This window comes from Lepidothrix coronata, unplaced genomic scaffold, assembly GCF_001604755.1.
Source record: "Lepidothrix coronata isolate B3197 unplaced genomic scaffold, Lepidothrix_coronata-1.0 Scaffold46, whole genome shotgun sequence".
Taxonomy (NCBI): Eukaryota; Metazoa; Chordata; class Aves; order Passeriformes; family Pipridae; genus Lepidothrix; species Lepidothrix coronata.
The window spans coordinates 1,690,315-1,833,784 of NW_016690226.1; the positions used below are offsets into that span (position 1 = coordinate 1,690,315).

At 44.3% G+C, this 143,470-nt stretch overlaps 4 protein-coding genes across 5 annotated transcripts; 2 read left to right on the plus strand and 2 right to left on the minus strand.

Annotated features, from left to right (window-relative positions):
- Positions 1–8,847: 8,847 nt before the first annotated feature.
- On the plus strand, positions 8,848–12,909 carry CUNH3orf30 (chromosome unknown C3orf30 homolog). Of its 2 annotated transcripts, none has more exons than XM_017814722.1 (5): positions 8,848–9,002; positions 10,049–10,502; positions 10,779–10,841; positions 11,550–11,614; positions 12,680–12,909. In XM_017814722.1, exons 2-5 carry the CDS (start codon positions 10,344–10,346, stop codon positions 12,690–12,692), a joined length of 300 nt encoding a protein of 99 aa, XP_017670211.1. In that variant the 5' UTR covers positions 8,848–9,002; positions 10,049–10,343; the 3' UTR covers positions 12,693–12,909. The 2 variants fall into 2 exon arrangements, with proteins under 2 accessions (XP_017670211.1, XP_017670213.1); XM_017814724.1 differs by lacking the exon at positions 8,848–9,002 and adding an exon at positions 9,272–9,331.
- Positions 12,910–24,530: 11,621 nt separating this feature from the next.
- Positions 24,531–35,569, plus strand: UPK1B (uroplakin 1B). The gene is made up of 8 exons (XM_017814770.1): positions 24,531–24,596; positions 29,820–29,907; positions 30,459–30,659; positions 32,201–32,275; positions 33,002–33,124; positions 33,422–33,601; positions 34,385–34,468; positions 35,115–35,569. Exons 2-8 carry the CDS (start codon positions 29,839–29,841, stop codon positions 35,163–35,165), a joined length of 783 nt encoding a protein of 260 aa, XP_017670259.1. The 5' UTR covers positions 24,531–24,596; positions 29,820–29,838; the 3' UTR covers positions 35,166–35,569.
- A 6,245-nt stretch (positions 35,570–41,814) lies between these two features.
- On the minus strand, positions 41,815–109,970 carry ARHGAP31 (Rho GTPase activating protein 31). Its single transcript, XM_017814769.1, has 13 exons — positions 109,102–109,970; positions 73,299–73,401; positions 72,653–72,797; positions 68,008–68,090; positions 67,314–67,421; positions 65,488–65,633; positions 63,549–63,747; positions 61,668–61,792; positions 59,196–59,255; positions 57,772–58,395; positions 57,122–57,432; positions 50,775–56,225; positions 41,815–43,781 (listed from the first exon to the last, which is right to left on the minus strand). Exons 1-12 carry the CDS (start codon positions 109,199–109,201, stop codon positions 53,766–53,768), a joined length of 4,464 nt encoding a protein of 1,487 aa, XP_017670258.1. The 5' UTR covers positions 109,202–109,970; the 3' UTR covers positions 41,815–43,781; positions 50,775–53,765.
- LOC108497188 (rho GTPase-activating protein 31-like) lies at positions 41,816–51,390 on the minus strand. The gene is made up of 3 exons (XM_017814595.1): positions 51,381–51,390; positions 50,129–50,439; positions 41,816–49,232 (listed from the first exon to the last, which is right to left on the minus strand). Exons 1-3 carry the CDS (start codon positions 51,388–51,390, stop codon positions 46,773–46,775), a joined length of 2,781 nt encoding a protein of 926 aa, XP_017670084.1. The 3' UTR covers positions 41,816–46,772.
- Positions 109,971–143,470: the final 33,500 nt, after the last annotated feature.

Sequence of the window (143,470 nt, forward strand, 5' to 3'; positions counted from 1 at the left end):
TTGATTCTTGTTGTCCAGATCCAACTTATTCTTTCAAAGCTAAGCTCTTTATTCAGTAATACCCCCTAGATTTTGTCATTTCAGGGAAATTTTACCAGTGTAAACTAGGTTATGAGATTGAAAACTTAGTAGTTTTACTGGTGAATATATGGATACAAATTCCTTTCCCCCTTTGTTTTAGTGATGTTTTGGAAGAGGCTTAAATTAAACCAAAAAGTCATTTATTCTAAAAGAATGCCTGCAGGGGACATAAACCAATAGTGCCTTAATTGTGCCTGTATGCTCATTTTGATTGCTTTAATGTTTCTAATTACAGTGTTAACACTTCTCCCATTTGACAAGCTGGGAAGACAATTTGGCTCAACCAAGGAAGCTGGAGCATGGGTTATGGGAGATGTACATCACCTTCCAAAATGGCTTGCTCCTGCCAGCTTGGAAAGAAAGGATGCTGTCTTTGGCATTGTGTTCTTTCAGTCTGTTCTTCCATTGGGGCACTGATGGGGTAGCATTTTCAATGACAATGCAGTGGCAATGAAAATTCTGCTATTGCCTCTTTGGACAAGAAAACTTTGCGGACATATGCAGAATCATAGAAAACAAAGTTGAAAGGAACTGCAAAGAATGATTTCTGCTTTCCTTGTGGGAGAAGACAAGATCCAAACTTCTCTACAGGCAGAAGGCCCCTAGCCATTTATTCCTGTGCTTAATTACTGTACCATTAGCAAAGGCTTCTTAATGTCTAACGAGATCTTCCTTCTGTTTAAGCCAATTACATATTGTCCTATCCCTCAGGAGACACAGCACTGATTATTACTTCAAAGCATGTTAAGGCAGATTCAAATTTAACAGCAAGTGCTGGATTGTGAGTGAGGTATCTAAAGCCTGATACTTGCAAATATTTGGAGGGGAGCCATAGCCTGGACAATATTTAAGGGGTCTCCATAGACAGTGTAAGTGCTAAAAAACTTCAACACAGAAAATTTTAATCCAATTTGCTTAGATGGAAGAGAAGGATGGTAGCTTTTAACTAATGCCTGCAAAGATGAGTTTCTCTTATATCCAGAAGAGCGTTAATTAAGATCCCTTAGTAATGTAGTCTGAACTATAATTTAATTGATAAGCAATAGATGATATTTATATCTTAGTAAATTTAATCAAAGTATTGGATGTGAGAGGGGCTTTTTCTAGTCTCTCGGCTCCAAGACTTCAGCGCCCAAGGTTTAGACACATCCTGGACAGGGGTTTTGTCACCATGCTATTCACTGCTGAGCTAAGACAGCCCACCTAAAACAGCAACAAGGGCAAGGGAAAGGAAAAAACCACAGAACTCAACAGAGTTAATCTTCAGACAAGTGTATCACTCTCTTTGTAATCAGTTCCATCCCATTTTTAGTCTCAGATTCGAAGACACACATATCCTGTGTGTGCATAGGTCCAAAAATAGAAACCTTTATATTTACTTCCAAAAACACTGAACCCGTATCTTTAAAGGTAAGTGGGCCAACTTCTCTGGAGTCAGCGCTCTCTTTTCCTGGTTAGTTCTCTAATGCCCTCTTTGACCACACCCCAAGAAGGTTGTTGGTATCCATACTGCTCCCTTCACACACCATCTTAGAAGACCACACCTTTGTAGCATCTGGTTTCCTCTGCCCCCAGGAGAGCACATCGGGTCTGACTTCTGTAGGCATCAAGACTGCTCCCGGTTTTGCAGAGAGCAGTAGTTATTCAGAGTCAGGTGGAGTGCACATTTGTCCAAGCCCTGCAGATTAGGACATTATGAAAGTTAAGGGTAATTACCAAAGATATGAAATGAGCACACATGAATTACGGTATGTTGAGCCCTGTGTGGATATTTTGGGAAAAAGTGACCTTGCTTTGCTTTTGTCTAATTGTCACCATAGTGAACCAAGGCCATTTTCCTTCTATATCAGAGCCCTCACACAGAGGTTTAATGCACTTAGACTTCTGCACTTTAACTCACACCTCACATTAATTTGTCTTAACTCTCCATGTAAAAAAGCCCTCAGAGGACTGATTTTTTTCCTCTCTTATGTGATGGTTCACTTTGTCACTAAGTGAAATGTGATGGAAAAAACTATTTGCAGTGAATTTTCCCTCAGTTGTGCCCACAGTGACATCTTTGTCGGGAATTGCTGCAGAACTCTCTCTGCCTAAGCTTCTCTGTTCTTTTCCTCTTTCAAACACCTGTGCTGGATCAGCTTATAATTGGTAAAGCAGCATTTCTCTACCAGGCAGATAGGGAACTGCTGGCCTGGTCTACAGGTGAGGTACAGAGGCAACCCAGGGAGATTAACTGCTGGGCTAAGGATTACACAGGCTGTCTACATCTGAGCATAGAAATCATCTAAACCCAGGCCTCCTTGGCCCCTGGAAACATATTTTCTCCTGCTCTCAGTGGATTTTTCCTCATTAGAAATAGTCAAAAAGCTTCTTCAAACCTCAGGATCATGCCAGTTGTGTGGGAAAGAAAAAAATAAAAATTACTGCCATATGCATGACTCCTATCCAGGGACAAATCTTTCACTCTCCCTCTCTCCTTTTCTGCCATCCTCCCTTTTTACTTAAGAGCAGTAGGAGACCTTCACATTAAAATACTGAACCCATCACAGTTGGAACAGACAAAGCCAAAGTGAAAAGGGAGGTGATGGAGGCTGAGACAATGTATTTTTAGTCATTTCGATGAATTATGGAGACATGAAGTTGATAATTTATTGAAGAAGGGAAACGGGGGACTCTATGTAAATGTTTTCAGATGAATAATTAATGTGCCTTTCTAGCATCAGGGGGTCTTTAATTAAAGCCTCTGTTAAACAAGGGAAGGCAGACGGGCCCAGCTCCTTGCAGCAGCTAATTGCACCTTTCCCATGTACAGCTACAATTCAGAAGACAAAGCACCATTTGCATCAACAAAGAAGGACAGATCCTACCTAGGGAGAGTGGCAGGAGACTGTGGAGGCCAACCGAGCAACCCCAGGGCTTAGGTGGTCTGCATCACATTTTAAATCAGCTTGGCATATGGGCCAAACGAGGAGGTGTGGGTAAGTGAGGATGGAGGGGATACTCTGGCCACAAAAGCCTTTGAGGAATGCAGAAAGCCACCCACAGCCACCTGCAGATTACAGCTTCTTCAAGAGGGACCTACTGGCAGGGTTATCCAGGGTCTTCCTGTCACTGCATGACACATTTGCCTTCCAAAATCCTGTTCCGCACCATGCCTGCCTCCCTGTTCCAATGGAAGAGATGGGTTCACAGCTGAGGGGAGCACAGTAATAAGGCAGCATTCACAAGGTGGAGCAAAATGGCAAACTTGAGTCTTCTCACTACTCAGCTACTGTCCTTATCCCCAGCATCCTTCACAGGCACCACTTGCTCAGGTGAACATCACACCTGGACTCTTCCTTCCTTCAGGGGTTTCAAAGCTGATGGGGAGAGGATTGGATGAAGGATGAACATTCACTGTGGACTTCAGTCAGAACACAGCATCCTCTCCCTCTGGTGCCATGTGAAGGTGGGATCTAACTGAAACCTTCTCCCTTACAAGGACTGGGCCTCCCAGAAGGTCTATGATTATTTCCCAAGAGAAAAGTATAAAATCATAATAGTTTCAGGAATTAGAATGGGACAATTAAGGAAAGACAGAATTCCTGACCTGGTTAATACTGCTGAGGCGCTTCCAGTATAATCCCAAATTTGGCTTATTTAAATGCCATGGGAACAGCAGGTAAATTTCCAAACTGGGAACGAAGTCTTGTTTTTCTTGAGAATGTTGTCTAAATTAGACACAGATTAATTAGTTTTGCCACCTTGGCAAAGAAACAGTATCGCACTTTTTTTTTTTTCATTCATCCTTATCACCACTAACATTCATGGTAACACTATAAAGTGAGGGAACAAGAAAGAGACAGCTGAAAATTTATTTTTAACAGAAAGGGTTAAAACTAAGGTAGGCTCAGCAGGTTCACAAAACAAATATTTACAAACATAGAAACTAGCAACATGTTTCTTTCCTGCACTGCCTAAGATTGAGCTGAAGAAGACCTCAAGGGGTTACCTAATCTGTGCCAGTCATCTATGAAAGAGGTTTGCTTAATCTGCTACAGGTATCTCCCCATCTTCTGAAGCCATACTTGAGGCACTCCCTTCTGGCACTGAGCACGAAGACAATCGGGAGAACATCTTCCCAAGAAAGGTCTCTCTGATTTCACGAACACCTTGGTTTTCAGGAAAGCGCTGAATCTTTGGGATTGAGAGCATGTATTTTCTGTTTGCCCACACCAATTCTCTTGACAAGTTTGACATGTGCCTGCGAGCTCAGCGAAGGTTTACTGCTGTGCTTTGTGGAGGCAAGCGCTGCCAGAAGGTCTTCGGAGGATGAGGCACCCGGAGCCCCTGCGAGCAGCTACGAAGCTCTGCTGCTCTCTGCTGGGAAATGCGGGCAGAGCCCGAGCAGGAGGCTGTAATGAGGGAAGAGCTGGATTTGCCAGTATGCTCTGGCACGGTGTCTGCACACAAACACTCAGAGCCACCTGTACAAATGCAAACACCTGGGTGGAGTCTCCTCCTCAACGTCGCTGTCCAAAACGGACCCACATCAAAGGCTGCTGGTGCAGCAGCAGTCCGGGTGTAAGCCGGCAGCCTCAGCCACCTCTCTTCCCCTTGTATCCCAGCCCTCTCTACCTCATGCAGGAGCTGGCTTTCTCCACTCTGTTGCACTTAGGCCTGCTTTCCTCCCAGGCTGTAATGTGGTTACTTTCTCAAAAACCCTGGACAGAGGGCAGAGCAACTACCCCACCACACGGGTAAGGAACCAATGTGCAGGGCAACTACATGACCCATGCAGAGTCACCAGTCAGCACATGGATGCACAGAGATGTCTCACCAAGGACCCCAGGCCTCTTCCTCACAGCCTGTTTGGGTTTTTTTTTTTATCATTGCTCCATGCCACAAAGCTACTCTTTGCTTACCAGACCTCAGGAAGGCTTTAACTACATCTGTCTGCAACGGTGCAAAACCACAGGTCAGAGAGTCTCGGGATCACAGCGTGCCGGGAACCTCGAGGCCATGGCCACAGGTATTGACTGGGCTGCTGCAGCCTCGTGGATTGTGCAGCAGGTGAGCTCACTGCTCCAGCCAGGACCCTCAGCCTGGGCCCCGACAGCAGCTCCTGCACAACAGAGGGGAACAAATTCCCCAGCCTGGTGCTGACTGAGGCCCTCTGCTCCCTTAAGCAATGGCATTTAATTTTCTAATATGTTTCATCTCATGCATCTCGTTATGATTTTAAAGTAGCAGATGAAGCTACAGGACTTTTAGACAGGCATTTTCAGGATTTGGCTATCATATATGTATATTTATAGCTCAATAAAATAAGAAGAAATATTCAAAGTAAACAGACTGTGGAAAGTGATTTCTTCCAACTCTCCACTGCAGACTTGCAAGAAACCAATCAAAGAGGTTCAGGAGTGGTTTGAGCGTAATTTATTAACCCAAAAGGGGCCACATTGTTAACCAACATTATTTATAGTGAATGTCTCAAACATCTCTACTGAACAATTGTGTGATACTGCAGGGACAAATGCAATGAGTTACTACAGAGATAGGACAAAACCAGCAGCAGGTCTTTGTTACAGCTGTTAGAAGAAGCATCCTCAGGAGACAGACATTGAATCTCTAATGGCTATCTTATTTCTCTGACAATTTATTTAAGTTTTAACTTAACAGCAGGAATGATAGCCACAGTTACACAGTGACTCCCAATAAAGGAGCATATTGCTGATCTGCAGCTGGTGTTTTCTTATTTATTTCAAGGTCTTTAAGTTCCAGACTTAGCATATGGTGCCATATAAATAATGATATAATAATACGTTTTTGCTTTCCATGTGCCCGGGTAGAAAAAAGCCATGTGATTTATCTTACATGAGCATTGTATTTAAGGCATTATTTTGCTCAGAATTTTTAATGCATTTAAAATGCAGCTTCTGCTTTTTGTAATCTGTTCTTTTGAAAGAATAAACAGAGCAGTGATGTTTATTTAATAGAGTCATTCATCTTAGTTCCTTGTGCAAAATCCTAGCTTTCCAGTCCCAGCAGCCAGATCCCTGCAGTAGGCAGTGGGGTTGGAAATGGAGAGATCTGCTGTTTACCAATGAGGCACAGATGAAAGGAACACACGGGGCTCTAGATTTACCCACAGCACAACACTATTTGAAGCCAGCAGGCAGCTGAGAACTGCTTAGTCCCATCCAGTAAAGGACAGAGAGGAGAAACCCATGGGAAAACTTCTGTAGGGAGTCATGCTGTGGAGAACACAGCACTCGGATGGCTCAGCACACAACATACACAAGTTTAATATCAAGGTGAGTCCTTCAGATAAAACTGTAACTGCAGTTACCAGAGCAAACACCACCGCCATAAAGTATGACAAGGATGTAACTGTTCAGAGCTTTCCTTTTAAACCCTTGATAAACAGCATTACAAGTGCAGAAACACCCAGCTAGAGGGCAGGGAAGATCTCAACTCATACCTCAAGTCTTTCTGGATGTTGTTGTCTTAAGTTTCTAGACTGGCTGCAAAACCTCATCAAGCAAAAACTTCTTGACAGTTACAAGAGTCTTCAAAGCTATAAGTGTTGCAAATGTGGGTTTATAACTGCACAGGTCATTGCAGAACAATCAGAGTATTTTTAAGGGGCATAGAAGACTAACCAGTGAATATTCTACTTGCAAACACAAGCCTGATCTGTTGGTCCACAACTCCTAGAGGAAATATGGCAGGGTCCACTAATCAAAGACTGACAACCCCGAACACCAGACAGCATGCTGTACCCTCTCCCATCATGTGAGGATTGGATAATCAGTGGAGATTGAAGGAGTTAAATCCTGAAATCTCCCTGAAAGTCCACCCACCCAACTGCCTAAGACCCTTCAGTGATTTTACCAATTTTACCCAGAATCTTTCAAGATCTTCCCAAGTGAACACAGACCAAAAAAAACCTTCACACTCAAAGAGCCAGAAGTCCCATGCTGTCCGGAACCATCACAGTCACATGGCAAAGTGGGAGAGGCCAGATAGGCTCAGGGGACTCAAGTAATGACCTGGCATCCCATGAGTGCAAACAGCTGTGCTCCACTGCAAGATGAACTGAGTGGTCAGTGTGGTTGAGGAGATGGACAGCACTGTCATAAACCTGTACTGGAGCAGTGGGGCAACTGTTCATCTTAAAAGCTCAACAGCATACCCTGAAAAACACACACAAACTGAGCTGCTCTGAATGGAAGTGACATCTGTATGTTTAGAACAGCTTTCGAAGTCCTATATTTCTCTCCCTCTCACCCCACATAAGCCCCCATGGCAGTTTCAGCCATTCGTTTCAATCCCAGCTCTTGCAAGAACCAGAATATGTCAAAAGCTGGTTACTGTAGTAACCTAGCACAGCTTTTATCTCTATTCCTTTCATGTCCTCTTTGGGGGAAACTGGCAATCTGTTTATTTGCTTTTTCTGACGAAGTTCATCACGCAGCACACCAACTGTCTGTGTCCGTGTAAAACTGAGAAGAAAGTACCTCTCACATGAATGCACATGTAAATATTTCTCTTGGCACTCTACTACCCCACCTCTTCCTTCCCTGCTTCCCTTTATGAGCTATTTGACATGTCTTTTTCCATCTGCCCCTCCATGCACAGCTTTTCTCTGCCCTTCTCCTCCAGGCTTCCTCACTACCATGGCAATTATTAACAGGGCCAACAGCAGCAAATGGCTTCCCTGGGCTTTCCTGAATCCCTCATATGAACGTGGGAATGTCAAAAGGACACTGGAACTCCCAGTGAAGTATCTCAGCTCCTTGTAGAACAGAAGGCCAGTGGCAGGCTGGGCTATGGGCAACCTCCCTGCCCTTCTCTGTGCCAAGGGAGGCCCCACAGACGGTTCTCTGGCTCTGGCACACACTGAGAAACCTCTCTGGCTGCTTCGAGGGGAACAATAACACAGGCAAGGTGGCGGCTGCCAGGATCAAAAGCAGAACCAAGACCAGGACCAGAGTTAGTGCCACGACCAGGGCCAGGGCTAGGCACTTCCAACAACAGCATCCTGGCCTGGATCAGCAACAGTGTGGCCAGCAGGACTAGGGCATTGATTGTCCCCCTGTCTTGGGCACTGGTGAGGCCACACCTCGAGTCCTGTGTCCAGTTCTGGGCCCCTCGCTACAGGAAGGACATTTTGGTGCTGGAGCAAATCCAGAGAGAGGCAACAAAGCTGAAAGAGTCTGGCGCAAGTCCTATGAGGAGTGTCTGAGGGAACTGGGGTTGTTTAGCCTGGAGAAAAGGATGCTCAGGGGGGAACCTCATCGGTCTCTACAACTGCCTGAAAGGAGGTTGTAGCCATGTGGGCATCAGTCTCTTCTTCCAGGCAGCTAGTGACAGGATGAGAGGATGGCAGCTGCACCAGGGGAGGTTCAGTTTGGATATTAGACCGAAGTTCTTCACATAAAGGGTGATTAGACATTGCAATGGGCTTATCCAGGAAGGTGATGGGGTCACCATCCCTGGTGCTGCTTAAGGAAAGACCAGACGGGCACTTAGTGCCATGGTGTAGTTGACATGGTGGTGTTCCGTCGCAGGTTGGACTCGATGCTCTCAGAGGTCTCTTCCAACCTGACTGATTCTGGGATTCTGGAATTTCCTCACCCGCCACCCGCCCTTCCCTCTCCCCCCGCCGCTTCCGCCCTGACCCAACATGGCCGCGCGGCACCCGCCGCCCACGTGACCCGGCGGCACCGCCCACCCACACACGTGACGGCGGTTTCCCCGGCAACCGCCCCGGCGTCTCGCACCGCCCCCCCCCCCCCCCCCCCCCCCCCCACGGCCAGTGACGAGCAGCAAAAGGGCGGGCGGGGGCGAAGCGGCCCCTGCCTTGCCCTGCGGACCCGGGGGCAGCTGAGGGAGAGCCCCGGCCCCGGCAATCGCCTTCTCCCAGGCAGCTATCAGTAAGACAAAAGGGCATGGTCTTAAGCTCTGCCGGGGGAGTTTTGGGTTGGATATTAGGAAGAAATTCTTTGCAGAGAGGGTGATCAGGCATTGGAGTGGGCTGCCCAGGGAAGTGGTGGATTCTCCGTCCCTGGAGGTTTTTAAGATGAGTCTGGATGTGGCACTTAGTGCCATGGTCTAGTAACCACGGCGGTAGTGGATCAAGGGTTGGACTTGATGATCTCAGAGGTCCTTTCCAACCCGGCTGATTCTGTGATTCTGTGATTCTGTGATTCCCGGGCTACACCGACCCGCGCTGCCCCCGAGCAGCTTCCTCGCCGAGCGCCCGGTATCTTTTGTCCCCAGGCTCAACGCCCCCTTTCCAATTGCAGGGATGGCTTCAGACAACGCTGCTGTCACCAAGACCCCCAAAACCTTGGAGCAGCTGTGGCTGCTGCCTCCTGTCCCGGGCGGGTTTGGAACGGGAGGGAGAAACCGGGCAGGACTCTGCCTGCGCTCAGTCACAGATCTGGGAATGGGAGAGCAGGGCATGGATACAGCACAGCCCGCAGCCAGCTGCTCAAGGAGGGAATGGGTGAAGCCAACACAAATTTCGGTGGCTTGCTGCCAGGGAGCAAGACTGGGACTGTGTCAGGCAGGGAGAGGAGCCGGGAGCTGAGGGCAACCCCAGCACAGCCAGGTTGCTGGTAAGAGGGATCACCGACGGCCCCAGGCAAGGAAAGGTCATGAATCGGGTCTGGGATCCATCCAAGAGACTTCCATAGAAACAGAACTACCTACAATACATACTTATAGAGTCCCCCTAGGACAACTAGTTAGTAAGTGAGGATCAGGCACAGACAAGTTCTGAACCTGAGCTTAAATGGAGTTCCTGGGATCATGCAGAAGGTGCAGGTGGGGCCAGTCACAGAAATTAAAGCCTATTAGTGCCTGTTTTAAGAGGGGTTGCAGTATATTTGCAGAAAGTTACAGTAATGTGATGTATCTGATCTGTGGAGATGCATGTTTAAAATATTCTTTGTTCTTTATTTGTTAAATATTTTAGCAAGAGCACAACAATCATTCAGAATCCAAAGTGGAAGAATCTAGCATACCGTCACCTGCTGAATCATCTGAGGACCAGACACCTGTAGTTGAATCCCCACCATCACTGGATGACTTACCTGGGTTTAAAACACCAGCTATCTGCAGTGGAATTGCCAGTGTCTGCAGACGAGCTGATTATTAAGAAACTACCAGGTTCTGAGGATCAGTTACCGGTCATTGAATAGTCCACATCCAGGGAAAGCTCACCTGAGATCAGATCATCTGTGGGTGAACTGTCAAGTTTTGAAGTCAAGATGTACATGTCTGACTCCACACAGGATGGTAACACATCTGAGGCTGCAGCAGCAGCAGCAGAGACTGCATATGAAACACCAGAGCCAACGATATTTGAAAATGCCTATCAAATGTCCATCGATTATGTGGAGAAACATAACATTATGCAGATATTTCAGGTGAAATATATATTTCCTTCTCTTTCCAGAAGCTTAGATGAGAAGCTTGGCCTAAAGTTAGCTTGAGCCAAATTATCCCTTCCCCAGATCCCTCCTTGTCCTTGTGCATTCCTAAGTGTAAACTTAGGAAAAGCAGTAGAAAAGGACCCTTGATCATCTTTGAGGTTTGAAAGAGATGCTTGCTTTTTAAAATGCAGATAGTGTTAGAGCAGAAAGTGCAGCCACCCACCTACCCAATGATCAGTAATTCTTTTCTTCTGTCTGTCTCTGTCTCAGGAGATCACAGAAAAATTGGTGTACTCTAAACCTGATGACCCCTTGCAGTTCATACTGATGGAGGTATGGTCTTGCTGAGGCTCAGTGGGGACTGCCTGTTAGGGCCACAACAGAAAGCCAGCTTTGCTGAGCACACCAAAGTCAGGGTCAAGCCAGGACTGTTTCTCTCACTGTATGTCTTGGGAAGAGGAAAAGCACAGGGCAGGAGCAGAGTGCTTGGGATGCAAGGGGCCACGTGTGCTCCAAAAGGAGAGGGAGAGAAGGTACGAGAGTGTGGGTGAAGAGTTCAGTTTGGGGGAAGGATGGGCTAAATGTGCCCTGGAGTTACCTGAGGAATGAGGGAAGCTTAAGGACAGATATAGGGCCCCTCTGTGACCCTTCCCCAGCTACCTCTATCCTAGACTGGGAGGGAACACTTTTTTGCCCACACACCTCTATTCAGGAGAGCTGTCTCTGCTGATCCTGCAGGGTATTAAAACACAGCTAATTCAAAGTCAGTCAAATTAGACAATAGTTTAGGAGTGAGTAGAAGTATGGGTTGCTTCTTGGGAAAAGGAGGAGGTTAGAGAAAAGAAAGTAGACAGAGAAAGAGAGTGAGTCTTTTCCTTCATTGCCCTCTAGTCAGTCAGGAAAAGCACCATCTTTGTGGTTTGCTGCTGGGTTCATGGCGTACTGAACACAAAACCTGCAGAGGAATGGCAAGGCAGTTCTGGGCACCAGTGTATGAGGAAATAAGCTCCCAAATGACCCTTTTCCTTTTCCTTTGTCCAGGTGCAGTCTATGATAGAAGCCAGGCAGGCAGAAATGGAGAGAATATCAGAGGAGAACAAAGATGTGTAGGTGTTTCTAGAAGAGGCCTGCACACTCCTTTTGGGCCCTACTGACCTTGCTATTGTGATATTGCATCATGCTTTTGTAGTCATTGGCAATAACTTGGAAAAGGTCTGGGTGTATCTGTCTTTCATGTTTTCCCTGTTCTGTATGCTTCTGCTTCCCCTTGGGTTTAAATCCTGCAACCAAATATTGGTATGGAATCACAAACTCAGATCTAAGTGTGCATGGACCTGCATGCACATATGGCACACCTTGAAGAGGCAGGTCTGCTGAACTCCTATGTGGTCTGTGCATACAAATGCATAAGTCCCATGTTTAGGCCACTCCTAGACTCTGCTTTTCCATGCAGAGAAATCCCACAGCTCAGACAACACAAGCACAAAAGCAAGTAGAATTTAAGAGCAGCCCTGGAAAACCCACAACCCTTTCTTTTTTTCCTGCTGCATTGGTGGCACACAGCTGTGCAGCTATGCAGCAGCACCAGTGCCCATCTAATACTTTGATGGGCTGGGTCTGGGCTTTCCCACTGGCCCCAGAGCTCCTCTGATGCAAGAAGCTGTCTTCTGCCTCTTCCACACACTGAGTGCAGCTGTCACACCCTTAATCATCCCTGTTGGGTACCAATCACTCTGCTTCTTGGGGTTGCCTTACTTGTATCATTGCAAGTACAGTGTATATCTTGATAACAAAAACAGTAAAGCAACAGTTGCACACACCCTTAATAGCTTCAGAAAACATTGTCCCTCAGGAATGTGGGAGGTGAATAAAACTAAACAAATCAAAACCAAGCACTGGTAGTTCAGGAAATTCATCAGAGTCGAGGTACATTTCGCAAACACGTCATTTGAGATGCTTTTGATTCTTAAAACACAGTTCTCATTTTCATACCATCCAAGTGTCTGTTTCCACCCCGACAAGAAACTTTGTCTTTCTTTTTTTTGTATCTTGCCTGAAGATTATTGAATATGTGCAACAGAGCATACTATTGTTTTGGCTTCATGTATTGTGTATGTGCAGTAGATGCCAGATAGTGTTTTTTTTTGTCACTAGGCTTTTCTCTTTTTTAGGCAAGTGCTCTAATTTCCTGATGGATGGCAATGTATTCCCAAATGACTGTCTCTATGACTATGAAGAGAACGCCATAGAAACTTCATCTATCTATTTTTAGCTAAAAGTCTGATGATTAGGTTGTGTGATTCTCTGCAGCACAGCTTGGGCCCAGAAAGTCTGGGAATAACAGAAGCAAGTATTTGACATACAAATTCCATGTCTGAGAAGAGTTTCTTTTTTATCTAAGGTTCTGAAAAAAAAAAATAAAATCAGTAACTCATATGTTTCCAGGTTAAAGGTAGGTAAGCACCCATCATTCTTAGAGCAGGGAGGTTTTTAAGGTTATTTTGAGCCTAGGGGTGGCTCAAGATTCAGATTCAATCTTTGTTGGTTTTGTAAGAACAAGCATTGAGGCCATGTTGCTGAGAACACAGCTGCACTGGGCAGGGCATGTCTCAAGGATGAAGGACCACCGCCTCCCTAAGATCCTGCTCTATGGTGAACTTGCCACCGGCTGCCGCAAGAGAGGAGCCCCGAAGAAAAGATACAAGGACTCCCTGAAACAACATCTCAGCCTTGGCCATATTGATCAACATAACTGGTCTACTCTGGCCTCCAATCAGGAGGCCTGGAGACACACTATCTATAATTCTGCTGTTTCCTTTGAGAACACACACAGGATCACTCTCGAGAAAAGACAACGCAGAAAGAATCGTGTCTTGCAGAATAGACCACCTAAGGAGTCTTTCTGCTGTGCCTTTTGCAATCGGATATGTCTATCTCATATTGGCCTCATTAGCCACCAGCGTGCTTGTAACAAATGTGGGTAGAGCCTTCCTAAATCTTCGTTCACGAAGCCTAGCCATGAGGTGTAGACTTAGGCATCTAGGTCCCACTGAAGTGGTGAGATGCTTTGGAAATCCCTACCTATCCTTGGCAACTGGAAGAATCAGACACTGAGATTGTTTTTCAGCCTGATGTATTTTTGATCAAGAGTTTGTAAGCAGCCCTGTGTATATATGCCCTGTCCTAACGTATCTCTGTGAAACAGAAAACATGTGGAAGATGAAGACAGTGGCTGAAGCCTTCTCATCTCTATGGTCATTTGTCATCATGTTGTCACAGAAGATGGAGTAGTTGGAATGTCTTTAAATTATGTTGTAGAACAGGACTGGGGTACAGGATTGAGTACAGCCTTAACTGTGTGTTTCCTGCTTTTGTCATTTGTGTATTGTATTTTGTTGTTCTGTTTTACTAATGAAAAGCTTTTGACTTGTAATATGTTCTCAGACTATAAGTGTATGCCTTCAACTTCATGTCATGATTAAGGGAGTTATGCAAGGAAAGATCCTTAATCCCTCTTTCATGTAGGTTGAAATGAACTGGAAAGCAGTCTTCTTACAAGTGACAGAAAATTTGAAAGAGAGGCCCTACCCAGTGTTCCTCAGCAAACTCAGGGCCAAAATTTTCCTTTGGTGGCCCGGCTACCTTATCTCATGCCAGCAAAGTTTCTGTGTGGTAGCAAGAAGTCTTCCCATTGCACATAAGATAGAGCATCTGTCTTTTCTGCTTCTCAGAAAAGTGAAACAGAAACAGTGTTTTCTGTTCATTTCTCTCCTCAGAGGAGAGGTCACTCTCCTTTGGGGACCAGCAGTTGTATAGAGATGAATGAGGCTGTACTCAGGACAGCTCTTCGGGCCTAGATTTGTCACGTGTAAATGGCAAGAGACTGAGGAAGACAGTAGGCTGAGGACAATCCTTCAGCTTTCACTGACTTAGAGGGAGTTGATCAGCTCTGAGCAAGGGCTTTGACCAGAAATCTTGGGGAACATAACATGAGCTGAGGAGAAATGTCACTTCCTTCACCTTGAGCCTCTCAGATGATTGAATTGTATTTTGAATTGCAGTTTTTCAGGCAAAAAGAAGCTCAGGAACTTAATTTTATGAAAACAAAAAAGCATTCTCCAGAATGTTGGCAGATTATTGTGTTTAAGCTAGTGTCACCCAGCTATGCTTTTTTATTTGCTTCACAGTTCTTCTGAAAAATACTTTAGTCCTAGAAAAATTCTACTTCATAGTAAAGCACTGCTGTTTGTGTATAAGAAGGCTTTCCTGTGGCAAGGAGGCAAGTTAGATTTCAAATGGAAACTTTTACTGTAGTCTTAATTCCAGAGTGACTGCCCCTTTTCCATAATTTATTTCTCAAACCATTGGATCCTTATTTCTTCTTCATAAGTGGACATTTATCAACATGACACTAAACTGTCATTAAATTTCTTGCCTTGAGTGCTCTGAAGGAATTAGCAGTTCATTGTGTGTAACTGAAACTATTCCATATAAGTCCTTATAGCACACTAGTCACAGTATATTTGAATGCTCTCCAGAGTGTGCCAAGCAACGTGACTAACATCTGTTGTTTGCTCTTTTTCCTCTCCACAAGGGAGATGTCTGTGCACTGAAGTACATTCTTTTGAAAAGGGTGGTTTGTGGTTTTTTTTACTCACACCTGTGTGTTGCTGTGTGCTTCTAATGGATAAGGATAGGTCATAGAGTGAAAAGCGTGGAAGTTGGAGGTAATTTGTAGTTCCCAAGGATGATTACTCCTCAATATGAGCTGGACACCAAGAAAGTACATTATTTTGAAGGAACAGATCTTTTTTTTGCCGACCTATGGACAGGCACAGAAGCGTGACATCCAATTCATCTGCCAAATGGCGTGACCTTATGGCCCATAGAATGTTTCTGTTGTGAACCTTGTACTCCAGAAGCAGGATGCAGAGGAGCAGTAAGAAGGAAAGTGTAATCACTGTGAAATAGGTCTCTTGGATGAAAACATCAGTTTCTTTTTCTGCCATCTCTGTATGGAAGTTAACGTTACTCAGATGCACCAAGCAATACTAAAGTTGCCTATGTATTGCTTCTAACCAATGCAAAAAAACCCCAATGTTGCAACAGCTGATTAAAGATCCTTTTGAAAAGTTCACACAGACTCTGCTCCGCTTCTTAGTTAGGTGGAGAGCACATTTTTCAATGGCCGGCTGCTTATAGCATGAGACATTTCATTGTGACTCATTGGATATGAATCATTGCTACATAACACCAACTTCAAGCTAGTTTAATGCCACTGATTTCAAAGTTTCACAATCATGTGAAACTTTTAGGCAGCAACAACTATTGAGGGCTTTCATGTCTGAAATGGAAGAAATTAACCTCTGGGTAAAGTCCGACAAAGAGCTCAAGAGAAAGCTCCAGCTGAAGACTGGAGAATGTGGAAGAGCTTGGAAAGGAATACACCAGGGCAAATTGATCAAACCCTATCTGACATGCCTTTGAGTTGTATTCAAGGGAAATCTGCTCTTGACCATTCTTTCAGCCAGAGGAAATGGAGAAGAAAATGAAGAAACATTCCCTGAAGGTCAGGCATTAATATCCATGGCTGCATTCCGTTTTTTGGGACTGTCCTCATGGACAGAACTGATGTAGTAGCAGCACCACCAAAAGTTCATGGCCATAGCTCAACATATAAAAATGAAAAGGAGAACTTTGAGTTGTTGGGGTGACATGGATTGGATGAACACTCATCTTCTCCTGGGGAAAGCTGGCGGGTTGGAGTGTCACTGCAGAACAGATGAATTTAGGCAAAGCAGATGCAAGAGATTTCTATATACATAATTCAACACTGGAAACTAACTGCAGACACTGCAGTAGTTGGTCTGTTTTAGAAACAGCTGGTATGAATTAGGAGAATGGCGCTTCCTTTCCCCCTTAAGGTTATCATCTCAATTCCCATGCAACTCCTCTCACAAGTGGGAAGAGCTCACCCTCCTTTGTCAGACCTTGCTGCTTTCAGGCACTAGGAAAGACATCTCTTTGGCTTATTCATCGAGGAGTCTGGGGTAAACTTTCTATCTTCCAGTGCAGAAAATAGGAGAAACCGCTGGTGTACTTTCATAAACTGCAGTGAAATAATACCATGGAAGAAATGAATTATGAGATGGACTCATTTGCTTTTTTACATTGTTACTTTGAGACCAAAAATAAGCATCTTTTTTGTTGTCACTCATTAAAGTGGCAAGAGATGGAGGAACTTGGAACTACATAGAGCTGGACTTACAAAGGTGCATGGCTATCAAAAAAGGAAGGCACTGTAGCTAAGGGAGTGCAGCTCTCCATTTACACTGGCCATAAAAAATTCACTATAAACTTGCAAGACTTTGAGGCAAATGCCTTATTTGGAATGACCTGGTCCAACCTTTAAAATCCTTATTATTAACTAGGAGGAAGGATCTATATTAGGGTTAGGGAATTTGTAGGAAAAAGAGATGACCTCTGTCCTTCCTCCTTCCTGTCCCCCAACTTTCCTTCTAGCATAAAACAGGAAACAGAGGTGTATACAGGCATGTGTAAGAGCACAATAGTTTGTTAATGAGAAAAATGCATGTCATACCAGCCCTTGAAGAAAAACAGTTTCCACCCTGAGGAGCTTTTGGTGTTCAGACAGATGAGTCGACGTTAGGGAGAAGGCTGTATTACATTCAGACAAATGGTCAGAGACCCAAAGATTTTTAACAGTGGCTCAAAGTTACATAAACACCATGAACAAACATCACAGTCCCTTTGAGGAGCAGAACGATGCTGGCCCTATCCCGCTATTGTTTAAGTATCCCCTTGGGTCTAGCATAATATCCTGCCTCCCTGCAAGGAGATTCAGGGGAGGGCAGCATTGCCAGTTTGCTGAAACCCCACAGTATTGAAAGCAAGTATTGCCCACCGGATAACCCAGCTTTTGGCCCTGTGGTTTGAATCCTTGGTAGGATAAGAGAGATATCTTGAGAGACTCCTTGACTGTAGTATGGTGCCATGATGCCAATACGTGTTTGGTATGGCAGATAGGAGTGCATATAGTAGAAACTCAGCCAACTGTTGAGAGCAACAGCTCCCTACATTTTGCATTGTTAGGCGTCTAAATGTTTCCAAATGAAGAGAAAAGCACTTTAAAAATGTAAGAGCTAAGCAGGGTCCAGCACAACTAACAGAATCACGTTTTGTAGCTACATTTCATACACCTCTTAGAAGTTGTTCTAAGCCTTAGTGGCTTTTCAGAAGTCACGTGTGAAAAAACGGCTCTTGAATAGCAGGTTAAAAAGCATCTTGAAACAGAGTGAAACGTAACCTTTCCTATGTGTGCCCATGAGAGGGCAGCACAGACCGACTGAGCCTTCTCTAAAGGCTTTTAAGAGGCAGGGGGACTAATTCGAAGAGTTTATGTCCAGCCATGGAGCAGCTACAAGTAGAGAAGAAACGGTCCATGTAAAAGGTCTGAATTGCCCAAAGCACAACCGCATCCATCCCCCACCTGAAACTAAAACTCAGGTGCAGCTGAGTACCGGTTTGACTGAGTCAAACCCCAGGTGCATGGAAGGGTCTCAGGGAAGTTTCCAGTTACTTACTGAAACCTTAAGAGAGTTTCAGAGGAAGAATATTGGACAGTGCCTACAGTCCTGTCAAAGCAATGAGTTGGTGTTAGACATCAACCACACCCTTGCCAAGGCAGAGGCTGTCACCCAGGAGCACTATAAACTTGCCCAAGGCGTGCATACTATTTATTTCCATCCCAGTATTGCACCAGCCAACACCCCTCTGCTACTGCCCTTTCCTCATACTGCCAAGACTCTTGTGATGCAGCTTTCAGTTGACTGTCCTCCCTCTTTCCCTTGGGTGCTCCAGCCCTTTGACAAGGTGGATGGCGGAGATGCTGAGATAAATGAGACATAGGCTTGCAGCAAGCGTGTTGGAAACTGGATAGTGACAGCCAACCATATGTAGATGGCAGTGCTCCACAGCCAGCCCCTTACAGCCTCCCACATCAGAGGCAGCTAATGCAGAGGAGGCATTAGCTCCATTAGGATGGATTTGGGAGGAATGAGATATCCCAAAACACCCTTCAATAATAGGATGGAATCGATTATGTGAATGGATTTCTTTGGCCCCTTGCAAACAAGCAGTAAAGACTGCTTCTTTTGAGCATGTTGTGGCTCATGACTGACACACAGAATTTTGGAGAAGAGGTTTTTAACCATAAGAAAGAACAATGCAGTCACTAGGTCCAGACAGAACAGCTTGTTCCCAGTCTGTTAGATGAAACTCGACTGAACCAGCAGTAGCAAAGGACCATCACAGTGCCAAGGCCATTTGGTAGCAGGGACCACATCCTAATGGATATATTGACACTGACATATGCAGTCTTTTAGAGGCCAGGAAGCCCTCAAATTCATAACCAAGAGCAATACAGAGACACTATCTAGCAGACCTTCCCTGGACATTGTCAGCTTTTTAAAACACAAGCAGAAAATGTCTATCTTCTCAAAAGTCTTTTCTTCTGTTAGAGATTTCCTTGCAAATCCCAGACAATCCTTTGCCAAGACACAATGAGATTTCTCTCCTCCTGTGAGCCTTCCCTGTGAGCACTTCACCTATGAAGACAGGCTGAGAGAGCTGAGACTGGTCAAACTGGAGAAGGGAAGGCTTAGGGGAGACCTCATTGTGGCCTTCCAGTACCTCAAGTGTGCTTATAAAAAGAAGGGAGAGGGATTTTTTATACAGACAGATAATTATAGGACAAGGGGCAGTAGTATTAAACTGAAAGGTTTATATTAGATGTCAGGAAAAAATTCTTTACTCAGAGGGTGGTGAAGCACTGGAACAGATTGCCCAGAAAAGTTGTGGATGCCCCATCCCTGAAAGTGTTCAAGGCCAGGCTGGATGGGGTCCTGAACAACCTGATCTAGTGAGTGGCATCCCTGCCCATGGCAGAGGGGTCAGAACTACATGATCTTTAAGGTTCCTTCCAATCCAAACCATTCTATGATTCCCTCTGGTCAGGCTCCTGTTCAGAGTGAGCTGCCTGCCCTCATCAATCTCATCGGAAGATGAGATTGAAAAGAAAGCCACAGCTCCTTTACTGGCACTTTTATGCCATCAAGGGTGTTGGCTAAGGAGCATCACTCTTGAAGGGCTTGGCTCCCTTTCCCTGCCAGGAGAAACTCCTGCCAGTGGGAGGGGAGTCAGGGCAGGGCTTGACGTCAGGCTCCTCCATGCGTGTTTTATCATCTGCTCTCTGCGTGTACAAAAATGTGACCTGTAGGCTGCTGAAAAACAGGTGAGATCAGCTACTCTAAGATGCAGATATTTTGGTCTGTGTTTTCCTTTGCAGAAATTAGCCTCAGGCCTGTGTTGAGGCTCTCCTATGAGTTTCTTTCATAGTCAGCAGAGTAAAAGAGGCATCCTTACAGTGAGATTTAGAGCCTAAATCTCCCTCAGTATGTGCAAGAAGGCACCCTAAGGGTCTTCTTTATTAACAGTAGTAGCATCCAATAGAGATTAACCTTTATATACATCCACTGCTTCTCTAAGCTTTTGGGTTGAGACCACTGAGGTAGGGAACCTAAGCAGCTGGTCTAATTGTTAGCAGTGGGGTACCAAGACTAATTTGTTACTGCCTTTATCCACGCATGCAAATATCACTATATGCACTAGCCCAAAAGTCCCTGGGGAAGCAGTTCCCTGCCTTAACTCAGTTCTTTACCACACAGAGTAGCTTCCTCCAAGTCGTTCTTTCTGCTTGCTCACGTGTCAGGAGAAACAGTCTCTTCTGAAAGGCTGAAAGTACAGATTTTCATGCAATCTCATGATTCCAGTAGCTCAGGCTTTATGCAACCACCCAAAATTGCGAGTCTTAATGACACCAAAATACAGGCACGGTTATAAGCTCATTAATAAAGCTACCCTACAAAATTAGAAAAATATGGTGTGTCCCTTTCCTTCCCCAAAATATTAAAAAAAACCAATTCTTGAGAGTGTGCCTTATAACTCTCTCTTTAGGAATGAGGAGTGCAATGCCATATTCATTGCTAAATGCAAAACACCAGGATTACCAGCGTCACAACGATGCTTGTTCTCTGTAACACTCTTTCACCAAGATATCTAAGTTTTAGAAAGAAGTTACTTACCGCATTCCACATTATACTAAATATATACATACAGTTGGGCTTTTCAGCCTATATGTTTGCAGGTTTAGCTGGGGTGGCCAGCCCAGTGACCCGGTGGTTTATTCTAACCCACTATAATTAGCCCATGATTGTTGCTAACCGTATGCCATTTGTCTCCCCACACTCAGCACTGTTTGGTAAACAATTTCAGAGACAGAGTTGCTCTCCCCTGATCTCACTAGGTGGTGTTCACTTATTTATTCTCTGCACCCCACAGTTATTCCTCTCTCTTGAGACTGAGAGTTATAAAAGTGGGAAAAAAAGGGCAAAAATTTGCCAGAAGAGGGAAGTAGCTGCAGCAAAAGACACAACTCAACTGGGGAGGCAGGAGGCGAGCCTGGCAGGAGGCCAGGCCAGCTGCAAACTGAGGGGCACAACGGACATCTGTCCCCCACAGCCCACATCCTCACCCCCCCATGCAGATGCATTGAGATGGGAGAGGAGGCAGACATGAGGAATTCCCTTCTTCTCCTGGGAGGAGCTGGCTCCTGGCCATGGCACGTGTAGGGCTTGGGTGGTAGGCACGAGCCTCAAACCCAAATCTGGCCCAGGGAAGGAAGGTCAAACTGCGGACTGGGAAGCAGCTGTTTGCAGCCCTCGCAGGAATGCAGGAGCAGAGCTGGGTGGCAGGAACTGGGGCTGCAGCCACAGGGAGCAGTGCCCTCAGGAGGAGGTTGCCGGTGAGGTTGGGACTCTGCCAGGAAAGGCAGCAGCCCCTCAACTCGTGGGCAGCACCTTTGCAGCTTGCTGCAGCAGGGATGCTTGGCTTCACTCCCAGCAGGGCTGCCATGCACTGCCACCGTGTGCTGGAGGGGCGATCATCAAAAAAGCCCCTCTCCCTGGGACAAACAGGCAGTGCTGATCAAGCTGAACCTGCATATGGGTGCATGGGTTTGGCCAACGCTGAAGCTGCACTGCTGGGGGTGCAGGATTTCTTAAGTCCTCTTCCTCAACCATGAGATCTGATCTTCCCATGCAACATTGCAAATCCAGTCAGGAGCCTCCTGTTCATGGATGGGAGTGGCTCCACCATGATGCTGACATGAGACAGTCACAGAAATGACTCCTGGCAATCTACTACTTTGACCATAAGCTCCTTTTCCTCTCTGTGTGCTCTCTCCCTTCCTAAATCCACCCTCTCACATTCTCTCAGTCTTAAACCATTATTTCCATGGTATGAAGAAAAGAAATTCAAAGGATTCAGGAAGGTGAAAAAGTATTCTTAGAGGTGAGGAATGGGGCCAACCCACTGGAATTACCCACAACATCTAATCAGCCCTTTTCAGCAACTTTGGGCATCCTCCAGCATGCCTTCCATGACAATTTTGAATAAATACAGCATACTTCATGACAGGCATGTTCTCACATTGCCCAGTCACCCACAGAGCACATTGCAGTAGCCAAGTGATAGATCTGAAAAATTTCATTTTCCACCTCTATCTGAAAATAGGGCAGGCTGTGGCCTCAGCATCTGACTGTCCCTCCAGATGAAATCCCAAATGACTGTGTGTCTTCACTCTCAATTCTGCACTTTGCCTTTAACTCGCACGCAACAGAGGTGTGCGCATATTTGGACCTATGTCTGGATACGCAAGGAAAGCACGTGCATGTATGGATTTCTACATGTGCAGATACACGTGTGTGTTCGTGTGGCTCTGTGAGAGGGTGTGCACACTTGTCAGTCTGTAGCTTTCGCAAATGCAAGAGCTTTCACAAACGTATGGGTCTGGCAGTATAGAAGTGTTGGTCCACTTGCAGTATGCCAGCACAGATACAGACAAAAACAGAGACACAGGCAGGCTAAAAGAGCTGCAGGCACCCCAGTGGAGGTACCCATGGGGGCACTTCCCACTGCATGGCTTTTCAGCCCCACTGCACTCCCTTGCTCGGACAAGGTCTCTGACCCTCCTCTGCATGGGCATTCAGGCAAACTTACAGACTAACCTTGTTAGCGCACACCAAGAGAAGTGCAAAGAAACAAACAAAACTTCTCATCCGCTCTCTCCTTCTCCATATCAAATTTTGCTCCAGAGATCACCAAAAATATTCTTACCCAGATTCAAAGCCAGATTAACAAATTGTGAGCAGACAAAAGGTGATGGCAGCTGAGGAGTGACCACCACCCACCCCAGCCTTACCCTCTCTTCCAGCCCAAAGAAGGATTCACTCTAACAGCCTTTTGCAGTGTCCTGGACAGGGCTACAGAGCTGCAAGAGCTCTGCTGCACCAGTGCTGGTGATTGGCAGAACTACGAACTTCACTGCCAGCTTCCGCTTCCCTCTCTCCTCTTTCCTCATCTGCTTTTCCCAAAACAATATTTCCAGATGAGAGGTGAGGAGTGTCTTACCACAGCAGGCTTGTGTATAATCACTGCTCAAGATCAGCCAGACTGAGATGCTCAGGAGGTGCACTGCCTTTTCCCCCACTAGCTGCTCTCAGTGTCCAACAGCAACAATGGGAGCCTGCCCTCCTGGAGCTGAGCACACCAGCTGGTGTGAAACACCTGGTCCTGCCAACACTGCCAAAATATGGGGTGGCGGCTGCACCAAAATAGACTTCACATGTAAGGAGCACAAATAATGGGCAAGGAGATCTGAGTTATTTAAGTCTAGACAAATAAGTATCTGTATGCTTGAGGAGCCAAATGACCACTTTCTTGTGCCTGTCTGCTAGATCAGACTACAATGGCTGGGTCTTCTTTTGTTTATAGCTGTGATACCTCATGGCGCCGGAAATGCCGAAAGCACTGTCTTTCCTCAGGGAGAAATCTCGCAGGGATCTCATGCAAGAGCTGAATCTCTCTTCAGTTTTCTCCAGGTACCAAAGGATCCATACAATGTTAGAACTATTTCAGTTCTCACTAATTTCACACAAAATATTTTCCAGGATGGCTACCAATGGTATATATACATGTTATTTTCATGTTTGGTTTTGACTTGTGAAGGCTCTAACAACATGGAACTCCCCTCACCCTTCCCAAGCCCATTATTTATTTGGCTGGGTTTTGCAGCAGTAGATGAAGAACACCGAGCACAACCACCTGTGCTTTTGCCAGAGACATGTTCAAGGCTCCAGTAACATGAATCATGGCTTTTGGAAGATTTGGACTGGAATGAGTGAGGGAGAGGAAGGTGAGAGACATCCCTTTTTCTGCCGTGTTCCTCAGCCTTAGTCCTTCTCAGTTCATCACAGGCCAACTAATATATATGTCTGTGCTTGACTTCGCTCAGTCTTAATAAGACTGAATATGTTAAAAATCCAGAGGGCCCAAGGAAATGGGATGGTCTTCCCACTTTTTGTGTTATCCACAGTGTCTTGCAGATTATCCAATGCTTACACTTCTGTTTCCAAAAAAAATCCCAAACTAAATAAGATGAAAATGGACCCAACCCAAACCACTGGATTTTTTCCCATGCAACATAATTAAATGGAAAATTAAAATTAATTTAATCTCTGTTTCTATTCAGTACATTCTTCTTATACCCACGTTCAAACAGCAGTCCAGTAATCTTTTAGTCCAGCAATACTTACGTCCTTCCAATTTACCCATCATGTTTAAAGTTCAAGTACCTCATATGAGTGACTCATTCATCCACCCTTTCAAGAGTATAATAATAGAAATTCTTTAAAGCTTTGTGTTTTCAGCACAACAGCATTCCAATACGATCTAAGAATCACAGAGACACCCTCTGGTCCCAGGAGGACTGGGGAACAGGTTTGGCTAGAAAAAAAGTTTTACTCATGTGATGGGCACCCTACCAATCACACACCACGTTCCTCAAGCAACCTGTGCACTTTAAAGCCCAGTGGAGGTGGGAGAAAGGGGCTTTGTTGGCTTTGCAGTTGCATTGGGATCTCTGCTGGGAAGCATCACAAGAAGAGAGAGGTGAGTGCCTTGCTTTGGTCATCATCTTCCTCTTAATGAGGCATGTGAGCCATAAGTGTCTGTTAGGAGAAAAGGCAGCTCTTATGTTTAATGTCTTTTATTTTAGTTCCTGGACTGTGTTTAGTATATGGGAATCTGGTACCTGGATAAGATTAACTGCAGTAAATTATCAAGTATTTCATTTTTCTTCCTCTGGCTTCTCTTTGGCTCTTTTAATTTGTTTCATATTTTTTCTCCTAAAGACCGGGTAGGAAGGAATGGAAAAATTAAACCTGTTGTAAATCTGAGTGTAAAAGAAAAAAAGAAAAAATGTTGCAGAGGAAGATGAATCTTGTAATTCCCTCTCACTTGTGAATATAGGAAAGGAAAAAAAACCCTCTTGTTTTGGCTGTGCTGAACTAATAAGGGAGAGAGGAAAAACCTACCTCCCAGCACTATTTCCGAGGTAATTATGCTTGATGATGATTTACCATCCACTCCACTGTTCACACAGGCTTCATTTCATAGCAATCTCTCTCCAAAGGAAACTTAATTAGTCTCTGACCCCTTCTTGATGCCAAGCTTTGGTTTTGCTTTATTTTTCTCCCTGGTAGCACAAAATAACTGTCTGGCTCTTCCTTTTCGGAGTGTGGTTGACTACTAACATACAAGCAGTTCTCTGTCAGAGATGGCTGCACTTTGGGGTAGGTGGAGCATTGGGAAAAGTCCGGAGGGGCAGGAGGAGTGCACGAGTTTGTGTGCACGGGAGGTGTTTGCTTTAAAATAAGTAAACATATGATGAATTGATATTTGCAAAGCATTTGATTTCTTACAGTGAAGTACAAGCTCATCATTAACATATTAAATTACATCCTCTTAAAACCTGTGTAACTCTGATGATGACCCAAGCAATTGGAAAATACCTCCTTTTTAAGTCCCTTAGGGGCTAAATTTTCCACTGTAACTAATTAAAAAAAAAAAAAAAAGTAGGTTTATCACTTAATGCATCAGACTCCACAGCAGGTCCGGGTGTGGGCAGGTCTGTAGCTCACAGAGGCTTCCCACGGCACCAGTACTGGCATTGGCACAGCACCTCCGGCAGCGGTTCCGCCTCGGTGACTTCTGTCCATCAGCACCACAGGACTAGCCCAGGCATCTCCCTTCTGCCTGTGGAGACATGCTCTCCCCCAGGGCAGGGTGAGCACAAGGGATGGGAGGTGTGGTGCCGGGCCTCTGTGCCGGAGCGGGGTACAGGCAAGGACCGGGTTTCTGCCGTTGAACAGCTGGGTTTGCTTAGTTGCGCTCGAGTGGTACAGAGCCCTTCAGCCGAGGCGCGCGGAGCCCATGAGTAATAAGGCAAACGCGTCCTTTGTCTCTGCCTCCTTGCACCTGGGGATGGGAATGCAACGCCCTGCACGGGGACGCTGAGGCAGGAAGGGGTGATGTGAGACCCCTGTAAGCCCCACCACCATGCTGAGAAACCTCCGTGAGCAGGGTTTAGAAGCAAAAAATACTCACAGAGGTTTGGACATCCCTTTGTCACAATGCTTGACAAGTACCACAAAACACAAGACAATCAAAATGCCACTGGCTTCTGCATGTGACAATGCCAAATCAATTCTTATCCCGTGGCTTTTTTGTCAAGAGGTGGAATAGAGCTAGGCTAAAAAGGGGAATTCATCTGTAAAGCCACTGAAATCCTGTCCTGATCTATAGAAATAGGGTATGGAGGCTTCAAAAGATCAACCAGCCCAATGTGTGTGAAGGGCGCACAACAGAGCCCAAATTACACTTGAATCCAGGAACTGCCGGCAGAAGGGCTTCCTTTCAAACCCTGCATGAGATTATCACCTCAAACCCAAGGGCAGAAGCCATCCTCTGCAGAAAGAAGCTTCCTTTTCATCTCCCACAGTTGTGCTGCAGGTCTCACAGAGCCCTCATGAGTAGAGGAAGTGAGGAGAGGTCAAGAAAGCTCAAAGGGCATGGAAAAAGCAGATCTGTCTGCAACTTTTGGAGGAGCAGGGGGAGGGGGAGGCAGGGCTACCACTGCTCCTGAACTCGAACAGGCTCAGCTGGACCCAGGGAGCGTCAGGAGTATTTGAGGAGTCTGAGTGGAGAGGAGTGGGGACAAGTTGCAATCTGGGTTGAGACCAGTACATCAGAAAAAGGAAGAGATATGTGCTTCAGGAGGGATATAGGGTTTTTCCATACAATGAGAAAAACAGACACCTTTCCAAAGCTGCTTGGACTATGAAGCAAAGTCTCTGGTAATGATAATTGAATACCTCAGCTAAATTGCAAGGTTTTTGGGATGTACTGAGAAACACTGGGTCAAGGCTGAAATTTCAGGACCTGGCTGCTTTCTTATGTGGAGCTTTTGGATAGTGGTTGCACCTGAAGCTCCAGTTTCCTCTAGGAGTTCACAGAAGCCCCAGGAAACTGTATTTTGGTCATAAAACTAATCTTAACCAGCCCAGGAAGAAAGCTCCTCTACCTCCAAATGCATTTGTGTCCACAGGCAGAGGCTGATGCACCTGTGTCTCTGGGGGTTGGGAGAAGGGCTGCCTACCAGTGTCACACACGAGTTGTTGTCAGGTCACATCACAGTTGTTGTGAGTCACATCTCTGTGCAGCTTGCCTTGGGCAAGTTGGCCAAGGTTTGCCTCATGCCTCTGTACTCATGTACCAGCACCAAGTGCTGTGCTATCTGCTCTTGCTTAATGCAGCTTCCCTCTGAGGCCTGAGGAGCAGACAGTAGGTGGAAAGCTCCAGATCTTCCACAGCTTCTCCTCTGGGGCCTGTTGAAGGATTGGCTCTCCAGCTGCCCAGCTATTGTCACAGCCTTGGAGTACCTGGTCTCTGATCGGTAATGATGATACTGGACCACCTGAAATGCAGAAGGAGTCAGACAAAGGGTTGCCATATGTGGCACAGGGGAATGAAGTGAATACAAAGTAATGGACTCTTTCAATGCCAATGACTTGAGGTAGAGGGAGAATTCACAGAAATACCATTACAGTGGGTTTTTTTAGATCTACAGTAAAGGCTTTTCCTTCCCTTTTCCTCCTCCTGGTCTCTCTGCTTCTCTCCATGCTGCAATCCTATTGGACGTAGTTAAGGAGAAATAGAAACTTGCCACTCTCCAGCTGATACCTGTGTGGTGGTGACTGTGTCCAGTTTTCATCACAACTACAGTAGCCTAAGAGATGGGCTAACCCCAGGAGAAGAGGATTGCTTTCTCCAACTCATGTGACTGCAGTAATAGCTGCCCAAGGGGAGGCAGGAGTAAGCTGGGCTCTGCCTGACAATGAGGAGAAGAAAGCCAGCTTCTGGGGAGGCAAGAGCCTGGGCCAGATGGACAGCCCACATACAAAGTGTGAGCACTGTTGTTACACTGAAGAGGCATCTCACGCTCAACCATGGTATTTATATGGCAGCTGGAGCAGACCTGCTTTTCAATGTGGTAGTCAGAGTTCAAGTGCCTGCATTTGAGCAGGAAAGATTTCCTTGCTTTTTGGGCTGCTCCCTGGCTTGTCATGTTTCTTAGATTGCAATAACTAAAGGCTTTTCTAAAAATCTCTGGAGTTTGCAGCACATAGGTCCATGAGCCAGACAGCAATCTCTCCAGCTTTCAGATGAGTAGAGGACCAGGATCCATCTCAGGTTTGCCAGAATTTGCAGCGCTGTATTGCTGAACATGTGGCCAAACGTTGCCCAGATCCAGATTTGACCTGCAAAACAGTTTTATGTGACCCCCTGGACACACTCACTGGTCAGGAAGTTTGGCAGTGACAGAGCTTCAGGCTGACCTCATGAGCCTGCCATTTTCAAATACAGAGTCATACAGCTTCATATATATTGGTCTGGCCTCCAAACACCTGTTTGTGACTAAAAATGGCTTCTCACCCTAGAAATAATGGCCATGCCTACACATGCTATCATAGGAAAACAGAAAATACTTATGTGCTCTGCTGGTATAATGGTGAGAGCACTGGAGATGTCTCTATGCCTAACCCTCAAACCACTGCAGAAAGAGTAGTAGGAAATACCTGTTTTGCATCTGTCACTGTTGGAAGTCTTGCATACCCCAAATAGAGCAGCTGCCTAGGCAGCATTGTTAGAGGTCTCACAATTCTCTGTTGCTCAGGGAAGTCCCCTTCATTGACACCTGTGTCTGCTTATATATTCCCACAGCTTCTTTGAAGAATCATAGAGTCAGTGATCCCAGCAAGAGACACACAAGTGCAGGTACTCTGGCAGAAGTAGGATGTTAAAGCTGCTTTTCCTGTTGTCTGCTTAAGTTGGGCCGACTTCAGCCTTTCTTTCTGGGTTTATATTTTTATAACCACCTGGCAAATGCAGCTGTCTCTGGGTTTGGGTTTTTTCCCTCCCCCTCTCCATGCAGACACATGTTCCATCCCTTTGAAAGAAGGACTTCATAGGAGCTGGCATTTGAGCTTCTTTCTCCAAGAGGTCTCACACCACTGACTAGTGCCTTTATGCTCCTCTCTCTGGAAGGGGATGAATTTGACACGGGGCACCTGACTCCAGACTGCAGGATATAGCACTCTAAGGAATTTGGTGGGAACGCTACTTGGCCTGGCTCCCATGAACCAGCTGCAGCCTGAGCTACTCCCTCCCTCCCTCCCTCCTTCCCTCACACCTGACTTGTGGGGCTCAGCCCCGGTTTCCAACATGGGTGGGATATGGGCTACCCTTAGCAAAGTGCAGCCAAGCCCTGCACCAAAGGTACATGTGTGGGATACAGCTAAGGCACTGTGCTTACCACTTCAGTCCCATGGTAGTGAAACAGCCAGCAGAGTGGACAGCATGCTCTGGAATAACACTGGCTCCTTTGGAAGAGGAGTGAGGTGAGGGCACTGAACTTGTCTGCTGTCCATCCAGATGTAGCTGGTGTTTCTGGCTAGGTGGAAATGCAACACCATGAGCTGAGGTTGGCATGGGTGCTGTTGTGATGATGAAAACCCTACCCAAAACAGAGATGAAGACACGATGCTCTCAAAGTGGTCCCAGTCTTCTGTAGCTCAAGTATCGAGGAGAGTTATCAGATTACTTCCTGGGGAAGTTTCTCCTCTGAAACTACTACGAAGCAAGGGGTGAGAGGTGTACAGACAGGCTGGCAAGTTCTATCTATCTATCCTTCTCCTCAAGGAAAATTTCTATTTCTTTGTGAACCATATTGTACTGGTGGTCTAATTGAAGACTGTATTTGGCTTTTCCTAGGTTGCATGAAGAACTAAAGATGGCAAAAAGTGAGGACTGCATACACATTTTGCAGGGTCTATTAGTCTTTGGAAATGTGGTCATTGGGGTAAGTGAAGTGGAACAAGTACAGTGGAGGCTTCCTTCCAGTATGACACTTCTTAAAAACAGCAGTTTTCAGATGTGAAATCCTTCTTCAAGTGTGAAGTCCACACATAAATAGTCCAATAAAGTATGAGAGAAGAGGAAAAGGAGAGCTGTCCTAGATGATCAGTTTGGTGGGAAAGGGACAGCAGGGGCTGGTCCAGAAGATCAAGGTAAGTTCTAGGGGAAGAGTCCTAGAACTGTCATCAGTAGCTGACTAACATCTTTCCAGCCACCTCTCTCCATATAATGATGGAATGGTTCTGTTCATTCTTTCATAAACAACATCCTCAGGTCCTAGGCCAGACCTCTCAGGTCTAGGCTGGGTGAGATTTGCCTGCAGTTCTTCTGTGAAGTCACAATACAAGAAATTGTAGAGCTGGGCAGAGGAGGAGTTGAGTAGCCCCCATTTGTCAAGCAATCAAATGAAAGGAAAGCAGTCTATGCCTGCTTCTGTCTCTCCTATTTCTTTAGGGAAGCTCGATCTAATGCATTTCCTACACTTGTGCTCCTCAGATGTGTGGCATTGCCCTGACAGCAGAATGTATCTACTTTGTGTCTGATCCACATGGTCTCTACCCTCTGCTGGAAGCCACAGAAAATGATGGCATCTATGCTGCTGCCTGGATTGGCATCTTTGTTGGCTTTGCACTGTTTGCTCTATCTATCCTTGGTATCATTGGAATCATTAAGTCTGACAGGACCTTGCTGCTGGTGGTAAGTATAAGAAAGTTTGCCTACCTATTGCTATCAAACTGAACAAATGCTGCCTTAGTTTCCCTGATCACCTCAGTAATCAACCAATGAGCAAAGACAGCTTTTATAGTGATGAGGAGCCAAAGGTTCTTCTTGGTCATGGCTGCGGTGTCCCAGAAAATGACTCCTGTGAAGATGCATGCATGAGAAGATCCCAGACCAGGCTCAGGGAATGGATGGAGGTGGCCACAGTGGAGGTTTAAACTGACTGGCTTGACCCCGACCTTGCCCTTAAGCAATGCAGAAGCACTTGTGCAATCACATATATCTGGGATGTGGTTTAGATCCTTGTTTCTCCCCACCCCTTACTGCTTTTCAGCTGTCATGCACCATTCAGTTTAGGAGCTGATAAGTAATTATTTCTGTACAAGGCATTAGTAAGTGTCAGTATACCAAATATGGATGCAGTTGAGAACATGAGACATCAGCAGGCAGGCACAAATTACAGGGGTGGGGACAGAGATTTGGATAAGCCGAGGACAATGTTAAGATGTGAACAAATCTTTGTACAATGTCTTACCTAGTCCTTTGGTCTGGCAAAACATTAGTGGCAAAACTTAGCTGATGCTTGTACGAACAAAAGGTGGAGCTGAAAACTCTGGAATTGGCTCTCTCTTGGATTATTGTGGGGTGGCAGGGTGTCTGTTTTAGACAAGAGGCACTCAGAGATCTGAACTCTTGTGTCAGGGAATTTGCCAGCAAACAGCTGAGGAAATAGAATTCCCTTAACTCTGAATTTTGGTGTCTTGGCTAAATCCCAAGGCTCTGATTTGAGAGATATGAGAGGGTACAAGGGACAGAAGCTTGGATAAGAAGGAAACTTGAATCAGAGATGAAAATTATAAAATGTGAGAGGAGAAATAGACATGAGAACTCGAAAGGGAATATGGAAAATGCTAAAGGGATTGTGTAGAAAAGGGAAAAGAAGGAGTGAAATAGACCATGAGAGGTGACCCTTGGAATCTGTTTTCATGAAGGGTCTTTGCTCACAGTGTAGGAGTGTTAAGGAAATCTGATGATGAAAAATCAAGAGGATCTGAATGATACCCTGAATTGCGCCTTCTGTTTCCCCAAAGTACAAGTTCTCCTGCTAGGAGTGAACAGCTTCTTGCTGAAAAGCCTATAGCTGTCAAGTGGAAGGAGAAGACATGACACAAACATAGGTTGCCAATGAGTTGCAACAAAGAAAAGGGCAAATGTTATTCTAGGACATATTAGGCAAAATGTTTTCCATAAAGGCAGTGTAGTCTTAATGCCATGAGGTCCTGATGAAATCTTATCTGTGAGATAGGGAACAATTCTGGTCATTTACCTTCAAGAAAGCAGATTGCAAATTGAAACAAGAACAGGGAAAGGCTATATGAACATTCAGGGGCACAGAGAGGACTGAAGAAACTATGATAGCCTGGCCACCTTTACCTTGAGTAGGGTTTCAGGCTTAATCTTGAAAAAAATGCATAACTGTTTCTCTAAGAACTAACTCTGCTCTCTGTCTCCCACAGTACATCATTCTGATGCTGATTACTTTTGCATTTGAAATGGCTTCTTGTATCACGGCAGCGACTCACCGAGACTTTGTGAGTATTTCTTTCCTGATGTATTCTTTTAACTGCACTGGGAAATGCAGTTCTAGGGCACACAGTTGTCCTGTTCCGTGTAGTAAATGGCCTATGTGATAGTAGAGTGTAAACTCATAGGACTACTGCTAAGCAGAAGACAGCCCTTCAGGGAAAGACTCCAACATCATCATTCTAATCAAGGAAATAACTTTGTTTTTTCTAACATAGTTTTGTTATTTTTAACATTTTAAAATGTTTACAACCTTGCAGTTAAGGAAATAATAGCGTGGGTTAGCTGAATCATCAATACAGTGTTTAGTCTTTCAGCTACAGACTGATTAATCTATTATACACGTCAAAGACAAATCTTCAGTATTGCCCCAGGCAATGTTACTAGTGAGGGAAAGATTACAAGGGTTATTAAAGATATTGGTGGGGAGTAAAATGATTTGTGGTACTTTAGTCCCAAGCAACATATCAAATGCAACCCATAGCTTCTGCACATCTCCTGTGGTCTGACATCTGGTAGTGCCTGCTTAAGATCTATATCTTTCTTGCTCCTGGTCCTCAAATCCTGCTCTTTATTCTCTTTTGTGTAAAACCAGGGTAGAGGCAGCATTCCTGTTCTCCATCAAGACACTGAAACAAGCAAACAAACCCTCCCCAAATAACCCTATATTTGCTTTACATGGCCACTTATTTACATTGTTTTTGCATCAACCAACTGTTGGTTTTTTTCTGTAGCTCACTCCAAACCTCTTCCTGAAGCAAATGCTGGAGAGGTATCAGAAGGCAGAGCCAGCTAATAACAATGACAAATGGATGACTGAAGGGGTCACAAAGACATGGGATAAACTCATGCTTCAGGTAATAATAACAATAATAAAAGTCACTAATTACTAAATGCTCTGCAGGTCTGGAATTTCAAGTCCTTCTTGGGGCCGCTCAGTAATAAAGAGGATGGCATCTGCCTTGAACCTTAAAGAAAGTTCTGACATACTCCCCCTTTTGCTTGTTTATCAGATAGACTTTCAAAAGGAAGGCACTTCAAAAATCTCTCCCATAAATCTGTAGTTAATGCCTAACCAGGCATGTGCAGTGCCCAGACATGTGTGGGGCTGTGGCCTGGGCCCATAAAGACTATTCTCTTCTCTCACCCTGCAGAACCATTGCTGTGGGGTGCTGGGCCCCTCCGACTGGCAGGAGTACACGTCTGCCTTCCGCTCCACACACAACGATGCTGACTTCCCCTGGCCACGAAAATGCTGTGCCATGGATGCCCAAGGGCTTCCCGTCAACCTTGATGGCTGCAAACTTGGAGTCCCTGGCTATTATAACAGCAATGTAAGACCATCCCTGCTTTTTCCAGTTAATGTATGTCAGTCAACAGTGCCTTTCTGGAAGGGAATGAAACTGTGAATAGCCTTTCTTCTCTACTGTAATCTCTGGGTTTCTCCTATCTTCTGGAGCAGAAGAGCCTGGAGTGGAGTCCTGGCCACGTTGCTGAACAGAGGATAGGGGGTTTTTTTTAGGATAAAGACTTTCCTGATGGATAGAGAACTATTAAGAAAACTCTCCCAATGCCACCAGGAAGAAGTGACATCTGTAACATGTAGATGGACAGCAGCTGAATCAAACTTAGCCCAAAGACGAGTGCATATAATATGAGCAAATCAGCAGTTCTACCTCAAGGTAGAACTTTTCAGTAGACTAGCAACTAATCTATTCAAATAGGTTGCTGGGTCATGAGCATCAGCTTCTGCATTAGCATGCATTTCTAGAAGTCATTCAAGCTTCCAATTTTGCCTGTAGCTTCTTGATTCTAGAGGTCAATTCTGTGTCAACTGTGTTTGGTTATCTAAGTGTATTTGGCAAGTGGATGGCACAGGAAGCTGTCCTTGAAGTGTCTGAGATAGATTTTTGCATTTGGAGCTAGAAACAGGTAGGTTATCTAGAAGTTGTCAATAAGCAGTGTAGCTCTGGCTTGGTTTTTTCAGACCCTACAAGGTGCCCAAATTGCAGTAGGAGAGGAAGATGTCACCTCAGTCTCTCTCAGAAGTGGATGAGCTTCTTGCCTTGCAGTAAAAGCTCAAAGCTGGTATTGAGTCATCCCTGGTTGTCTTACAGGGTTGTTATGACGCTATTTCTGGGCCAGTGAACACACATGCCTGGGGTGTTGCCTGGTTTGGTTTTGCCATCCTCTGCTGGACTGTAAGTACTTTATATTTGCCTTTATTTCCTCTTCTCTTTTCTCGGTATTCCACACCCAGCTGGGTGGAGGTGGATGACGGGACTGACACATTTAAAATGTCCATAGATTATCGTATTCATTCCTCACCTATCTGCCTATAGCCTGTTCCACTAACTGCTACATTTACAAGTTCTCCTCCATTCTGGCTTCCAGAGGTGAGGAACTAGATGGCTTTCTAGTCTGATGAGTCCTGCCGCCATCTCAACAACACAACTCAGCAAAATACAGCTTGCAGATACTTGTTTGTGAAGGGTATTGGACCATCTAAACAGCAATCATGATAGATAATTCAGTTTGTAGTTTGAAGACTTTGTATGAATGTTTTAAGTACTCTTAAAAGTAAACTCTCAGGGTTCAGCAGCTTCATGAGAGATAATCCCTAGTAAGATGAGTGATACAGTCAGATAGTTATGGCTGCGCACATCTTCTTTCTTTACTGTGTAGTTTCTGTGCAGATAAAAAAATTTAAGCTTCCTCTGCCTGAACAAGCTTTGCTTTTCAAGAATTTCTGTTGTCCCTCCTAGCAACGGGACTAAATGAAGATGGGGGAAAGGTGGAGAAAAGGAAACGGGAAGCAGAGAAACTTTAGCAGTCTTGTCTTTTCAGTTCTGCGTCCTCCTTGGTACCATGTTCTACTGGAGTGGAATTGAATACTGAAGGCCCGGTGTACTCAGTGCTGTCCTGAAATGCCGTGTGAAACTGCGTTTGTCTTCTGCTCCATTCTCCTTGTGCCATGGAGGATTTGAAGTTTTCCCACTACCTCTCCCATATATACTTTTGCCCCTCCAAAACCTGACACACAGAACTGACTGCAGGAAAGAATCTTCTTGTCCCTCCTTGCCCCTTGTTCTGCAGCCTTTATGTCTCCTGGCTGAGGCACAATCCTTCTTCCACGGTGCAAGAAATCCTTGGAGCATAAGATAAGAAGTTATCTGATTTGTTCTCTGATGATACCAGTAAAGAAAATCTCCATATACACTTGCTGCGAAACATGGCTCTCTAAAGTAAGGTTGAATTTAAATGGTAACGCTAAAGGCTCCAGCAAGGGCTATGTGAGCAAAGCTGTAACCTCTTGTGACCAAAACTGTAACCTCCCATGACCAATAAAGATGGGTGCTGCAAAGGAGAAGACTGCAGACCTCTCTAATATATTTTATTGTTCAACTTCTCTTCCTGGTCTCTGTCACCCCTTGCCTTGGAATAAGGCAGATTTCCTGAGAGTTTTAGTGTGTCAGCAGTAGAGACATGTCACAGAGAAAAAGTGTTGCTAGTCAAGCCCAATAAAAGGCTAGCTCACTCCTCAGCAATATGCTGCCTATAAGCAAGCCTACCTTCTGTCGCTGATGAAACTACTGCATGTACTCCTACCTTCAGAAGTGCCAGTCCAGGAAAATCTTCACTTGCTGACAAGCAACTCCTTCAAAAAGCTGTTCTGTACTTCACACAAGATTTCACACATCTACAGCCTAGAATTCGTGCAGAATACAAAGGGTCTTGTGCTGTTGTTGGCTTTGCAAAAGTGGCTGTTCCATGCCCCTAGTTTACTGTGCTTCTTGCTTCGGCTACCTGTATGTATATGGTTACATCTCCTATGTAATTCCCCTTCCACATCCCTGGATCAGGTAGGACATAAGGCAAACAATGGCAATGAGTATCTCTTGTGAAAAATGCAAGCAAGGTGCTAACTGAACCAAATCCAGTCCTTGCATCAGCACTTACAGTTCTCAGTCAGTTCAATAGAGGTTGCGTATTTTGGCCCGGACTTATCTGCTGTCTTTCCTAGTGAACACTTCAGCAGTTAAATGTATCATGAGAAATATGCTCCTGTAGAGGATTTTAAGATTAATCCTTCGGAAGTTCTACTGGTTCAGGTCCTGACACTTGCCGTCTGCCTTGATTCTTTGTTTTTGTATATTCACCAAAATACTAATTAAAAAGAAGTGGAGGTGAATTTTTTCTCTTGTTCAAGATGGTGTGTTTGGGAAGGGGAAATAATAAAGGCTGGGACGTCTGGGGCAGGACAAAGGCAGGCTTTAATGTCCTGTAATGCCATTGTGATGCATGGTGCTACAGAAACACTGAATAATCCTTTGCTAGAGTGCTGGGGAAGAGAAAGAGGCAGATATGAGGATGAATAGCTGAAGGAAGAAATGCAGAACTGCAACATAGAAATTTTCTGTGTGAGTGTGCCTTCAGAACTGAAAGTCCTCATGGTTCAGACACTCCCCTGGTTCAGTGGGGTGGTGACTGTCTTAGAGACCCTGGACTCTCAGAAATTCCATAAGGAAATTAGTCTTCACTTTTTTTGTGAGACGTGAGTCATGAATAGACCATGGAAGCCATGTATGTCAGTGGTTAGAGTTTGGTTTTGAAGGGGAGGAGGGCGGAGTTTGGTAGTAGAATTGGGGGTTTTTTGTGTCTATGCTGCTGAGAGCTACAGTAACACCTAAATGTAAAGAAATCTTAAGAGAATCAGCATCTGCCCAAATTAAGGAGCAATAGCAAAGACTGAGTTCTCTGCTACTTGACATGAACTGCAAATGTCTGTCAACTGCAGCCAGAAGAGAGGAGAGAAATGGGGGAGGAAGGACAATGCAGGCACACAGCCTCTGTCCTTGCTTGGCCAAACCCCTCCAATAACTCCTCAGCCATGGCAGCCATCGTGGATAGAAGCACTCCTGTGTAAGGGCCTCTTGCTTGAGTTATGTCTGAAACTCAAGTAGCTCTGCAAATGAGTGAAACAACTGGCTATGGGACTTTCTAGACTAGTAGTGCCTTCTGCACATGGATGTCTCTGTACATACGCCGGGAAAAAACTTTTAGGACTGCAGAAGCAGGTAACTTCAAATATTATTTTCCTTCTCTAGTCTTTGGCTTCAGACCGAGAGGTCTCTTCCTTTCTGGTGCATCTAAATGTGGTGTGATTATAGCACTACACTCAGTATAGGGGAAAATGCTGCAAGATTTTGCAGGAGAAAAGAGACTGAAACTACTTTAAATAGACTATTTCAATATTAACTGCTCCAACCAGTTGCAAATGATACCATTGACCTATTACATAAATGGCAGCTCAAGTCAATTAAGTTTAGGTTCTTCACATTTGTTTTCTGCTTCCTAAGCCTTTCCCTCCCATTGCACTTCATGATTCATGTTCTCAAAAAATAAAAGCAGTAAATAAGTGATCCAGGCAATGGTGGATCTATGCAGACATGCCAAACATGCCTCAATGCAACCAGAAAATTCCAGCTTTATCCATCCTGAACTAAGGAGGAAGGAGAAGACTGGACTGATGGCAGAATGATGTTGAGCAGGGTAATGAAAAATCCTGCACAGCTTTTTCTGGTTTTTCAGCTTCTGAAGGTTGATTCCAATCTCTGCAAGTTCATTGGGATGCCAGAGGGAGGGTGAGGAAGGGATGGAGTCCATGACAGGAATGGTGGCAAACAGGTTTATGTGTTGGCTGAGACTTGTAAAGAAATCTTGGTCATTCTCGGCTGTTTGGATTGTGTCCTGAAGGTATGGATGTATGTGGCCTTCAGAGCAGGCAATATGCATATGTGCATGAAAACTACTGAACAAAGACATCCTGATAAGATAGGATGAAGAAAAAATCTCCAGGTAGAACTGTATGGTTTGTTTGCAGATTTGCTCTGTTTATTTCTTCTCTGTAGGAGTGATTATTCACAGTTCTCTCTTGGCAATAAAAATGCATTTCAATTCTCCCATAGAGTGACCAAACATATTTTTGGATTATTAATTTATTGTAATATTCCCAGCTCTGAGAAATCAGTCTTGCTGAGAAGCATCCTCTGTTCAGACATGATGAAGTAATGTGGCCTCCAAGCCAACAAGAATCCCACATCCTCATCTGCTCCTCTCCCATGTAGTCAGAAATGTAATCTGATGTTTTTCACACTGCCAAACGTTTGTGGCTGACAGTACTGAAGGCCTCTGTTCCTTCAGGCAATGAAGCAATGAGAGAGCTGCCTTTGCATATTTTGTGCCTTGACTCCCTTTTTCCAGCAGGCTTTCCTACCCTTTCCACCTTTCCTTTCACTTCTTCTGCATGAGATCTCTTTGCACAGACTCTCTCAGGCCTTATTTTAATTTACCTTGCTGGTTCGTGGATGATGTACAATGACCATTATGTGCCATGCTTGCATCTGGCTGCGACCTCATTGTGAAAACCAGGAACCAGGCTGCTGGTAGTGCTCGGTATCCTCTGACTCAGATGATTTATTCCCCATCCTGCTCACTGACCTGGCATCTTAGTTTTTCACATTCCTTACAACAGGGACTTGTGCCAAGCAAATGTTTCCTGGGACCAGGACTGACCTAAAACTAGCTATAAATGAAGCCTCCTACTCCCAACACTTGGCAGCCCCGCCCTCCTTGACAACTGGGGAAAGCCCCTGCAACATGTGGTATGCTGGGAACCTCCTGTGAGAACTCTCCCTGAAATCTTGGCCATCTATCTTTAGGAGACTGCTGCAGAGGAGTTGAGGATGACTGTTGAGGGTTAATCCTCAACTGGAAAAAAAGGTAAGGGTGTTTCTGACTGTGTTAAATTGCACCAAGGTGAAATTCCAGTATAGGCAATGTCATCTGCACTTCTTGTACATTCACTAGTTGAGATAAACCCTGTAAGAGAGCTAAGTGATGAGCAGTGAGCTGCTCTGGCTACCCAGGGCTGTTGTTAACTGTGAGAGAATGCAGGACTTCTCTATTTTTCTTGAGGCAACGCTCACCTTTAGCACGGTACTGTGGCTGGCACAGAGTCTGGAGCCTGTAAAGCCAAGTTACTTCAAAAAACTCTCTGCAAATGAGCAGCCTAGTCCTTTTACACCTCTCTTCTGCCTCCACTATCTGATCCTTAGTCTTTAAGTAAATTATCTCATGATGCAAAAAAAAAACCAAAAAGCCCCTCCAACTAGTAAAGCAGCTTGAGAACACCTGTTTCTTCTGATTTAGTCTTCCTGATTCTTACAAAGGAGGAGGAAAAGAAAATTTTACCTGATATTTTTCATACTGGTTCAACTCTATCTTATGTCTGGGTGTTGGAGTTTTTTTCCTTTTTGGGTTTTACTTACCTAGAAACTTTCTCTGTTTAATAATTATAATGTGTTATTCTCCTTTCTCCAGAACTGGTTGTTCCCATGTTCGTGTGCTTTGTGGTTCTTTCTTAAGCAGCTACAAAGTTTTCTTTCAAATCATTTCCTCTCACTGAATTCAAATATTTCCTGGTCTTTTCAGATAAGGGATTTAAACTATACAAGTATGTAGTCCCTGCAGCAGATGTGCTATGGAAGAAAACAGGTCCCATTTTAAGATGGATGACATAATTCCTATGAGTTTTCTAGGTTTGCAGAATGTTTATCTCACACTGCAGTTTGCTAAGACATGAGAAAATACCTATTCTGTTTAATTATGGAGTGAAGCAAATATTCAAGTTTTAACACTCATACTGTATCTAACTTTTGAGGGCATCGCGACTTGGGCAGGTCTGAGCTTTGCAGGTCCCATTCATTTCTAGTCCTTAACACTGAAACACTAAATGCATGTGGCGAGGCATGTTCTTTCAAAAGTTTATCCTGCTCAGGTGGAAAATTAACTCAGAAATCTCACTGTCTTTCTCTGTCTTGATCTTTATGATTCTGTTCTTTTTGCTGTTGTTGATGCCTTGTGCCAGTCTCCTTCACTGGGCTAAATTTCCTTCTCTGCACTGCTTGCCTTTTCCTTTGCTGCCAGGTGACCTTTAGCCCCATCCAGTGGAATAGCAGCTAGATGTTCTGTTGCCCACAGCTTCTGGACTCTGGGGCGCAATGAGGATGTGTGAGACACCAGTATCAAATGCTCTTTCACACTGAGTGGTTAGATTGCTTCCTGATTAACAGCCAGTTTGGGAACTTGCCTAATCTTGGTTTTGGCTTGGATGTTGTAGCTGTGGCTTCCAATACAACCTACACAGACAATTGTCCTAAGTCAGGCAGGCAAAAGAAACTGGGTGAAATTGTGTTCAAAGACTTCCATGTGTTTAAGCACCCTGATTTAGGGGGCAGTGCTGATTGGAGCATGAGCAGCTCTACAGTGTACCTTTTATCTAACTTTCAAACCATGGGAATGCTGTGGGGCAGTTTAGGATTCTCCTCTTGCCCTATGGCCAAGTCATTGCTAGATTCTGTGGCACAAAGAATAGAAAAATACTGTTTCTTGTACAGAACTAGTAATTGGCTCTGGCTAACAATTTCAGAGTTCAACAAACATGATTTTCTTTCTCACTTTGTGTGCCAGTTGCCATGGTAAGCAGGAAGCACAACCCAAGCATTTCCCTAAAGGGAAACTGAAGTCATGAAGGAGGTAGGAAAGGGAGACAAGCTCTGAGTTCAGCTGCTGAGTAGGAAAAAAAAAAAAAGTACTTCATTTAACCTAATGATTCATCTGTTTTTTAGGGAGAACAGTGAGCAAGCTGCACTGCAAATACATCCACCGAGGCTACAGCCACAAGAACAGCCCCCCCCCTTCCTTATTTTGTTTTTTGTTTTGTTCCCAGGATAGAAGGGGCACATACTAATAATATTGACTTCCATGCTACAGCTCAGAGACTGGATTAATGAGAGTCAGGGAACTAAATTCATAATTTGCTTAAGTTCTTGCTTGTCCTTTACAAAGCAACGAAGTGCATATATGATGCACCAGAGGCTTCATAGTAACTTCTGTTCCAGCTTGGCTTCCGCTATACAAACACTGGGATCCCAAAGTTTTTCCATACTGCACTCTGCATTGCTCTGCATTATTACAGGCAAGGCAGAATTCTGCAGGAGATGTGCTAAATGGGATGACACGGTTGTACGTCACGGAAACTTCAGCATGGTAGAACTAGAAATTGTAAGAAAAGAAGATAATTTTACCCTTGAAAATTTTAAAGTATGTCAGGTAACAGTAATTCTACAGAAGTCTCCGAGCCCTTTCTTCATCTTCAGAGCTGCAAAGCAGCTGCAGTCCTCATAACCCCAATCAGAAAAGTGTGTGGTTGGGCCCTAACCTCTAATCCCCACCATCCAAACCCACACAAACACAATTCAGTGCCCTGGCCACTCACACAACAAAAGAGGGGCTCAAACTCCATGTCAGAGGAAGACAACAATGTTTACACTGCATTCATAAACCAAATCCGGGGGAAAAGAAAATGTTCCAAAACATCACTAGGGCACAGGTCTGTTTTTTATGAAAACTCTAGTTTAATCTAATGGCTGAGACCTGGCAAAACATCTTTCTTTTGTGGCTTTTGTTTTTNAAAAAAAAAAAAAAAAAAAAAAAAAAAAAAAAATTAGGCACGGGGGCAGGCAAGTCCACACAGAGGAAAAAAGCTTAACAAAAATGCAATTCATCAGAGCTAGCAGGAAAAATAATCACAAACCAGAGTTAGTGGGATTGGGACAGTCCCTTTCACAGTGTCTGACTTCCAGCCCTTCCTTTGACCTGGCAGCAAATAATATTTCAAAGGGGACCAGTGCCTACAAACACAAGATCTAAGGTCTGGACTGCTGCACAGAGCCCTCAGAAAGCTCTTACCTCTTGCCATCCTTCCTTTCTGGGGCTGTTACAGTCCTACTCCATCTCCAGTCAAACTCAGTAGCAAGCTTTCCATTCCTTGCTTGGAGCAGAACTAGTTATCACCAAGCCTTTTCATCAATTGAGAGCAAGCAAAGGCTAAAACAAATAGGGATCAGCTACAGCTTCTCCCCCCACCGTTAGAGGTTTTTATTCATTTTTTCTAGAGGTGGAGACAAGCAAAAGGGCCAGCTGCAAAACCTGGGCATGCTTGAAAGATAATATATGCTTCAGTAGACTGTTTGCATTTTCAAGGACTTGGGAGAAGATTATGGTGGAAAGTTAAATCAGTCCTTGCACTCTGGTCTCCCCTGATCTTATTCCTCCTCTCCCTGGACAAGATCCTGCTCAGGAAGGCGTATTCAGGCCTTCTGCCCACCACAGATTAGCCAGAACTAATTAGCTACTTTGTGGGCAAAAAGCCCACATTTGATCTCACACTCTCAGTGCTGCAAAAGTTGCAGCAGAAAACAGTTCCATGCATCAGCCCAAGTTTCACAGATGTGTAAAATACTATTTAGGCAATTCCTTCATTTTAATTACATTTCATTTTTAATATATTTATATAGAATGATCTTATATATATATATATAAATTTAAAAAGTGTTCACCACGACAGGCATTTCAGAATCAATAAAGAAAGAAAAAAGATTTTTATTGCACCATTTGGACTCTGGATGAGGGAAAATGTTGCAGGCTTTATGGATGCTCTCTAATACAGATCTAAGTTCCTCTGAAGCTCTAAAGGTGAAAAAATAAGTACTTCGGTCTTTCTGCAGTCATACCATGAGAAGGACATCCCAGAGGACTGGGATTTATAAGGTAAAACACAGTCTTCCTTTCTGTTTACTCTCCTGCAAATAAGGCAGCTCCCACACGAGCTAACATTAACCGTGTCCCTCCTTTCTGTCAGGGGATTCTCATCTTTGCCAGCTCAGCCATTTCACTCTGAGCTACATTTAACAGAAGCTGCACAAACCCCCGACTACATGGGAAGAATAAGTGCAATTTACTCACTTGTCTTCCATTGGTAAAAGTCCACAAGCAACATATGCTGGTGATGTGTCATGTCTGATACTGGGGCCATCTGCAAACTTGGGAATAACCTTTACACTGTTCACAGTCTCAGGAGAATTGAAATGTACTGCTGGGTCCCTAAAATGATCTTTGTGAAGCTGCAGAGGATGAGCCAGTCTATTTAGTCTTTTCAATACCAAGAACAACCAGTGTAGCTCTCTAGTACAAAAAATTCAAATTCTGGGCCAGACTCTTCTCCCATAAATCTAATCTATCCCTCTTCATAATGCTTCACAGATAAACAATTAAAAAACAAACAGAACTCCAAACAAACAAACAAATAAACACAAATCCCAAAACGAGGAGAAAAACCCATAAATCCTTTCTTAGAGAGATCAGGACTGACCCTAAAACTGATATCAGGGATAGCTTAATGAAGTTGGATCTCAGGAAGCTCCTGCCACACAGTCAGCACCATTCAGTGGGAGATGGCATCTGTCTTCTGGTTCTGGCCAACTATCAAACTCTGGTCCTTCAAGCTGACTGCAACTACCAGTATCAACATGGATCCATCATCAAGCATTACAGACTCCGCAGAAGGCTGAGTCTGAAGGTGAGAATCATGACACCTGTCCAACGGTGCACCTTGCAACTAAGCATGTACTTTCAGCTCTGCAGGACCTGAGGCTTTATCTAAGCGCTCTTGGAACATCAGCTGAAGGCTGGAGATGAAATTGTAGATAAGACATATCATTACAGCATCTCTGCTTAATTAAAATCCAGGACCCGGATCTGAGTTCAAATTCTGAAACATCCTTAAAAAGTATGGTCTGGATACAGATTTTAGTTGAGGTTGATCTTTAATATTAAGTAAAGATTTCTAATAATTTTTCCTTGCAGGAGTTTCAACACTTATGCCAAAAGCACTATTACTTACCGGAATGCTGTTAAGAGCTGAGACAGTGTATTATATACAAATTGCCAGACCTCATTTCTTGTTCATACATCAACTTATATGAGAATAAGGAGGGGGAAAAAAAAGTGGTTTCAGCATGCCAAGGTTTCATCACATTTTCTTTTTTCTTCTGGTACATTATTTTGTGAGCTTCTTTAGCTCTCTTCCAGGTGCCTTGGCTGTCAAAACTTCTAGGAACTCAGAGAATAAATCCTTGTCCAAAGTAAACTATTTTGTTGATGCAAAAAAAACCCTGGGCATCATTTCCACAACTTTGCCTTCTTCTAAACTCTTACAGTACCTCATATCTCACTTTCCTGAATCATTTGCCATTAACCCAGCCATGGTGATTAAAAGCTTTCTCATGAGGCAATAAAAAAGGCATTTGGGTGCCATGTTAATGCAGCCTAGAGCTGTGCTAACTATGAGGAGCATGGAGGACTGGCAACTCCCTGGTTTTTATAAGAGGCTGCACAGGCATCTTATGGTCTGGGAGTAGAATTATACGATTGTCATGAAGCTGCATATTCTGGGCCTGTGTCCACAGCTTGCCCAGCTAAAGCATAGGCTGACATCTGTGAGAGAAAATGGACCCAAACAAAAACTCCAGGCTCTCGTCTGGTTTACTATTCTCCTTTAACAAAACCGACAGCATGGATTTAGTTCTCTGCTCTGTTGCCTCTTATATGGCATTATGCACACATGAGGAGTACAGTGGGGAGGATCAAAGACTGCAACTGGTGACAGGGAAAAGCCCTCTTGTTTTTTCACACTCCCTTTGCATATGGCAGGAGAAAATTCTGCTGAAAATATATTGCTTGCATTTGTGGACCCAAAACTTCTAAAAACTACTCTGGTACCTCTTCCCATTAGCAATCAAAGAGTGGAGAGAAAGCATCATACAGGCTCAGGGCCCTCCAACCACAATAACACTAATAAAGTGACAGTCAGACTAGGAGCTCATGGGTTGAGTTTACTAACCATTTGGAACTGCTAGTACTTCAGAAAAAAAGCCCTAAACATACGTCCTTTGGGAAATTCTGGCTGACCCTCATTTTGGTGGCTATAGCACTTCAGAACAGATGCTCTGAACAGATGCTTAAACTATAGCCCATGATACCCAACAGAGGGCCTACAGACTCAGACATCTCCAGGAGTGATGGCCCCTGTAAGTGCCATTACAGGGACAATCTCAGTGCTGGCAGCAACACCTGTGTACCTGTCTCCTCCGTAGTCACTAGTGACACTTAAATTGCAGAGACAGCCTAGGCTGTGCCTGACCTTGCAATCACCCACGGTCACCAAGCAGTCAATAGACGAGCCTGTGGAGAATGTAGAGTTAGAGGCTTTATAAAGGAAGCTTTAATTCTATTCCCACAGCAGCTGTTCCATATCTGAACCTGTATTTTCCTGTAACATTAATGTTCCCTTCAGGAGAGACTTTAATTCACTTCAAATCTCCCTCTCAGGACTTGTTCATGATCTGTTCTGCAGTCCCACAAATCATCCTCTTTACCACACTTTTAATCAGTCTGAAAGCGCTGAGGTCCGGGGAGGTGACAACCAGCCATACTCTCAAAGGAATAGTGTAAAATCACAAGGAGTGGAAGTTTCAAGGAATAAGAAGCACCTGGGGACATGCCACACAGTGGCAATGAAAGACCAACGGTCAAAGATATGTCAGTCAGGGTACAAGAGGGCAATAGCCCAAGAACATGCAGATCAGGAGATCCTCTTTCTTTTCTCTCCTGTTGGCAGTGTGGAGCTCAACCAGAGATAGCTGCAGAGGTGTCACCTGGCTTTAAGCAATGATGAAAATAGTTGATACTGGACTTTGTTATGACCACATCTTGGCTGTCATTGATACCAGCCTGAGAAGTCTCTACACTGGGCAGCCAGCTGCACACTCATTCCTCAGCCACATGGATCTTGTCTACCCGAGGAAGGTGTGGCTGAGCACACAAAACTCATGAGCAAGACTTGGAAGATTAAAAGAACAACTAGGCGTTTCCTGTACAGCTGCTTTCATTCCAGCGCTTGCACATGCTGGAAAGAGCACATCTTTGATGCAAGGATAGAGCTGGGGGCAGTGTTCAGGTTGTATGTTTGTCATTGGAACATCCTTGAGTGTCTCACACCCTGTGTGACTGTGACCTGCTCATGCCAGCTTCACTTTCCCCTTCAGCTATCCCCAGCCTCTTGCACTGTTTATTTACACTGTCTAAATCAAACAGTCCTTCACTAGTGTCTGGGAAACAATGGGAAGAGTTCCTAAACATCTGGATCTACCTCCTCAGCACCCTGGGCTGCAGTGTTTTGTAACAGGGTTTCTTTCAAGCCCTGTTTTCTAATTATACAGAGATTTATTTTTCCTTTTCTTCCATAGGGAGGATGAGACTTTCACAGGGCTTGTTAGACAATAAGCACGAGAAAATGCAAGTTCCCTGGGACTGGCTTACAAAAAAAAAAAAAAAGCAGGCAGTGAGGGACTAAGCAGAGGTGAGATAGGGAAGGAAAAGCAAGACAAAGAGACTATGACCTTCCATAGCAAAAAGCTTTGCAGGAAACCATTGAGGATTCAAGTCCATCTTGCACAAAATAACAACAGCAAAATGGCAACAGAATTGGTCTTGGACACTCCCATCCCAACCACCACAGAAAAGGAATAGGAGAAGCAGCTGCTATTCAATCTGCCTCCCACTTCGTCCATCCAGAATCACGGAGCGCCTCTGGGGCTGGTAAAAGCAGCTGGTAGATGTCTCCAGTCTCTGGCCATTCTTGGGGATGGTCATTTTGTTCCGCAGTGTCACCCCCTCAGGTGTCGTCCGCGAAGTCTCAGACAGATCACCACAAATGGGGCTCAAAGAGGTGGTCTGAGTGGGGCTCCTTATGGGTGATAACAATACCCTGGAGTCTGCTGAAGTGGTGGGGTGGTCCATAATGGGGAAAGGGGGACTGAAGAGAATCAGACTTTGGGGCCTCCCGGGCCTAGATCTATAGGAAGGCTTGGAGAACCCTGATGGCCTCTCTATCTTTGAAGACTGTGGGTTATCTCCAGCTGTCTCCCCTCCAGAGGTGCGCTTTCGGCGCAGAACGGGGGCATCCAGAGACGGGTTATGACTGGACTGAGATGGCTCCAGTGGAGGGCCAAGGCTGCCATGCCAGGGACAGGCTGAGTCCTTCTGAGCTGGGTCACTGTTTTCTTTCTCTGCTTTGGCTTTCTTCTCTGTCAGAGGGCTCTTGGGGGCCTCCAAGTGACTCCAAGCCACCCGTGGCGTTTGCCTGATGGTCTGCTTGGCTTCTGCCTCCTTCTTCTCAGCAGGTGGAACAGCATTCTGAGCCTGCAGGGGCTGGGGGATCTGGGTGTACTGAATCTTGGGCGGTATCACAGGCACAGCTCTAGCCTGGCACATCTTAATCATGAAGGAGGTCCTGACTGCCGACACACTGACGGGGGCAGAGTTACGACGGCCAGTGCTGGCATGGGCCACTGCCAGGTAATCCAAGTCTAGATCCACAGGGGAATTGAAACTAGACCCCCAAGGAACACCTTTACTGGCAGCAGGGCAGTGTGTTGGCAGGGATGGGACAGAATCACTGCTTTTTACTTCCTTCTGCCCATATAGGAGATTCCCAGGGAGAGATGGCACGGACAGGTTCTCGAATGTGAAGAAATCTGGGGCTGGGAGGAGCGAATCCAAGTTGAGGGAGGAAGGCCTAGTCTTTACTTTGCGAGGTGTTTCTTCACCTTTATTACTCAGCTGTGACTCAAGGGCAGAGCACAATGCTTTGGTGACAGTCTCTCCTCCCAGGGCAGTGTCCTGAGAGATGGATAACTCCTCCTTTGTGTTCTTTGTCTGTGAAGAACTGTCTGGGCTCTTTTGGTAGGGCAAAAACAGCTCAGGCTTTGAGGTCCAAGGGTTTTCTTTGCTCACATCCACTTTCTTTTCCTCTGGCTCTGAAAGAGGTATTCTGTAGGGTCCTGCTTTCTCAGCTGGTACTTCCTCCCTGCTGAGGGCATACTTCAGCTTCTCAGGTTTTGGAGATTCTTCTGGAGGACTTGGGCCATTCTCATCTTGTGTTGCTTTGCCCAAACTAGAAGGAGAGATGGGTTTTGTTTTGGACAGCTCACAAGTCACTGACAGAATGTCACTGTGTGGTTGCTGCTGGTCAGTGGCATCTATGAAAGAGAATGGGATAGTCCATAAACTCATCACTGTGTCTTTACTGTCCAGGGAGAGGCTGCGACTGAATCGTGGTCTAAGGCCTGTCTCTGCTCTCTGGCTCTGTGGATGAAACTCCTGTATCATCTTCTCCTGAATGTCCTTAGAGGTGGGGGAATGGAGAGGGCTTGTAACCCACTGGTGATCCTCCCATGGCTCCACAAGTTCTAAGCTCTGCACATTATCTGTCCAGGCGTCCTCATCATCCTGGTCACCAGCATCCTGGGTTCTGCTAACAGCATGGCCCTCCTTCACCTCTGGGATTCCATCTCCACTCAGTGCCTTGGAGGAGAATGTGTCCCTTTCATCAGTAGTCATTATCTCTTGCTTCTCCCTCTGGGTCTGGACTCTGGTAAGACCATCCTTTTCCCTCTGCTGCTGGCAAGTGCTATCTTTTTCTCTCCCTGACTCTGGACGTGCTCCTTTGGAACAAGAAAATCCATCATTTGGGGCAATCTTATTAAATTCCGATTGACTATGAATCTTCTGGTCCAGGCTAGGAGCAAGACATTCACTCCTGCTGTCCACCATTGGGTGGTGGTTCTTTGGAGTGACTGTACCAGTTGGAAGAGTGCTCAGTTCAGGTAGGGATGAGCCACAGCTCTGCTGTGCAACTGCATCAGACTGGCAGTCGTGAGGGCTGTCTTGTCGCTCCATGCTGCTGGCACCAAATAAGGGCACCTGAGTTACTTGTGATGCTCTGCTTGAAGGTGTCTGCTCAGCTAGTGTTGGACTCTGCCCTGGACCAGAGGAAAGATGGTCTGTTTGTACTGAAGAAGAAGATTCAGAAGTTCGGCTTGTCTTGGGGGCAGCTGCTGGCAAGAGCAAGAGCTCCTCTTCAGGTTCAATAATTTTCAGTTCCTGCTGTATCTCTGGCCACAGAGGTTCTAGAAGGGCATTTGCCGCGTCCTCCTCAGTCTGAAAAACAAAAGAAATGCCATGACCTGGGAGCTCACAACTCTACCAGTAAATACCCCTCAATTTTCCCCAAACAGCTCTCTCAGAACAGAGAGGGTCCCAGATGAGCACGTTCATAGGTACAGAAATACAGACACACATATGGCTACCAGTTCAAGGAAGGAAATACATCTATAAACAAGTGGGGTTATGGAGGAGAAGATCCGAGGTGCAGCCAAAAGGAGGTCTGGACAGATGTACTGAAACAGTGAGCTGAATGAGTAGCTGGAATATTTCAGCCCATTTCTCAGCTCTTCCCATTCAGGCTCGCTTGGCCTTGCCAGAGAATACACATTCCCAAAATGCACACAAACGCGAATGAATAATCTATTCAAGGAGCTATGCCAACAGATCTTTAAATAGCTGTCCAGAGATGAGTATCACTGTAAGAAACTTGGTGAAAAGGCTCTGCTAGAGATACAGAGGAGGCAAAAATAGTAAGAATTTAAAAAAATTTGTGTGAGGCGAATGGAAGAATAAAGGACTGTTCAGGCTGTCCAGGACAAATGGGACAGCAAAAATAGAAGGGAAATTCAGAGACCGTGGGTCAAAATGCTCAGACATCCGGACAGTCTCACATCTGGAGAGTCTCAGAGCAGACAGATTGTAAGGGCTGAAATTGTATAGTTACAGGAAAAGAAGACCAAAAAGGGACAGTAGGTAGTTATGTAAAGGTAAATCACCACATGGTGCTGTGGATAGAAGTGAAATCAATTCATGGTCTATTCTTGACTCTGCTTTGCCTAGGCTGTGGACTGAGTTTTCACAACTACAGACACACAATGAAACTTTAAACAACTTCTCAGTCACTACCATGACATGGTCCCCCACCTTCATTCTCATGTCTTCTTCCTTACCACATCTCTTAGGCATGATCCTTCTTCTGTCTTAGCTGTCTCTATCTCCTGTTGATGACAGCTTCCTTCTGAAGAGACATCCTTCATATTGAGCTGTCCTTGCTCTGCTCTGTCTTCCGGGAGTGGCCCCTTATGAAACTCCGACACTGGTGTTTCTTCCAAGGTGGCTCTCTGTTCTAAGGACTGCTGGGGGCTCTTGGTGCTGCTTGTGCAGCTGCTTTGCCCACATGTCTTCTGATTTTCTGCAGCTGGCTGTGGAGTTTCTAAGGACTCAGGTTTCCTGGCTGCCACCAGTTCCTCAGGGTGAGAGCCTGGATCAGAAATGCAAGTGAAAGATGTAACTGTTTGTGACTGAAAACTTGTGTCCCGAGAAAAAGTGGTGCTGCTAAAAGCCAATACCAACTAAAAAAGATGAAGAGCTCCCTCCAGGCACAACAGGATGTTTCTGGGAGGCCATGGGCACTTCCCCGGTCTCTTTGCTGCAACAAACACCAACCTGACCTGCTTTCAGAGTCAACACCCACCCTGCTACAGCTTGGTCTCTTTTCCACCACAAGACCAGGCTGGAGAAACCTCCATGCCACCAAGCTGTGGGGCACCTCCAGTAGCACAACTGAGGATCCACCCCCCCCCCCNAACGGTGCACCTTGCAACTAAGCATGTACTTTCAGCTCTGCAGGACCTGAGGCTTTATCTAAGCGCTCTTGGAACATCAGCTGAAGGCTGGAGATCAAGCTACAAAATAGACATATCATTACAGCATCTCTGCTTAATTAAAATCCAGGACCCGGATCTGAGTTCAAATTCTGAAACATCCTTAAAAAGTATGGTCTGGATACAGATTTTAGTTGAGGTTGATCTTTAATATTAAGTAAAGATTTCTAATAATTTTTCCTTGCAGGAGTTTCAACACTTATGCCAAAAGCACTATTACTTACCGGAATGCTGTTAAGAGCTGAGACAGTGTATTATATACAAATTGCCAGACCTCATTTCTTGTTCATACATCAACTTATATGAGAATAAGGAGGGGGAAAAAAAAGTGGTTTCAGCATGCCAAGGTTTCATCACATTTTCTTTTTTCTTCTGGTACATTATTTTGTGAGCTTCTTTAGCTCTCTTCCAGGTGCCTTGGCTGTCAAAACTTCTAGGAACTCAGAGAATAAATCCTTGTCCAAAGTAAACTATTTTGTTGATGCAAAAAAAACCCTGGGCATCATTTCCACAACTTTGCCTTCTTCTAAACTCTTACAGTACCTCATATCTCACTTTCCTGAATCATTTGCCATTAACCCAGCCATGGTGATTAAAAGCTTTCTCATGAGGCAATAAAAAAGGCATTTGGGTGCCATGTTAATGCAGCCTAGAGCTGTGCTAACTATGAGGAGCATGGAGGACTGGCAACTCCCTGGTTTTTATAAGAGGCTGCACAGGCATCTTATGGTCTGGGAGTAGAATTATACGATTGTCATGAAGCTGCATATTCTGGGCCTGTGTCCACAGCTTGCCCAGCTAAAGCATAGGCTGACATCTGTGAGAGAAAATGGACCCAAACAAAAACTCCAGGCTCTCGTCTGGTTTACTATTCTCCTTTAACAAAACCGACAGCATGGATTTAGTTCTCTGCTCTGTTGCCTCTTATATGGCATTATGCACACATGAGGAGTACAGTGGGGAGGATCAAAGACTGCAACTGGTGACAGGGAAAAGCCCTCTTGTTTTTTCACACTCCCTTTGCATATGGCAGGAGAAAATTCTGCTGAAAATATATTGCTTGCATTTGTGGACCCAAAACTTCTAAAAACTACTCTGGTACCTCTTCCCATTAGCAATCAAAGAGTGGAGAGAAAGCATCATACAGGCTCAGGGCCCTCCAACCACAATAACACTAATAAAGTGACAGTCAGACTAGGAGCTCATGGGTTGAGTTTACTAACCATTTGGAACTGCTAGTACTTCAGAAAAAAAGCCCTAAACATACGTCCTTTGGGAAATTCTGGCTGACCCTCATTTTGGTGGCTATAGCACTTCAGAACAGATGCTCTGAACAGATGCTTAAACTATAGCCCATGATACCCAACAGAGGGCCTACAGACTCAGACATCTCCAGGAGTGATGGCCCCTGTAAGTGCCATTACAGGGACAATCTCAGTGCTGGCAGCAACACCTGTGTACCTGTCTCCTCCGTAGTCACTAGTGACACTTAAATTGCAGAGACAGCCTAGGCTGTGCCTGACCTTGCAATCACCCACGGTCACCAAGCAGTCAATAGACGAGCCTGTGGAGAATGTAGAGTTAGAGGCTTTATAAAGGAAGCTTTAATTCTATTCCCACAGCAGCTGTTCCATATCTGAACCTGTATTTTCCTGTAACATTAATGTTCCCTTCAGGAGAGACTTTAATTCACTTCAAATCTCCCTCTCAGGACTTGTTCATGATCTGTTCTGCAGTCCCACAAATCATCCTCTTTACCACACTTTTAATCAGTCTGAAAGCGCTGAGGTCCGGGGAGGTGACAACCAGCCATACTCTCAAAGGAATAGTGTAAAATCACAAGGAGTGGAAGTTTCAAGGAATAAGAAGCACCTGGGGACATGCCACACAGTGGCAATGAAAGACCAACGGTCAAAGATATGTCAGTCAGGGTACAAGAGGGCAATAGCCCAAGAACATGCAGATCAGGAGATCCTCTTTCTTTTCTCTCCTGTTGGCAGTGTGGAGCTCAACCAGAGATAGCTGCAGAGGTGTCACCTGGCTTTAAGCAATGATGAAAATAGTTGATACTGGACTTTGTTATGACCACATCTTGGCTGTCATTGATACCAGCCTGAGAAGTCTCTACACTGGGCAGCCAGCTGCACACTCATTCCTCAGCCACATGGATCTTGTCTACCCGAGGAAGGTGTGGCTGAGCACACAAAACTCATGAGCAAGACTTGGAAGATTAAAAGAACAACTAGGCGTTTCCTGTACAGCTGCTTTCATTCCAGCGCTTGCACATGCTGGAAAGAGCACATCTTTGATGCAAGGATAGAGCTGGGGGCAGTGTTCAGGTTGTATGTTTGTCATTGGAACATCCTTGAGTGTCTCACACCCTGTGTGACTGTGACCTGCTCATGCCAGCTTCACTTTCCCCTTCAGCTATCCCCAGCCTCTTGCACTGTTTATTTACACTGTCTAAATCAAACAGTCCTTCACTAGTGTCTGGGAAACAATGGGAAGAGTTCCTAAACATCTGGATCTACCTCCTCAGCACCCTGGGCTGCAGTGTTTTGTAACAGGGTTTCTTTCAAGCCCTGTTTTCTAATTATACAGAGATTTATTTTTCCTTTTCTTCCATAGGGAGGATGAGACTTTCACAGGGCTTGTTAGACAATAAGCACGAGAAAATGCAAGTTCCCTGGGACTGGCTTACAAAAAAAAAAAAAAAGCAGGCAGTGAGGGACTAAGCAGAGGTGAGATAGGGAAGGAAAAGCAAGACAAAGAGACTATGACCTTCCATAGCAAAAAGCTTTGCAGGAAACCATTGAGGATTCAAGTCCATCTTGCACAAAATAACAACAGCAAAATGGCAACAGAATTGGTCTTGGACACTCCCATCCCAACCACCACAGAAAAGGAATAGGAGAAGCAGCTGCTATTCAATCTGCCTCCCACTTCGTCCATCCAGAATCACGGAGCGCCTCTGGGGCTGGTAAAAGCAGCTGGTAGATGTCTCCAGTCTCTGGCCATTCTTGGGGATGGTCATTTTGTTCCGCAGTGTCACCCCCTCAGGTGTCGTCCGCGAAGTCTCAGACAGATCACCACAAATGGGGCTCAAAGAGGTGGTCTGAGTGGGGCTCCTTATGGGTGATAACAATACCCTGGAGTCTGCTGAAGTGGTGGGGTGGTCCATAATGGGGAAAGGGGGACTGAAGAGAATCAGACTTTGGGGCCTCCCGGGCCTAGATCTATAGGAAGGCTTGGAGAACCCTGATGGCCTCTCTATCTTTGAAGACTGTGGGTTATCTCCAGCTGTCTCCCCTCCAGAGGTGCGCTTTCGGCGCAGAACGGGGGCATCCAGAGACGGGTTATGACTGGACTGAGATGGCTCCAGTGGAGGGCCAAGGCTGCCATGCCAGGGACAGGCTGAGTCCTTCTGAGCTGGGTCACTGTTTTCTTTCTCTGCTTTGGCTTTCTTCTCTGTCAGAGGGCTCTTGGGGGCCTCCAAGTGACTCCAAGCCACCCGTGGCGTTTGCCTGATGGTCTGCTTGGCTTCTGCCTCCTTCTTCTCAGCAGGTGGAACAGCATTCTGAGCCTGCAGGGGCTGGGGGATCTGGGTGTACTGAATCTTGGGCGGTATCACAGGCACAGCTCTAGCCTGGCACATCTTAATCATGAAGGAGGTCCTGACTGCCGACACACTGACGGGGGCAGAGTTACGACGGCCAGTGCTGGCATGGGCCACTGCCAGGTAATCCAAGTCTAGATCCACAGGGGAATTGAAACTAGACCCCCAAGGAACACCTTTACTGGCAGCAGGGCAGTGTGTTGGCAGGGATGGGACAGAATCACTGCTTTTTACTTCCTTCTGCCCATATAGGAGATTCCCAGGGAGAGATGGCACGGACAGGTTCTCGAATGTGAAGAAATCTGGGGCTGGGAGGAGCGAATCCAAGTTGAGGGAGGAAGGCCTAGTCTTTACTTTGCGAGGTGTTTCTTCACCTTTATTACTCAGCTGTGACTCAAGGGCAGAGCACAATGCTTTGGTGACAGTCTCTCCTCCCAGGGCAGTGTCCTGAGAGATGGATAACTCCTCCTTTGTGTTCTTTGTCTGTGAAGAACTGTCTGGGCTCTTTTGGTAGGGCAAAAACAGCTCAGGCTTTGAGGTCCAAGGGTTTTCTTTGCTCACATCCACTTTCTTTTCCTCTGGCTCTGAAAGAGGTATTCTGTAGGGTCCTGCTTTCTCAGCTGGTACTTCCTCCCTGCTGAGGGCATACTTCAGCTTCTCAGGTTTTGGAGATTCTTCTGGAGGACTTGGGCCATTCTCATCTTGTGTTGCTTTGCCCAAACTAGAAGGAGAGATGGGTTTTGTTTTGGACAGCTCACAAGTCACTGACAGAATGTCACTGTGTGGTTGCTGCTGGTCAGTGGCATCTATGAAAGAGAATGGGATAGTCCATAAACTCATCACTGTGTCTTTACTGTCCAGGGAGAGGCTGCGACTGAATCGTGGTCTAAGGCCTGTCTCTGCTCTCTGGCTCTGTGGATGAAACTCCTGTATCATCTTCTCCTGAATGTCCTTAGAGGTGGGGGAATGGAGAGGGCTTGTAACCCACTGGTGATCCTCCCATGGCTCCACAAGTTCTAAGCTCTGCACATTATCTGTCCAGGCGTCCTCATCATCCTGGTCACCAGCATCCTGGGTTCTGCTAACAGCATGGCCCTCCTTCACCTCTGGGATTCCATCTCCACTCAGTGCCTTGGAGGAGAATGTGTCCCTTTCATCAGTAGTCATTATCTCTTGCTTCTCCCTCTGGGTCTGGACTCTGGTAAGACCATCCTTTTCCCTCTGCTGCTGGCAAGTGCTATCTTTTTCTCTCCCTGACTCTGGACGTGCTCCTTTGGAACAAGAAAATCCATCATTTGGGGCAATCTTATTAAATTCCGATTGACTATGAATCTTCTGGTCCAGGCTAGGAGCAAGACATTCACTCCTGCTGTCCACCATTGGGTGGTGGTTCTTTGGAGTGACTGTACCAGTTGGAAGAGTGCTCAGTTCAGGTAGGGATGAGCCACAGCTCTGCTGTGCAACTGCATCAGACTGGCAGTCGTGAGGGCTGTCTTGTCGCTCCATGCTGCTGGCACCAAATAAGGGCACCTGAGTTACTTGTGATGCTCTGCTTGAAGGTGTCTGCTCAGCTAGTGTTGGACTCTGCCCTGGACCAGAGGAAAGATGGTCTGTTTGTACTGAAGAAGAAGATTCAGAAGTTCGGCTTGTCTTGGGGGCAGCTGCTGGCAAGAGCAAGAGCTCCTCTTCAGGTTCAATAATTTTCAGTTCCTGCTGTATCTCTGGCCACAGAGGTTCTAGAAGGGCATTTGCCGCGTCCTCCTCAGTCTGAAAAACAAAAGAAATGCCATGACCTGGGAGCTCACAACTCTACCAGTAAATACCCCTCAATTTTCCCCAAACAGCTCTCTCAGAACAGAGAGGGTCCCAGATGAGCACGTTCATAGGTACAGAAATACAGACACACATATGGCTACCAGTTCAAGGAAGGAAATACATCTATAAACAAGTGGGGTTATGGAGGAGAAGATCCGAGGTGCAGCCAAAAGGAGGTCTGGACAGATGTACTGAAACAGTGAGCTGAATGAGTAGCTGGAATATTTCAGCCCATTTCTCAGCTCTTCCCATTCAGGCTCGCTTGGCCTTGCCAGAGAATACACATTCCCAAAATGCACACAAACGCGAATGAATAATCTATTCAAGGAGCTATGCCAACAGATCTTTAAATAGCTGTCCAGAGATGAGTATCACTGTAAGAAACTTGGTGAAAAGGCTCTGCTAGAGATACAGAGGAGGCAAAAATAGTAAGAATTTAAAAAAATTTGTGTGAGGCGAATGGAAGAATAAAGGACTGTTCAGGCTGTCCAGGACAAATGGGACAGCAAAAATAGAAGGGAAATTCAGAGACCGTGGGTCAAAATGCTCAGACATCCGGACAGTCTCACATCTGGAGAGTCTCAGAGCAGACAGATTGTAAGGGCTGAAATTGTATAGTTACAGGAAAAGAAGACCAAAAAGGGACAGTAGGTAGTTATGTAAAGGTAAATCACCACATGGTGCTGTGGATAGAAGTGAAATCAATTCATGGTCTATTCTTGACTCTGCTTTGCCTAGGCTGTGGACTGAGTTTTCACAACTACAGACACACAATGAAACTTTAAACAACTTCTCAGTCACTACCATGACATGGTCCCCCACCTTCATTCTCATGTCTTCTTCCTTACCACATCTCTTAGGCATGATCCTTCTTCTGTCTTAGCTGTCTCTATCTCCTGTTGATGACAGCTTCCTTCTGAAGAGACATCCTTCATATTGAGCTGTCCTTGCTCTGCTCTGTCTTCCGGGAGTGGCCCCTTATGAAACTCCGACACTGGTGTTTCTTCCAAGGTGGCTCTCTGTTCTAAGGACTGCTGGGGGCTCTTGGTGCTGCTTGTGCAGCTGCTTTGCCCACATGTCTTCTGATTTTCTGCAGCTGGCTGTGGAGTTTCTAAGGACTCAGGTTTCCTGGCTGCCACCAGTTCCTCAGGGTGAGAGCCTGGATCAGAAATGCAAGTGAAAGATGTAACTGTTTGTGACTGAAAACTTGTGTCCCGAGAAAAAGTGGTGCTGCTAAAAGCCAATACCAACTAAAAAAGATGAAGAGCTCCCTCCAGGCACAACAGGATGTTTCTGGGAGGCCATGGGCACTTCCCCGGTCTCTTTGCTGCAACAAACACCAACCTGACCTGCTTTCAGAGTCAACACCCACCCTGCTACAGCTTGGTCTCTTTTCCACCACAAGACCAGGCTGGAGAAACCTCCATGCCACCAAGCTGTGGGGCACCTCCAGTAGCACAACTGAGGATCCACCCCCCCCCCCCTTAACACAACGTACCTCTGGACGCTGCCACCGGCAGAGTGGGCTCCAGCTGTTTCTCCTTCCGCTCCGTTGCCAGGTCTGTCCTTGTGTGGGTCCCTGCTTCCAGAGCAGAGGGGCTTGTGCTCTCCACCATTAGGGAAGAGAGCTCCTCTAAGCTGGAAAGGGAAAGCTTCTCTTTGGTGGGCAGGCGGCAGGGCGTGCTGTTGGTGCTGATGACTGCGGATACCCGCAGGGGGACAGAGACAGCGAATGGCTCTGAGATGTTCAGGGCTTTCCTCTGGTGACGAGGAGAGGCCTCCAAGGGAAAGAGGCTGCTTGGGAAGCCTGACTTGGTTGCTGTTTCAGAGGTGTAGAACATGAGCGCTCCTTTGGCTGAAGTCTGCTCGTTTTCAGCATCCTCTGCTACCCGGAAAACCTTCAGCTGCTCAGGGGGTGACTTCACCTGTAGTGTCCGGGGAGGCCCTTTCTCCCCACTCAGCTCTGAGCTTCCTTTGGCCCCCATGGCAGATCCTTCACACTCCCACTCATTCTCTTTGCTGAGGTCATATGTGCTGCCTGTTCCTCCTGTCCGTATCTTCGTCGGAACGAAAAACCCTCCAGTAGTCACTGACCGTTTGAACCTGCCTTTTTCATCCTCCCCTAGAGATGGGAACACAGGAGGAAGTCAATGGGAAACAAAGCACTAGGAAACAAACTTACTCTGTAAGGAGCCCTCATCAATCCCCCCAGGAAAGAGTCCTGCCCTGGTTAACACATTTCCCAGATAGATAGGAACAGTAGGTACTGAAGACCTTCCAGCCTCTAGCCCTGGCGCCTCCTTCAAACTGGGCAGGCAGGGCTGGATAGAATGCCCTCCAGTGGAAATCACCCAAGACTTTCATTAGATACCCTTCTTAACCAGATGCAACCAAGTCTAGGGCTATGCACATGCCAGGCTTTGTCTTATTGCAAGCACTCTTCACTTATGAATTGGAATTTCGTGCCCAGAATAACCAAAAAAGAAATCAAAGCAATCCAACTGCTAATAAAGATGCAGCTAGACACAGTGGTAACTCTCAGGGGCATGCACTGAGATAAATGACATAGAAAAGGGTCAAAAATGCATGCACACAAAGTTGGGGGCACACATCACCGTACAAAAATACACAGCATGGTGAGATAGACAAAGATACAGACTGCTGCATCCATTGAGGACAGCGAGGCAATGGAACAGGCTGTTCAGTGAAGTTGTGGATGCCCCTTCCCTGGAAGTGTTCAAGGCCAGGCTGGATGGAGCATTGAGAAATCTGATCTAGTGATAGGTGTCCCTGCCCATAGTAGGGGGATTGAAACTAGATCTTTAAGGTCCCTTTGAACCCAAACCATTGTATGATTCTATGATCCATGACGCTGAGAATGCAGAGCTGCAATCCTTCACCGTTACACTATTGATATCTCACCTTCCACTGGGAGAGAACACAACGAGTCCATGCTCTTTGCAGGCCGAATAGTTGCTTTTTCTGTGGAAAAAAGAGTTTTAGAAGCAGGTATCAGATCCTGTGGCTTTGCAGGCTTCAGCCCATAAAGATCAAAGACTATGCACATATAGACAGGCGTGCCAGGCAGACATCAAATTTTCCATTTTCAAGCATTCCCCCCATGTATCTGCACCACGTGGCTTATTACCCACAACACTTGTCCACACAGCTGGGGATCTGCTAGTGCTAACAACAGCTTTGCACCTGCTGGACATGTGGAGAGCTATACTTAACCCAGCCAGTCAACACCATCTCCACTGTGAAGCAGTTAAGCATCCCAAAAGCTGTTATGTTCCACTGCCCTCCCTGATCGAGTCAGCCTATTGGTTGTGGGGCACTTTTTAACTAAACTGACATAAATGCCTTTCACCTCTCATTCCTGATAGCAAATGTTGGGTTATTTTTATGTTGCACTCCCTGGCTCTTTTGCTGATGTGAGCATGCCCTGCCTCCAGCAAGCACTCGGGGAAATTTATGAGGGCAGTAAGAAACCTATTTTCCTGGTCATTCTAGCTGGACTTGCTTGTCCAGAAACAAGCTGCCATTTGTTACTCGACACGCTACAGGTCTGTTCCTGACAGGTTTTGGAAGCTTGTAGCTATTATTGCTTTGAAAAAGGGAGATGAGGAAATGTAGCTGGCAAGGAAGACAAGTTAGTCTCTGACAGCCCAAAAGGGGTCTGTGGAGATCTGGAAAATGTCTGGGAGCAAAATTTGCTGTTTACAGAGTTGCACAAAGTAGGTAAAGCAGAAAGTGAGCAGGCTTGTTGGACTTCATTTGTTTATATAATTAAGGCTTCTGGCTCTAACTTTTGCATGAGCATAGGAGAAACTCCAGCTACTTTTTGCATTTATATGGAGTCCTGGCTACTTTTTACATTTATAAGGCATGATGTCTTGAGTACTGGCTCAGCTTTCCAGGAGGAACAGAATTCAAGCTGTGGAGCTCGCGTTTTGTGTGACTTACAGGCTTGTGTGCATGGACACAAGCTGTGTTACATGTGCTTAGTTTCAACAGCAAGTTCATGTGTTTCCTCACATTAGGCTGTAAGCAGAGAGCACACAAAAATATAACATGGCAGCGCAAAAGTACTACTTCTGAAAGGCACTACTTCAGTACTTAAAACTCTGTGCACAGTTTTGCATTTGTGTGTCCTGCTCATGGAAATGTACAGCTCTCTGTTGCTCAGTACTGTTCCTGGAACAAGGCTCAGCCTTCACGATCACTGGGCTCCAGTCATTCCTGGGCATCCTTGGGTTAGCACTATTTTAAGACAGAGTATTCCTTATCAAAGTGAGAAGGTGATCCCATGATCAAAATAGGATAGAGAGCTATTTTGAGGTCTACCATAGGCACTCTATGTAAAGCCATCTGTACATGCAAAAGCTGGGGAAGGCCGGGGTGCAAAAGAAGCTGGATCCAGCATTTGGCATCACACTAATTTCTGATACAAACAGAGACTGTCATATATGTGGTGGTAGGTAATGTTGCCAACATTAACTATTTTATTTTAAGTCTTGCAATATTTGGTAGTGGTCCTCCAGACACCAGCTCCTGGAGTCATGAGATTATATAAATAAAAATTCCATCTTCATCTTCTTTTAAAAACTAAATTCCTTGACTTGGAGATACTAAAAAGTCTAAGACATATAAACCTAAAACATTTCTTTATGAACTCAGAAAAAAGAGTATGCTTTCTTTTAAAAACTGTGATTACTTTTAAGTCAAGTTCCTGATTTTTAGAACTTGAGTCATAATTTCTGAACACTGGGAATTGGCACTGTCATTTGATTTTCTAGGAAGCGGTGTTTAAGAGATTGCAGCTCAAAAGAGGCTAGAACTTGGGATTACAGCCAGAAGAAAAGACAACTTCTCTCTTGGAAATTCTGCAAAAGCAATGGCTTCCCTCAAAGTCCTGAAAGCCAGGAGCCACAGGAACTCTTGGTGCCTTGTTTTTCACAAAGACATTGAACATAGTTGGTTCTTACTGCCCTTTAGTGGAAGGACAACCCAGAAGGACAGGCTAAAAGGACAGCCATTCACCCAGTGCCATGTAAGGAACATTAGGAGTCAGAGGCTGACTGTGCTGGAATGGACTAATCCAAACCTACACAGAATTTCCAAGTTCCCAAACTTGACAGCTGGACAAGAGGAACCTGTTTAGGTACCAAAATGAAATATTTTCTGTAGCTGTCTGGAATATCCTCCTGAAAGGCTGCTTCTTGCCATCACATGAAAACAAGATGTGTGTGAAACCACACAACAAGCATGACCCCATTAGACTATCCCAAGTCTAATGGTATTAGTGGCATGTGGATACAGGTTGCCCCATGCTATCAACATCACAAGATAAAGCTTCAGAGAGAAACACTTAACTGAAAGGTGTGTTCTTACCAGAGAGCTTCTGTGCCCTTACAAAGACACTCCCATTTCGACTCAGTTTAGACTTTGATTCTGATCCAGAGCGGCCCAAGTTAAATATCGACTTCCATTTCTTGGACTTTGTGGATAATTTTCTCCTGGAAGGAAAAAAGGCTCAGGAGGTTACTGAACCCTAGAGACTTTTATCTTTTTAATATCCCACAAAGACCTCTGAGCTGTCTCCCCTCAGTACTGTCCCTCTTTTCTTCCCACATCTCATTTAATTCTAAAGCATGCAAGGCATAGCTGCTATACAACCAACTCTTCTTGGTTATATAGCTAGCAATTACTCTGCAAGTGATTTATCTGTATTACTGATTTAACCATTTCATGGATGGAAAGTCACCTAAACCTTCGGATAGTTGGGTCTGGCATCATGCTACAGCAATTGTGATTGACTGAGCAATCACCCATGCTTTTGTCCAGAAAGAAGAGGTTTCCAAGGCTTGGACTATCATGCAATACACCAAAGAAAAATTGCCTTTTTAACAGGTTTTAATGATACAATGCATGATAAATTCCAGAGAATGGATGGAACCGGTACAATTGCTCAGTGCAAAAAGCTATCCTGTAAAGACCACATCTTATGATGAAAATAAAAGGATCCCTTAATAAAACTAGCTATTAATGCTTCTCAAGCCAACATTAATTTAATCATAGGTGTTATATATTCTTATGCAAGTATAATGTACTAACCAAATAAGAGGAGGCTTAAGGGAATTAAATAATTTTCTTGTTATTGTCAGAGGAAGTAGAACATCATTTCCCTGGGTCTCTTCAGAAATCACAGTTTTATGCAGAAAGAAACTGCCAGTCCTGTAGCCATTTTTTTCCTATGCATATTTCTGCATGAAGCTCTGTTTTAGTTCCTTCACATATCCATTCTGATTCCTCCTTCAATCTCCCCCCTTCCAGAGCAAGAACTTTCTTATCTCCCTGTCTTGCTCTCCGTAATGGGCTTTCAACCCCACTTTTCTTTCAGATCAGTACTCAGAAGAGTACAAATCAGTCCTACAAACAGGATTGATATCTTGGGGATAGGACTGTTCTCTTCAAATGAGAAAGGAAAAGGCACTCTAGAGGGACAATACATCCTTTTGTCTTAAGCTGGTTATCCTCTTGCCAGTATTCTGTTAGACGGCTCCTTTTTGCTTTAATATATCGAGTGACAATAAATATCTTTTCTCTGGTGCTTTATGGGTCAGTAGATTAATGAGCCTCCTGCTGCAGAGGGTGTAATCTATCAGAACCTGGCAGTAGAGTGGCCATGTATTAACAGCTAGATAGACCAATAGATAAATACTTAGGCTGGGCCACTGTGCCAACAACTGCAGCAACCTCAGCTGAAATAGGACTCTTCTCCTGGCATAGACATAGCTGGCATAGGTACTACTATCTAAGTATCTCTCCATGCTGGGAGTGAAAATTGGCCTTACTACTTGGCCATAATTGCAGAGTGAGCAGGTCAGTGGCACCAGGCGTGCCGTGGATCAGCCACCAGCAGGTGGAACTCGTAGGTGAGCTGTGCCCCAACCTGCTCCACGTTCATCCCGTGTTTAGCCAAATTCTGAGCTGGCATAAGGTTGCAAAGGCAGCTAATTCCTTCCACAGGAGGCCTATGAAGTTCTGCCCTGATGGAGGGATGAGGACTAGTGGAGCTATGAACCCAGTAACTGCAATACTTCTCAGTAGCAGCTGTGCCTCTTTTGAGAAAGGCACAGAATTTTCTTTTGATGGTGGTTGTAGATTCATGTGTGCAGGTGTGGGGGTACCATGCTAACAAAAGGATCATTCCCAATCACACTAGGGAGCCTGCACTTTTTTATTTGCACTTCAACTCCTCTTGACACTCACTTGCTGTCGGGGAGGTCAACAACTGTGTGGAAGAAGGACCCAGTTACAGGCACAATTTCAGGCAAGCTGTTCTCTCTCCTCTCCTTCCGAGCAGGGTGGGATGCAGACAGACTCCGTGCCTGTGCTTCTTCCAGGCTCACCAGTTTCATTGGCAGGGACGCTGAGGGGAGGGTCAGACTTTTCACAACTGATGCACTCTCTGAAAAGCAAGAAAATACATTCCAGCCTGGGGTGAGGAGAGACGAGAGAAAGAATTCCATGTCTTTATTTGACTGGAACATCTCCTGTGGAGGGGGGAAAGGAGTGGCACGTGCAAGGAGAAAGGCTTTTTTTTCAGATAAGTCTTTCAACTCCCCAGCAACGTTATCCATCTGAGTGTATTCCCAGCAGGGGCCATGCTTGCCAGCCAAAGGCACTTCTGTGTGAAAGAGGTGTCTCTGAAAACCACCAGGATTCACACGGTCCCTTTTCTCCTCCCTCCTCCACCCACTCTCACCCTAACCTGATATTGGAGCGGTTCAGTCCCTGATCCAAATGTGGTGCTTAGTTCTTTCTCTCACTTCCACATCGTTCTCCTTGTCTTGCTCCAGGAAGGGGAATTGTTCTAAAAGCCAGCAATACTTTAACTTTCTAATCCATTTCAGGGCCACAGAAACAGTGGGGCTGACAGTCCGGGAAACTGAAAGCGCCTGTTTACAGAGGCAGTGGAAGAGCCAACCTCCCATATGCCACCCCAGCAACAGTGCTGTCCTGAACAGGCTGCCCCGAGGTGTGTGAAGGAAGCGCAGGCTCTGGAGTCCACCTGGCACTTAGCCCTACTGCTGAAGCAGGGTGCAAGTTCCTGCCTCTGCAGAGGGGCTGACTGAAGGGGCACTTTCCCACTAAGAATCAACCGAGTTCATCAGCATGTTCCTCTCTTGACTCCATATGGCTATTAAAATGCCAGCAGCGTTCAGCACTTCTCAAAGCTGGGCCAGTTTTGGGTCTGTGACCTGCAGTACAACCAGAAGTCTTAGAATTTACTAGCCAGTGTTTCACTACAATGCTTAAGGCAGTACAGGAGCAGTTGCTCACTCTGTGCCTTCTGCCAGGGCATAATAAGGGCATAGGAATGACAACTTCACCACAGTGCAGGGGTGTTACAAGTTGAGGAGGGCACCACACCAGAATCGTGGGATATAGGGACAGACTAGCACATGTTAAGGTAAAGATGGTCAGGACAAGCTGACACAGGGCTGGAAAGCAGAAAGGTGGATACTCCCTGAGTTCTGAAGGTATTACAAGTCTTTACAGTGTGTAAAACAGAAAGGTGCATATTTCTGAAATTATTTGAGGTCAATGTGGATCCAAACCTTCTCACTTCACAGCCTTTGCCAACAAAACCATCTCTAAACAACAAAATCAGCATCTCAGAAAACTGTTGATGTCCCAGGAAAAAAAGAAATCTCTTACATAAAACATCATCAGGAACAAGACATAAGTTTTTGGAACAAAAAAATTAACTTTTGTCCTGGGAGTGTGACCTCTGACTTGGGTGGATATGGTCGCTGGAGGGCAGGTATTGTTGGTATGAGGAATTGTAACTGGGGGAGCCTGAGAGAAGAATTGAGATTGTGGCTGATGGACTTGGAGAGAGAGCTTAGACCAGGATCGAGAATCTGTCAGGTGGTCTTCTTTTTATGGAAAGCATTAAGCCAGATGAGATCATGCAAAAGATGACATAGGATCAACCTGAGAAAACACTGAAGGAGGCTAATATTTAAAAAGAAAATGTTGAAGATAGGGATGAAGAGAACAAGAATAATAAGGTATTGGGCTCAGGGTGTCTTTGGGGGAGTCTGTGATGCTGGTAAGGGTTAATGTGCTTGAAATATTAGTTGAAAGGAGAGCTGGAGTACATGACAAGTGACAGTGTGAAGTGGCTCAGGGAGGTTGTTACCGATGTTCTCCGAAGAGCTGGCTTTTCTGTTGTTGTTGAAGATCTGATCAACGTGATTCAGGATGAACTCAATCACCAGTTGCTGCACTCGCACCTCCAGGAAAGCTGCATCCCCATTGCAGCCAACTGCCTCAATCTCCTTTGACCTGCATGAGGAAAGAGGTGTATCAGTTCTGAGAATTGCCACACACAGCCCCTGGGAAGGAAAGAGTAGATTTCTTCCTGCAAGCTTTGGAACAGGAATGATTTCCCCACTCTTGCTGCACTTCTTGTTCTCCTTTCCTCCCAGGCCCTCATCCTCTCTTTGCCTTTTCACTCTTTTAAAAATTATTTTTCTTGTTTTCTTTGCAACCTCTGTTATTTTCTTTCCTGACTCTGTTATTTTCCCTATTTGGCTTTTACATTCTTCAACGCAGATAAGATTGTGACTCTCAAACTCCATCCTTGTCTCTCCTTTCTCCTCTTTTAGCTATTTCAAAATTGGGCCTGAAAGACAACACAGGAGCTTTCAAATGCTGCTTCTAGATCCCTACTCAGTGCTTCAATATCTCTTAGTGAAATCCCTTAGAACCCTGCTCAGGTCTTCCGCACGTCAATTTTTTCAACGCTTTGCCGTGTGCCCCAGTAGTCTCTTCTCTGCCCCCCTGTTCTCCCACATTCTCACTCTTGCTCTCAGCAAAGAAACATTCCTTATCTTGACATGCCGAAGTGTTGCTGAAGAAATTATCTCTGGGCAATGGATCCTTTGTAAAGTTAATGACTGGTGTGTTAGATAATAGCTTGGGGCATTGCCAAGAGGATAACCCTGTAAGGAGACTGCAATTGCATTGCCTGCTCCTTCCTTTTCCTCCCTGGGACTTGTACTTATGAAAGATTGCAAAGAGAAACAGACTATTTTTTTTTGACAAGGATAGATGCTAGAATGAAATTGTTTCAGTAGTAAAGGCCTACTTTATTATATTCAATAGAGTCAACATTTGATTCTTTTTCGGAACCTGCTCTGCTAGTTTTGTGATTTAGAAGGGTGAGATAACTCTTTAGAGAATGCTTTTCGGGCCTGTACCTCTCTAGCCAATGTCCTTTGCGAGCCCAGGGCTTCCAGTACCAGCTCTGCCATCACACCTTTCCTGCCCAGCTGCTGTCCTGGACTCTCCCTGCATAGTTCATTCCTCTAAATACAGGTGTATTGGATGGACAGCGAAGACAATTTCAACAGCATATAAAACATTTCTTTTTTTTCTCCAGACTCTATTTTTTCTTGTTCTTCTTAGCTCTACAACATATCAGCCAGACCTCTGCCTGAATCTTATCCAGGCTTCTTCCCAGCAGAGTGCCAGGCATAAAAACATGATAAACTAGGTGGTGATCTCAGATATGACACTGGCCGCCATTTTAAGCCCACCAAGCTCATCTCACTTTTGGGCAAGCAGATCTGGGCACAGGTCTGCAGTATTTTTGCCCTGTTGCTCTCCCTTCCAAGCCTTGCTGTCTCTCATCACTCCGCTTCAGAAGCACTCGCACCATGAAAAATGTCATTAACGTTCCCCAGTGATGAGCTAACTCCTCATTTTTAAATCTATGCTCAACTTGCAAATAGCAACTTCTTTTTAATAAGAAACACACAAAACCACAAGTTTCCTTGGATGCTGGCAGTAAAACCTTAGATTATTCAACCTGGAAGAGCTGTTTGCTGTGCTCTGCTCTTCCCTTTAGTTGTTCAGCTTTTCCCTGTCTTTGCATTTTCCTCAGGTGATTGAGTCTTCAGGCTCAGGCATTCACCTTGGAGCTCAGCATGGTGCTCTGGACAAGAGGACTTTCTACTGTACCTGAGGAGATTTGGAGCCCACACCAAGGCCAGGTTTCTGGTGTGCATGTTGGTCATGTTGCTGAAGGAGGCCAGATGAGTCAGATGCTTGATCAGGTATTCCAGCGTTCTGCAGTGGTTTCACATAAAGAAGGAAAAATGTGTCAACTTATCAGTGCCTGCCCACTGGGACAGCAAGGCTCAGACTCAGCTCTGTCACCTTCTCAAGGAAGGTAGTGCCTGCAATGGCACAACAGACCCCACAGGGCAGAGAATACACAGCATCAGCATTTGCATGGGATGGCAGTGAACACCTACAACTGTGCTCTGGGGTTGCCAAGGACGGGGCATGAACCTAACTGTCCTTAGCAAGATGGGAGCAAAGAAGTGGGATTATGCAAAGACTGAGCTGTTGCTCAAGTACCTCCAGCAGATCATCTTCTTACCACACCTATGACACTGGCCAAGGGTGCCCTAGCAGTCAGAGATGGGGAAGGAGGATGACAGACTGCAGCAAGGAGATCTTGTTCTGTCTCTAACAACAGTTTGTTCAATGACATTTAAATGCCAGATAAGTTGTTGTCAGATTTGGAAATGGTGAGTCAGCTTTGGGGAATTGATTTCTGGAAATGAATACCAGTGCTGTTTCAGGCAATATTCCCTGATGGTGAGGATCAGCACAGTGATCCTCAGCACCTCAGGGGACACGTTCTTACCTGTAATGTGATGGTGGGAGCTCCTGGATGACATTTTGAATTCTTGCCAACTGCTCGTCCTCAGGGAAGCGTGATACTGCTTCCTGCAGAGATACAAGGAAACAATACAACCTGGCAATGGACTTAGGGGAAAAGGAAAAGGGATTAAAAAGGGTCACATGAGACAGCCTGTCTCAGAGGGCATGCTCTCTTGTTACTTTACAGAGCTACTGGTAGAAGAGGTTGCTTTGTGCCCCCAACACAGCAGAGATTTCCTGCATTGTTACTTCAGGTCTCAGTACATCATCCACAGACATTCAGACAAGGTGGTCAGTGTTTAGGGGAGAGGGGCATTTAAGGACTTAGACTTTCAATTATGAAATATGGGGAATTGGAGTTTGTTTGTTTGTTTGGGGTTTTTTTTATGATTCTTTTCCCTTTTTTTAACTTGGGCAGTGATGGGTGAAATAAAAAGAGAGGGAACAAGACAAGTGAAAATAATGGAAAAAGTAAAAAACAGTGATACATTCCCCCACTCCCCAAACTGTGTTAAAAATCAATCAGGTTTTTGAAGTCCTGTGTTATAAGAACACCTTGGATATACATGTTTCATATTTTTCAAATCAGCAATATTTTGACTGTCACATGAAGATAGCTATAGGGATTGTTTGTGTGAGTTTGCCTCTTTTATGATGGGAGAAGCCTTAGCAAAATCACTGTCAAGGCAGATTAATAAATTCTTATATCAGGGTTAGACAGAATCAAGGCTATACATCTTGGTCTTGAGCAAATCTCTACAGACCAAGAGCTTAGAGAGCCACGATAGACTTTTGTCTGCATTCCTAGGAGTTCACTGCACTGGTATTCATCTGCTCAGCCATTCCCTTTCAATATGTGTGCTGGGGGAGGACAAACCACCAGAAAGTTCAAACAATGCATGACTGTCTGGGAACCTCCTGCCTATCCTACTGCCACTGGAGTTTGGAGCAAGTTCAAGGAAAGATGCTGCGACCCACACTGCCAGCAGAGTCTGTGCCTACAGACAGACGTCAGCACTGCTAGGAAAGGAAAGGAAGGAAACAACCCTTCCCCAACCACTCGTTGCTTAAACATTATGAACCTGAATTTGCCAGCCACAGCCAAAGAAGCATTTTCTTGTGACATCCACACTGATGATGCTACCCTCTCTGTTTTTGTCACTATCCTTTTCCCAGCAGATCACTTCTCACGTACAAGGACCAGCAAAATAAACATCACCAGTTTCAAGGACAGAGATGTGATGGCAAAGAAAAACAAGCTCGCTCACTAGTTTGGTGTATATGAGATGCAGAGGTACTTGTTTTGCCCAAATTAAAGGCAGGTTAACTCCTTCTAGTGTTTTTTACACATAACTACAGGTCTTTTTCCTTTTTTTTTTTTTTTAAAGCCTATTACCATCAGCCTAGAAATCCTATGTAGAAGAGCCCTTATGATCTTGGTATAAGGTTTCCAGTTCAATAGCTTTGTCCAAAGATGGAGACGGAGAGAAATAAAACATTTAACTGGCCCACCTAAAGCATTAGATTTCAAGTAGACTGTACATGATATTTTCTCCCCCAGTGCTGATTTTCATTCCCATATTTAACTTCCAGGTCTCAAAGACCCAATGATTTGACAGCAAGTGAATACCAACTTCTCTGAGGTCATGACCTGTTCAAACCTCTAAGCAACATTTTTGACTCATACAAGTTGTGCCTTTGAAATCTGAGGCTCCCTCTAAAACTGTGGATCACAGTAGCAGAATACAGAATTCAAGGAAGAACCAATAATTCCATTTATTACACACTAGTTGACCGTGGTATGAATTTATGTAATTTAGGATTTTTTTATACTCCACTAGTGACTCTGGGAGTGCATAATTCATAAGCCCTAGTTAACAAGTGGAACAGAGTCCAGAGAGAAAGTAGGCTTGGCCTCCTAGAGCTGATTTGCTCTGAGGGAGTACTTGATCCCTCCGTGTGCAGGCTAGAATAAGCCAAGAAGAGTCAGTTTATCTATCCTGAGAAACAACCATCCATCACTAGAATACAAAATGGCAATCATTTAGCAAATGTTGATAGCCAGTGAGGTCATGACTGGGAAGTCACACCTGTGAACGTGACACAGTGATGACCAAATAGCCACTCCCTCCCTAGTCATTAAGAATTTGACTTTCCTTAGACAAAAATCTCTGAATCACTCTGATGACTCAAAGTGCAGCCTATCCCAACTCAGAGACAGCTCTGACTGAGTCAGGCTGGGCTTAACAAGTGCTCTTTATTCCTACCAGCACTCACTTGCTGAGGTACAGCTGCCACTGTTCCCTGTTCAGACACCCCACGCATACACACACTCCTAGTGGTTGGTCCTTGGAGAATTGGTCTTTTTTCTTTCTTTCCTCCTGGTATATGACTCTACTTCCTGTCAACTGGGTTACCAATTATAAATCTGTACTGAGTAGATTACATGAATAATGGATTTTGTGGCTGAGTGGACAAACTGAAAGGCCAGAGATGGAAAAAAAAACCTTTAGGTCAGCCCAAAGTGATAACATTTTGAGAGTTGGCATAAGATTTTTGAAAACAATTGTTCAAGGCTGACAAAAGCATCACACTCAACCACACATTAAAGAAATTATATTATAAATTTTGGGCTGTTTAACCCTTTTCTGAAAGACATTTTATATAAGTTAGATGTGTTGATACAATGTTGAAACATTTCCTTTAGAAAGTATTTGTAGAAGAAACACTTAGTTACAGAAATGTTTTTCCTTTTGTTTTTGAATAAAGCTATTTACCAAATGTATCTACTGAAAATCTGCAAGTCATCATTCCAAAACTGCACCTTTCAGCAAACATTCTTTCCTAAAAAAGTTTCCATCTAAATCATCATGTTTCCTTTACAGCATTTTTCTTTCATAAATCAGTAGTGATGGCCAGAAAGACACCAGCCAAATAGCTTCAACAAGAATGAAACTCATCAGTTACAGTGAATGATTGAATAATGCCCTGTATTTTCAAGATCCTATTCATCCTGACTATCTCCAGAGATCCTACCCTATATCCTCAGAATGCTTATATCCTGAGGATACAGGTCAATTTTTCAAATCTGCTCAGAATTTTTCCTGAAAATTTGGCTATACATCACCTTGAAACATAGACCAGTTTTACTTAAAATTTGGCATCGAAACAGCAAGACACCTAAGACTATTGCATATGTGTCAGGCAGCACAGTGAGCCACTTTCCACCGCTTGTTCCCCAGTACAGTCGTGTCCTAATAGCTACCTGACTTTTTATAGCAGGTTGCTGCTTGGCTGGTTCCATCTGGCTTTGCCCCACAGCGAGCTCCCCCATCCACAGATATGCCTGCCTTTTCCTATAGCAGGCAACAGGCAATTCTCTTTGGAGAGTGTCTTCTTGTGTGGAGCCAGTGGATCTCCCTCAGTGCCTCCTGTGCCATAGCAGCATCACTTGAAAGTGTTTAATTCAGGATAGAGGCAACACAGATAGAAACACTAGATTTTGCAGAATGTCTTCTCTGTAACGTCTGACATTTTTGGCAATGACTATCCCCTCCTCCCAGCAAATGGGAAGGAGTAGGATGACAGAAATTCTTAACAAAGGATGGATGTTTCTGACACTGAGAATACAATAATTCCCATCCCTCCACCCCAGTTATCCATAGAAGTTGGTGAATTCTTTTAGCTGCAAATGCATACCTTTGACACATAAGATTTCAACCCCAGTGATGGGATTTAAAATTGTTGATGTCATAAAAAACTGAAAGTGGATTTAGAGTGGTAAGAAGCAGATAACTTTAACAACAAGCATAGCTTGCTGTGCCACTTTTTAATAAAATATTATCTGTCATCAAAATTAGCCAACTCTTAAAAAATTCAGGCATTGTGGTGTTATTTTTCTGCTCCCCTGCTATCTGCTCCTGGGCTCCAACTCCATCCATGTATAATCTATGGCTGTTTTACAGAATCAAGTAACTACTCCCTGAATTGTAATCTCTTTAAACAAAGTTAAAGATTTCTGCTTGGCCAGTTGCCACTTTCCTCTGCCATTTGTATTTATGATGTGATCCTGACTGACCTGATATGCCATAGCTGGCATAACCTGCGTCATCATTTGCACTCCTACAAACTGTGTAAAAAATGCTACAGATGCAGAAAAGCTGATGCTTTACACATGGGCTGAGAAATCAGTTTGTGCAAATGTCAGTGACGGTTGGAGGGACAGGAATGAGGAAACCACACCCTTGTGATTATGATCACAAGCCCAGGTGACACAGAAGACTCTCAGTGATGGACAGTAATGAGGAAAAGAAAGAGCATTTGTAATTCTGAGAGGAGGTGCACAGTGGGGAGAGAGGCAGCAGGGAAGTAATGCAGTGAAAAAATGAGAAGATGAAGGGGAGGAAACAGCAGACAAACTGAGAGAAATAAACATTAAATGGTGAAAAGAAACAAGGACAGGGAAAAAGAGCCAACACAAGATGAGAAAGGAAGAACACTGAGAAGTGTTTATATGGATAGATGCACCAGAAGCCAGGACATTGGAGTGAAACCCAAGCAGCTGTCATGGAGGAATCTGCAGCACATCTACACGGCTGTAGAGGAACAAGAACTGCCAAGGGTCTCACCGTGAATTTCTTGTAGAGCTCATAAGTGAGGAGAGGGTTGGGCAGTTCCCTGAAATACAGCTTGCAGAGTGACCCCACGCAGTGGATGTCCTGAAGGTACACTTCCCTTGTTAGATCCGGGCATTGGTCAGAAACAAACTCTTGTCTGAAACAATATGGAAACATAACAATATGGGTGAATAAGAGCCATAGCAGGCCAGTACTCCACCCTCAGTACTCCTTTACAGCTACAGAAAAAAACAAACTGGAAAGCAGAAATGTCTCTGCAGGCTGGCCCAGATTGTCTGCCATGTTCAGGCCTTGAGGTTTCAACTAGTCTCCATTATCCCTAACATAGTCCCATGAGGGGACTCCAAACTTATATAAAGAGATTGCTTTCTCTTAAAGTGAGAGAGAACAACTCAGCATTTGTGCTGAGCCCCTCCATGCCTTTCCCATTAATAGATGCAGAGAGAGAGAGTTTTTTACTTTGTCATGGGCTTGTCCTTGAAATGTTGTATTTCCCTGTTACCAACTTTAGAGACAATCTATCTTCTGCATCAGTACAGAGCTCTGTTGGCCACAGTCTATGTCTGAGGGATTAACACCGAAAAGGTACTGAGCAGTGTCACTGAATTCCTCTGACACTCAAATATGCCGCCCTTACCTCAACTTTTGTATGTTGGATGTCACTCCTGAGAGGCGGTAGATCCCATCCACAATGCCGTGAGTCTCAATGAACTCCGCGCAGCTCTTCAGCACATAGGGGACTAGGAGAAGAAAGCAAGGCAAGATGCCCAATGAATACACACTGACAACTTCCACAAGTCACCACAGAGGAGACAGTTACACGAAAAAACAGCAGAGGCTCTCTGCAGATGCAGGCAAGGGTACAGCAGTGGGAGAAATACAGACCAAAAGTAGACCCTGAAAAGTGACCATGAGGATATGCTACGGTTGTGCCATGCCATGCTCCTTTGCAATGACTAACCCTGAAGTCACAGAAACATTGTAGAAAGTAAGGTAGGGTTTCTCTCTCTTGCTTTTTCTTTTCCTTCAAAAAAAAAATAAAAGAAGCTATTTCATTCTAATTGAAAGCATGCGGTAAAGCATGAGGTCCTGGGAACCTCCCCCTCCCCAATCTAGGCCTGTAGCCTTGCTGAATTGTGCCAAAAGGTCTGATTGGCTTGGATAAAAATCAGAGAAGCATTCACACTTCCATATAAGCCTACATACCCACAGTTTAGTGCTCATAAACTCCCACAGAGGGGTTATAAAGTTCAAATATTGACTAGATCTGCACACTGACTAAACCTGACATCTGCTTCAAAAGAACTCCAGCAACATAACTAGACAAAGACTTAACCAGTCTTAAAGCTGAGAGGAGCCCGAGGCACAACATTTACATCCAGACCTGGATCCAAAGTATATGTTTATTTTTTCCCCATTATATAGGCATAAGAACCCCCCATTCTCTTGCTCAGACCAAGCCTCCCCGTCCACAGTACTATAACAACCCTAGCTATAACAATAACAGTAAGAAAGCCCTTCCTTATTAGGTGCTAGAAACTACTGTGTATTTAATGCAATGCTTCATACAGCCATAGGCACAAAAGTCAGTAAATGCAGAAGTTAAAAGTTCCCCATTGTAACGCTGATTCTGCTGCACTGCACATTTGGAAAGCTGTATGGAAGAAAACAAAGTCATAGACTTGACTGGAAAGCCAGGCATAGGAATTCCTTCAGCTTTGAGGCACCACAGAGACAATGCCTCTGGCTGGACCTTCCCTGAGTTCTGCTCAAAGTTCAGGACCATAATGACATATTAACATGTGCTTCATCAGACGGCATTCAATGATAGCCTGAAAAAAAACAGCTGGTACATTATTGTATTTCTCCTGGGAGCCACTGAGGCCAGAGCCAGCTCACGGGTAGACCTGCCCCTACCAAGCAGCCCAGGGCACAGAATCTGGTGAGAAGGGCTCCCAAGCTGGTTCCTACCTCAGTGACACGCTACTACCAAGCCCAATCACTCAGGGAAGTGCTACCCTTCTGCCTCCTGACCCTTACCTAAGGAAGTAAAGAGGTCCTTTTGTGTGACCCTTCTCTTCCCTTTTGGCAGACCCAAACGCAGGAATACGCAAAGTGCCAGTGATTACTTGGAAGCCCAAACAATCCAAACAGACTAATGCTTCTCAGTCAAATGAGCCTCTCCAGAATAACAGGGAAAATTTGACTTTATGAGCAAGGACTCGTAATGCAGGTACATTAGTCATGCTATGCTACACTCAAAGCCCTTGCGCTAATTTTTAAGAACTTCAGGTTGCTGGACTAAGACTAACTGTTGAGCTCACATCAGAGGCCCCAGCCTACTACAGCAATGTTCAGGGGTAACCACGAGGTCACCAAGAGAACAGGTGAAGTCTGCAGAATGAAAGCTTTGTCCCCAATAGTCACAGAGTTATAGTAGTCTCTCCTCAAGGACTTCTGAGGAGGCATCACATCAGTGCCTTCCAGAACAAACATGGGAAACATTCCTTTCAGTGCCTACAACACCTTCTTCCTAGGAGGACTTAATGGTGTGGAAGGAGTCAGAGTAAAAAAATAAGTATAAAATTTCCTTAATAACCTGCCAAGAAAAGTCCAAGTGACACATCAAGAAAGAGGACCTTCCTATCTCTGAGTAAGTTCTGATTATCTGGAACTGCAATAGGGGACTCAGATCATATGATGATGATCATGCTAAAAATAAAAAAGGGGAAATACAAATTACTTCAGGCCTCACTCCATTTCTGGATAGTCAGGCTGTAACCTCTTCATGGAAGGAGCTATGCATACACAGCATATTGAAATTTTCTTCTTGGTAGGGGTCTCCAGAAATAAATGTAATACAACCAGCAAAAATGAAAGTTAGGCAGATCCACTTTCACCTCAGACCTATTTGGGTGGGAAAATGGAAACCATGCAACCTGAAAAGAGAATAATTAATTGAACAGAAAACATATTTGATCAGGATAGCCATGTGACAAGGTTTGTTTAAAAGTTTAACAGTCTTTCATATAGACAAGCTTCATATGATGGTGACTAGCTGCCACAAGAATGGGGTCCTCTATTACATACTTTATTTAGATACTTTTTTAAACCTCAGTGTTAAGAATAAGAACACCAACAAAAAATGCATATACTGATATTTGTTGAGAGTAATTGAACCTCTTGAAAGTAAGACCTATTAAATCACACTGGTTTTTTTGGCTGAGTTTTAAGTTTCCGTGTAATAAATTAGGTCAAGAGGCCTCAGGCAGGTAAGCAAACCCCCCATACACAAACCAGAGAAGGCTAGATCTGTCTGTTGAGGACTGGTAAGCAAAAACAGGGGCCTGAGGGGAACAATCTGTAGCAAATGTATAAAATTCAACCCATTTTTTAAAGTGAGTGAAGACTCCACAGTAGAGACAACCTATAGATTGCGGATAGACAATATGCAGCAACCTCTGCCAGCATCTCTTACTGCAGCCCTGAACTCTTCCGGCCCTGGACTCCTCACATATCTTTGCTGGTGCCCTTCACTCATCATGTACAAGATTTCCTGCCATACCAGGTCTTTGGCTCGTATGAAGAGAAACAGCCAGTTATGCCAAAATTTGTGGCGGTTTTGTGATGTCAAAAAAAATCCCACATAGGACACTTTTCACTTCCAACCGAAAATTACAGACTTTGACCTCAAGTCCCTGGAGGTGAAGGGACTAAATCAGCTTCCTGAAAATCAAGCCCCTAAATGCAGCTCTTGTATGAAACTGGAGCACAATAAATGTTTTCTTTGAGCAGAACCTGTAGCTCTGACATTCCTGAGCAGCTCTGATCTCCTACAAGGCTGAGTCTTTTGGGCACTTGGGGGAGGTGAGGTTAGAGCAGCAGTGTGCAGCTCTCTACCATTTCCAGGCATTTCTGAGGTGGTTTGATTATTTCGGACAAAACTTCTGATGAGCCAAGGCTGTGATCAATCCTGAATGGAGGGAGGTACAGACTCTGGCATGTGCTTTACAACAAGACTCTACTGGCATTACAGGGCGTATGTAAATCACACACCTGGGTCTCTCTCGAAGGAAGATCAGACGTGGATGGGGATTTGTAGCAAGGTCTGTACGTGCAAACACAGAAAGGAGTGGGTGAGGGGTGTCCAATCTTGACACTTCTATAATTAAAACTGCTCTGAAGGCTTAGAAGTTGGAAGAGGCAGCTGTTGTCACACAGACCCCGCTTGTTCTGCCAGACAGCCAAACTGTCCTCATTTAAAACTACAATAGAAACCAGATGGAGGAGGAGAAGAGAGCATGGAGCAAGGCATCAGTGAGAAGGGAAATTGAGTTATAAACATACTGCATACAAAAGACAATACTTCTCTTCCCCTAGACAAAAATAAAACATAAAGGCAGTCACAGTAACTCATTCCACTCACAGTATATCACCTCCAAGCCCAGTGTACGCAGACATTCACCTCTACCAGGGTCTTTTTCAAGACCACAGCTCATGCCACCTCCTTTACACGTCTGCTGCTCCTGCTAGGTCAGGTACCGTGTCTTCCTCCTTCTGATCCCTCTGGCTTCCCGTGCCAGCAATGGGCATTGAACTTCTCATCTCTCAGCATTGCTGGTACGGAGGGGGGCTCTCCCTTCTGTCCCTTCCCAGCCATAGTGGTGCCACCCACAAAACCTCCCCACCAGCAAGGAAGGTGCTCATTCTTTGCCTGTCTGACAAAGGCTTCACCTGGCACTAGACTGAGCATTTTGGCTAAGCTGGGGAGACCTTTAAGCATGTACCTGTCTGAATCACCAAGCAGCCCAAGTAGGAGAGGACGCTAGGGAAGGAAGGAGTGATCCTATCTAATGACTGCTGGGAGGATAGCTTCCTGGCCTCCCACCAAAGCCAGCAAAGAGCAAGAAAGACCCTGGTCCAGCAGGAGATGCAGGCAATATCCTGTGGCCTTCAGTGACACCTTCTAGAAGAAACTGAGTCTCCATGGGCTCCAGAAGAACCCCAGGGAGGCGGCTGCTAAGTCAGACACCCCAACCAGTCAGTGTGAATACTGCCCAGTAAGACAGTAAGCTATCTTACTGTCTTACTGGATCATGTGTTCGAGGTACACTGCACTGAACTGAATAGCAGCAGGCTTCATTTTTCACTTATCCTTCTGTGGTTTCCTCAGAGAGCTCCTTGTAAGGATAAACATTAGTGACAGAGATATTCAAGACCTCCTTACTAGTTGGTTTCTGTCACATGGAGGAGGTTCATGTCCTGTCTAATTTTATTTTAATTTTAGTTCAAGTAATGGTAGGATAAATGCAGACCTTTCATTTCACCTGGAACATCACCTTTTTGATGTTTGACTTGCAAGAAATAGTTTGGATTTTTTTTTTTTTTATTTCCCCCCAAAATGAATACTGCATTATAAAAAAAAAAAATGTTGTGGGCATTTTTATTTCATCATTTTGGGGGTTTTATATATTAGAATTTTTTTTTAAATTGTCTTCAATTGCCCTCAATAGCAGTGTATGCTTCCTATCATGCTATGTCAATAGCATGACAATAAAGGTCAAAATAGTCTCTTGTTTCAATGACTAAAATGACTAAAGTAGGAAATATTTCCTTCTCAAAAGTAAGTGTTTCAGTCTATTAAGCAAGAGTTGTTATTTTGCACAAGCAAAAAATAACAAAACAGAACAAACCAATGTATTAATTTGGTCTCCTAATCACAGGAAAGGAACAGGATTGTACAAATGGCGACATACTTGAGAGTCAGTATCTCTGATATGACGTTTTTCTGCATTTCCTGACTTTCTACTGTAAATCACGAGTTTAAAGCTGATTCACTAGATATTTTTATTTTTATTTTTTGCTGACTTTGCCTGATTTTCACTAGGCATAAGGTTGGCTGAGAAACAGATTCCAGAGCAGATCAAACTGTGCTTTCCTCTCTGCAGCTTGCCCAACCCCTGGTCCAGCACATCCAGATTTGTTCCAGATTGCCTCCCAACGCCTCCTTACCAGTGGCAGCTAAGGAAAAATCCTGCCTTGCCCCCAGGTATAACTTTCTTTGCCTTCCACTGTCCCCTTTTCAGTGGCAGATGTGGATGAAAGGGAACATAGCATCTAAAATCCCTGCAAAGGGTCTCTCCTGCTCAGAGATGAAGTTGGCAGAGCTGGGGAAAGGGATGGTTTGCTCTGTCTGGACATAACTGCTACAAGGACAAAGAGAGGGCTTCAGTCTCCAGGATGCCTATGCATACTTTTCACCAGCACTAGATTAATTTTATAGAATTAAAAAAAAAATAAACTGTCTCACCCTCAAATTCCAGTGTTGAGTCTGGCTGTTAGTGCTGAGCTGCCACAACCCCTCCATGCATACACACACCTGTATTTAAATAGCATGAGATAGCTAAACAACACCAAGCAGGCCTAAAAACAAATCAACTTGTTGCAGTTCACCCTGTCTTTTCCCCCTTAGCTGCCATAAACATAGTTTAAAAAGATGAATAACTGGTGCCAAGGTGATCCTGTTTGCATGGACAGCACAACTGAGTCACTGTATGTCACACATACATATTTGTTTTCCCCTCTGCTTTTGTGGGAAATGTTCCTGCAATGTCACAAAGGTTAACGCAACAGTGCCATTCCCTGCAATGAAAGCACTGTCCTGTACACAGTTGTGATTCTGGTGGGCAGAAATTTAGGAAAAACCGATGTCAAATCTGTCAGATGCTGCGAACCATCACCTTCCATGCCCTGCCTGGGAAGTGAAAATGCTGAGTGCTGTTCGAGATGTGACATTCTGATTTCAAGTAAATGCATTTCAACACAGCCTGCAGGCCAAGTGTGAGTTTGAATGAAGTCAACCACACCACTATCAAGGGATTTTTTCCCATTGATATTATACCCTGCTTACATCTGACGTACCTAAATAATACATGTCAGAACACCTGATTTTCCAGAGCAGATCTGACAACTGTGGTGTTCCAGGCAGAAATGAAAGAGCCCAGGGCAGACCTGGCCATTTCATAGACAACAGACATCAAAGAAAGCCTAAGAGAAAGCACTGCCAAAGCAGACATTGAAGGCTGACTCTCAGCCCCAGCGGTCACTGCGCCCCTCTGAAACCTGACTTTACCTTGACATAGCTGGCAAATTCTGTCACGCAGGCACTTTTGAAAGAGGTTGTACTAAATACGAGAATAGTTTTGTTAGGAAAACATCCTGCTGTGAATTTCCTGCAAAAAAAGACCAGATAACCGAACAGGATATCTCCACTCCTAACTTTTATGACTCTGTGGTACAACTACCTTGGAAAATAGAAGCTTAAGTTCTGAATGGCAGGTCAATGAGCTGTGCACATCCTCATCTAATAATTTAAATCCTAACAACTCTAATCCACAGCAGATTAGGGTGGATATTGTACAGCATTTTGTTCATCACAGCACAAACAACTGGGGTAAATAATTCTGGAGGTAGGAGTAACAGGATAATTTATACTGTCTCAGGAAACAGAGTTGGGTGTAAGTCTAGAAAATATCAGAATAGTTTTGAAGTTGCGTGTCATGAATTGACCTCCGTCTCCATAAATGCCTAGATACTGTGAGGATAAGCAGATCACAAGACAGGGATTCTGTCATTAGCCTCAATTCTGATGACACATACTAAAAACAATAACAAATCCAAAGGCTGCATCAGCTGATGGAGTGCAGGAGTGAGTAGGGGGCAATGCCGATGCTGCAGCTCAAGAGAGCTGGGAGAAGCAGCCTGCAAGGGAAGAGTGCAGTGCAGGTAAGTGTTGGTGCTGGGGTGGACAACCAGTGATGTAGGCTTCATACGAAGTCTCTTGAGTGTCTACTGTCTTTCATCCAGATCAATAAACAAGCTTATGGACTGCAGGTGTCAAGTTTTCTGTATCATGTTTTCCCTTCTTCCTCTGCTCTCTTCTCAAGCATGGATACTTATGAAAGCCATGCTAACCTACTTAACTGCTGGCAACAAAGCGATGAAAATATACAGACTTCATAAGCTTTTTCTTCCTCTTAACAGATTTTAATCTACATGTTTTCATTTACAAGGACTTCCAAAACAAGTCAGAAAAGAAGCAAAGTCTCCATCTTTTACCTGAGCCTGTTAGCTGACGCAGACTTGCTCAGTTTCTTATAGTCCCAAAATTACTCTGGAGGCAACTTGTAAGCCATTACACCCATTTCTTAACTGACAAAAAGGTGTAGAAACCAACATCTCCCTTGACATATGGGGATCCTTACATGGGATTCTTAGGATCCCAGAATCCGGAGAAAGGCAATACAAGGGGATCAACGTATACTCCCTACATGGCTGTCACTGTTAGTTTGTCTCTTAGTTCTTTTCAACTTAGACTCTAGTGTACCGGGCAATAGGGATTCCAAGCTTCTCTTTATAAGGAAGACTTTTGGGGTTGTTACAAAGAAATTCTGGATAATTAGGTCTTCATATGCACATGGAAAAGACCAGTTATTAGTTAAACAGTTTTGAAGTCCTTTGTACTGTGCCTTTCAGAAGCACCACTTCCATACACAGAAATCTATAGCAATCTCTAGAGGATACAATATTCTGTGCTGCTCTGTCATGATACTTCCCTGTTTGACAGATCCTTACTACACTTTTGCAGTGATGACATGGTGGTGACAAAGAAACTAACTCCCAAATAAATGCTCTTGGATGGCTTTAGGAAGGAGGTGAAGAGATAGGGTGAAGCAAGGAACCAGTTTGTTATCTCATGAACATGCTCGTGCTGCAGAAAAGTGGGCTGCTCTGCAGTTCTCTCTGCTGTTCTTTCCCAGGACATTTCTGTTGTCCCTGCAAACGTGCAAGGATAAGATGGAGGTCCATCCGCACATATGGCTGTCCTACCATGCTTGCCACACAGCAAGTCATTTACAAGCATATATGACAGCCACTCCCAAGCTTTAAAGTGCACATCCAACTGTGCCAGCTAATGCAGAATGGCAGTGTGAATGAGCTCAGGGGTGTGAAAGGGAGAACAGAGGCCCATCACCTCACTGAGAGGCCAGATTATTCTTTGGTAGCAAAGTACAAAGTAACAGAGAAACTGGACCAAGCTCTCATATGGATTAAAAACTGCATGGTTGAATCTCACAGCACATATTTATATCTTCTCTCTCCTTTTTTATTTTGCCCTCTGTCACACTGATGGAGTGATGCAGACTGACACTAGACTGTGCAGCAATGTACTTTCACTCAGGCCTCTCACTGATCTTGCCTCTAGGGCTCTCCCAGTGAAGAGCAATATAGCAATTTCCAGAGGTTATTCCAAATGGGCTGTTTTACAGATAGTCAAAAATTTAGGGCAGAAAGCAGTAAAAATCACTGGGGATCATTATATATCACAGACAGACAGATGAGGAGCTTAAATACAAACCCATAACAGCTGCAAATGAGAAGTGAAAGGCAAATGAAAACAGACTTTTGAGTAAAAGTAAATAAGGCTTTATGATGTCAATCTGATTGAAAACAAACATGTGAAGGCATTAGCAATAATCAGTCATTATAATTTGAAGCCAAGCAGCACCAAATCCATTCCATCTTTGCTCAGTTCCTGAGCATATATTTAGACTGAGAGTTTTCCTTTCGAGGTTGCCTGGGCCTGACCCAAAGAACCACACTCATACAAAAAGTCCCATTGAATTCAGTAGTATTTTCCAGAAGAGAGGAAAAAACTGATTTGTTCTACACCCTCTTACCTTTTACTGTGTCATGCAAATACTAGCAAAGGAGGTATAAGAATGATAGAAGCATTTTCACCAGCTTTACAAGAGCATAAAATGTTGGTGTGAGTTTTGACACAGAATGGAGAATTAAAAGTTCTGCTGGCAGTGGAAGGTCACCTAGAAATTCTCCTTCCAGCTCTGCTCAGAGGAGGCTGAAAACAGGTCAGTCTTTATTTGAAGAGGATTAAGCTGTGGGTGACTTGGACTGCTGAAGTTTTCCTGCTGAAACAAGTTGCTGTTCTACCCACCCTAAGTAGTGCCCAGGGTATATGATCACCACAGCCTGTGGGCTCAGTTTCTGTGTCTGTGAAGCACAAAGAAAATTCTGCCAGAAGCAGCACCTGGTCAGACATGTATAATTCTACACATATATAAATTTATATCTATGTATATATCAGCATATATATGTGTGCATATATATATATATATATGCAAGTATTTTTACATATACAACTATATTCATTTATGGACGTATATATGTGTGTGTGAGAGGCTTCATGTTCATTACCAGGAAATTCTTCTTAGAGAAATAGCTGATTTTTAATAAGGTGTCAATCAAAGCCTAACAGAGTCAAAAGATGCAGAAGTGTAACTAGCCTGATGTCACAGGTCTTGGGGGTACATCACCACATGCTGTATCTCCTGCTTGTTGAATCTTGCTCAGCCAACCAGAGAATAAGACATTGCCAGATATTTTCAATGCTTTCCTGTCCCAGGCAAAGGGCATTAAGCTACTGCATTTCCCTTCTACTGTGTTGAAGGTCTTTCTGGGTGAAGTATGTGCTCTCAGCCAAGGAAAGCTGTTGGTTTGGGGGTGTGTTCCTCAAGCATGCATGGATTTCTACATCAGCAAGTCCAGAACCAGTCTCAGTGGATTGGTTTAACACAGTAGCTTAGTTTAGAAGGGCAGCCCATGGGATATGGGTCATTTTGGCTACATCTTTTCATCTCCAGAGGCTGCACTACTCTAAAGTGTACTTTTACAGCCTTGATCAGAGGGATCATAATTTTCCTTTCCATACATCGGGGAGGGTAAAGAGCTCTAAAAGAAGCTGCTGAGCAGCCTGGCTCCAGCATCTGGATGTGGTGCTGCTCCTTCAGGGCTTCTTTCAGAAACAGCAGGGAGCACAGCACTGTTCCATCTGCCAGCCTTGTGGCACATCAGTGCTTCACATATGTTGCAAGAGGGCAGTTTGCTCGCTCTCCAGAGCCCAAGAGAATCATCAAGGACAGCAGAGGAGGCAGAACAACATTTGCAGATTGTGTCACAACGCCTCCCAACTTTCTAGAGGCTGATCCTGGGCTGAGATTGTTTAGAAGAAAATATTTCCTGCCATGTTGTTTGTGTCTACCTCCACCTCAGGATGTCAGCACACAACTACTGAGATGCACCCAGAGCACATGGAATGGTTTCTCTCAAGGCTGAGCTGCAGAGACTGTGCTTCTGCAACTGCTTGCCAGAGTGGTAAGAGTATTAGAAACAGAAACTAGTTCTGTGAGGTCAGTGACAAAAGGAGGCACAATATGGCTTTTACAGACCCTAGTAAAAGAGGAAAAGAAACAAAGCTGAACAAAATATTCAGCATGGTGGTGTCCTCTTATTCCCCAAAAGGCTTCTATCCCCTCACCTAGCAGGGAAAAGTCACAAGAGATATCCATCTATACAATACTCTTCTTTATATTCCCAAGACCCTCCTACCCCCAGTGGTAGCAGTTGTCCCCGTCTTTTGTCCTCCACAGAAAATGCCTCCAGTTCCACACGGGATACAAGCTTCCCCCTCCCTTCACCTTTCATTAAGGGTGAATCTCAGGGGTTATCAAGCTGAGGGTCATTCTCAGTGCTAACAATGGAAAAAAAAGCAATATCAAGCTGTTACTAAAGTAGTAAATCTAATCACTTCGCAATTGTGCTCCTCAGTTTCCAAGCCCCCCATCAGATTCCTGATATATTCCATATTTCACTCTTTATTTTGTTTTCCATTTGGCAAAGGACAGGCTCTGAACCAGTATGAAGAAAAACAACCTTCCCGCTGCCCCTACCCCCCCAACTTTTTTTTTTTTTTCACCATGCTATCTCTGCTCTAAGTCAGGCCAGGTAGTGCTTATCATTTCCTCTGCACAGCAAACACCAGCGTGCATGCGTTTCCTGCCAATGAGTCCTAAACCGTGAGCTGACATTGTTTTCAAGGCCCCCCTCTCTTGGAGGCAGAAGCAGCTCTGCTGCACAGTGCTTCCTGTTGATGTCAGGGCCCTCTTCCTCCTAAAGCAAATGGGCTTCCTGATGGCATCTGTGTCCTTTTCCATGAGGATTAACAGGAGCCATTTTCCTACACAGTGGCCGGGCAATAAAAAAAAAAAAAAAAATGGTAGTGGAGAAAGGGATGTAATAGAGAGAAGCCAGGGTGGATTTGTTTTTTTCCTAGCAGTCTTGGAGAACATCTGGGACCCCTCGCAATGAGGAGGAGAGAGAAGAGATAAGAGGTCAAAACAATCCAGCTGTGTCTCAGGGATGCTGGTATTTGCTAGTACTAGAAAATCACTTATTAGCAGAGAACATCAGAGACTAATTACAGCTGCCAATTTCCCACTGGTAAGGAATGTAAGCTCACAAAAGAAAAGCTACAGCCACAGCCCCTAGTTCCAGCAGCGCTGTCATAAGCTGTGGGAAATGCCAAGACCTTTACACCAGACTATTGCCTTCGGTTTTATTCTCTCAAATGGAGGAATCACTACCACTGCCAGCACTGTTTCATCAACAGCGGAGAAACTGGGCGACGATTGCAGAACACAACTCACACCAAGCTGAATCACTTGAGCCCTACAGACTGCCATTGTGTTAGCCACTGCCACAGCAGAGAAGGGAAAACCTAACCAGACACCATTTCACATATTCACCATTTCCCCCAGTCCATGGCATTTAAGGTTTGCACTTTTCCCGTTAGAGGAAAACAGAGGTTGTCAGTTTGCTGCACAGTGTAAGAAACAGTCATGGAACGTGTGACTATAGGCTCCATCATCTTGGTGGGGACACAAAACAGGGCAGAGGATGAGAAGCACAGCAGTGCTGCCTGCTCTTTACAGTGTTTCAGCCACGAGGGTCCCACGGCCTCCTGCACAGGGCAAGGAGTCAGGTTGCCTTAGGACATCTTCCCCTGCAAGCAGAGGTTTCCCATGACTGAGGAAACAGAGACCCCCAGCATTTTCTATGCCACATCTGTACCACCATGGCCAAAAAAAGGTGGGGTGGGAAGGGGGTTTACTAAGAGATCCCTAACAATAACAGAACAGGACCTGTCCCTTAGCAGACCTGCCAACCACTGCTCTTAATGGTCCTCTGGGTTGAGTTTCAGGTATATTTCAATAAAATTTACTGTTGTAATACGATTTTTTCCTTCTTTTCCTATCTGTGGCCTGGTTACCTTCCTGTGTCACTGTAGGAACTAAGCAAAGGGTTACACTTCCAATTTCTGGCAGTAAATTGCCACAGAGGCTGACAAAATTATTCCAGCTGTATGCAACTGTAGCCAGCAGCAGATGTGGCCCCAAGTCTGGCAGAGACAGCAGAGATGCAAGAGAGTGAACTGGGACTTATTTTTCCTCCCAAGAAGAAATTCCTCTTCAAGGTGCAACTGCAAAGTCTTAATGGCTGGTGTGGGTATAAGAAGCAAAGGAGAAAAGCCCACCTACATTCTCACAGCAGAGTTGGCCAGGACTGCTGAAGTTTACATTGCTGACATTGAAGCAAGCATTCCCGGACATGGAAGGTGTGACAAGCACAGCCAAACTCAGCTGGAGCTGTGCCACTGTTCTCGCATGGCAGTGGGATGGAGGACTAGGAGAGGAGACATCCCTGCACTTTTTAGGGAGCTCCAGCCTACACAGTGCCAGCAGTTCTGGAAGGTGCTGAGCAGCTGGCAGTGCCAGCTAAAACTTGTGAGTACTTTGCAGGATGGGACCCCATTTTCAAAGCTGCTCTGGGAGCAAAGCCGCACTTTGATGAAGGATTGTGCAGGAGAAATAGGCTCCACTGAGCCCAAATTTTCCCATTGCCCTCTCCCTTTCTTTTAGAACGGCTTGTTATTTGTGAATGAATTACCTCAGTCCCTGTTAAGCAGTGTACTGACCAGGAAAAGGGCGTGGGGATTATTAACGGAAAAATCCTTGAGTCTTTCAGCCCAGCAGCATGGCTACAGTTACAAGAAAAACAGGATACTATGCTGCATATGGGGAGGAGGAAGAGAAAAGGAGCAGAAACTCTAATGATCTACAGAGACTAACTAGCAAGGAAGAACATGTGGTGGTGGTAAATAGGCACAGATGGCCTGAATGACCAGGAAAGAAATGAAGGCACACAATAGTGGTCTGCACAGGGTATGAATACCACCGAGGGAAATGGCTTGTTCTAGGCGATCAAGGGGTTGTAACTACGAGTGAGTGAATGAAATTATGAGGGGATATTTAGGTAGAAAGGTAGGAAAAACCTCCTAAGACTGAGGCATAGTATCATGTAGAATTGCCTTCTTAAGGGAGGAGGTGGGAGGCATACTGCCTGGATATTTAAATTCAGTCAGAAGATTACTCTGAAGGGAACAGTCCTGCTCAGGCCGGAGACAAAGACAAAACAATCTTGCCAGCTTTCCCATGCTGTTATCAGGTGATGCCTTTTAAGCCACAGCAAGATCCCTTGGAAGAGCTTGCTGAGTTAATTATAAAGGAAAGCATATAGTGCCAGCACTCACTACAGCAAGGGACAACCACAACCAGCAGCTGGAGTTTAAATTGGATACTACAGCATGCGGGAAGAAGGGCTACTTGAAAATTATCCAACAGAATAATTTTCCAGTGGGAAAGTTTCACATTTCACAGAATCAAACTGTTTCACCAGGATACAGGGATTCTGTTCAATTTTTCAACCAAAGAAACACTCAAATCTATTGTTTCTAGAAGGCAAAATGTGTTCACTCCCATATCATTATTTTCAGTGTAATATAACCTTCTGGAGAATTTTCATTTCAGGGGAGTTTCTACTTTTTTATTCCAATTCTGGGTGAAAGCAAGTCTTGTGGTAGGGAAAGTGGAGTACAGTGCAAAACAGGAACCAGCTCTAATGGATATCGAGTGATACCATCAATGACTGGCTAGCGTTTGCTGCTCTCTGTACACTTCTGAGGACAGCAGCACTCTTCCTTGCAAGCTGAAGCCCAGAATATTATCTGTATTTCTTGTCATCTTCCTGGCAAGCTAAAGCCCAGAATATTGTCTGTATTTCTTGTCAATGAATGAGAGAAAAAGGATGCTAGTGCCCTATGGTTTGCTTTTGGCCCTCATTTGAAATCCTGCCTGTATCTCACGTCCCCCATTGTGAGGATGAAACCCCAGCACAGTCTCACAGAATCTGCTTTGCTTCTGTCAGCAAAAATCTAAGCCCTTGGCAAGGAGTCATGAATTAAGAGAGGATAAGTATCATTCTCATTCCATAGGTACAAACAATGAGAAACAGAAATTATTTGGCAGCCTGAGGTCATGCATTGAGATAGTGGAAGACCTAAGGTTAGAGCCCATGGCTTTGATTTCCAGTCTGTAACTAATCAAAATGGCTAGTTTTCTTGTATCTGAACTCCAGGTAAATAGAAACTTACCTTCAAAAATTCAGAAGTTGGTAAAGCATGCAGATTGCAACTGATTTGTCAGAATCACTGACCCAGAGAGCTGAGTTGAAAATCTCGCATAAATGTGTTTTTCTGGGAGATACTCAATTTCCCCCAAGCTTCTACCAAGCCATAAAGAGCCTCTCTACACAAACTTCTAGCCAAAACCTGGACACACAGGCTAAAACCTCAGGAGATTTGAGTCAGAGACCACTGATCAGATTGTGGAGCAACCTTTTGGGCTGTGTGTCCTTAAAGTTAGTTTGCCAAAAGACCAGACTTCAGTAGCCCCATGCTTGGGAATGTTTGGAACTGGACCCACACTTTGTGGCTTGGTGTCACTTCTGTAATTCTTTTCTTTTTCTTTCCTCTTGAATGGTTGTCTCATAACTAAATACCACAATAATAGCAAGAAGCTACCAAGAGGTCATCTGGGGAGAAAGTGCAATACTTCTGATCATTTCAGGGAAGGGAGGTTGGTAGGGGGTGGCAGGACTGGTCCAAATTCCCTGAAAAAGATGTCCTGTCTGATCACAGATCAGTTATACAAAACTTCTTACATTCCTTGTCTACTGACTTCCTCCATCTCCTTAACACCCATTGGTTTCCTTTCTTTACCTTTAATTTTAATTTCACAGGGCACTCAGTTTTCAGCAGAATTTTCTTTCCATGGAAATCACACAAACCCCACCATTGGGACCTGGATAGAGGTTTGAAATCCCTCCTCGGCAAAAAGGCACTTGGATCTGGCATTTATGATTCAGGCCCATATCTTCCAACTGCAGCTCTAAACTGCATCAAAGACTTTTGTTCCTAGCTTTTGTTCCCAGCTTTTGTTCCCTTCTCTGTTCCCTTGAAATGTCAGCAAACATGATGGCTTTGTTGATGCCGTCAGGGTGGTCTGACCGCTTCCCACGCTGGGCATGCGGATTGGGTAGCCGTGGAGCAGTCAGCAATTCACTGGGTGTCTCCTCTAGGATGTTGTTGTTCCTCACACCAAGGCAGTGGCCTGAAGCAGCAACACTGCCATGAAATCAACAGAAAACAAACCCGCCTCCAGCTGCCCTGGCTCACACAGGGACATGCAGACTGTTTGTTCCAAACTAGCAGCTGCTGATGCTGCCAGGAGGACAGGAAACCATGCTGGGAACTCGGGGCTCTCCTTGGATATTGGGATGGATATCCACCCCTTCAGACATTCCCTGCTTTGTCTGGAGTAAGTCTCCAAATATGTGCATTACTGCTGCCTCCTGAGCCAACATACTCAACAGGGCTGTCAGAGCGCACAAACCTCACGTCTGTTCTAGCTCTCTGCTGACTTCCATGTGGAAATGGTTTCTCTCACATCCAAGTGTGTGTGCCTGCATGTGTGTGTGTGCGTGGCAGGGTAGGGATGGGATGGACAGGCATGTCCTGCACCAGACACCTCCTGTTACCTCCTCAGATGCCCCTGGACCACTCTGTGATGACCTGAGACCTTCCTGGCTACTGGTTGTTTCTTGGTGAGCACTGGATGCCTTATGGGTAGGGGCAGACAGCACTGCTGGCCATCCTGACCCACGTTGCTCCTTGTAAGGTTGCAGGAGAGTCCGTGTAGGGCCCAGCAGACTCTACCTGAGCTCTGGGAACTATCCGCAAAACATGTCTGCTTACTGTCACAGCATCCCAGGGCAGTTCATGGGAGGAATGGGAAAATCAGCTGAGTCAACTACCAACAACAGGCCACATTTATCCACCCCATCACAGGAAACACTTTAGCCTGCACTGCCCAGTAAGGATTGCCTTAACGTTACTCCTCAGCCCACCCCAAATGTTGTACCAAGGGGGATCTTCAGGGCTTCCAGGACATTTATCCTGCTCTCTCTCTCACTGCTTTGCGTACCAATATGCTGCAAAATTTAAGTCATGGCCTCTCAGCTGTTCTGAAATTACATGTTTTGCTTCAGCCTGAAGAGCCTGAGCAGCATTGCTCTTCTGCACTTCCCTGGGAGCCATTATGGTAGGGATGTGATCCTATTTAGGAATGAACAGAGGTACTTCTTGCTCTCTGCTCTGCATCTCTCAGGTTCAGTAGGTCTTTTCCTATCACAATGATCTTTCCCAATTTTCTTCAACTGCAGGAAAAAAAAAGGGCCCTGGTCAAAGAGGAATTTTGCAGCAAGTCTCACAAAAGATCATATTTGTCTGCAGCTTGGTTTCATTTAAGGAAGGTCATTCCTTGGTCAAGAGCTCTCAAAACAGACAATGCCTTGTCTCCAGGTCTCCAGAATCTCCCATCCAGACACTGTCATCAAAGCTTTCAACTTGAGTGCTCCTCTGATCCATATCCAGCCTCACCAATAATTTCTCAGCAGTCTGAGAAGAGTTTTAGGCCAACACAACCTACTTCCCTTGGAATTGATGGTACCAGCATCTGCAGTGTCAACTGCAGAAAATAACAACAGTGCTACCTACTGTTGACAAATCCACCTAAAATTTGGTTATTTTTTTTCCTCTTGACACCAGTTGTGTTCTGGTGAATTCCTTGAGCTTCCTTGGGACTAATTCATGGCTCACTCTCGTGGTAACAGGGAAAGAGTGGATGTTGTGGAAGCACTTTGTCACAGGGGAGATTTGCAAGTACTCACATCACATAGAAGTTGCTTTTGATCTGCTGTTTCACTAACCTAAATCTTAAGCCCCTTTATGGCTGGGAATACTTTCTGTATATGCAGAGTTGAAGTACTTCCATACCAGTTGGCTGCAGCATCCCAGATTTATACTAGTATCACTGAGGTCAGAAGCTGGCCCGATGCCACACACGCTGTGGTTCTGGAGGAGCTCAATGGTAAAAGGCAGTGTGCTGAAATGGAGGCAAGGCATCAGAGTGCTGCAAGGTGTGAGAAAACCCCTTCAGAGCCACAGCAACAAAATGAAGACACTCTTTCTCTGGCAGCATGCAAACCTCTTATACTTATGTCCCACTGTGAGAGACCTGTGTGTTGGAGCACTTGAAAGGACACATGGGGTGACGAGAGCCACATGCTACGGAAGACTTGTGGTACAACGTACAGCCAAGGTATGTTCCTAACTGGATCCCTTGGCTTGTACAGCCCTGCCCCATCCAGCTTTGCCACACTGCTCTGCACATTATCCTCTACTGCATAGCTTCATATGGCAAAACATAGCTGGGCAGGAGACATTCAATGAGGCCAACTCTGCCTCTGGCCTATCTGAGCAGGGTCTGCAGGGAGACACATCAATAAAAATGCATGAAGTGCAGACACAGCTGTCAAGGTCTACAGACCAATGGCCTGGTCTCCTGGGCACAGATGGTCCCTTGTAAACTTAGAGACTGGTTTCACATGCAGCATTCAGGCCATTCCAGTTTCTAGGACAGCTCTGGGCAGAGATTGAAGTCAGTTGTATGAATCCTATACATAATGCCTGTCCCTTGATCTGAAATGCTGGGCATGATGGCATGATTCAGGTGCATAGCCTGGTACATAAACCCCTTGGTTTTGCAGTATGTAAGCAGATATTTGGGTGGGTGATGTCTTGTTGGACTGGGGCTGTAAGGGGAGATGGCAAAGAGGCTGGGAGTCACAGTCAGGTGTACATAGGCAAGCTTAGAGAAACAAAGAAAAAGTAGCAAAAGATAGTGATGTTCCCAGGGAATCCACATTTGAGTTTGGCTTGTCTGACCATGACCTGAGACTCCTTTATAAATTGCATCAGGAAGACAGCATTGGCCAAAAGAACACAACAGCTAATCATAAAATGTGAAGAATATCTATTATGGGCTCAGCTAATGACATTTTAAAGCCTATAATTTTTTGCATCTGTAGTTTCCTGGCCTGTAGTACTTTTTCTCCTTTCCCTTGGAGCCAAGTTAGAGGCAGATTCAGATAAAAATCCTGCAGCTGAACACCCTGTATTTCAGGGAAATTGAACTCAGGCATATGTACTTCATATTCAGCCCTGATCAGAGCAGCCTGAGAGAAATCAGTTCAAAATGAACTGGGCTCCAGACAGGCACCTTCAACTCCCACCTTGGACAAGAGACAGCAGTGGCCAGTGCGAGAGCTCCAGAGTGTAATTCAAGCGGGCTTTTGAGATATGCAAAACTCAAGTGCAAATCAAGTCAGCTTTGTAGGCCTGTAGACCTTCATAGACAACACAAGTAAGGTCTGTTTCTTCTGATTTCAGGTTTTGTTGGGGAAATTTCTTAACATCGCTTTGGTAGCGCTTGGGTAACCTCAGTCTTCTTTTACACAACTGCCTGAGCACTCCTCATTGGAATCTTTACAGAGGGTTTGAAAAAAAAGCATTGGAAGAATATGAATTCAGGAAACAGGAATGTTATAACCTTGCTAACACAAAGGCATAACCAATTGTGCACACACAAATTTAGAAGCAGCAACAGCAAAAAACTTTGAAGGAAAAGAGCAGAAGGAAAACAGCAGCGATTTTTATTATTGCCTTATATGAGTTCAGAATGTTGCAAAGTTAAACAAAGCAATTATAAGGCTAGGCATTTAAAAATACCTAATGTTTTACAGGCCCCTTTGAGATGAATCAGGTATCCAAACATCTGGGGACTGCAAAATCTATCAGGAAACACAGACAGATGAGGCACATTGAGACAGGAAGGTTCAGGGCTGCCATTGGTGAGACAAGGAACAGCAGGAGACTCCCACACCTTCTTTTGGGTACAAAATGTTAGTTCTACATGGATGTGTACACTAAACAAAAAAAAGGAAGAAAAAGAGAGAGCTAAAAAAGGTTTTTGCAAGTCTCATGCTGTTCTGTGTCTTTCTCACTTTACTCTGATCTCTCTGTACATGTCACTGGCTGGCAGGATGACTGCTTCCTGATTCATGATTTCATATTTAATTCTTTCTATATAGAAGAAATTTAAAGGAAATAATTACAAATAGTTTGGCCACACTGCATCAAGTCACTGGAAACTATTTCATTACCCCTGACATCTTCTCTTTTTTTCCTCCTTTTTTTTTCCCCTTCAAGGGAAAAGCTAAATGCTTTCCTAAACACTTTCCAGACTTGAGCTATTCACAGATTGCATGTGGAAGGCAAACACAGCCCAGGCCTGGAAGAAATACTCTCTCATACTGGTCACCCCAGTAGCTTGGGGCGTTGCAGGCAATGTCCTCAGTAGCGTTTCCTTTCAGAGAGCTGTTGCTGCATAAAAATGCTTTGGGTGTAGCAATCCTGTGCTCATCCCACAGGCACTTCATGAAAGAGACAACTGTTCCATGTTGGGAATTCAGAGAAACCTCTGGCCAGTAGTGGCTGCTGGAGGCACCCTGATTAAAGCCCCATTGTTTTGCCCACTCTGGCTAAACCACTCCCTGATGAAGCCCTTGTCTGTCCAGTGGTTTGGGAAGAAGCAAATAAGTAAATACAGTCGTTGCTGGGAATAACAAAGACTGGAGGAAGCAAGGAAAGAGGAAGTAACAAAAGAAAAAATCCTTTAATGCATTACATTCCTTCAAAGGCATATGCCCAGTAGTTGTGTTTCTGAACTGTTTCTTTTGTCTTTCTTACTCCTGGATCTTGCTGTACTAAGGGCTTTGAGACACTAACAAACACATTGCAAACACAAGAAGGGGTGTTGCAGGAAAAGGGCGTTGAGATCATACTTAATCAAACTTCCTTACATTTTGATAGCTACAGTACTGCTATACAAGTCAATCATCTCTTTGCCTTTGCAGTTCTCTACAACCAACACAGTGGAGCCACGCACTTCAGTCCATGACCTGTATCATGATTTTAGTACATGGCTGATGTGTTTCAGAGGGAAAAAAGTGCCAGGCTAAGTTCATTCCCTTGCACAGGTCTATCTCAAAGGGGGATTAACTGAATGATCTAAAAGCAGGAACTTGCTGGAGACTGTAAAATCAGAGAAGTTTTGGTTCATAACACAGGCTTCCAAAGCAAAGGAAGATGAGACACTACATCCTTCAGCAGGTGATGTGGCTGAGCACATTCAAACATAAATATTGAAAACTTAACCAAATGAGACAAAGCTGCTCTTGCTCACATCCATAGACTTTGGAACTGATCTGAGACTGAAGCTCATTATAACATCAGTTAGGCACCAAAAGGGGAATGAAAAAATTTAGTTAGGTAAAGAAAAAATGTAGTTAGGTTATGAAAAAATGCCTTGCTCACAATGCAGTAACTCAATGGCCTCTCCATGCACTTCACAAAGCCAAGCTTGCTTCAAGGGCTGAAAGGAGTCAGAAAGTATTACTTTACCTCTTGCCTTGTCTCAGTTTTAGGTAAGAATCTGGAAGAGGAGTTTTGGATAACAAGAGTTGTTGGCACTGTGAGCATCTTCCTTTACTCCTGCCTATCCTCCAGCTGACTATACCCAGAAAAGTATCTCTTCATCTGCTCTACCCCTACTACTAAAGCTGCCAGGATTTTGAATTTTGTTCCCACTTACAGCCCTCTCCTACCATTCATTGGCAGGCTCTGTTTGTTCCAATACAGTAAGTTTTGCTCTCAGACTAGTTTTTCCAACCTCCCCCTCTTCCATTTCAAGCATATTGGAATTTTCTTACATGCTTTTCTCCACTCCACCTTTGCCCTTATTCTCCATCCATTCCCTCCGGTGTCCTTTTCCATTTCTCTGACACACTTTTTCCCACCCAGCTGTTTCTTTGAATGTGTTATCATTAGATTCTATCCACAAATTAAGGTTGGGCCTGGTCCCAAAACCAGAATCAATTGGAGTTGCTGCCGGTGACTTGTAAGGGGCAGTCCTATCCACAAGCCAGTAATAAACCATGTCCCGTGGTGTGCAAAGAGAAAGCTGTGTTATTGCATATGCTTCCTTCTAAATCAGAGACTATAAAATGAAGACTGCAGTCTTGCAGAAATTCTTTGTAGTACTTTTTTTTCTGCTTGGTTTCTTTTTTTTTTGCAAGATTAGCAGAACTAAGGACAGCATCCTGGCCAAATTTCTATTTAGGGTAATCTCTTCTGCTATTTCAGATACATGCTGCATTGTTTTTTTCCATTTCCTAGCCCCGGAGGTTAGGTGGTAAATGGCTGTCATGTTCTCTTAAAATCTAAAATGTCGCATATTGGAACAGAGGCTTTACCAGCTCAGAAGGAAGCACTAGCAACCTTCACTCTGGGTAGTTAATGCCACTCTGGTGATACTCACACCTCCCTCTGAGGTTTGCGGTATGAGGCCTGTCTGAGACAGGCAAGCTGGGCAAGTACTATGCTTTTCTCCTCTCACTGGCACCCAGTGTGGCACTCCATAGCTGCAAGAACCCACTTTTCAGTACTGGGTGATGAAAACATCTATGACTCCACATTTAATAATAATAATAAGCAACAATAGTACTGAGAACTTTGAACCAAAAAGAAGACGATACCAGCATCATTTAATCACTGAGGGGGGTAGGATGTGGAAAATGAAGGAGTGCCCTAAGGTCTCTCACTGAGTCAGGCAGTGTCAGCAGCAGAGCTTGCCATAGCCTGTGGCATGCCATCTATGTGACTCCTGCCACCTCCTTTATGCAATTCAAATTCCAATTTGAGAAACTTGGCCTTCATTTGTGTACAAGCACTGGAATCCAAAGAGAAAAGCAAAATGTGTGCTTTTAAGCTGCTTACATATCCATCAGGTCACCAACTTGTATGCGGGACACAGGAAGCCAAGCTGAGGGTGCAAAACCTCATTTCACACGTGAACATCCCTGTTCCCTTGTAGCCACCAGTACTGCCTCAGCACAGGGCGTGGAGAGGACAGCACTGCTCAGGGCACAAGTGGAGCTCTTCCCAATATTTCAGACAACTGTGCTGCTGGTAGCTCGCAAAAGCACTCAGCCAAAACTGCTGACACGTGTCAAATTCCCCAGGCACCATTACTGGCCTGGCCAAGTGAGTTCGAGGAGCCATCTGGCCAGGGACACGGAGCCCACGTGTCAGGGAGTGGCCTCTTGCTCCCCGGGCTGGGATAATTGGACATTGTTCAGACACTGAATCGCTGCTCTGTTGGGCTGCGGGCTTGTCTCATAGGGACGAGCTAATTAACATGCAAACTGCCAGAGGAAGGAGAGGGTCAGAGATGGCCCTCACCCCTTCTTCTCTCCCATATAAACAGGAGGATTTGGTGCCACCACAACACCCCGAAGCAGAGAGGGGAGAATGGGTGGGGATGGGGAGGTGAAGGGAGAAGCCTCTTGAACGCATCCCATTCAAACACAAATACAGGAACCCGCGTCAAACATGGGAGAGGATTTTCCTGCCACAACAGCCCATAAAGCCGCCCAGAGATCTCAGCAGCGCACAGTGCTGTGCTTGCTGCCTTCTCTTCCTTGTCCCACATCAGCCAAGGTCCTGCTTTTCCCCACTGCAGTCCAACCAAAGAGCTGAAAACACTGCAGACAGGAGTGCATCGGATGTCCCAATCTCCACACTGGCATCACCATGAGGTAAACCAAGTAGCCTTACTGCTGTCAGCCTCTTTTCAAGGAGGCAGGAGTGGAGGAAAGGATAGAAACGAGGCACTTTACAAGATAAAATATCTTTCCTTGAACACAAGACTGATGTCAAGTGCATCTGCATATTTCTTAATCAAAACTATACAAAATCTTTTCATATCCTGCAAACATTTTCTGTCAAGAGGCAGGAACGGATTTTTCTGTTTTTTCTCATTCTCCTAAAGAAAACATGCATGTGTCTCTCCCCTTTTTCTACCAATGCTCAGTTAGATTGGCTTCATAGGTATATAATGTTGGAAATAAAAGCCTTGCTGTCACCCTTTGTCCACCTGTTAAATCCTGACATCACCCTGCAATGAGTTCAAATCTATAGTAAGATATGCATGAAAAAACCCTTGTAGGGAACCATTATTAGGGCAGGGATAAGCCTCCAAAGCACTTAGGATGCAGAGCTGCAGTTCACATCTGCCTTTAATGCCCAAGAGCTAACATCAATAATTTAATGAGTGCCTTACATCCTGAAATATTTCACAAACGGCAAAAACAAGACTCACTCCACCCAACTCTAGGCTGGGAGGTGGCAGCTGTTGAGCCAGGCAGAGCAGTGCTACGTGACAGTTTAGGACACTGGATGAAAAAACAAATCCTAGCTCCTGCAGAAACTGCTTCTGTGAAGGAAAAGACACAGCACAGCATGTACATGTATAAAAAAGCCCTATCCTCTAGGAAAAAAAAAAAAGATAAGCCAGGGATTTTTTAAAAGCATTGAGGTCCTTGTTTTACCCTGTGATCAAATGGCAACATTTCTCCAAATGATACCAAAGCAGCAAGTTGACTGAATCGATACTACGCTTGCCATCTTCTGAATCACTCACTCCATTCCTGTAGCAGATTTTTTTTGGCCACTCCCATACAAGCACTAACCAGACATAAACCTGCTTAGGGTGTAATTGCTGCAAGTGTGGCTTAAAGCTGAACAGCAGCACACTTACTGAGCTGCCGTGCCGAGGAGCCTAAGTAGTATCCAGTTAATCTTCTCAAATCTCATTATTGCAGCAGAGTGACAGATGGGTATTTTAGCAGGCTAGAAATGAGGCCTAATTAGGACTCCTAGCCCTTCTTTGTATTTATCACATCAGTTCTTCCCTGCGTCAAGCATGTTTGAGCAGCGATGGAGGGCTGCCTCTATCACTGTGCTCTGTCTGCCACCCCGAGGACAGCAGGCACTGGGTCACCTGCACCCACCTGATCTAGGCTGCAGGAGTATCTCATTCCTCATCTAGGTTCTGGCAAGTCTGGAGGGTGAGCCCAAACTAAAGTTATTGGGATACAGAATTGAATTTCCTGACTCGGACCCCGTTTGTGGCTTTACACAGCAAACCTTGGGCAGCAGCATGTAACCCACTATTGAGCCAGGAGGGAAGAATGATGGACTCAATGGATCAAAACCAGCTCTTCTCATTTCTCCTCCTAAGCCTGCCTTAGGCACAGACGCTTGATGTATTGACTTTGGCAACATGTGCATACTGCCATCCTGGCAATAAAGTTATTGAAATGGAGGGGGACAGGAGGGGATAAAAAAAAATCTTCAGCTAAATAGGGGGAACTGAAAACACTTGAGAGAAGGGAGAATCCTCCACAGCCCCACTGTAACCCTGAGCCATCGCCTCAGGCCTCCACGCTCTTTTTAGAGATTCCAGGACGTTTGTTTTAACTTCTTTTTTTTTTTTCCCTGCATTCCTCCTTGTTGTACTTCTGGTTTCCAGTTGGGACTGGAATGGAGAGAACAAGATTATAGAAGGAAGTCTGTTGCTCTATTTTTCTGGCTTGATTAGAAGCAGAAGATGCAATAAATCTCACAAGAGAGTTTGTTCTCATTTAGCCTCTTGTGTATCTGAAACTACCTGACCAGGGCAAGGGTAAGGAAAATGCAGTACCAAGTGGAGCACACTGAGAAGATAAAAAGAGAAAGGGCAAAGTACTGAAGCTGTTTCCCTCTCTGATTTTGTACAAGGAAAGAAAACAATTCAGTCCCACCAACAGCTTATTTATTTCACACAAATTGCAGCACAGATGCAAGGGCTCCAGAAGGAGTCTTACCCTGCCTGATCACACCTCTGAACCTCCTGAAGTGTGACTGCCACCACTAGCAGTGGCACCATAATGAGAGATGAATAGAAAAACAAACACTAGTTGCACATGGAGCAAAGGGTTTTCCACATACTGGATGGCCCTGTTGTGCTGCCAAGATTACTGTCTGCAATAGTACTGACAGTCACATTTGCTGCTGAGATGGTAAAATGCAGAATAACAATAGTATGAAAAATATCCCATCTTAAATATTCCCAACCAGATACACACACAGACACATATACACACCCACATCCACACTCCCTTCTCTCCCAATGTTCTGTGTCTGCTAAATCAGCATTTTTCTATGAGCCAGTGACTATAGATGGTGAGCTCAGGCACAGATCTAGCCTAGATTCTCAGCCCTGGATCCCACATGTAGAGAAAATTTGTGAGCACGTTCAGCACCTTTCAGATAAAAAGGCGGTACCAATGCTGCTGTATTTAGTTAAAACCAGCAGTGGTATCCTTTAAATGAAGTTTGTACTGGAGAATCTGACCTGGTCTCCTGTCTAATGCTCTTTAGAAAATAAGTTAAACAACTTAGTTACATCAGGAACATCTTCTGGCCATTTGGATGTTCCATCACTATTTTAGAGATGGAGGTATATCTCCGCTAACCATTTCCTCGTGTGCCAGTATTTAATGACATTATAAAACCAAATACGTGTACGTTCCCAGATTGGAGAGAGCAAAGAGAGAACATGAGATTTAAAGAGACCTTTGCATTTGGGTTGGCATTTATTTTTTTGTTCTTTCTTTAACTGTTCTGTGCTTTATAGAACTAAACAAAGCCTCTTGTTCCAGATGATAAATCTTCACGCTGCTCCTGGCCCCAGAGAGCACAGGAGATAATAGCATTTCCAAAGGCATTTAGTTAGCTGAGCCTTGAGTGTAGAAGAGGGCAGTAAGAGGAGCTAGAGATAAATGGCTATGAAACCAACTCAGCTGCTCAGGGCATATTTCTAAGAGCAGCAGCCACAGCTGAGAATCCTGCAGAGCGATGCACGTTTCCCCTCCCCTTGCTCAATCCCTGTGCTGGAGAAGGGCTTGTAACACAGCCACCACAAAAGAAAGAAGCCTGGCCACAATGTCCTGGTTCAGTGCACAGTGGCTTTTTGGGGAGGGAGAATGGAGTTGTTACAATCACCACTTGAGAAAAGTGTGCTGTTTCAAAGCATTATTTGTAGACTTTCTATTAAGCCAAGGCTCTACTAAGCTTTCAGAAGATGAAGCATATCAATGTATTATATAAAGCATACATTAATTCATTTAAGCTGGCCCACAGCAAAACTGCAGAAACCATTAAAGAACAGGGGCTCTTTATGAAAAGAATTCATTTCAAGCATTAACCAGGGCAGAAAGGATCCTTTACACTGTCCCAATTGCACATTAGTTATTAACTGAATTTTACAGCCTAAGCTGGGATAGCAAGGCAAATTCTGATAGGTAACTGTATCAATTACTTAAGAACATCAGAAGAATTAGGAGGAGGAGGGTTGAGGGGGGAAGATCCTTCCCCTCTGCACCACTGAGCCCACACCTGGAGTCCTGTGTCCAGCTCTGGGCCCCATAGTACAAGGACTTACTGGAGCAAGCTCAGATGAGGGCCACAGAGATGACTAAGGGACTGGAGCATCTCTTGTATGAGGAGAGGCTGGAATTGTTCAGCCTGGGTACGAGATGGATCAGGAAGGATCTGTCAATGTGAATGAATACCTGATGGGAGGGAATGAAGAAAAGGAAGCCAATCTCTTCTCAGTGGTGCCTACTGACAGTACAAAACACATGAATTAAAAACCATGAGACTCCATCTAACACAATACTTTTTTACAGTGACAATAATCACAGAGGTTGTGGAGTCTTCATCTGCGGAGATATTCAAAACGCAGCTGGACACAGTCCTGGGCAACTGGCTCAAGATGACTCTACTTGAGCAGAGGTTTTGGTGTACACAGACTCAAGAAGTCCCTGCTCACCTCAGTAGTCATGTGATTCTGTAACATTTTTTGCTGCTGTTAAGGTAACTCTTCCTATATGGACATTAACTAACCTAAGTCAAGGCAGCCACTCAGCCAACCCAACATTGCTTGGAACTCGCTCTGTCACGCACATTATCAGCTGCTGACAGCAGAATGGAGGAAGGCTGGTTTGAGTCTAGGCCAGGCTGCTGCTCCCAAATGAAAACACAGCAGCTGAGGTAGAGGAACTGAAGGCAAAGGCAAAAAGCATGAGTTTTGTTCTACCCCTTTTGGTGAATTGTTAAAATCAAAAGGGCCTCCTCTGGGGTGAAAATGGGGTATCTAATCCAGCTGCAATATCATGTTCAAGGCAGGAGGATGAAACAGAAGAGGATTGGGACTTTCCTGTCTTCTTATGTGCCAAAAGACTTGCAGCGTTAGGGGCTGAACTCCTCACCCTCACACACAAGGATAGCATTGATCTGGCACTTGAGTGGGGGTGAACTTTAGCATTGGTGTCTTTAACTTTATTATATGCACAGGCCACAACATCTGACAATAAGCTACGTTTTAAGCCCATGGTAAGTACTTTCATATCTGCAATCACACTGGTGCAGAAGATTAGACAGAGTGATGTGGTTTCAGATAAATATAGAAAACAGAGGTCTACATTATTGAATTAAGTATGAAAGTTAATAATACAGTCAGCACGGTTGCACAACGTTATTTCATTTAACATTAAATTCAATTTATGTTACACTGTTCTCTGTCTGTGGCCATTGTAAACATGCTGCAGATTCTTTTTCTTTTTTTTTTTGTTGACAATGCAAAACACATTAACTGAAGTTATCAGCAGAGAAGCTGAAGGCTCTGGCATACGAACAAAAGACAGCCGGGGCTTGAGGCTCTGGGAATGTATGGAGAGGAGCCACTAGTAGGCAGCTAGCAACACTGTTTGCCCTTAAAACAACCAGCACTGCAGCCATTTAGCAGCCTTTGCATTTTAATAAGGTATCTGCAGGTTTCCATGTCAAAGTTTTAAGTGTGTCTGGTGCCTTGTTGGTGGTTCAGGACTGGAGGCAGATGCTGGTAGCTCTCCATCCTTTAATCACTCTCCAGATGAGAGATCCAGTCCAAGCCATGATGTGGGCAGTCCATCTGCCAGCCACCCCAACCCAGGCCCTTCAGAACAGGGCTGGGTACGCCATTACTGACAGGCTGTTTTCATTTCCCTCATTACCGTTAAAGGAGAAACACTGGAACATAAATTTTTGGCACAACCCTGACTGACAGTAAATGTTGCTGCTGTAGCACTGTGTCATATATGCAAAGCCCAAGTTACAGATGTGAGCTTTCGACTATTTTTTTTTTGTGTCATGAGTGCTCCAAAACCAAAAGTTTGGATCCAAGCACCCACGCCAATGGGGATCTCCCAGACCTTTTCATCACATTTAAATCAGCCTGTGTTGTACATCCACCCTGTGCAGTGCCAGCATTTCATCCACCTTTGAGAGCTGTGATACCACAAGCAGTGAAGTTTGGTTCACTCCTTGGTTTCCATGTTCAGATGAAATCAGCTGTTACCAACAAAGAGAAAACATTTGCTAAATCAAAATATATTTTCTAATCTCATATGTGCAGGCAAGACGTGTGATTCATGCTGCACACAGGGGGTGGGGGAGAAGGCAGGATCAAAGTGGGGCTCAGTGCATGCAAACGACACGGCTGCCTCCTGTGGTTCTCAGTAAGGGAAACGTAAAGCAGAAGGCAACATGGAAGAGCTCTCTGCTAATCACACAGTGCTAGCAATGCAAAGTCAATACAAAACAAGGAGCTGAGCTCACAACATGAATGTTAAATGGCAGTAACACTGTGCTACAGAGACACAAAAAATCCAGCTCCCAGGAACCAGAAACAGATTGAGCAAGTGACAAAAACATCATCCAAAACAAGGAGGAACAGCAAAGCAACAGAGGCAAACAGATGGCTTCTGCTCCTGTTGTTCCCAGTGTCTTTTTGCTCTCACTTGTTGCCATAGAGGCTGGTATCTGGGACTCAAAATGTGACGCTCTGCTTGTGGGAGCGGGTAGAGAAAAAGCAAGATTTACATTATTAATAATTTCCCCCACACTGTCCATTTTGGCAGCAGAGTTTCTCACTCTCCTGTCTGATGGACATATGTGCCTTGGCAGTCTCTGAAAGAGCAAGGAACTGTCTTCCCTCCAAGCTCAGCCCAGCTTCTTCACTGCCAATACATGTACTCACCACATGTACTCACCTCTCAGTGCCCCTCTGCCACAGCCCTCCTATACTGTACAATAGTACAATCCCACTTCTTTTGCCCCCAAACTTCAGAGCTGTCCCTTTTACTCCTATCACAAAGACGAGGGATGCATCCTTAAATATCCACACAGCCTGCATGACTATAGCCAGGAATAGACCCCACAGAGAGCAGGTCATGGGGCTTCTCAGCATATCAGCACTGTGAAAATGTAGAACAGACCACAGCAGCACAGCACACAATAAAAAAGGACTAATGCATTTCCAAGCCAGCCCAAGAGGCCATTCTTGTCCTGTTCTCATCCCAGCCCCTGCCACTTCCTTCCTTGAATGGAGACAAGTGTTTGCATAGCCACAGAGTAAGGTAGGACAGGGAAGAGATCTAGGTTGAAAGCAATTTGGCTACAGAAAAAGGTTTCTTTTCAGCTTGATCAGTTTTTGAGACAGAAATCCCCAGTGCCACAGTTTCTAATTTTGAGAGCACAATGAATGCAGCCCTTCATTCTTCTGCAGCAGATTAAATGAGCGTATGGCATTTTCATTTTTCCAAGGGGACTTTAAAAAAAAAAAACCATCTTTTTCCTCCACTTTGCCATTAATTGTCCTTCATCAGTTTTCCCAGGATTTTCTGCATGCATCACTAACCAAAAGCACCTATCCAAAAGTATGGGCATGCATTCACTTTGAAATATCACCACAAGAAAGGCAGCTTAAAAGAATGTACTAAGTAAGTGTGTACCACACAAAGGTGCACATCTAGATGTGCACCTTTGTGTGGTACACACTTACTTGTGCTATGGACTTGCAAGCACCCTCCTGCTCGTATCTGCATGCTCTTCTCCCACAAACACATGCAGCTGCACATGCAAGTGTGAGGAAGGAAAGCCACACGACCCAGAAAAGCTGCTTCACATCTGGGTAGCAGGTTTAATGATTGGCTCCAAAGGGACTCTGTTCTCAAAGCAAACTACTTTTTTCCTGAGTGACAAGTCTTTTCATCCATTCAAGTATGGATAAGACAGCTTCACTATGAAATACAAAATGTCAAAACCAGGCAGAAGGTAGCCTGCTTAAGGAGCTGCACCAACACAGCCAAAGAATATCCAATACCATCTTCCCTTTGTACAAAGCGCATTATTGCTGAAATTATTGTTACAATTTTCCCTCGGAACTACCTGCCTATCCTACAGAAAAGTACCTACTGCAGCTCTCAACAACATTTAAGATCCTACTTGTTAAGCCAGTGCTACCATGTTTCTGAGATCACTACCACTAAATCAAAACTTTCCTTATTCTTTGATTCAAATGCAGTTGTGACAAGGCACAAGGAGTCATTGCACAGCATAGAAGAATATCATATGGACTAGCCATATTGCTATCTCCTTTCCCATACTACAATCCAGGGACTTGCAAGGGTTTCCTTACGCTTGCAGACAACAGCTCCCTTTGCCTCCCCAGCCTCAGGGAGTGCTGCTGCCTGGCCTTGCTCTCTGCCACGGCAAGAAGGACCCTCAAGTGGGGAGCACAAGGGATTTGGTAGCTTCAAAGCTTCTCAAATGAAGCGTCCCTTTTTCTAAAGCAAAAAAACAAACAAAGCCAATAAGCAGCATTAGACAAAGGGCTAGAAAGTGCTTTGGGTGCTACAGGCTCAGGATGAGAGTCATTGAGGGAGCTGTGGGGAGTGTGGGAGGGGGTTGAGAGGAAAAGCTGAGCTCATTGCATCCCAACCAGACAACATCAGGCAGGAAACAGATGTGGAAGAAACCACAGAGGGGTACAGCAACAGCAGAACTAACTCTCCAGCAAATAGGGGAATCTCAGACATATAGAGCTGATCTGCACATCTAAACAAGGCATCGAATCTGAGACTTTCTGCAGTCCTGGCAGCATCTGCTAGCACAGCATTGGGACACCACCATACTAAAAAATGAAGGAAACAATTTAGCCATTTTCTACCTGGCTCTAAGCAAATGAAGCAAAAGTAGGTGCAGATTTGAAGAAGTTCCTATGCGAAAGACTGGATTATCTTTTACCAGCACAATCCAATTTTTGTAGATGCTGTGTATATTTCCATTCTAAAAAGGGAAGTTGTACCTGCTTGTGTATCTGAAATTCCAGTCTGAATGTCTCACAGTTAGAAGCACTGGGAATATTAAACTCCATTTTGACTTAGTCCCTTCTCACTTTAACAGCTTTGACTCTTACAACAGCCTCCTCTTACAACACTTCTCTGATATAACCAGAAGCAAGACTGCTCTCTGTGACTGTTTTCTTAAGCAGTTCAGACTGTCCTGCTCCAACTAAAGATGGTGCACAACTATGTGTTTTGTCTTCTCTGCTAGCCCATCCATCACTAGAAAATGATACTGTTGTTATTACAGAAACTGAAGGTGTGACGTGCAGCTCCCATTGACTTCAGTAGAGGCACAGTGCATTTTTCTCCTCTGGAAACCAAGCTGGTTATCAAGAGGCCAAAACATGATTCTAATGTTAATCCTTTGAGGCTTATATCTGTCAGTCCCATTGCACCTGTACAATTCAATAAAGTTTGACACAGGAAAATGTTTTAGAAGAAAGCATTAACTTCCTCCTGCATTGGTGCCTATCCATGTCCAAAGCCTGGGCGTAGACACTGCTTTCTAGTAAAGCTCTGATATTCCAAAAAATCACTTGACTTTGTGTGTGGATTCAGTGCTGACAGCAACACGAGAGGGACTATGTGAAATCAGACAACTTTTACTCATTGGTATTGCCAGCCATCATATCTTTATGTCCTTGGCCTCAAACACACTGCTATTCAAGTCATGGTTTGATAATTGTAGTGGAGAGGAAATAAAGTTGATTTTTCCCCAAGTTTCTAGCCCTCTTACCAGGAGAAAGATTTGAAAAAATAACTCAGATGCACACTGAAGTTTCAGAAAACAGAAAGCAGACAAAGAACCCAGCACTGATTTTTATTTAATGTCATAGGGTCTGTGGCCTTAGTCATGATTTCAAATGCTTGTGAGCACTGATAGCAGGCTGTCCCCATAAGGAGCATGACCAGTGTCTGTGTAGAGACCGCCAGCAGGAAAAGGCCAAGTAGGGTCAAATGTGGTAGTGACAGGAACTGGCTTGAAACACAGCAAATTTAACACATCTGAGATTCTAACCAGCCACCAGACAGCAACATCTGTCCATCACCACTGACCTGTGTCAGATCTGAAGAATCGACTTCGACCTAAAGGCTTTGTGTCTCCTGAGCTACCCTACTGTACCTGCTAAAGTCTTTCCATTTGGCTGCTTTTAAATACTTTGTAGTTCTGCCACAGCTTTTATTATATTGTCATAAAGTTCTTTCTAATAGAGGCTTAGGTACATGTGTCTGGTAGGGGAGACAGCAGGATCTTCAGCCGTCTCTGAAGTGGACCATAGCAAGTTATTAAACAGTTAAATGAGAGGAGAGGAAATGCTGATACCTTAAGTAGAACATAATTCGCTCCACTGGAATTTGGCAACAACACAGGGACTAAGGTCCTTGCAGAAAGCACAAGCTGCTCTTCAACAACCACAAACATGTAAAGACTTAAGTTGTCCCTCTCCTGCACAAAGCAACACGCAAGTAGTGCAGCACCCCCTAACTGTAAAGGCCATGTGCTCATCCAGAGGGAAAAAAGTCAGACTGAATTGTCTACACTAGCTTTGGCCATCCCCTGTGCTCCCTTTGCCATCACCAGCAAAGCAGGTCTATGCATCCCTTTGCCTGTGCAGGACAAGTCACACAAAACAGCACTGCCGGATGCTGTAAAGCATACTTGAGCACGAAACCACAACTAACATGACTCGTGTCCTGCCTGTCCTACAGCATCTTCTTTTCCAGTTAACCCTTCTGGGTGCATTTTAAAACCTGCTTTCAGAAAACTCCACAAAAAATATTTTCTGGACAGCAGCCAAAGTGCCCTTCTGCTCCTTATCACTTCCAGATACCGTGAACAGTCTTATAACTTCATTGCTTCTCAGCAGGGAACAACTTGAGCCTGTATTCCACCAGTTAAACACATAGCACTATGTAAAGCAGACAGAAAACTACTGCTTTATGTCTCTGCCAAAGTCCCCTGTTTGCAGGAGCACTTACTTGTCACTGGAAATAATTCTTAGCAGGAAAATTCAGCTGTCCCCAAATCAACCATATCTCATACCCTAAATGCTCCTCTACTTTTGTATAGTTACAGGTTACATGTTTGTGATGTCCTTATGACATCTGAACCTTCATTTTTTCCCAAGACATCATTTTGGCATACTTGGTCACATTTCTATTGATCTTGAGAGCCCTACTAGCAACGAAATTAATATCTCTAATACCTTCATTTCTTCTCTCCCTGTCCTGATGAATAGTACCAGTCTAACTTACACCTTTCCCAGTAAATCAATAACAAGTGAGTCCTTCATTTCTGGATCCCACACTGGGTGATGGGATGTGCTATTTTACAAATTGCAGTACTGCATAAAGGGAAAGGAACTTCATATTCTCCCGCACTGCTCCTCAGCACAGAGGCATAAGTAGGTTGGAACTGTGAACCATCCCACAAATGAGACTTGAGACAAAGTCCTTCTTTCTTGTGCTCAAAACAACTATTTAAAAAAAAACTATGAGAGCCACTGAAATGCAAGAAGGGGGTAAAAACTTGGGAAACTAAGGAGAGGGAGGAGGAGTGAATCGCTGAGATTCCTCCTCCCCGGCAAACATAGATTTTGCTCTTCTAGCCTAATTTCTACTGCAGTAACTATGTTTCTCCCTTTAAAATTCCCCTTGCTGCTTCAAGTGAATATACTGCCTGTGCCTGCTTTCCCTGAGTTGTTTTCCAGTGATCCTGTAAACAGCTGTGAATAGTTCCTCCACCACGGCAGTTCATGTTAGCACTGGATGGAATTCACCTATCTGCACCTCACATTGGCAAAGGGACAGCAGTTCATTAGATGTGTTATTTTTTCCTATCTCAATTCAATAATCATTAAGGGCCATATAAGTTAGAAGATACAGTACCTGTTATGGACAATCCACAGTGAAATAGAATGACTGATTTTCCCCCATTTATAAGTAAATGCACAATATAACATTTTATCTTAGTGTTACATTTACTGCCCTCTTCACTGTGCAATGGAAAGGACTACTGTTATGTAGTCCATCCCTCTGCCAGTGTGGTTCCACACTGCACTTCATCAGCCATGTTCATCAGCAAATGAAAGACCTGATTGTACAACCCTGCCTGTACAAAGCTGACATTCCCGATAGAAGTCTTTTTTTTTTTTTTTGCTCAGAGTAACCTGACATTGGTAAAAGTTAAGTAACTCAAACTGGAACATAATGCTAAACCTGGATCATAATGCTAACATCAGGGATGGTAACAGGCACGTATTTATTTTTTCCTCTTGCTAAACTGCAGGTCTTTCTGCCTTCCAAACTCACAACGGCTCCTCTCATCATCCAATCCACTTTAAAAATTGTTCTGCTCCTTCCCTCATCAACGACTAACCATTTCAAACTCAGGACCCTCTGATTTTATTGGAGTTACCTTTTGTCTGAGCTACTGTGTCCTTATCAGATACCTGGAGGCATTGAGGTCAGGAGGAGGAGGAAAGATAACAGGCAGAGTAGTGAACATGTTAGCTCAGCTGCCCCCTACACACACCCTACTCCACCCCATACCCCAATCTCTGTCCTGTCTTCATCCAGCAGTGAAAGGACAACATGGGAACTCTCTACAATCCTACAAAATTCTAGTGTCATGGACTTCGGCAGGATTTTGAAGTCACGGAGGAGACAACACAAAGCACAGCTCAGATTTTCAAACCTGACTCTCTAAAAGCCTGCTACTCCTTTCCACAGCCAGGCAGATGGGAGAGAGCATCACAACATATGTCTGGCTGCCTCTGTACACACTTAGACAGCTCAAGAGCCCTAACCCAGTCCTTTCCCCACACACAGTACTACTCATGCAAGGGTCATGCAGACGCGTCACGAAAGCAATCTTGCGATCGTTCATTCATTGTGAGTAATGGGACAGTGACTCCACTTTCCAGAGATAAACCAGCTCCAGGTTGTCTAACCCTTAGCCTTGGGAAAGGTCTGGTTTGCAGTCCTACCAGTTAAAAAAGAGGGACATGCGCTCTGCTTCTCTGCAACCATAGTGAGAATAAAGAAGCATTTACCATCCTGCCCAGAGCTCTCGAGATACTCCGTCAGGTCACAGCCGAATGCGCTCGCAGCTCCCTTCCTCTTGAGTTTCTGTTTGGCTCCCTTGTTCTTCATGAGGTTAGTCCCAAAAGAGGTTCGCCTCCCCTCCTGCCTTGCCCCCCTCCCCCCAACCTCACGCTGAGTGACAAAAATCTTGCTCTTCTCCTCAGACCACCGCCCGTGTCCCGCTCCCGGGGAGCAACATCGGGGGTCCTGTACAGCGTCCAGCCAGAGAAGTAAACATTAATCCCCACCAGATGTTGGGCTGCTCCTGTGGCAGAGGAAGGTCAGGGTGAGAAGAGGCTCCACAGCCAGCAGCAGCAGCAGCGATCATAGCCTGAGCCCGGAAGGGTTCTCATCAGAGGGAAGTGGGTGGTGGATGGGTGCCCGCATCAGAGCTGGCAAGTTGGGGGCAGGAGATGGAGGGGGGATGTCTTGGCCTCAGCGCAGTCCCGGGACCCTCCACGGCCACCTTCTGGGTTTCGTCAGTTGCGCTGTCGCCACTTCCAGCAGAAAGCGTCCCAGCCTGGTCGTCCTCCTCTTGGCTTTCGGAGGAGACTGGAAGTTCAAACCGACTAATGAAAAGGCACTGGGGAAGAGTCTGCACAAGGCTCCTCTTTAGCTCCCCCCCTTCCCCTCCTCCTGCCTTTGGACAGTTAGAGGAATGAGAAACCAGCTTCCTGTCCTGACTCCCGCTCACTCTCTCTCTCCTTTCCCCCGTTTTACAAATCCTAGGATTATCCAGCTCAAAAAAATGCTGAAAGGAAGTTAGCTGAGGAGGGGGGCGGAGGACGATTTTTGGCAGTAAATGTGTGTGTGTGTGTGTGTGTGCGCGTGTGTGAGAGGCTGAGGGAAAGCAGGGAAAGGAGTTGGGGGACAGGGATGAGGATAGCAAGAGGAAGAGGGAAAATTCGTCCTGACAGTCGGCAGATAACGGACTGCCTGAGAGGAAATCACTGCGAGCCGGGACGCAGCCTGTGGAGCGGTCAGACGCTTCCTGCTCTACCAACGCTCAGCTCTGCAAAGGCCCGAGGAGGGTCCGGAGAGGAGGAAAGAGACCAGGAGCCTGTCCAGTAAATCTCTGCCTCTGTTCATCTTGTTCTTAGTCACAAGGCGGCTTCCTCCCCTCAAACACGACTCTGTGACTTCAGGATTTGCCTTCCCCTACAAAGGTGCAGGCTGGAGCTACTGAAGTGCAAGAAGAGGGCAGAAAGTTGGGAAACTAAGAAGAGAGGGGAGGAGGGAAACCTTGAGCTCCCTCCTCCCCGGCAAGCAGAAACAGATGCTGTCTGGGCATCTAAGTTCACATACTTTTGAGTCAGCTCCCAAAAAAGGCTCCCCTTCACCAACAAAGGGGTTTAGATAAGGAGCTGAAATGACTCAGTAGCAGCAAGAAGGTCTGCCTTCAGGCCCTGAGTCTTGTCCATATCATCTCCCCCCTCTCCCTCACGAACCACTTTTCTAGTCCACTTTTCAGTACATGCCTACCTCTGCTCATAAGAACAGTCACTTTCACTTACTCCACATTTTTAATCCTGGAAATTCAGACTTTTTTACAGGGCAGGGTATGCCCACCAGCATACCTAGGGAGACAAAACTCACTCTGCTAAGGCTTCACTGATCCCTCTTGCACTGTGCCAAATGTAGCTGTGTGGGTCTGGGTGGAAAAATAAACAAACAAATGAAAAACAGGAAACTGCAGATTTTCACCAAAAATCAGACCAAAGACAAGGAGAGTAATTTGGTTCGAAGGAGAGTAATTTGGTTCAAAACTCTCTAGGAACAGGGCAAAGGACTCCCTTAACCCACCTCCCTCCACAACCCTGGACTCTGCACCCTCGCACAGCAGACAAACTCCATCTCCTCCCATACACCTCTACAAACTCACCACCGCACCCCTTTATTTTCAGAGTCATTTATCATAATTATCCCCATTTTACAGCTTGCTGACTGAGGGGTTGAGGGGAAAATGGTTTGCAGAAGGTGTCATAGAGACGTCTGGCCTGTCATCTCCCTGTCTTCTTCTTCTACTCCCAGGCTAAGGAGGAAACTGAGCTCTCACCACCAGACCAATGGTTGTTCTCAGGAATCCTTAGTTCTCATGAAACACTTAAAACTTCCTTGAATTTATTCTGGGATTCTCATAGCACCTTGATGTTGAGTCAGTGCACGGGATCCCTCCCTGTACCGGCGTGCTGCCAAAGCCATCGCGTGCCACAGCGCATCCTGCCTGTCTGCCAAGGGCAGACTTCAGACGGGTTGGACAGACAACAGGACGCTCAGACCTGGATATCTTGCCAGGCCATCCTCTCACTGCTCGAGTGGCTGGCTGCCTTCTGTAAGAAGATAAAGCCCTCTCCTTGCCCTCTCCTGGAGCAGGCATGTCCTCCTGCACATGCCAGCCCTCTCCCACATGGCTGAGTCCTAACACTGGACCAGCAGTGGGAAAAGAGGTTCACCACAGCAAGGAACCACACCATCTTCTTCCAAGTTCTGCAGACCCCTTCCTCTGCAAACCAAACAGGATGTTTAATCTCATTGTGCTGGTCTCCTCTGTTGCCCTACTTAAGATGGAGATCACATCACTAACAGGGTCTGTGTCCTCAGCATTCACGTGGGCCTTCTGCCTGGTGATCCACTGTACTACACTCCTGTCCCACCTCCATTGCACTGCCTCATCCTAGATATGGTTTCTCCAGTCCTCCCTTGCAAGTTTATCCAAGAAGGATGTCTTCAAAAGAGGATGGCTTCATTTAAAAACAAATAAATTCAATAAATAAAATTAACCCCTGCATGTATAGAGTTTCCTTACGTCATCAAGCAAGGGAGCTATGGCCTCAAGGGCAGCGGGCAGAATCCCATGCAGTATGGAACCTCTCCCCTCCCTTGCACAGCCCTGATCCAAAGCCCACAGGCCCAAAGCATGGGCACTCAGCAGCACTGCTGGGCCAGCCCATCACCCTCACCCCTTGGTATTTCTTACAGGCCAGTAGGCATTTTCAGTCGGAAGCACCATTTCTTGGAGTTGGCTCTGTGGCAGTTGCCTGCAGCCACCAAGGGAGGTGCCATCTTTGGAAGCCATGGTGGTGGGTCCCGGTGGTTGATGAACACTGCAGAAATTGAGTGCTACTGTCTGATTTTGATTATCTGGGGACTGTGCTGTGCTGCCCTGACCCCAGCCAGGACCCTGGACCATGACTATCCAGAGACAGCCTGTAGGATCCAGCAGCCGCCGTTGCCACCTGGGTGCTGTGGTGGGGAAAGGAGAGAGACTGCCACCTCTATGACAAGAAAAAGCAGTACTTGAAGCACAAGTAAAAAAGAGAAGTTAGAAAGAAAACAGGGAACATTCTTACTTTATTCACAGAGGCTCTTTCAGGCACTGTAGATTTGCTTTCCCTGCTGCCTTGTGTTGATGCCCAGCTCCTCATTCCCATGGAGGGAAGAGAGAAATGGAGAAAGGAAATGGCATGGCAAGCGAGGTGAAAGAGTCATGTGCTGCAGCAAGTGAAAGAAGATATGAGGAGCTCCAGGATAGCTCTTGCCAGGCAGGCTGGTCTACTGGGGTGGCTCTTCCCGTGCCAGGATGAGGTTCAGCAAGAGGACAGAGGGGAGGTCACTGCAGGATTGCCTAGGGATCCCATGGCCAGGAGGAGGAGGAGGAGGAGGAGGAGAAGGTCAGGCAAGGTGAGCAGGAACCAAACAAGGGAGGCTTTACAAACAAAGCACTTCATATCGGAGCCTGAAATCAGTGCTGAGCCAAGGGATTTTTCTGAGGGAAAGGGGCGATGTTCTACTTCAGAGAGGAAAAAATAAGAAGTCTGGATTTGTGCAACCCAAGTCTCTGCACCAGTATGAGTGAGCAGGACTAAGGAATAAGCCAGTGTCCCTCCTGGAAAAGCTTTCACAGACAAGATCAGGCAAAGCTAGAGAGGAAAGGAGCTCAGGCAAGAAGTATGGAAAGCAAAACAGAGTTCAAAGCTAAAACAGATGGAAAAGAAGGGGGAATTTCTCTCCCTCCTAAAAAAAATTAGAAAAAGAAAAAAGTGAGTCTGCAGAATAAGAGCAACACAAAGCCAAGCCAGAGCTCTCCTAACAGCCATCTCCCTGTAGACATTCCTTCCTTGTCCTTGCTGCTGTACGCACAGTGGGATGGCCAGCTGCCCCCCACGGTACTACAGCCCAAATCTGGAAGGCATGGCCCACGACATTACTTTAATTCCTTCCCTTTGAAACTGTAAATATAGGTCAGGACTTCAAGTTAGTCACAAAGGCCTCCCTGTCAGTGAGGGCCACAGGTTCACACAGGAACGTGGGGCACCTCCCCAACCCACTTCACTGCTGATCGGCGGTGCCTCACCCACCCTTCGGCTTGAGAACGGATGTGGTGAGCCAGTGTTGTGTGTGAATGAACACAGTACAGATAACTAATGTACAGTTCTCTCTGTTCTCACAGACAAGGTATTGGTGACACCCAAAGCAATCAAAGAGCCTGGGGAACAGCTTTGGCCATTAGGTCTAAATATTTCTTCCCCTTCCAAGAGTTGGGGGCCATGGCGGAGGCATTGCACAGCTATTTCTGGGCACCCATCTCTCCCCTCCCTGATGCATTTCCTTCACTGTGTTTGAGCTCTTTCCTATCTGTGTCCTCTAAATCTCCATCTGCCAGGCGCCACTCAGCACAGAAGAGGGGGCGTGGAAGACCCAGGGAGGGGGAGATCTGAGCCCCTAAAAATAGCCCTGCCAAGTACGTCTGTTTTCCTGACACAGACAGTTCATTGTTAGACTCTGACACGGCAGTTCACCCTCCCTCCCCACCCCTCGACATACTCTCTTTCCTCTCCTGCCCCTCTCCGGCCCAGTTTCCTGTCTACTCCCATCTCTGTGGCCAAAGCCAGAGTGTATTGTAAAGCCAAAGGCTGGCGTGAAGGCTTTTGTTTCTTTGAGTACATTTCAGACCACAGACTATGGGGCTGACCCTTGGCACAGGGCACCTACCACTCTTTGTTCCTAATTTCACCAATTCCCAGCCACACAAGCCCCATATTCTCAGCTCTCACCTCCCTTTCTGCCTTTCAGAGTACCCTCTTGACCCACATCATGACACACCTTGCTCTATGTGTCTGTCTGCCCTGTGCAACTGTTTTGTTAGCTACTTTGCAGATTCCAGCACTTCAGTTAAAAGTGAAGGAGGCACCTCACACATGCTACTGAGTCTCCTTGCTGCTGGATGCCTGCCCATGACATGACAGTGTAACCAGGAGGTAAACAGTCCTTTGCTAAGAAGGTTCTAGTTATGAGCCTTCATGATGATGTGATATCAGTCACGTGAAAGGCAACCAGAAAATAATTGGAATGCCCCTTCTACCAGGAAGGTACTTTTCTCCCTCTTTGCTGGTTGGGGCATAAGGCAAGGATTTTCAGCTGAGGATCAGATGTAGCCACTGACATATTGGGAGCAGACATACATTTACAGAATCACAGAATATTCTGAGTTGGATACCTCCTTGATTATTGTCCCAGGTGAAATGAAATCTGAGGTACATAAGATATGTAGATGTGGTGCTTAAGGATATGGTTTAGTAGTGGACTTGGCAGTGCTTTGTTAATAGTTGGACTCAATTATCTTAAAGACCTTTTCCAATCTAAATGATTTTGTGATTCTAAGTAGCTTAAAATAGCATGATATTCAGTACTGACCATACACAGCACAACTACAAAATGTGCAAATATGTTTTTAGCCAGATTGCCTTCTTTTACTGTTTACAGTCATTTCAGAGACATCTTGCATACAGAAAACAAGATGAGGAACATATCACCATTCCCTTTCTCAGAGCACAAACTTGTCTGAACTATTTGCATTGACATTTGCCTAATCCTGTGTTTGTCCAGCATCTAGCATGGAGGAACCCTAATTCTTGACTAGGATCTCCAATTGTTTGTTATTTAAACAACATAAAGACCATTACAGAAAGGGTTTATATCTCTGTGTAAAACTCTATTAATAGCTCAATAATATATATGATAGAGTTATAAAGCAAAGTTTCAAGAAAAAAAAAATCTATCAGAGAGCTAACAAAATATTCCTTCATCTCAGAGGCATGTTCTGAACCTTCTCCAAGGTTCAGAACCAACGAGATGACCCATTTGGTGAGGCAGGAAGACCACAAACCTCACATGATGGAGCCATTTCAAAATCACAGAGGCCTATTCAGGAGCATCCTGCCAGCAATTTTTAGGATAACATGGAAGAGGCAACTGGCAACTCTATGCTGAGTACAAGCAAATAGTATTTCATAGAGAGATGTTATTTCTTCAACACATTGTCTCAATGCAAATAACAAAAATAAGGATTCTCACGAAACCAGGAAATGTTTTTGCCTGCTTTTTCCCTCCTGACCAGCTAACCAAAGAGGACTACAGGAATTAAACAACTTGCTTAAAACACATTGTGACTCTACAGCAAAGCAAAAAGCCAAATCAACAGCACCTGCGAACAAGGCAAATGCCTTAACCATCAGTCCATTTCTTTTCTTGTCTTACTAGCCTGTGAACACAAGTGATAACCTGGATTCTCAAGCATAGATAGAATCTCTAGGATCTGAGAAAACTCAGCTCATTGGGAAAGAAAATCCTGAGGAGATCTATCTATCCCTTCAGACACCCTTCGCTTAGTCACTATATCCAGCAGCTTTACTACCACAGTCTAAGGGATGGCACAAGAGTTCCAAGTATCAATCTCTTCCTCCACACTGGCAACCCACTGGTTTTATTGCAGTTTCCCCTGCCCTTTAGCCTACAGACACTGTTCTAACAGTAATGAAAAATCTGGTGAGCCAGAGGCCTATATAGCAAAAAGAGAAACTATTTAGTCATTTAGTCTCTCCTGCTCTCAATTGTGCCAAACAACAGCATTAGTAGTACTCTGTAAAAGACCCCACATATATAATTTCTGATTAGCCCAGCTCACCACCACTCAGAAGACACTGACACCAGCACTCACTTCACTGCCTGTATTTCTACTTTCACATGTATGGCTCTTACTATCTGTTCTGGTGATCATGTTGCTGTGGGAGAAGGAAGCTGTGGGTTAACCTGACTGCATAAAAACAGCAGTCCATTGCACTTGCATTATTTTAGTGGTGATGCAAGGCTAAGGGCTGAGAAATAATCTATATTATAAGAACTAAGCTGAAAGGGAGAAAAGAAACGAGTTTAGGGGTTCACTCAAGCAATCATCCATTTTGATCACTTTCTGTAGAAAATAAGTGCTGTTTCATAATAATCTTATTTGTTGGAAAAAAACCCAACAAATAGCTCAGGGGATGCTCACTATTTTAGGGATAAAAGCTAGCCTGTTATATGTTATTTTTAGAAGTCACTTAAAACTTGACTTCTTTTATTCTGAGGTCTTCTCTTGATCACTTGCAAAAATCATCTTTTCTATGAGAGAGCTACTCTTGTTTTAGCACAAGCTTTCAACTAAGATTCCTTTTGTTATGTCTGAACATGTACCACAAGGATGAGTTCATATGAAGAATCACCAGCTGTGGTGGTGATCTTCAGCTAGGACAGTCTGCTACTTCACCCCTTCTCTCTGTCTCTAACAAGGCAAAGTATGATTCGGTTGCAGGAAAGGGGAAGAGAGGAAATAGGTTTGCAAAAGCCACACGTCCTCTTTGCAAACACCTCTACAAGAGGGCTGTCAGCTGTGATGGGTGGAGTGCTCGCAGCTGCGTCAAGCATGGCCAGGTGTTCTTGCAAGTGGCAGGCTCAGGCACAGTTGTTGTTTCTTATTTCTACTCACTGAGCTAAGTCCCTGTAGGAAATGCACTGGTGGGTCTGCACAAATGATCTCCTATTGTCTTCTCTGCAAGGCTGATCATATCCCCTCTTCCTTCTAGGCTTTTTCTTCCTGCCTTGCATCACACCTCTCTTAATGGTCAGGCATGTGCCTAGGTTAAGTGGAAAAACAACTTGCCTTTCTACTGTGCTCTCAAATGCTGAAGATACCGAGCAGGAAAATCAGCTATGTGGGGAGATTCCTTCTGCCTGAGATTTAAGCGTCCCCTCTCTCAGGATGCATAATATTAAAGTTCTCCATATACTCCCATATAGTCCCTCAGGAAAAGCCACATTTCTCCTTTAACATTTCCTTACCTGTGTCCTGGCTGTTCTAGCAGAATGTGTTTTCAGTGGGGATGTGCCAAGTTGTGGAGGATGTTTTTAAACTTCTTTGGCACACTTGCTTTCTCTTTTCCTCTGCTTTCAGAAATGTCACCAGCCCTGCAGTGCTGTCAGCAACATTATTTAGTTTGAATCCTACTGAGTCTCAACACCTCCAGGCAAAGGTGGCACAAAGTTATCCTCTTTCCATCACGGGTCAAAAGGGCTTGGCTTGCCACCATTCTGACACCTCATTATCTAAATCTGTAGTTCAGATTATTTCCTGATTCATGCTGAAGTTATACTGGGTGTGAATTATAGCAGAAAGTACTCAGAAGACTTCAGGCTGGAACCAGTAATATTCTCTCTGTGCTTTGCGTTTACTTACACAGCTTAACAGGCTACTTTCATGGCTAGTGTAGCATTCTTGTAGCCGGCCAATACAACTGGGACATCTAGAGCCCTCTTCTGTGTAACTGGGGTGCTTACAGCAGAACTGGTGTCTTTTCTGTAGACTAGCGAAGTGGTTTTGTCGTCTTTAGAGTGAGCTTTTGCTAAGAAGCCTGGCTCCCTCAATGCTGCCTTGCTATATTTAGACCCTCTTCTGGTGTGCCCACCCAGTGCTGTTCCCCTTGTTTGTTTCCTACCAAACAATGAGACCTGAAAGAATTGCTTGGAAAGGAGCCAATGCTCATGCAAACGAAACTGTCAGGCGGCCAAGCTTTGCAACAGCCCTTTGTAACATACTGTACTGGGAAATGGGGAGCAATTGTGCCTCTGCTTCAACCTCCAGCGCGGGCTTTTTCCCCATGCTAAGAGCTATGTGGTATGGCCTGGCCCCAGGAACTGTCTTTGAGGAGGTGTCAGAAGACATGGGGGAAATGGCAAGAGGCAACAAAATCAGGATGGCAAGGAGCATTGTAAGATCTGCTCTCTGTTCTCCCTCACCCCTAATCCTGTATTCCTGTCAGAATGTATTTCAGTGGCAGGTTGTTCCTGGAAAGCTTTTGCTATCTACACTGATTGTAGTGGAAGCTGGTCATGTACATATAGGGTTACAGGTGTGGTCAGATGCCCTTCTCCCTCACCCCGTTTTTCTTTTCTGTGCTCTTGTGGTGTTTGGCCACTATTCTCTGCAACATCAGCACTGTAAGGGAAGCGAAAAAGCAGCCGCAGCTCTACTGGTGTGCAGAGCAAGAACCACGTTAAGATTCCTTTTGCTTGTTTTAAACAAACGGAGACAGAGTTAAAAACAAAGAAGGAGGGGGAAAAACAAAAACAAACAAAAAACCGCACCAAACAGGCAGAGGAGAAAATGAACAAAGGTTTCTTTTAAGACAGAGAGGTCTGCCTGCTCCACAGCAACCTAAATGATGAGAGCCTGCAAATCACAGATTTTCATCCAAAATGGATTTTGTTCCACTACCTTAGGTTCCAACTTTGTTGCTTCTTTTGGCCTTCTGAGCCAAAATTTCTCTAGCCAGAAAAGGACATGTGTATCCCTGAGGGAGATTCCAGGAACATCCTTCAGTTGGATCTGGATTGGGTTTTCCTTTAGACCCATAAGCATTAGAGAGGTCAGAGCTTAAAAAAAAAAAAAGAAAAGAAAAGAAAAATCAGATGCCAACATTTCCAGCTAGGAAAGAAAGGTTCTGAGCACCAGAATGATAGTTTAGGTAAAGAGACTGATAATGTAGAAAGGTATCTGCCTAAACCACACAGGCGTCTGCTAGTCCTGCCTGAGAAAAAGGTTGTAAATCTCCTGTAAGGAGCAGAGAAGAAGTACATGTGACCCCAGTACCAGTGTCATACTCTCACTCCACTGATCATCACAGACACACTGTTCTCTGGCCAATTTAAGAGATGCTGGGACAAATCCAGTGGTTTCAGTTATAGTTGCATAGCATCTTTTTGTAACAATAACAAGTATTTGCAATTTGAAAACAGAACCAACTTTTAAGAACAGCTTAGGAGGATATGTGCTGGCAGGAAAAATGCAGCTGGGGGAAAAATAAATAGATAATAATATTTTGACACCATATGCAAACAACACTGATTTATGGGCATTGTAGCACAAGAGTCTTGGAGAAACTGTGTAGATATATGGAGAGTACAGGGAACAATTCAAGTGTTACAATTCAAGTCTTACACGTAAATCAGGTAAAAGGGAGAAATTAATGCAGCAAGGAGAGGCTGCATTTCAGATTGACCCCTAGGAAACAGAGTCTGTGGGATACAGTGAGCAAGACCCTACACTGTTGCACTTCAACATATCACAGAAGACAACTTGAATAACTGAAGGGTCCCTAATAAAACTGAAAGAGTCAATTGGAAATGTCCCTTGTCATAGGAAATAAGACAGTTATTAGAAAACCCAATATGTGTTGGGTTTCCTGGGTTGTAATTTTATTTTCATACATAGCAACTGTCTTAAAGTTGAGCTTTAAGACATCCCAGCTCCTGTAGTCAGCAGATTTCTTGTAAGACTCTCAGATTTCAGTATAAACCACTATCAAAAAAGCTACAGCCATCATTAGTGTACAGGGAAATTTTAAAAATGCAAACCCTAAAAGCTTGGAAAATTTTGGATGTCAGACTGAAAAAAAAAAGGCCAGCTCCTGATTTAGTGCACACAGGCTGGACAAGAAATCTGCGATCCTCTCGGTTCATGTTGCAATAAAGAAGGGGGTTATTTCATACTTGCTGTTTATTGCAGAACACAGATCCACTGTGCTCAATCACTAAAGATCATTTATGGAGCCTTAACAGTCAACAGGAAATTATTCTCATTTTGCCAAATCATGATGCCATTTTGAAAAGACTGTTCATCTGTTTTGGTGGTTGCTTAGGAGATGCAAGAGGGATTGATCTGCAGCCACTTCCCTCTTCTGGCTTTCCCCAAGAGTGCGCTGCAGCCCCTTACCTATAGGAAAGCCACTGGGCAACTGCCTGACTGTCCAAGGAGACTTTACACTTGGGGGCCTTCTGTGACCTGTTGTGGCAGCATGGCCAGGTGGAGGAACTCCTGTCCTCCAGCCAAATGGGAAACATAAAAGGGAGAATCAGGAGAAGAAGGTGGATTAGTGACATCCTGAGAAGCTCAGGGATGGCAGTGAAATGGATGCTGAGGTAGTGCTAGTTCTTTGGGGAACCTGCAACAAAAACCTGGGTTTGGTGGTTGGATGGTGGACCCTGTTCTGGGAGGAGCCTTTTGCAGAAACTTCTGTGTAGATGTGATATGGAGTAGGAGCAATTGGAGGACTGCTGAGGGAGGAATCATAGCAGCCTTTTTTTTTTTTAATTGTGTTTTTAGCTTTGAATGAAACGGATCCTCCTTTTAGAAAATGAAGCTGTTTGAAAAATGAATGCGAAATTTCGATACAGTGTATTAAAGGCCTACTCTCACACCAACAAAGTGAGGCAAGTCACCAGTGCAAAGTCTAGGAGAATTTTGCTGAAGTCCAAGACCTCCTTTCCCTAAAATTTGCAGCTTTTTCTGGAAGTTCTAGAAGGTTTCCTTAAATTTATTTATTATTTATTATTTTTTTAATTCAATAAATAATACTCTGATCAGCACAGCAAAGTTCATAGCAAGTTGGAAGACTGGTCTCAATGTAAGTGAGGCTTGAAAGCCTGAGATCTATTCACTCTAAAACCTTGTGAGACATATGAACCAAAAAGAAACAATTCAATTTATTACTTATAGATACTATCTTGCTAAGTCATTTTTTATCAACTTGAATATCCTGCACAAGTACTGTGTAGCTCCATTTTCTAATGAAAAGCAGAATTAAAATGCTGTCTTTCTGCATCTTAATTGAATTCCAATTCTTATCCAAAAATAGCTTGACACAAATCAAAGTAAAAAAAATAATTATCATGTAAATAAGCAAAGCCATTCACTATTTTCTAACATAAGTAAATGCAAATTATGTATTTGAATAAATGTGAGTGATTAGATTGTTCTATTTACATGTGCAGAGAGCCCAAGCTAGCAAAAAGTTACCCAATTTAGTGGAAGGGCTATATTTAGTTTCAAATCAGGATGTTTTAATTACTAGCTAACAGGAAGCAACCTTTTTAGTTTAGTTGAGTTTTGTTTTGTGGTAATTTTTATAGAGTTTTGGAAATAACTACAAATATGAAGCATAATTAAAATAGATTACATCAATCATCCTTTTTTTGCTCTCTGATATTTTTAAATCACACCATCTTGAACAGACATAATCATATATCTGTCACGTGGAAACTTTACAAATGCTTTTCTAAGATACCTCAGTTTGTGTCAACTCACAGTTGTCTCCCTTTCAAACTATCTAGGCTACTCACAAATGAGTTGGAGGTGGATCACCTCTTTTCAGGTTAGCCTTTGCAATAAGTAACACAATTTCTCACGTGTTTGCTGGTTTTGTTCATTCTTTATGGCCAGAGAATAAGTGGATAGCAGTGGAGACTCCCAACACTTTGTATGTGCTTAACAGTCTCCAAACAAAAGAAAAAAAATACAAAACACTGTTCATTATAGTCTAACACTACTTTCTGTTATTACAGGCATGTGAAACCACAGCCACTCTATACCTGAGGGTTATAGACAATTTTTAACCTGTTTTGAAATGCCACTGCATCTGAGTACAGCTCTTGCATCAGGGATAGTTAGGCGCCGCATTTCCAGAGGACCTTGGAGTCTCTGTCACCCCCGTCAGTCCTCTTGCTCTGCCCTTTCCGGGTACAACGTTTCCTGTACTTCAGCTTTTCATGCTGTCCTTGGGTTCCCAGAGCCCATTTCTAGACTGCAGAACAATAGCAATTGCTGAAAATATGAAATGGGAGGAAAAAAACCTCTTGGTAAAACACTCACACACTGGGAGTAGGATATAAAAATGAGACGTGACAGCTCAGCTCTGGGGCCCCAGGATCTATAGGTTGTGGATAAAAACGGCTTCTCTTTTTCTTCTACAGTCTTACCTCTTTTTCTGCTTCTGTAAAACACCAATAAGGAGATAGATCCTCTTTGTCATCTCTCCAAGGAAGTATATTCCTTCTGTGCCAATACCATCATACCTTCTATTACAGTAAAATATTCTGGATCCTTCTCCCTCCTTTCATTTGGCTCCTAAAGCTCAGTGAATAATTTTGCAATGAATTGTTTATTCAGCAAATCTCACTTCTTTTTCCATTTTTGGAGTATCCCAGAGCAGATTGAAATTTCCTCAGGTTCTTTATTATCTTATGTTATCTGGCAAGTTTTCTGCAGTTTCTTCCTCTCCTCCATGGATTGACTCTGAACTTTGACTAGTTGTGGTTTCAGGCATATGAGCCAGCTGTGATGAGTGAGACTGCATGGCCTGAGAAAAATAAGAGCATAGTCACATGCCAATGTTTTACTGTAAAAAGATCATCATTATTACTTTCAGTTGCTGTTAACTTTTACACCTGTATCTTTCGCTTAAGAAGGATGCTGAAAGGAGAATCATTTAAGTATAGGACTGCGTGAAATAACTTTTTCATTATATTCAGGACAGGATACAGCTTCAGATATAAAATTCAGAAAGAGAATTGATGACTGAAAAATTATATTGTCAAGTGGCCAAAAGCCACTTCATTTCACTGTTATCCTGGGGCATCCTGATGTTTTCCATGTCCCCATCCCTGCCCCTGACAATTTGTTGTTCGGTTGCTGGAGGCAACTCTGAAGGCAAGTGGAGCGGGTAGTGACACAGGGATAACACCAAAACAATCCTTACTTTAAACACCGTGTAGGTTGCCATAGTAAGGAAGTCCCATGAAAGAGTGTCCCAACATTGGTGTAGTATGTGAAGGAGGGCCCTTTGAAGGGAAGTGCTTGTCTTGGCTAGCCTCTGGTGTTGTGTGCTGGCCACACCTTGCTGTAATGGGAGCTCTGGTGGAAAGTGCAGGCTTGCTGCATGCTCCCGTCATCCCTGAACTCCTTCGTTTACCTTTCCAGTGAGGGAAGGAGAGCCAGGGCGTGGAGAGGAATAGAGAGACGGCTTTTTTGAACAGACACTGTCCAAGAGCCAGAATGCTTTGCAGAAAAAGAAGAAAACATGAGAACTCCACCCTTTTACCACAGAAACGTCTCAACCACATCCCAAACCTCGGCTAGCTAGAGAATCCTTCCTCACATTGAGAAGCAGGCTGGAAAGGGAGCCAGGAGAAGTGGGATGCACAGGGACCCAGAGATATTTTTAAACATGCTGGAGGTTTGGTTGCATAGTTTTGGCCTGGTTTTGTTGGCATGAGGCCCTTTCTTTGCTAGTTTTGATAGATCACACTTGCTAAGGAGGCCCTCCTCGTGTGTCAAGATGAAATTTTCTGGGCTGAGGAGACAGCTTTGGGGACGAGTAACTAGACCCAGCAGCTTTCCTAACCATTCTAGTTCTGCAGCCTGTTTTGTTAAGGAGACCCTCCTCTCAGACCTGGTGCCATGCACACTAAAGCAGGGCTGCCAAAGAGGACCTACTATGGGCCTTTACATAATGTCTTCAGATAAGGACTTCAGGCCAAGACTGCCTTTCCTTCCCACACAGCTCTTTGGCTGTTCTACAGCCAGAGCCTCCATTGCCTGTGTGGGAGGCAGACAGCCACCATGCTATGTTGGACAGACCATCTGTCCTTACAGAGCTATGCCTCAGGGCCTCTTACCAGCTTGGTAGCCATGGAAGAGAACCACAGGAGGAGGAAGCAGAGGAGGAACCAAACAGGGCCATGAGCCATGACTAACCTTTGTTTGCATACTGAGCACATGTGGAAAATGGACAGAGAAAGAACTGTGGCTATATTCAGGGCGGGAGCTTGGGTGCCTTATACCTTTCAGAAGTGTAAGGCACCTTTGCTAAATGAGAAGGCCAAAACCAGATGATTAAATCCTCCTTATTAGGCTGTGGAGGGAGGCTCTGCACTCAGTATACTTGGTCACTCTTGATCCGCTGGGAGATGATGATGAAGAACTAGAGGCAGGAGAGGCCCAGCCACTTCCCCACACACGGCTGATCTCAGCCCATGTCATGCTGCGGTGATGTGGTATGTTGTGGTGATGTGGGACATCCTGTGACACAACTTGTGACAAAGCCGAGAAGGTTTAAAAGTGCTAGAGAAGAAAAGCCTCGGTGTGTTTATTTTTGGTAGGAACAGGAAGGATGCTGGTGAGGCTAAAAAGAGCCCAAGCGGTGTCCTTTCAGAAGCCGACACGTAACAAACTGTATTTTCCAACACATGGCAAAGGCAAGATTTCATCCTTTACATAATAGCTTTCATGGAAAAAGTGTTCAGTTGGGACTTTCTTCACCTCCTGCTGAGAAGCAACCCTATCTGGGGTTGTCATTTCAATATAAAGGTGACAAAAAGAAGCACACATCTGAGAAATCAAACTGATGGCAGGTAGTGAGTTCAAACCTCTACAGAGTAGCAGTGCCATGGATCTTTCCCGAGGAAGGAAACACGTCACTGGTAGTTAACACCCTTTATTAGAGACTTCAGTGTTCAGCTCATCTGCAAGGGAGCACCTCCACTGCTTCCAACTAAGCTACTCAAAGGAATTAGCAACTCTTGTTGGTTTTATTCCGTGCAAGGAAATCCTTGATCCAGATGCCAATCACAACTTCTGTGCTTCATGTACAAGTGCTGCTAGAGCTGCAGTCCTAAGCTAAAGGCTCCTCAGTTTTTCTTACTGATTTTTGTTTTAAAGCAGCTGAAACTTGCTAAGAGAGAACAAAGAAATAATATAGCCTCTCTTGCTGATAAGTGAACTTTTTCCCCTATGGACCTATATTAATTTGTTCTTTCATTAACGGTGTAAGCAGGTAGATTTAATTTTTGAACAAAATCACAGTTAGCAGCTGTTAGTAACACCTGAGCCTGCCTCTCTGGGCAAAGTACCCCTTTAGAAATGCCTGCGGTAACTAAAGCCCTTTAATTCAATCATTTGTAAATCATTTTCCACTGAAGAAAAATTGAAATCTACTCTGACATTGTTCCTGAAAAGGCTGCAGCAGGACCGGCACGTAGGGGCCTCCACCACTTGACACCGGAGGCATTTGTGGGATTTGGGACACAGTTTGACATCTAGTGGTAACGTGTGGTATAATCCCAGAGTTTACACTAGAAAGTGCAAGGGTCACAGTCCCACATAAGGGAAACTGAGGGAGGATCCCTCCATCATCCCAGTACACGCTTGTATGCTGCATGTACAGCAGTGTTATACATCTTCTTATCCTGCACTGACTTTTGATTAAGGGAGAAAAATAGATAAGAGGTAGACCCAGGTCATATTTCATCCAGAAAAGCAACACCTTTTAAGATTTGTGTTTTGATCTCTTTGCTTATGAACTCTTACATCATTATGCATGCTTTTACCACACTAATGAAGAATATCAGGAGGGTCTTAACCCAAGCAAAGCAACAGAAGATGTGCAAATAGTTAATTCTGAAGTATGGTAGGAGACTGAGTTTGAAGAAATTCGGAATATTTCAGCTTCAGGTCTGATTGGTGCTATTAATGATTGCAACCAGGAGAGTCTTGTGAAGCTGATCCACTGCTAGGAACTGAATAATGAATGCACTGATAGAGCAATCTTTATTAAAAGAAAATGTAGGGAAGAGCAAAATGATTCAGGTGACGTGAGCAGCAGTCCAAAGTAACACTTCTGGAGGGCTACAGAAAGATTGAAATCTTCTCTGTTTTTTACTTCTCCACATTTCCTACAATCAGAATGGGTAAGTATCATTATCCCTTAAGAAACATGATTTTAACCCAAAATCTCCCTTGGAAATCACATATTCTCAAAAAGTTTGGCTGGTTTCTAGCTCTAAGATTCAGCTTGGATTGCAAGGGTGAGAAGCTCTTCTGACTTGCAAGATCTGCATCTTACCACTAAAATCAACCTGTGCAGACAGAGAGTAGTCATGTAGTCTCTCTATCTGCCTGAAAACACTAGATTAAGTATGTATGCAGGAATTAGTAACAATTTATGAGGGATGAATTTGGCCCACTGTGTACAGCTGCTGAAACAAAATGAATAAATGTTAACTGGAAATTATGTGAAGAATTCTCAAGCACTTAAGGCAATTGTTTTCTTTCTCTTTATTTTTATAGAAAGAAAGTAAGAATAATCAGAATAGCAATTATGTATTAGAGGTGATGAAATAACATACCCTGTCCTTGAGATGTAGCAGAGTAGAGAAATTCCCCCTCCCTCTTGGGGAAGTAAGCCATTTTTCTGTGTACATAAAGGCAGGTAGCAATGCCCACTCTCTGTAGCATCATTACATGAACCCTATATGCTATGGTGCAAACAACATTTGGGTGCAGTAAAATGATGTTTGTTCCCTCAGGAACAATTTCTCTGTCTTTGAAGTGTGTAGTTTTAACTCCCAGGATGTAGCTCAGATGATCACCTGAAAATTGCCTTTTCAGCTTTTTCCTGGGAGAAACAAACCTAAGATTTGTGAGTGTCTAACAGATACACATGGGGAGATTTCACTGACAAGGCCAAAAGCTTTGGCCAGCTTAATCAGCCTGCCTGCTTGGAGATATTCCTCTGTTCAGTACGTAAATCAGGCAAATGGCCTGGCTGGCTGAAGAGTCAGGATGGCTTGATTTTCCCTGGCAGGTGGATGGGAACCAGGCTTCTTCTGCGAGTAATTCTCCAGGTTGCAAGAAGTCTCCAGGTGCAAGAGGTGGAAAGGAGTAAGAAGCATCAGTGAACATTGCTTTGTGGTAAGGGAAATTTCCTATTTTCCCTGTTCTTGCTCTGTCCCATGGTTCATTCACACACCATAAAAAGCCCCAAGGTCTGAATGTAAGAGTATCTCAGACAATCAAGGCTTCAGACTCTCTTCACTGCCCTGTTATGCACTTCTCAACTGCTTGCTTCCTCAGACAGTCAGATGGGCTGGTATGGTTTCCCTAATGAGACCCTTAGTTCTCAGGACAGATACAGAGCACCCACTCCCAGTGTGGAGTAGAGGAAATCTGCACAAGCAATTTCCTAAAAGCCTTGCATTTCACTCTCTTCTTTCTATTATCAGGCTTCTTTTTCTCTTTTCTTTTCTTCTTTTCTTTTTTTTCCTCTCCTTTTCTCTCCTTTTCTTTTCTCTTTTAACTTAACCGAAGTCAAGAGCTCCTCATGGCAGGAATTATCTCTGTCTATCTTCCAGGAGGGTGCCACAAACATTTGTAGCATAAGACAAACAACGTAGTAATGTTTCTTCTAGAAACCAGGCACTACTAGAGAAAGAGGAGAAAATCTGGAAGTAACAGGAGATTTAGGGCAGGAGAATCAGCATTCCGACCAGTGGCAGCTCTAGTGTTTTCTAGTTGGTGAGGATCTTGAAAGAAAATTTTGTAGTAGATATGCTTATGCATGTGTGATGTCATAAAGGTTTAAAGGAAGACTATCAAACAAGAACAGTGAAAAATTATTCATAATCAAGATATTACTATCAAGGTGAATCATAGAATCATAGAATCAGCCAGGTAGGAAAACACCTCTGAGATCATCAAGTCCAACCCTTGATCCACTACCACCGCAGTTACTAGACCATGGCACTAAGGGAACATCCAGTCTCATCTTAAAAACCTCCAGGGACGTGAAAGTATATAGGGTTGGGGATGGGGGTGAAAAACAGAAAAAAATGGCCATTACTTCATAAAAGATCTGGTAGTCTTCTCCTACATGTCCCATCTTTGCACTCAGCCTGTGTCGCTGCATGTCCACCTCCAAACCTGGGAACAGCCCGTGAAATCCCCACTGAGGACTACTGCACAGGAGCACAAATGCAGAAGAACTCTAATGTTTCAACATTATCTATAAAGTGTATAAATCTCTGATAACTCTTTATGAGTGCTCTTAACAAGTTTCCATTAATATATTTCTTTAAATAACACTTGAATATTTTGAAGAGTGGCAACTCAGATGGACACAAAAAAGCCTACGTAGGAGAAAGCTGTAAAGGTTAGTCCTTTACAAGGTAACAGCTATGTCTTCTGCCTTCCAAACATAACAACAAGATCTTCTTGTCTTGTTTGTATGATCTTGATAATGATAAGGATAGCCAGTGCTGTTCTTGTTTTGTACAATATTGTTCCCTTAAACAGTTGTTGCATTTTGCAGTGACTGTACATTACATTAAAACAAAATAACAGAGAAAGATTTTAGTGACATTTATAAAGCAGTAGTGGGTCTAGATGCTGCTGGCCCAATGCTAAGAACTGCTCTGGTCTTGGTCTTCCAAATAGGAGGAAGAAATAGGATTTTTGTTCCTGTTTGTGTAAGTTCCCCCTTCCCCTTTCTCCTCCCATCATGTCTCCTCTAACAGTCCTACAGTCCTTTCTAGCTGGGGAGGGGAAATCCTGAATACTCAGATGAATGATAGCTTTCTCTGTCCAGAAAGGGGATCCTGGTCCCCTGGTCCTGTGTTTTGCACAGCAAGTCTCTCAGCCCTAAGGACCTGCTATACCACCTGCACAATATCATCGCTCTATGCTCTTGTTCCTCATGTTCTTGCTCCTCAGCATCTTCTCTATGCTCCTATTCCTCAGCCAACCTCTTTCATCCTAAAAAGCACATTAAAACAAACACCAGTTCATTTGCTATAGAAAAATGGCTGAAAGAGCTCATGTAGCACAGTGTATCAGCAGTTCTGATGCCTTTTGCAGACACAACAGACCAGGGACTTTTGCAATACTTTTCTGGATATTGTTCCCATTTATCAGTAATGCCTCTTCAGCCTGTAGCTTCCTGTCACTGCCACAGCCCATCTGAGCCCACAGAGACCGTGCACAGAGCTGGGGTGTCAGGGTGCACAGCAGCCAGTGACCACTACCCATTGTGCTTACTGGCAAGAGCCCCAGCATTCCCACAATTCAAAAACAAACCAAAAGCCAGGAGAAACCTGCCCATGTGTTCCTGGGCAATAGTTTCCTTCACAACCCGGGCATCAGACACTTACTCTCTGCAGCAGTGCAGCTCACAGACAGAGCCCACGCGGAGGCACTGGAGGAGCAGAGCTTTCCATGCCCTCTGGCAGGTGCCTTCCTTACGCAATCCCTTTGCAGAGGAAATGCCATTATTGTGCTAGCTGGGACCTGTGCCTGCCACGTGCCCTGCCCAGCCGTCCTTCCCCTGAGGTACCATTCTCATCATCTTTAAAGAATTAAACTGCAGCAGCTTCAGGGCTGGAGCTCAAAATGTTTTCCCAACAGATTTTCAAAGGAGATGTCAGGGGAGGATTCTTCTCCCCCAGCTGTGCTATGCCTACGTCAGACCTTGACATCTACAATATCTCTTTTTATGATCAGCCACAAGGAACAGGCATTTGAAGGGCATGGTTCATTTCTTTTTGCTGACTATAAAGGAAGTCCACAATGACGAGCCTACATGCAAATGTCTGCATTCAATCAAGGGAGGGAGATGAATTCCGTCCCAGTGCCCAAAATTTTTGGAAGCTCTAAACATTTAACCCTATTGCTTCACATTCAAAAATTATTCCACATTTTTTAGGCTGGAAGCAATTATCTTTTTTTCTGGCAAGCTCATCTCTCCCTTCTTGCACATTTAAAAAAAAAATCTTGGCATCATCTCAGCCTAAAATGGTGGATGCTAGTTAATTGTCTAACAAAATTGATTAATTAATTTTTTCTCTATCTATTTATAAAACTCTTTTAACACTATGAAGTGCTATAGAAATGCCACGTTGTTGTCAATAATTAATGAAGTAGCATCTGGTGGACACAAAGATGGATCACTGTCCCACAAATTAAGGTACACTGTGTTAACTTGAACGCTATTTTTAGGTGAGTGCAGCTCATTACAAGCCTTCACAGAACAGTTTTGCTGAAAGAACAGTCCTTTCCTCTGACAGCTTTTATTGCTGTTCTTGCTGTAGCTCAAATAAAATAGTAGCCCAATACTTTGTTTTCATCGGGATTATTATAGATACTCTTTCCTCTCTCTCTATTCTGCTCAATTTCTGGAGCCACATCAGCAACTGGGATACCTGGTCTCCTGCCAATGCTCCACCGAGCATCTGTCCTGTGAGCCTCTCCAGTACCCTCCCCAAGAGGTAACTTCTGTGAGTGTGTGTGTTGGTAATGAGATACATGTGGCTTCGTTTGATAAGTTCAGAGAAATGTGTTGTGCATTTGGGTTCCAACCGATCCCTCCTTTTCAAGGCTGCAGGAAGTAAATCAGTCATGTTTTAAATGATCCCACGCTCCAGCTGCTGCAGATTTGGAAATTGTTAATGAATGCTGCTCACAGCGTTATCTGCTTGTGGCCATATGGCTCTGTAGGGAGAAATTTTCATCCCAAAGAATTCTGCACACCTTTCTGCTGTACTTGCAGCACTGCTGGAAGGCAACCATCACTGGGTTGGAGGGTGACAAACCAATCAGGTTCAGTAGCCAGTGCATTGTATTTGGGCGTGAGGAAGAATTTCGTTTTTATGCAGGCTACTGGGGCAAATTTGGTTTTCTATGCCAGTGTAGAGCAGACTTTAAAGGCCTTGACTCCTAATGATGTGTGGACAGCATTCTGTTTGGCATACTAATGAATGAAATGAATGTTTTTTGATGGCATATTCTGACTTCGAAACTCTCTGATTCCCTTCTCAAGGCTCAATGAACTAATGTCCATTTTTTCTCCCCATATTTCAGTGCCAAAATCCTAACCCCTGTGTGTGCCTAGTGTGAGGCTTTATCATATTAAATGTAGACAAGTAAAAAAATATGGGTTAAAAGGGACCTCAAACATTCCTTTTATCCACCTCCTGCGCGAAAGAGAATTTTTTATATCTGGGCCATTCCTGGCAGATGTTTATCTAAGGTTACCATGATGGAAACTCACCCATCCCAGACAATCTACTTCAGTGCATCTGTAGCCTGGAATTTTTCTTGCTGCAGTTCATTACATTTCCTTTCTCCAGCATAGATATAAATTTTTTTTTCCATATCTTTTGCAGTGGCCTTTTATGTGTTGAAGACTGTGCATCACATCCTCCTCCTCAACCAATGTCATATTCTCTAGATTTGGCTATCCCAGTACTTTCTGTCTTTTCTCACACATCTTGATTTCTTGACCATTGACCTTTGTTGGCACCCTCCTCCCAGACTCTGCCCAGTTGATCCACAAACATTTTGAAGTGTGATGCCAGTTGTCAAGATGAGATCATACCAATACTTGTGCTGAAAGATTACTTCCCAAGTTCTTAACAGGAGTCTAGCCATCCGTCTTAGTATGGTCTTGCACATTTTCATAACAGTGTGACTTTGATGATTCACAGTCTTATTTTGATCTGGCGGAAACCCTTCCCACCCACCCTTTTCTCAAACCCCTCTGTACAGGACTGTTACATAGATAGCAACAAACAGTTGCTTTTCAGTATCTAAGGGACTTGTTTCCCTTTGAATGCTACTGATTTTCCCCTGGGAGGGATGCAAAATCCCCTGTAGCTCTGAGATATACCTTAGAAGACCATTCTCCAAATCCTAGAAATGATTACATGAATTTGCATAGCTGTTCAAAAATAGGCTTCTCCATGTGAGGTCTTTTTAACCAGTATATGAAGTATTCACCCTGTTTTGGCTGGCACCAGCTGAACCTTAGCCCTCCTTGGAAGCAGAACAGAGCTCACTCCAGCAATGGCAAGGTCTGGAAGGGCTTGACTCGAACTGCAGCATCCCATGTGTATGAAAGAGAGTTTTGTCATCTCTCCTACTGCAAGGGAGTACACTTAGAAAAGCCCTCTGTTAGAAAACCAAGAGCACAGTTAGCATATTATCTTCTCTTGTTGCTTTGTCTTGCAACAGAGAACTACAACAGTCCCTTTAATATTTCACTGCAGCTTCAAGGAAAGGCCCATTTGAGTGTTGTTCCAAGGGCTTCAGGGCAGGTCAGTGAAAACAAAGGAATAATTGAACTACAGACCAGCTGAGGTGAGCTTGACACAACTGCTGATGTTTGGGTCAGCCAGTGCTTTTTTTCTGTCCAGGGGATTTTCCTTTTGATGCAGGAGGGTCCCGTCTCCAGTCACACAGCTTGCTAGGCTGAAACAGGGACACAGGGCTCAGAGGGGAACTCCTCTGTGGCCCAGGGGAGGCAGACAACTTCCAAGAAGGCTAATCCACCATTTTTATGGCTGTTAGTGTGCATATGTGGCTGGAAGTGAATGCTCAGGAGAAGGTCCGTAGCAAAAGCTGGTTTGACAGCTCTTGAGGATGAGGTGACTACTCTGCACAAAACAATAGGTGGGTTACTTCTCACACTATCATGGCACCACTGAGAGCTTCCTACCTGCCTGTGGCCCCTTTCCCCTCCTGCTGTTGCTCAGCCAAGTTCTTTGACCTCCATGCTCCCCCTCAGTGGAGAAGAAAACAGCCCTGCAGCAAAGCCAAGGACAAGGCAGAATTGTCAGCCTCTGCTGCTGGTGTCAGGGTCAGGCCAGCTGACAGACAAGGAATCATTTGAGCTCAGCACTTTGGCAAGCTAAAAGAGCAGTGCTGGGATCGATCACACAGGCCTGTAGATATTCATCATGGGTTAGATGCACTGTCCCCAGAGGATGGTGCCTCACACAAGGGGCATCCCTGTCTCAGCTCCGTAGTTAAAGAGCTGGATTGGAGAGGAGACCTGAACTGCATGGAGAGATTTGTAGGAAAGTGAATGCCCTACTATATTAAAAAAAAAAAAAATCAACAGAAAATCTCTAACTCTTTTAAAATGAAGCTAGTTGCTGATCTAATTCCAAATGCTCTCTGCTTGACTTGAAAGTGATTTCAGCAATGCTTTGATCTATACCCGAAAGCCACTGGGAATAGCACCAACTGTTCAAATAGGCCAAAGCCAAGAAAGGAAAGGATCCCTACGCTAAAAAAAAAAAGCATCCTGGTTCCTAGACCTCCACCAGATCCATCCTGCACCCAGGCAAGCTCACAGGCTCGTAGGAATGCTTCTGTTCAAAAACAACAATACCCTCTGGAAGGTCATATGCTGTTGGGAATATTTCCCTTCTCTTTCTAGATCACTCTATCCAGCCTTCTAATTACAGCTGGCTAGATTATTTTAACAAATAAATTATCCAACTAATTCAACCCTTTATCCAGCTCATGAATCATTAGTAAACAGACTTTGCTTTTTGTTGCTCTTAGTAATTATTTCATGAGTGGTTCATGCAAATAAACTTCAGTCTGTGGGAGGTGTCTGCAGCTTGCTCCCCTCTCCTCTTCAGGCCATGTAAGTGGCTCCCTTGCTGATGTGCTGTGCTTTATAGCTCTTGAACTGCATGTCAGAATGCTTTTAATTACAAGACTTCTCTCTCCTAATGCAGAAAACACCCCTGCCACAGCTGTGTCCCAAACCTACACGCCAGGCAGAACCCCATTCACACCCGTCCTCATGAATAAGAAACAAAAGAGAGTGGGGGAGGAGTGGAGATGAGCAGCTGTGCAGAATCTGAATAAATATTCACTGATTCCCTTTCCTGCAGCATCTGCTGTCTAAGTCTCCTCCTCATGTGCAAATAGCACATGAAGTGTTATGCAGGGAGAGCTCAGAGGCAGTGGTATGCCACATTTTTTCTAGGGACTGGCCCACAGAAGTTAACAAGTTGTAATCATGTTTCCATACAGAAATAAAGATTCTTCTGGTTAGTACTGCCTCATCTTCACACCTTATGTTTCAGGCTCCCCCAGCCTAACTCCCTGGGACATGCAGCTTTGCGTATCCAAAGGAATCAGAGGAATAGCAGAAGTTTACATGCTAGAGCAGCTTTGTTCATCATCTATCACAGTATCCTCTCCTGAAAAATGATTAGACAGATGTGTTCTAAGATGTAGCAATATAGCTGATGACATGTCTCATGTTTTCATGTATATTTTGGAAAGAAGTGCCTTCCTGATGGTGATCCATTTAGGTCTTGACACAAGAAAATTGGCAGCAGTGGTTGTTTTCACCTACTGAGTTGTCCTGCAAATTCTGCTCTTTTGCATGGGCTAAACTCTTCCTCTCCCCCTGCCCTTGATTTCTTCCTAATATACCTTGCCATACTCTATTGAATCCACAGCTGTTCTGCTGAGTGATGTGTATCCCTTGTGCCCATGTATTACTGCCTGTAGCCCAATGCAAAAAGAAAATGCTTTCTATCCTTTACAAAAAAAAAAAAAAAAAAAGGAAAGAAAAAACACAGCACAACAAAAAAACTTGGAATAATCAGTTCACACTTAGCCCTAAGGCAATTATTCACAAGATACTATGAGCCAGCTCTCTGTGGTTGGTGTTCACATTCTCTGTTTAATGGAGCTCCCCTTTATTTACAACTTTTTATCTGCCATGCCTTCAAGGCACTGGCAGACCTTAACTGCCCTGGCTGACTTACCTCTGCCCATTAGCCCAGACCCAAGCTTCAATAAATCTCCTGGGCTGTGTTGCCTGTGTACCTGTGCTCAGCACTGCCCTGGCTTAATTAATTCCTTTTCTAGAGATATACTGGGTCCACCTTGTAGGAAGCCTTGTCTTGTTCCCTGGTGGAAACCTCGGCTTGACTTATCCCCTTGCCTTGTCTGGGGCTGTCAGTGGACTCTGACTGCATAAACATCCTGCCTGGTGCTGTGGGACTGTGCCTGGTCAGTGAGGGCACCACTTGGGCTGTGATCACCTTTGTGATAATAATTTCTCCTGGTTGCTTTGTGCCATGAACAGCATACTCCAAGGAGTTGTCATTTACTCACAGGGTTGCACCAGGATTTCACAGAGCTGAAATGATATAGAAATCTGTTTATACACCAAAAGGTATGAAGTTTCTGACTTTGAAATCATATGACTACCTCAAATCTCTTCCACTCAAAAGTAACCCTAAGTGGCTGCCATCCAGTAATGGTTATCTCTTATGGACAGTCCTCTCCTGATGCTCTTGAGGAACTGTCAAGGTTAAAGCTTTCACCACATTTGCCCCCCTTATACCCAGTGTCATCAGGAGGGACGAAAAGTTGCTGAAGCCTGTCCTATATTTGGAGTATATTCCACTCTCCTGTGGAAGATGGGGGATTTCAGTCTCAGCAGTTGTCAGGGTGACATCTTTCAGCAACAATAAACTTGACAAAGAGAGTGAAGGGCACTATTATAGACAATTAACCTGATTTCAGACTATATATAGCCCCTATATGCATTGCAGACATTCACAGAGAGATTCATGCCATGGTACAGGGATTTCTATAGCACAGTAGCCTTAAGCTGGAGATGGGAAAGTGTCTTGAGAAAGCAATGTTAGGAGCATGCTGTGCCAAGTTCACCAGTCCATAAAAAGCTATCACAGGCAGTTACCTGTTTTAAGAGGCTATTTGGCTCCTCTTGCTTTGAGAGACTTTCATTTATTATCCTGGTTAGAATGAACTGCTAATACTTTCATCAAAGGCTTGCTTTTCTTTTTTTTCTTTTTTTTCTGAGCAAAAACTGAGTTTTCAAAGGAACAAATGCTCAAGAGAAATGCCTGTTCCCCTAGAGATTTTAATTCTTCAGAATGAAAGAAGCACTTGATTCTTCTCCAATTTTTTGTTTGTTTAGGCTGAGGAAGGGGTATTAGAACAAACAAATATTTTTATATTAGAAATTAAATAGGATTAAATTGCTTAATATGACTGATGAAAGATGGTCCACATAAAATGAAACAGAAACTATGATTTAGTGTTCATGGCTAAATGAAACAAGTTGGGGGTTGGTGAAACTCAGAAGAAAAAATGAAAGTCATGTATTTGTGAGGAGATGTCATGAGTGGAAAAGAGACACCACAGTTTGCTATTTGTAATGAAAGGTAAATGTGTTTGGGTAAAGTTGGTGGGATCTTATAGTTACTGTTCATCAGTTTTAATCAGAGCTCTGGCAGTGAATTTCACAGCCACAGATGCCCTGTTCATATTCTTTATGCAGACCCTTGGTTTCATTGAACACAGAATGCAAAGTGTTCGTTGCAAGGAGTGAAACTAATAGTAAGATTAAAGTCAGTTAAGAAAGCATGCCAGACTGAAGAAGCTCTGGCATTAGAACACTGATTTGGGACCCTAGCAACAGCATCATAGAGTAATTTAATTCAGATTAAAAGGGAGAACCTCAGGAGATCATCTGGTCCAATCCCCTGCTCTAAGCAGGGTCATCTATGAGATCAGTCTGAGTTGCTCAGGGCTTTGTCCATTCTGATCTTGGAAAAGTGCAAGGATGGAGGCTGCTCTTGACCAATTAAACCAATGTTTGGTGGCCTGAACCTTATCATCCTGAATCATTTAATCCATTTTATGCCTCTGTTTATCTCCTCATGTTTCAACATCCAAATATCTCTAATCATAGCAGGATGTGATGCTAAAAGAGCGGTTCAGAGAGAAACTGTCTCTAGCAGATAATTACCCTGCTGGTTTACCACCACTTCTCTGCTATCTCATTGCAGGATTTGTGTGCATTCACTGTTAAATATTCAGATTCTTTGGTGATAAACATCAGCAAGATCAAATAACAGACTGAGAAGCCCTCCATGTTACTTTAAAATGTATCACATCTAGCAAACTCTTAATCCAGAGGTACTTACATGGAGTTCTAACTTCCTTGTACATTACTTTTTAGATTCATGTCTGTTAAGCACCTGTGCTGCCTGCTGATAGGTTGGCTGACATCAAATACATACTGGCTAAAATTCAGAGGCACAACTGTTCTTAATCCCCAAGATACACTCAGAGTTAAAGATTCATACTTCGTACTCGCAAGCCCAGACTAATAACTCAATGCTTATTACAAGCACCCGGGAAAGATCTTTATGTACAGGAGACCTGGTAACAAATGTGTGAATCATAAGTGAATGATAAAGTTCTGTGAATTTATCATGTTCGTTTCTGTAGTAATGGCTATAATGGAAACTGAGGTTGCTCCCCAGGACTGGATTCGTTCCACACCAACGATGATAACTTCAGGTGACTTTCAATGCCAAAAATACAGAAAATTAGCCTTCCTTATTCACACAGCTGCCTATTTTTATTAGGACTAACTCCTGAACCAATTAGTGGACCATGCTGTATGGCTGTACACTGAGAAACTGTAATATTGGACACTGGAGAAGACAATAGATGGAAAGGTGGATGCAAGGTCATCTTACTGCCTGTTTCATCACACATTCTGGGAGACTGGGCTCCTGGTCAGTGAGAGTGATCCTTATTGTCTAGAAGACAGTCGATGATAATGACAATAGTTATATTTTTCATTTATTTCTTGTCAGTTGGCTCTAGCAGACAGCTACAGCACATAGCCACGTATTCTTTTATCCACACTGGCATATGCCAAGATAGATAGAGTACAAGTGCCTGTATGTCTAGAATCTTCATCCTTAAGTCCTTACAAGAGCAGAAAAACCTCAGAGTCAGCAGGAAGGCTGCCAGCAGTCAGTCCACAGCTGCCTGTGAGTGTGTCCACACCGCTACTTTAGGGACACAAGGAAAATGCTCCTTCTACTCTTAAAGTCCAACTACACCTATTAGGGATCCATGAGATGGCCGAGAAGAGCATGCCCAAAGGTGGCCAGAAGTGACTCTTTACTTCCTAAAAGTTCCCCATTTTTATTTTCCACTGGATATGGGGAGGAAGGGGGTCTCCTTCTCTTAAAATGATTTTTTTAGGGCATAACAGATTTTTGGTCTGCTAATGTGTTGCATTCCAAGGGATGGCATATTCATAGGGCAAATTTCAGAACAAAGGCCCTAAAGAAAAAGAGGTTTTTAATACTTAGTCTGAGTGCCTCTGAACACATTCTGGACCTGATTTCAGGAATTCAGTTTAGGTATATATTTTTATGCTATCATATTTATAAATGTTTTGGATGACCCATATATTTTGTATGAAAAAAAAAGAATACTTTGTTAAAACAGTTACAGATGCCTGATATTAAAATCCACTTACCGAAATGGTTACTGGCAAAGGAAAAAGCCCCTTAGTTTCCCCTTCTTTAACATATCTCAGCCCAATAAAAGCTACTCACATTTTCAGCTGACTGAATCCCATCTCTCAGGTACTTTGAAAATGGGCAGTAACACAATAAATGCCAACTTTCTTGTAAGTCACACTGAAAGTCAAAAGTTCACCTCTCTGAAAAGTGAAGATGGATGTGCAGCACAGAGGATGTCAGATATGTTACTTTTCCAGGGGGGAGGAAGAGATTGTACTCCAGATTTTCCATTTTAGTGCATTTGAGAGACATTTTTTATCCATTTACTCCTCTAGCATCAGTAGCATGAAAGTGCACCTGAAAGAGATTACTGAAAATATAAAGCCATTCAATAAATCAATAGTGTGCTTTCACATGGAATATTGTGTTCATTCCTAGCCACCAGCCATCAAGCAGTGGCAGTAGAAATGGAAGAATTTCAGAGACAGGTGACATGAATGATTATCTGCTTGGGAGGCTGCTGTTAAAGAAAGATTGAGAAGGATGGGATCCCTTAGTTTAAAGAAGTTACAAATAAGAACAGTTAGGGAAGCATAAAACAGCAAATGGAAGAGGAAAAGTAGAGTTACCATTTCTTGGGATTCTTCCCACTGACAAACACTATGAAAATTCCCGATGTGGATCATTTTGGCATATGATTTATTGTATATTATTATAATAACTACTGTTTAATACAGCATCATTTAAAACTGTGTGTTTTATAGACAGACTTAAAACGCAAAGCACCCACTCAGCATTCAGCTTCACCATCCTGTGGGACAGCTGTAACCACTCTCAGTCAGCACAAGTCACCACAGAATGAAAATTCTGCAATCACAAACATAAGTTTCAATACATATTTCTACCAACACATATAGAAGTGCTGTACTCTTCTTCCTTCCTCCGTTTGTTTTTCACTAACACTGGAATGAAGCACAAGTTTTCCATAACCTGATCGTTAGGAACAGCTAATTTAGGTTCTGTAATATTTAGGGCTCAGTAAGATGAATCCTTTGAATGTATCAGTGTTCAGCAGCTGAACTTTCTCTGCCACTATGGCAATTATTTCCTCTCTTTGTTTAGATGCTTCAAAGGCTTTCATAGTCTTTGGTCTTATGTGGGGTCCAGGGAGAGAGGAGCTACTTGGGACTTGATCAGTTTATAAGAAGCATTGTGATACAGTTGCTTCTGTTAGCAGGGGCTAGACTAAGTCACATCGGAGAACTCTTGCCTTCATACCTTCCTAAATCATTGCACATCTAGCAGCAGAATAGTAAAGTGTGTCAGTTATGAAAGCCTAAAGCATTTTACTCCATTGCAAGCTAAAGTTTTGGTCATGCTCCCTGTTCTTCCTGCCGAAGGCTGAACATATGACCTACAGGACAGTTTACACATCCTAGTTTCCTGAAGTGTTATCTGCTATCTTTTTTATTCACAATGAATATCTTATTCCCTCAGCTGTCCTGCTGAAATGAAAAGAGCCGCTAGTGATGGAACAAAGTAGAGCTACATGCTGCGGGAAGTGGTGGAATTTGTAAGATCTAGTTGAAGATGTAAATTTGTCATATTGTCTTAAGAGTCTGGTAGAATAAATCCTGACACTTCAATCCTGAAGGCATGGGGCACATTTGCATGGAGAGACTTGGGGTGTAAATAGCGCTTTGCTTAGAGCGTAGGCAGTATGAATTGCAGTGCCCGTGTCCTGAGGTGACTCTCTCCAAGAGTGCTCTTTAAGCACCACCAAGGCATGTTACAATGTAACGGTGTGTTTTTTTTTGGTTGGTTTTTTTTTTTTTTTTTTCGGTCTGTAGTCTTCCCTGGGACATCAGGAAAGGTAACAACCACCTGACAACATATCCTCGTCATCCCAGAGTTTCACTCCAGAACCCCCTGCCAGCACTGAGGAGCCCTAAGTTGTTGTGACAAATATGCTTCTCTTAAGCCACACTGCTGTTAAACCTTTTTGCCTGTGGCATTGCTGACAATCCAGCCAGATTAATACTGTTCAGATGGAGCTGAGTTCCTCTTCCACTTTATCACGCAGACACAGATGAAAAGCTGAGGAAACAGCTGATTTTCCCCTTCCTGGGATGTATTCTCTTTTAAATGCTTGACTCAGCGGAGAGGTGACCAAGTATCTTCTGAATAACTTGCATTGCAGCAGGCACCTGGGCTTTTCCTCAGCCCAGAGTGACACAAGTGCTAGTACTTGGTGACCTGATGTTCACAATGCATTGAATGTGACAGGGAAAGAGATGAATCAGAGGCAGGCAGAGAAAGTAATCTGGGGCAAAGGAATAAGGTACCCATTCTGACCCGTGTTCAATGGCAATGGAAACTATGACTTGCAGCAAGCTGGACAACAATATCTCACAGGTTTGTGCATGGATGTGTTGTAAACATACACCAGGATCAGACTTTAGACTAATTGACATTTTACATACTGCCTTTCCCAGATAAACCACTCATTGCCCTCTTGGGTGTTTACTGTTTGTTTGTTTATGCTAAACAAGAGCAAACTGAGGCACATGAACAAATAACATCTCTGTCTGGTGTTGCACTTAGTGATAAAAGATAGTGGCTGAGAGTCTAATGATAAGCATAGACCAAAAGCAAATTTCTGATAAAGGTATGTGTTTTGCTAGGGAGAGTTGTTTTTTCTTGCTTTGGTTTGTTCCCTATTAGCCATTGTTGAAGTGTAACCAAAGAGTCTTTCCTTTACAGAGGAGGTGAGGATACTGGCCAAGTAGATGCTCCTCTTGCTCCAGGAAGAACCAATGCTGACTCTCTCCCTGTAGCCTGTTCCTGGAGAATCCAACAAACCTGCTGTGGGTTGGGAAAACACTTGTCAGTTGGGTGAACTTCTCTTTCCTGGTGATCTCAAGGATTTGAAATTGATGAGTGAGATCACAACACCTGTGGGATTGGCTGTTTATAAAACCAAGAATTTTTTCAAGTTATTATAAAGAAATTTCAATCTGTATTATGACTCTATCTATATGTGTATGACTATCAGCATTTACAGATCTCTTGTCTCAAACTTATTATTGACATTTGATGTCTTCTGCTGCAAAGTTTTTTGTCCCGTCTAACCATCTGTCCCAGGGAGGTTACAGAGGAGGCATCCTGTGATGAGGAACAGTTGCTCATCTGCCTTGGAAGCTCCTGCCTGCATGACTTGAAACACTGCCTTCTGAAAACCCTTGGGAAGATGGAGACGTGTCACTGATTCCCATACTATTACTAAACAACTAAGCATGTGACATGGCCAGCACCACTGGGCTGGTTTTGAAGAACCCTGGGATATTTAACTGGAGGGAGAGCAATTCAGGCAAGAAAGACATTTAGCTGAAGCACAGAGGGAAATACTCTGACTCACCTTATGGCTACTATCTAAGGGACTCCCTGCCTTCCAGAGCAGTTGCACAGATACCAGCTCTGTCCTGTACTCTATCTTATCATCTTTGGACCAAAGTACAAGAGGTACCTTTCCCGATAACTCCCACAAGACTCCCTGCATCTGTAAACATGAAAAACAATTGCCTTCCCTTCTAGTATGTCTCAGCATTAAATATCCTATCATGAGCTTACTGAAGACAGACAGACTTGACAGGTGCCAAGTTCCAATGCAGCAGTTTTTCTGGTTCTTGTAGGCAAAAGAGCGAGCCATCTCAAAAGCTAGCCTCTAGCACTGTTACAAAACAAAGATGCTGATACAATCCTGACACCAGATCACACATTTTACATCCTGTGAGACAAGCCACAGAGTGCAGGAGTGAAAAACTGACATTGAACTCAGTTCATCACAGAGAAACTACACTGATATGGCAGCATATATGGGAAGAAATGTTTCAGCTGCTCATGTTGCAGGGCAAAGAGACTCTGTAACAAGAAAAAGAATTAGAAATTCTCGTTGATATAATTGGCATTGCTGAAACCTGGTGGGACAATTCACACGACTAGAATGTTAAAATCCATGAGTTTAATTGGTTTAGGAATAAACGAGTAGAAAAAAGAAATGGAGGTTGCAGTCTGCCTTAAAGACATCATTACTTGATTTAGAGTTATTGACAATCCAGAACCAAAGGATGCTGAATGTATATGGATTAATGTATTACCTAATAAAACTCAGGAGGCAGGCAGGTACAGGAATGTTCCAAAGTGTTAAATCAAAGCAGAAAGTAAGATGGGTTATTCTTTAGGCACTGCAGAAGGAAAAAAATGAAAGCACTGTTTTAATGAGCTTTGATTATAAGGATATATGCTAGAGCTGACAGAGTTTAAAGGTTTCTAAAATTATAGATGATAATGACTGCAAGATGATTACATTAAATGTGGGCAAACAGAGGGCAGTTGCAAAGAGCTAATTTCTCAAGAGTAGAAGAAAAATACAAGCAAAATTGATGGGGAAAAATTAGGCATGAAAGATGAATGAAAATTGGCAGGTCTCACAGAAAAGTTTGCTAGAAAAAAAGTATGGCTTTGCAATCAAAAAAAGGGATGCTTTGCCTGAGAGCTCATCATCTTTATTCAGCTGCAAAGTCAAAGCAGCAATCAGAAACTGGGAAGACATGTACAACAAATGGGTTATACTGTATCAGGAAACAGATGACAGTCAATATAAATTAGAAGTTGTGAATAAAGAAAATTGATTAAGTAAACTAATCACAAGTTGAAAACAAGTGCCTGGTAGAGCTAAGGACAACAAAAGAGAAGTTTCAGTGTGTTAAGAACTACATAAATTCTATCAATTGCATGGGTTCATGACCAGTGGAGATAATAATCTATTACATATTGGAAAAATGGGAGACTGACTGACTTAAATACTTATTCTGGTCTGTATTATAAAAAAAAAAAAAAAAAGAAAACAATATCATAAGAGGATGAAGAAGTGTTTCCAGTCCACCAGCATCTGAAGCTATTGAACATCATTTGCTAAGGTTAGATATTTTAATGTTTCCAGATCTGAATGACTTGTTCCCAAGAGTCTGAAAGAGTTCACTGGGTCACCTATTGATTAGAGACAGTAATCTACAGTAAACAAATCTTGGCAAGGAGGGAAAATCTCAATAGACCAAGAGAACATTAACGTTGTGTTAATGTAGCAAAAGATGCAAGCTTGTTCCAAGTAATGGTAGGTCAGATAGCTAAATGTCAGCTGCTGACAAAGTAATGAGCAGAAATATAATTAACGCCAATCAACATGTT

Excerpts from the sequence above, each read along its gene's own strand:
- CUNH3orf30 (XM_017814722.1), top strand. The coding sequence starts at position 10,344 with ATGTACATGTCTGACTCCACACAGGATGGTAACACATCTGAGGCTGCA. Across the intron at positions 10,503-10,778 it reads ACATTATGCAGATATTTCAG|GAGATCACAGAAAAATTGGT; the intron begins GTGAAATATATA and ends TCTCTGTCTCAG. Across the intron at positions 10,842-11,549 it reads TGCAGTTCATACTGATGGAG|GTGCAGTCTATGATAGAAGC; the intron begins GTATGGTCTTGC and ends TCCTTTGTCCAG.
- UPK1B (XM_017814770.1), top strand. The coding sequence starts at position 29,839 with ATGGCAAAAAGTGAGGACTGCATACACATTTTGCAGGGTCTATTAGTC. Across the intron at positions 32,276-33,001 it reads CAGCGACTCACCGAGACTTT|CTCACTCCAAACCTCTTCCT; the intron begins GTGAGTATTTCT and ends TTTTTTCTGTAG. Across the intron at positions 33,125-33,421 it reads GGGATAAACTCATGCTTCAG|AACCATTGCTGTGGGGTGCT; the intron begins GTAATAATAACA and ends CTCACCCTGCAG.
- LOC108497188 (XM_017814595.1), bottom strand. Across the intron at positions 49,233-50,128 it reads GATCATGCCTAAGAGATGTG|ACTGAGGAGGACGCGGCAAA; the intron begins GTAAGGAAGAAG and ends TTTGTTTTTCAG.
- ARHGAP31 (XM_017814769.1), bottom strand. The coding sequence starts at position 109,201 with ATGAAGAACAAGGGAGCCAAACAGAAACTCAAGAGGAAGGGAGCTGCG. Across the intron at positions 61,793-63,548 it reads GTTGACCTCCCCGACAGCAA|GAGAAAATTATCCACAAAGT; the intron begins GTGAGTGTCAAG and ends TTTTCCTTCCAG. Across the intron at positions 59,256-61,667 it reads AAGGGCACAGAAGCTCTCTG|AAAAAGCAACTATTCGGCCT; the intron begins GTAAGAACACAC and ends TTTTTTCCACAG.